Source organism: Leucopleurus acutus (genome assembly GCF_964270905.1).
Source record: "Leucopleurus acutus genome assembly, chromosome: 3".
In the NCBI taxonomy this organism is placed as follows: Eukaryota; Metazoa; Chordata; class Mammalia; order Artiodactyla; family Delphinidae; genus Leucopleurus; species Leucopleurus acutus.
Window position 1 is genome coordinate 354,478 of NC_139145.1, and position 134,586 is coordinate 489,063.

Below are 134,586 nucleotides of genomic sequence, written 5' to 3' on the forward strand. Positions count from 1 at the left end.
CAGTACTATACATAAAAGAGATGAACAACAAGGTCCCACTGTTTAGCACAGGGAACTGTATCCAATATCTTATAATAACCTAAAATCGGAAAAGAAACTGAAAAAGAATATATATCTATAACTGAATGACTTTGCTGTACACCTGAAACTAACACAACATTGTAACTCAACTATAGTTCAATTTTTTTAAAAAGTGAGACCCAAAAAAAGCATTTAAAAAAAAAAAGTGTGGGGCCTCCCTGGTGGCTCAGTGGTTGAGAGTCCGCCTGCCAATGCAGGGGACGCGGGTTCGTGCCCCGGGGTCCGGGAGGATCCCGCATGCCGCGGAGCGGCTGGGCCCGTGAGCCATGGCTGCTGAGCCTACGCGTCCGGAGCCTGTGCTCCGCAACGGGAGAGGCCGCGACAGTGAGAGGCCCGTGTACCGCAAAAAAAAAAAAAAAAAAATGTGTGAAGAGGGCTGCTAAGGGCACATGATCCCTTCCTGAGGAGATCACCTCACAGCTCAGTGCAGTGGAGGCTCGGAGAGTTTAGCAGGTGGATTGAGGGTCTGTGAGTTTTATCTACAGTAGCTGTTAGGACTTCGTCTAAGTGAAGCCTGAGGGCGAGGCGAGGCCTTGGGGCAGAGGAGAGGCCCCATCAGGACAGATATTTTACATTCTTTTCCTTTTGACTTAACTCTGCTTTTTCAGACAAGTCAAGGGAATCATGCAGATAACTTCCATCTTCTCTTCCCTAAATTCCTCAGTGGTAAACATTTGCTCCAGTTGCTTTATCGTCCCCTCTTCCACTCACATCCCGACCCTGGGTGTGTGTGTAAAATATAAATAGGTATGTTTATCATTCTTTTTCTGAGCCCTTTGAGAGTGGGCTGCAGACGTGCTGCCCCTCACCCCTAAGCGCTCCAGTGAGTCTTCTGAGAACAAAGACAGCCCCTTATGTGACTGGTAGATTCTCAGCATCCTTCCTATCCGCTCACCTACAAACCTTATTCCAACTGTCGCCACGGGGTCCTCTGTGGGTCACTGCGTCGTCCTGCTGACCTCGGTCCCTGCGCTCTGGAAGCGTCTCTATGTCCCCCGGGTCCTCTGGCCACTGTGGGCCTGTCAGCTGCGTTCCCAGACTGGGCTCCGGTGGTGCAGTTTCCACAGGACCCACGGAGGGGGGCTGTGTTCTCCCTGTCCTGGTGGATCCGTTCGACCGCTTGGAGAAGCTGAGGTTGGCCGGGCTTCTCCAAAGTGAAATCAAGCATTTCCCCTTGTAGTTGTCTTGAGGGGAGACTTTGGGACTCTGAGGGTAGAGCGTACTCCTCACACCTCACCCTCGAGCTGGATTCACAGGATGTGGGGCAGATGCAGGCTGTTTGCCCCCCAGCAGCACACAGGAGGCAGGGTGTGCTAGTATGTTTATACACAACTCCAGCTTGCGGGGGCAGGAGACCACAGCCCAGAGAGTGAGACAGCCTAGCTTGGGTTGCCCAGAAGGGAGTGACGGAGCTGGAATTGGAGCCCCGGCTGCCTGACTTCCCAAATCATGAATGCGCGGCTAGAACCGGCACCTGGAGGCGTGAAATGGAAGGACAGCCGTGGTGGGCATCCCACTCTTCTGGCCTGGCTGGATGGCAATAGTTCTGTGATCAGTTGGTGACCCAGCAGGGTAGGAACCCAACCATCCACCCCTATCCTTTCTCCCTCCCTTCTTTCCTTCCTTCGTTCTATCCATCCATCACCCATCACCCAGCATCCATCCATCATCCATCTATCCATCCACTCATGCTTCCTTCCTTATTTGCTGACCATATATTGTATTAGACCTGTTGTAAACAAGACTGGCACAGAGCCTGTCCTTGCATCACTCATAGGCTAGTGGGAATAGACAGGCAATGCGGAAGTGTGTGGGATACAACACCAGGGTGGGGTGAGTGCTTGGAAGAGAACAGAGGAAGAGGAAGAGGAAGAGGTCTCTGAGGAGAAGACTTTTGGGCCGAGACCAGTGAGACAGCCAGACTTCGGAATGTCTGGGGGAAATGCACTCCAGGCTTCCAGAACAGTACATGCAAAGGCCCTGAGGTGGGAACAAGGGCAGTGCCCTGGAGGAGCGGCAGGGAGACCCAAGTGCTGGAGTGGGTGAGGGTGAGTGTGAAGGGAGCAGGGTCAGCTGATGCGTGTCTCGTGGCTCATGAGGAGTTTAGATGTTTAAAGCACGATGGGGAATCCCAGGAAGATTTTGAGCTGATTCACATTAGAGCACTTTTTTATCCTTTTAATTCATGATTGGTTTTAGAACAGGTTTTATAGCAGCTTTATTGAGATGTCATTCACATACTGTACAATTTGCCCATTTAAAGGATACAATTCAGAGAATTTCAGCGCATTCAGAGCTGTGCAACCAACCCCATAGTCTAATTCCAGAACATTCCATCCAGGGCTGCAGAGCTGGAGTTGCAGGGTCATGGCAGGGGTGGGGCACCCAGCCCTAACCTGGCTTTTTCTCTCCCCATCCCCAGGAGGCAACACGTTTGAGACCCACATCATTGGGGGTCGAGAGGCTGCCCGCAACTCACACCCATACATGGTTTCGCTGCAGAAATCCGGCTCCCACCTGTGTGGGGGGGTCCTCGTGAACCGGCAGTGGGTGTTGACAGCTGCCCACTGCCTGATCCATCCGTGAGTGACCCTGCCCTGCCCCACCCCCATCCCCCCAGCTGTCCCCAAATCTATCCTGTCATCCCCACTCTCACCTGAGAGATTTAAGCCAATTGTAGCATTGTGTGGGGGGGTCCCCTTGCCTTCTGCAGTGATTGCTGAGGTGTGCATATGTGACACTGACCTTAGGCGTGTGTATGTGACATTAGGCCGTGAGGATTCCTGGGGATGGTTTATCTGCTACAACAAAGCACCTTCCAAGTGGACAGAGTCAGGCCCCTTGTGACACCCAGGAGTATATCTCCCACCTGTGGCCATGTGGACAGAGCTGGTCTATGAGGGTGGCAGGGCCAACACAGAGAGGAACCTGGGTCCCTGATGCCATTGTGAAGCCACCAAGTCAACCCATCCCAGAGCTGCCCTACCTCTGGTCTGGCCAGTAACAAAGACCACAGATCAAACTGGGTGAAATAACCAAAAGGGACCTGTTGGTTCGTGTAACTGAAAACGCCAAGAGGAGGCAGCCTTCAGGCGTGGCTTGATCCAGGTGCTCCCATGAGGCGCTCAAAAGCTTGCCTGTGTCTCAACTCTGCTGTCTTGCCCCCTGGCCACATTATCAGGCAGGCTCTCTCCCATGGTGGCAAGGATGGGCCCCCTTAAGTCCTGTAAAAAGAGCTTCTTCCTCTCTAGTTTGGGCAAGTTTATGAGGATAGGTCCCGATGGGCCCAGCTAGGTCACTGCCAGCCTCTGAACAAATCACTGATGTTGAGGCATAACGTACGCGCTGTCTGGAGCCCCAGGCTGGTGGTGGGGGCAGGGAGGGTCAGCATTTTTAAGACACACACAGCACAAGCCCCTGGCCGGGCCGAGTCTGGGGAGGGGTGGGAGCAGGGAAGGCTTACTGGAGGAGGTGGGGAGAAGAACGGGCTGAGCAGTAGCAGGGGAAGGACCCCAGAGAGAGGCTGGGTGAGGGGGTGCGGGACACCGAGTGCCCCTGAGGCTGCAGGGCTGCCGCCCACACCCTGATCTTGTGCCCCCAGGACACAGCTGCTGAGGCTGGTGCTGGGGCTCCACGTGCTCGGAGACCCTGCCCTTACCTGCCACATCAGGGAGGTGGTCCTGCACCCCGAATACAAGCCAGCCCCCCATCTGGAGAATGACCTCGCGCTGCTTAAGGTGCTGCCAGTGGGAGAAATGGTAGTTCCAGGTCCCCTCCCTCAGTGTGGTGTTCCCCTCCCCCAGGGTCCCCTCCCCACTGTCCCTCCCCCAGGAGCCCCTCCCTCATCGCCCCTCCCCCAGTGTTCCCCTCCCCCAAGGTCCCCTCCTGCATTCACCTGCCCCTTTCTGTTCCCTGTAGCTGGATGGGAAGGTGAAACGCAGCAAGACCATCCGGCCCCTGGCCTTGCCGCGAGGACGCCAGGCAGTGGCCGCAGGAGCGCGGTGCAGCGTGGCCGGCTGGGGTGTGACCCACCAGAGTGGGCAACTGGCCAGGGCACTGAAGGAGCTGGATATGCACGTGCTGGACGCCAGGATGTGCAACAACAGTCGGTTTTGGCAGGGTGGCATCAGCCCCCGCATGATCTGCCTGGCAGCCTACTCCAAGAACCAGGCCCCCTGCAAGGTGAGGGCGCTGGGGTGGGGGGCGCCTCATCGGCCAGCAGCTGGGCACCCAGGCAAGCCCCAACTCTCCCCAGGCCCTGCTCCCTCCATTCCCTGGGGGTCCTGAAGGTTGGCACGAGCGTGAGCCCATTTCTCAGGTGCAGAAACTGAGGCACAGAGAGGTTGCCCATGGTCACATAGCCAGCAGCAGAGCTGGGGCATGAACTCCAGCACCCAGGAAGATCAGGGCATAGATAGAGCATGTGCAAAGGCCCTGCGGTGGGAAGAAGGAGCAAAGAGAGTTAAAAGGAAAGGAAGGGAGGAGGGAATGAAGGAGGTCGGGGGACGGAGGGTGCAGGGAGAGGGGGGCAGGGGTCTCTGCCCTGGAATCAGCCTCCTGCCCCCCACCTCCCGCAGTGGGCAGCAAGGTGACCGGTGCTCTGTTGCCTCGGCAGGGGGACTCGGGAGGACCCGTGATATGCAGCAGAGGCCAAGTGGCTGGAATCCTGTCCTTCAGCTTTAAGAACTGCACCGACATCTTCAAACCCCCCGTGGCCACCGCCGTGGCCCCCTATAAGTCCTGGATCGAGAAGGTCATCGGCCACTAGCGGCCCGCTTCCCTAACCCGACCCTCCAGAGGTGGCCCGACTCCCCTTCTGTGCGCCAGCAGGATTGCAGGGAGGGGCGGCCGGGGGCCTGCATGTGTCAGGGGACCAATAAACTCTAATAAGGAAATGGCATGAGCCGGCCTGGATTCTGCCCCATGCGGGGGTGGGGGGGCAGGGGGAATGAGAGCTCCCCATTTACAAAACAGAGGTTGCAGGTTTGAGGCTTCCCAGGCGGCCCAGCAGCTGGCGAGGGCCCCGAGGGTGCCTGGCAGGGGGCAGCGCTGGCCACTGGGTTCCGAAGCCAGATTCCCTCTGGCAGGGGGTGGGCTGGGCACTGGGGAGCCAGAGGGAGACACGGAGAAAGCAGCCAGGGATCTTCTTCCCCCTCTCTTTTTTATTTTGGTGCCGCCTTTATTGAGATATAATTCACACGCCATACAATTCACCCTTTTGAAAAGTGTGTAATGCAGTGGTTTTCGGTACATTACCCGGGTTGTGCCACCAGCCCCTCTGTCCAGTTCCAGAACATTCCATCACCCCAAAAGCAACCCCAGCCCCTCCCCCAGCCCCTGACGACCAGGAATCCACCCTCTGTGTCTGTGGATTTGCCTGTTCCGGATGCTTCCCGTCAATGGAATCACACCCTGTGTGTCCACGTCTGGCTTCTCTCACGGAGCATCGTGTTCTCAAGGTCTGTCCACGTTGTAGCGAGTGTCGGGGCTACCGAGTGACGTTCCTGGGTGTGGAGGGACATGTGTGTGTATCTGCTCACCTGTCCGTGGACACTTGGGCTGTTTCCACCCTGGCTGCTGTGGCCATGGGCGCACAGGCGCGTGTGTGGACGTGTGTTTTCAGTTCTCCCGGGCCTGCGCCGACGAGGGAGGGCTTGCTGGGCCACGTGGTGACTTTCTGTTGAACAGTTTGTGGAACTGCTGTTTTCCAGCAGAGTCTTTTACTTTTCCTCTGAAAACCTCAAACACACAGCCACGTTGAAATAACCGCACACTGAACACCTAGGTGCCCACCATGCAGGTTCTGCCAGGAGCAGGTGATGTGCCTGCTTCTTGGTCCACTGTCCGTCTGTCCGTCCATCTGGCTTTGTTGCATCTCACAGCAGACAGACACTGCCCTGTGGGGACACGGCCGGGATTGCAGGACTTATTTAGCGCCCTGTCTCTCCCTCCTACGCGGCGGAACGCACAGGTGTCCCTCAAGGATCTGCTGCTCCGACAGCAAGGACAGATGTGAACAACACAAGCCCTGCAACATGCACATCCCTGACCCCAGAAGATCGCTCAGCCCCTCACAGGCTTGTCGTGAATGGAGCTTTTGCACAGTGACTACAGCACATGGGCGAGAAGTTAAAAGGACAAAACCCGCCAAGGGAAAAAAGTGCCCCACGTCATCCACCGCTAACCTTTTTCCCAGGAAGTAAGTGCCTCTGGTGCCTTCCGTCCTCATCTGAGGGTTTTCTAAGCAGGAAAGGCCACTGCTCAGGCAGCCAGCCTGGCACCGCCTCAGCCCAGGCCAGGGAGCAGCTCCCGGCCCCCACCTGCCGCCCGCATCCGCTTGTCTGGGCTATGGGCCCAGAAGTGGAGTTTGCCCATCAGAAGGCAAGGGCTTTTCCCCTTTGGTGATGGCAGCAGAATTTCTTGTCTGCTGAGCACAGACTGAGTTCCAGGCCTCCTGCAAAGTGTTAAGATGCTTTAGGAAACCCTTGCCATCTTTATTCCAGAGCCAGAGAGAAGGAAGGATGAAAAGGAGGCGGAGGACGGAGACCACCCACCTTCTCTCTCTCTCTCTTTTTTCTTTTCCAAACTGCTAAAGCTTCTTTATCTTTTTTTTTTTTTAATAGACTTTACTTTTTTAGAACAGTTTTTTTTTTTATTTTGGCAGTACGCGGGCCTCTCACTGTTGTGGCCTCTCCCGTTGCGGAGCACAGGCTCCGGACGCGCAGGCTCAGCGACCACGGCTCACGGGCCCAGCCGCTCCGCGGCATGTGGGATCCTCCCGGACCGGGGCACGAACCCGCGTCCCCTGCATCGGCAGGCGAACTCAACCACTGCGCCACCAGGGAAGCCCTATTTTTAGTTTTTTAAGGAACCTGCATACTGTTCTCCATAGTGGCTGCACCAATTTACATTCCCACCAGCAGTGCAAGAGGGTTCCTTTCTCTCCACACCCTCTCCAGCATTTACTATTTATAGACTTTTTGATGATGGCCATTCTGACCGGTGTGAGGTGATACCTCATTGTAGTTTTGATTTGCATCTCCCTAATAATTAGCGATGTTGAGCATCTTTTCAGGTGCTTCTTGGCCGTCTGTATGTCTTCTTTGGAGACGTGTCTATTTAGATCTTCTGCCCATTTTTCGATTGGGATGTTTGTTTGTTTTATTTTGAGCCACATGAGCTGCTTGTATATTTTGGAGATTAATCCCTTGTGGGTCGCTTCGTTTGCACATATTTTCTCCCATTCTGTGGGCTGTCTTTTCGTTTTTTTGATGGTTTCCTTTGCTGTGCAAAAGCTCTTAAGTTTAATCAGGTCCCATTTGTTTGCTCTAGCAAGTTAATCAAACCCGAGGAGATGGGTGGCAGGAACCCCGATAGCTGGTCAGTCAGAAGCTCAGGGGACATGGTGGACTTGGAATGGATGTGTGGGGTGGGGGCAGACATGTGGGGCTGGCCTGTAACCTGGGGGTCTGACCGACTCTGGGCAGAGAGGGTCAGAACTGAGTTAAATCTTCAGGATGGCATCCTCTGGGCATTGGAGGACTGCTGGGTGCTTGACAAACACCCCAGGCAAACACCCCTGTGTAACCAGCGCCTAGGTCGACAGACAGAGCAGGAGCTCCGCAAGCCTCCTCCCCAGCAAGGTTCCTGCCTCTGGGTTCCCATCCCCGAGATGGGTCCTGCCTGCCTGTGCGTCCCCGAGGATACTGCTCTGTGCCCGGGGCCTTCCCTCAAGTGCGACAGTCCTCCCGCCTGGCCACCCACACCATTCCCATGGGGTGTCCCATCGGGCACCCCGCTCATATTTCCACGCTCCTGTAGACCCGGGGGTCTCATCTGGGGGCAATTCTGTCCCAGGGACACGGGGCCACAACTGGGGATGTCTGTGGTCCCTAGGACTTGGGGGCTCCAGCGTTGAGCACATGGGGCCGGGGAGGCCGCTCCACACCCCACGGTGCCCAGGATGCCCCACAGACGGTGAGCCCCCCATGGCAGCAGGCGGGGTTGGGGAGCCCCGATGGAGGGACCTAGGCTTGTCTCTGAAGGCCTGGGGCCTCACGAAGCCAGCGCGGCACTCACCGCACTCCCAGCAGAGGGAGAGGGCTGAGCACCTGACCCCACCGGGCGCACCCCAGCCTGCAGAAAAGCTGTGCATCTTCCAGCCTGCAGAGGGCGGCGGTATGCCCCACCTCCAGAGCTGGCAGGTTGGCGCTTTGCACATTCCCTGCCTGTTCTGGACGTTTCCCATCCATGGAGTCACACCCTGTGTGTCCTTCTGTGTCTGGCTTCTCTCACTGAGCATCCTGTTCTCAAGGTCCGTCCACGTGGTGGCGAGTGTCAGGGCTTCTCTCCTTTTCAGGCTGAGTGACGTTCCCATGTGTGGAGAGACCACATGGCATTTGTCCATTTATCCGTCGAGGGACACATGGGCTGTCCCGGCGCCCTCGGCTGCTGAGGGTGCACAGCTGCCCTCTGGCCGCCGCCTTCCCGCAGTTCAGCTGCGGAAGGATTTCGGCATCACACCTCCAGCAGCGCTACCGGAGGCTGCAGTTTTATCTGTGCCATCCTCCAGTAAGTCCCTGATTGGGAGGGGGAGGGCCGGCGGCGGGGACCTGGGGTGGCTCCAGCTGGACTGGAGATCAGTGGAGGCCTGGCGGTGTTTGGAGGCCTGAGGCCCTGGAGGGGGAAGCTTATCTGCGTCCACAGCTGTCGCCTCCGCCCAGCTGAGCCCCACCCCAAGCCCAGGTGAGCAGGACCCTGAGAGCCTTAAAGGGACAGAGTGAGGCACTGACAGCAGGACATGCTGGGGGACTCGGGGCGCCAGGGCACCGCCACAGGGGGTCAAAGGGCACGACCGAGTGTCAGGGCTGGGCGGGGGCTCTGGTCTCTGCCGGTTTCAGCTGGCCAGCAGGGGGTCGGGGGATGGTGGGAGAGGGACCCTGCAGGGAATGCGTTTCCCAAAACCAACCCTACACCTGGCCGCTCAGAGCAACTGTGTTGTGTCCTGGAATAAGGGCCAGGAGAGCAACATGACAGCTCAATTCAGTGTCCCCAGGGCCTGGGAAAAACTTTCCATAAGGGCTGAGATTGGGGCCTTCAGGGAGACTGGACCGCAGGGATGATCCAACATTAATTTACAGGAAGACCTCAGACGCGTCTTGGGATCCCAGCCTTCGTGTGGCGTCTTAGCTTGAAGGCGGTGGTGCCCTCACACGCAAATGGTTCTGGAAAATGTGAGAGGGAAACGCAGAGACAGAGATGGAGAGACAGAGAGAGAGGGACAGAGACAGAGAGAGACAGAGACAGAGGAAGGGGTTGGGTCACAAACGTGGCCAAGGCCCCTGGCCGAGAATCCAGGTGCAGGGGGCTGCTGTCCCCAGGGTGCCTCTGTAGGTTTGAGGACTTCTCAAAATAAACTGTTGAGAAACAAAGAACCCTCCCCTTGTTCCACCAGGACAAAGACATCGGCAACAGGGTGAGGAAACCTTGAAACGCCAGGACACCTTAAAGCTCAGCCCCCACGAGGCCCAGGGAGGGTTTCCGTTGACAGCAGCGCCCCAGGTGTTCAGGACGCTGTGCATCACAACTGTGCAGGGGAAGAATCTCTTGAATTCTCTGCCATCTCAGCGGGGGAGGCTGAGGAGAGGCTGGATCATCTCTCACTTTCAGATGCTTTGTTTTGTTTTGTTTTGTCCTGTTTTTACCTATCGGGCTTGTTCGCTAGGAAAGATCACCAGCCCCCGGCCACGTTCATCTGGGGGAACCGCCTGTCACTTTTCCAGGGAGAGCAGTAGTTAAGAAGGAGAAGCCAAAGGAGGTCAGAGGGCAGCTGCTTCTGTAAATCCCTTCCGGGCACGTCTGCCCTTGAAGCAGGAGCTGGACTGGCGGGTGAGTCCCAGGGCCCCCCGCCTGCAGGGAGCCTCCCTGGCTCCCAGCTTGGCGTCTGCCCTGACCACCCTACCACCACCGGCCACGTCAGTCCACCCCAGCGCTAAAGGAACCAACCACCCGACCCTCTGTACAATCTCCTGGGGCCGCTGCAGCGGAGCGCCACAAGCTAGGCTGCTTACATAGCAGAAATTATGTTCTCACGGTTCTGAAGGCCACAAGTCTGAGACGGTGTGTCGGCAGGGCTGTGCTCACTCCGTGGGGGGGGGGGCCTTCCCACCCCTCCCAGCTCCTGGTGTGGCCCACGGTCCTTGGTGTCCTGGGCCTGTGGTCCCATCACCCCATCCTCTGTCTCCGATTTTTTATTTTATTTTTATTTTTTAAAGATTTTTTTTGATACCGACCATTTTTAAAGTCTTTATTGAATTTGTTACAATATGGCTTCTGTTTTACGTTTTGGTTTTTTGGCCCAGAGGCATGTGGGATCTTAGTGCCCTGACCAGGGATCAAACCCACACCCCCTGCATTGGAAGGTGGAGTCTCTACCACTGTACCACCAGGGAAGTCCCTGTGTCTGTCTCTTATAAGGTCATTGGATTCAAGGCCATCCTCATCCAGGATGAGCTCATGTCAAGACCCTTAATTTAGTTATATCTGCAAAGACGTTTTTTCCAAATAAGGAAGGCCCCATTCTCAGGTCTGGAAGCAACCGCTGCACCATCCTGTCCCCCCAGTCCCACGCCTTCCCTGCCCAGGACCCTCTCCCCACAGCCCCGGACCTGTCTACAACACACGGAAGATAGAAGACTAAGGCCCTCCCTCGCTCGGATCCCTCCCAGGGCTCCTCAGCATAAAATCCACACCCTCACCACCAGTCACCACCTGGGGAAGGGCTGGATTTCAAACTCCACCCCTTCAGAAAATTGCACTGAAAACCTTAAGCTGGGGGCTTCTCTGGCGGCGCAGTGGTTAAGAATCCGCCTGCCAATGCAGGGCACACCGGTTCGAGCCAGCGCCCTGGTCCGGGAAGATCCCACATGCCGCAGAGCAAGTAAGCCAGTGAGCCACAACTACTGAAGCCCGTGCTCTGCAACAAAGAGAAGCCACCACAGTGAGAAGCCCGCGCACCACAAGGAAGAGTAACCCTCGCTCGCCACAACTAGAGAAAGCCAGCAGGCAGCAACAAAGACCCAACACAGCCACAAATAAATAAATAAATAAATAAAGTTTTTTAAAGAACAGAAACCTTAAGTTGGAACATTTTAGCAATGCACAGATGGGTGTGACAGAGAATCAAACCCTCATGTTCTCTCTCCCCTTATCTTTGCGTTCAAAACGTTTCATAGGAAGAAGTAGAAAGCAAAGCACACAGCCAGAGACGGGACAGTGGCTGGTGTCCTGAGTATGAGGCCCGGAGAAAGGACGGCTCGGGGGCAGCCAGGGCCAGGTGGGAAGGGCCAGTGGGAGACCCGGGAAGGCGTGCCCGGTGACAGGCACAGCCAGGCAAAGGCTCGGGGCAGGGACAGTGCCAGCAAGCCTGGAGCCAAGCGCGGGGGAGGTGAGGGCTCTGAGGCCCCAGCGGGGAGTTCGGCTCTTCCTTCCTCCTGCCTGGCTAGAGCCAGCGGTGGCCTGTCTGTGCCAACAGCAGAGCTGGGAAGCGCTTTCCTTGCTCTTCTGTTTGTGGATCTCTGGACCACTCCCAGGGCGCCCGCAGGCCTCAGAGGGGGAGACCCAGGGAAGATCCTGGCTCTCCCACGGCCAATTAGGGGCGCCTGCAAGCCCAGGCCTTGCCGGCTGTGCGTGTCCCTGCCCGCACGCACAGCCGGCAAGGAGCACGGGGTACACGCAAGGACAGAGAGTTGGGGGGGCGAAGAGGAGAGTTAAGGGTGACCGGATCGGCTGCTTTCGACAGGCGGGGTCAGAGGTGCCCCGTGGAACACAGGGCTGCAGGACAACCAGTGACATCTGAATTTCAGACAGACAACAGATCGTTTTTAGTGTAAGTATATAGCAGATAGTGTGTGGGATATATTATACTAAATAATTAGTGCCTTTTGCAAATCTGAAATTCAAATGTAACCGGGCGTCATGTGTTTTTACATGCTGAATCTGGCCACCCTTGCCTGGGCTCATCCTGAAAGGCCTCTTCTTAGAAGCAGAAGGGGACGTGGGACCCTCCTGACCCGGCTGGGGCCAGGACCCAGCTGAGGAGGGAGGGGGCAGGGAGGCACCACTGTGTTCTGGCAGCCCCACGATTTCCCACGAGTCCCGCCCTCAGCCCGGCTCTGGGCCAACGGGGGCACGGAGATCCGCCCAAGCCCGGAGGTGCTTTGAGGCCAGCTGCCCGCTTGCCCCCCTCCTCCCGCGCGTCCCTCTCGACCCCGCTCCGTGCAGCCTTGCTGAGCCTGCCAGTGCGTCTGCAGGAGGAGAGGCCTCTGTCCTGGCCCCTCTGCCACACCCTTCTAGCCTTTTCCTCCAGGACCCCGCCCTCGCAGAGAGGGCTCTGCCGGCTCTGCCCAGGCTCCTCCTCCAGCTGCCTCCCCCTGCCCCTGACAAGCGGCTCCTGGACTCACAGCTCAGCCCTCCAGGGGCCGCTGCCCCTCCTCATACACGTGTCACCTCCAATGTCGTCACCTCCAAGAGGCCACCTGGCCCCTCATCTAAAGCGGTGCCTCCTGATCGACATCACCCCATTTTTTAATTGAGATGATTCACATACCACACAATTCAACCATGAAAGCGTAAACAGTTCTGGTACATTCACAGAGTTGAGCACTCAGCATGACAATCAGTTTTAGAACATTTCATCACCCTAGAAAGCAACCCCATCGCCATGAGCAGTCCCCCCCTCCCCCTCCCCAGCCCCGACAACCACGAGCCCACTGTCTGTCCCTGTGCATCTACCAGTTCTGGACGTTTCCCATCAATGGAATCACACACCGTGGGTCCTTCTGTGCCTGGCTTCTCTCACTGAGCATCGTGTTCTCAGGGTCCATCCACGTGGCAGCAAGGTCAGGGCTTCACCCCTTTTCCTGGCTGAGTGACGTTCCCGTGTGTGGAGGGACCACATGTTCCTTATTCATTCACCCATTGATGGGCATTTGGGCTGTTCCACTTTTTGGCTGTTGTGCTGCTGTGAACATTGCAGTGGAAGTTCCTGTATGGACGTGAGTTTTCAGTTCTCTGTGGCACACACCTAGGACTGGCATTGCTGGGTCAGGTGGTCACTCCGTTTAACCTTTTGAGGAGCGGCTGCACCGTTTCACCTCCTCACCAGCCCTGCCCAGGGTTCCACTTCCTCATCCTGTTATTTTCTGCCCTTCTGATGAGGACCATCGTGGTGGGTGCGAAGTGGTGTCTCACTGTGGTTTCTGCCTACCTTCCCCTGAGCAACTTCTCATGTGCTAATGTTATCTGCATGTCTTCTCTGGAGAAATGTGTTTTCAGATCCTTTGTCCATTTTTTAATTGGGTTATTTGTCCTTTTTAAGAGTTAAGGGACTTCCCTGGTATGCCAGTGGTTAAGACTCTACGCTCCCAATGCAGGGGGGGCCGGGTTCCATCCCTGGTCAGGGAACTAGATCCCTCATGCCACAACTAAGAGCACACATGCGACAATGAAGAGCCAGCAAGCCGCAATAAAAAAAAAAAGATCCTGCACGCCGCACCGAAGACCTCACGCGCAGCAACGAAGATCCCCATGCTGGAGCCAAATAAATATTTTTTTTTTTAACTTGAGTTATAAAAAAAGTTGAGTTGTAAGTGTTCTTTATACATTCTAGATACAAGTCCCTTATCAGATACATGATTTACCAGTATTTTCTCCCATTCCTTGGGTTGTCTTATCACTTTCTTCTCTGAAGCACAGAAGTTTTTAATTTTTGATGAATTCCAATGTATCTGATTTTTTGTTGCTGTTGCCTGTGCTTTTGGTGACATGTGTAAGATACCATTGCCTAATCCAAGGTCACAAAGACTGCATACCCTGGTTTTGTTTGAAAGTATTTTGTCATTTTTAGAAGTATTTGTTGTAAAACACGGGGACCTCAGCGTAGGTGTTCCAGCCAAATACAGGACGGCCAGTTACATTTGAATCAGGTAAATGGTGATACTTTCCTTGCAAAACTGTGTTCAAACACTGCACGGGACACTTACACTAAGAAATTATTCATTCTCTGCCTGAAACTCAAACTTAACTGCTGTCCAGCTATTTTTATTTGCTAAATCTGGCAGCCTCACCCCAGGGGACACATCCCACCTGTTCATGGGGATCCCCATCGCCTCCCTCGATTCTTTTTTTTTTCTCCCTCGATTCTTTTTAAATTTTTTGCACTATGGCAAACTACACATAAGTTGAGAAATTTACACTTTGAGCGTAAAGTTAAGGTCTTAAGTCAAACTAGGAAGGACAGCTGGCCCCCGCCCGGTCTCGCAGGCCCCGCCCCGTTTCCTAGCAACGTAGCCTCGCCCCTGGCCGCAGCGCGCGGCCCACCCGGGTTCTCACGTGGCGCCGCCCATTCAGCTTCCGTAGCGCGAGTCAGCCGGGTCCGCGCGTGCGTACATGCGTCCGCGCGCGTGCGCAGGTGGTGGCCGACTCACCGTGCGCCCCCCCCTCCCCGCGACGCCGCCTGCGTGCGCGCGCCCGGCGGCTGTCCGGTTCTTATAGCGCCGCGGGCGGCGGTTGCGTGGGGACGGCGGGACGGCGGGACGGCGGGACGGTGGGACATGGCGGCTGTGCGGCTCATGCTGGGGCTTGTGCTGCTGAGCGCTCAGGGCGGCTTCGGGGCAGGTGAGGACCTTGGGGTGGGGGCGCGAAGCCTGCTGGTGGTCTGGCCTGGCTGGGGGCGGCCCGCCCTCTGCTCCAGGGGAGACCCCAGCCCGGGCGAGAGGGAGGAGAGCCCGGCCGGTGGAGGGAGGCCCAGCCCGGGGGGGGGTGGGGAGGGAGACTCCGAGCTGAAGCCGACCTAAGCGAGGCAGCTTAGGAGGGACTTTCCTGCTCGGAATGCTTGGGCGGGGGCCGCAGGGGAGCCCCCGGGCGCCCAGGCCCTGGCTGTCATCCGGGAGGTGGGCTCTTGTCCTCACGGGGGCGCGGGCACCCAGGCACGTGACGGCCCCTGAGCCGGGTCGGCTTTCCGGCCGGAGGGATTGTCCTTCTTCCCGGGATTTAGGTCCCGTGTCTCGCTCTGGCTCTGCACTTGTCCCTGGAGTCGCCCGAACACTTAAACCCTTGTGGGGAGGCATACACTCTTCTTCCTTCGTTTTTGTCTGATTTCGGGGCCCAGAAGAAGGTGGAGGCTGGTCCGCCTTCCTGTTTTTACAGGGGTGGAAAGAGGCCCCGGCCGGGAGGGGAGGTGTTCTAAGGTCACCGTGAGCCCCCCCGGCTCAGAGCAGGAACTGTGGGGGGACTGTTTTTACAGACTCTCAAACGGAGCTCCTCACGGGAGGGGCAGCCTGTTGGGTGGGCAGACGTGGTTTAGAGAATGCTCACAGCAAAATGGGTTAAGGCGTGCTTTTCTGGGAGAAAGCAGGGCAGCCTCTCTTTTGCCTGAAAGAGAGATTTTTTTTTCCTGTATGGAGCACGACTTCCCGTTTGGTTCTCGGTTAACGATTTATAGTGACCAGCGTGTAGAGAACAAAGTGCAGACCTTGGGGGCAGGAGCAGGTGGGCTCTGAGAGGGGTGGCAGCTGCCCTAGGGCGTGGGAGGGGCTGCCCCTTAGAGAAGCTTCCCCGGCTTACTGCTGACCTACTTTTAGATCTCAGTTCGCCTCTTTCTTTTGCCTCATAATCAAAACGGCCATTTATTGACCGCCCTCTGGACAGGGCCCCTGGCAGGCGAGGTGAGTGCCCGGCAGCGTGAGCCCTTTAGACGCAGCCCTCGCCAGCCAGCGGGGAAGGATGGCCCCCGGTGTTCTGCTGGGGGCACAGCTCCGATCCATCACCCTTGTCTGTGGGGTTGCTCTTACACACTCACACCACGTGGGTGTGTGCCGTGGGCGGTCCTGGTTTATTTACGCTGAGTCTGAATCCCCCTGGGGCTATATCTGTGCCTTGTCCTCCCTTTTTCACTTTCCACCTTTCCCAGGGACTCTGGGAAAGACCTGAAAGTCTGGGTCTCGTGTCCTTTTTCTGCCTGGGGTGAGTGAGTTCACCTTTCCTGGCCAGGTCAGCTCTCCAGAAACCTGCCTCGGGCAACTCTGCTGGGGCAGGTGTCTTCGTGGGGGGGGCCCCATCGCCTGAGGCCCCAGGATGTCCCTCCTCCTGGGAGAACCCTGCTCTCCAGGCCATGCAGGGCCCTGTGGTCCTGGCGGGGCTGGCGGGCAGACATGGGCTTGCTAGCTGGTTCCCTCTCTGAGCCTTGGGTGAGGGGCCGGAGCCCCCCGCCCACAGGATTAGAGCGGTGAGCAGCCCAGGGCTGGCCTCCCAGAGGCGGTCTCTCCTGGCCACCGCCTCGTCCCGAGAGCTCCCCCCAGGATGTGTACCCGAGGCCTGCCTGGCCCTGCGCCCTGCCCAGCCCGGCTGCCGAGTGGGCACAGAGGAGGGGTGGCTGTTTTTAGATGAAGGTGACTTTACTTGAGAACATGGGTTGCAGTCACGTGGTCGGGAAGGAGGGTCAGGCACTCTCGGGTTCCCAGGGCTCTGGGAGGGCCTGCCTGTGCACGGCCGGGGCCCCTGTGAGTTCTTGGGGTGCTGCCCCGGGCCTCCTGGGCACTGGGCGTGGCTGGGGGTTCTGGAGGGTGGGCTTTTCACCCTCTTTCCATCACTGCCCCCTGAGGAGCATTTTGAGGCATTCTTTCTAATGGCCCTGTCCCAGTGACCTGTCAGTGTCACAGATGTTACGTCCTCTGTGGCAGCAGTCTCTGTGGTGGCCCTGGGGGCCACAACCCGGCACCCCACTTGGAGTGACCTGGCCTGTTGAGGATGGGTGACCGGCATGTGGCAGGTCACTGGGGCAGATGGGCTGGCTCCCTTGCTGCGTGTGTCCCTCTGGCCAGGACAGGGGTGTTGGCCTGTGGGGCCTCAGGCAGGGAGGGCTCTCCTGGGCGAGGCTGGCCAGCCCGTTGGCCTCTGCAGACACCTGGGATGGGTGGAGTTGGGGCCCACCTCTGCCCCTCTCTGAGAGCTGAGGCACCCCGCCCTGGTGCCACCTGGAGGAGTCCTGCGGGCACTCGTCTCTCCTCCAGGAGGCAGGGTGGGGCCTGGGTAAGACCTGCCTGAGCACCCCTGTCCGAGGCTCTAGGGTGCAGAGGCAGGCCCTGTCTGGGCAAAGCGCCGCCTCTGGCCTTACTTTCTGCCCTGACTCACCTCCCAGCTCTGTACGGAGCTGCTGGTTCTGCAGTCTTGGGAAATCTTGACGGAGAAATGCGGGTTTCTGGAGGCCTTTGGTGAAAGTGACGCAGAGGTCCATCCTCACGCCCCTGTCTGCCTGTAACCGCCTGGCCTGAGGCCTGAGTGGCCAGTGGGCGGACGTGAAGGTCCGTCTGTCCCCGGGGCCTCGTGGCCAGCCTTGTGTGCTCTCCTACACGGCCGGTACGTACACATGTGCCGCGTATGCCTCTACACCTATGTGTCCATGCACACGTGCGGGCACTGCCGCGGCTGTGCCCCCAGGAGCGGGGAGCACCTGGAGCTGCAGAGGGGCCTCCTTTGCTTCAGTCCCTGCTGGCCCGGACTTCTGAGACGTCCTGTCCCCTTTTAAAGGAAGAGCCAGCAGGTGGCCAGAGGCGGGGTGGTGAGGACTGGCGGCTCAGGAAGAGGCCCCGCCGGGCCCTGCACGTGTTCTGTGCACGGGCTGGCCTTGGATCCTGCCTCTTCCACCCGAAGGAGGCTGGCGTCCTCCGGACCCGAATGCCGCCGGGGCGCAGGGGCCTGCGTGTGGCCAGCCCACCCAGGACCTAACACACAGGCCCAGGCGGGATCTCAGACGCCCAAGGAGATGTGCGCTCTGCCCGCAGTCGTTCCAGAAAGCAGCCCAGCTGTGAAGTCTGTCCTGGGATTTGAGCTTTACTTTTCTTAGCGGCTGAGGAGTCCGTGAGGACGGGGGAGCCCGGTTTGGATCACTGGGCGTCAGCCGGAGGGCTCCTGCCGCCAGGTCCAGCCGGGGGTCGTGACCTGCGGTCGTTCTGCTCGGCTTCACGTGCTTAGTCTGTGCTCACGCAGTTGTGCCGTCGGAAGTCACCGTGTGACCCCAGTGAGGGAGCGGGGGTCCGGGGTGGCGGCCTGCCCGGTGGGCGCTGGGGCCCCGCGGCCTGGCTGCGTCCCTACTGGCTGAACCGTTCCAGCGCAGTCCTGATTCTGCTTTCGCCTGATTTTATGCCAGAGGCCTCTGGGCCTGCACCCTCTGTGCCCAAGTCCTGTGGGCGTGGCCTTCTCCAAGGGTTGCCTCGGGTGCGTGGGTGTGGGTGACGGTTCTGGAGAAACAGGCGCTTCCTGGTAGACACCACTGTGTCTTGGACGCGACTTTATAAAGTCCCCACTGTCCCCAAGGACAGCTGCCCCGGGATCCCGGGTGGTTTGACAGGAGTATCCCCAGGACACCTGCTCCCAGCCCTGGGATAGGGCTCTGGTGTGGACGTTCACTGAAGGTCAGCACCTGGAGGTGCGGCCTGACCCCCAGCAAAGGGGTCCTCATTCTGGTCTGCCGTCCCGGCCCCCTCCCTGAACGCCCAGAGGTCTGGGGTCTCCTGCCCCTGGTCCCTGGAGAGGAGCCCTCCCCAGCTCGAGCCCAGTCTCCCATCTCCAGAACTGTCAGCGTGCTTCTCACTGTCTGCTTCTAACCGGCTTCACGTTTCGGTTCCTCAAGAGAAGGTCGTAATGAATGGGGAGCCTTGCCTGGTTGGAAATTGAGAGGAAGGGCTGCTGGGAGTCGCCCCAGCGTCCCAGGCAGGAGGACAGCCTGTCATTTGTATGGAGGTTTGGGGCACATGCGGCCTTCTGAGAAGCAGGCACCTCCAGGACGGGGCCGCTGCAGCCCCCTGGCCCCCGTGGCCTGAGCACACCTGTCCCACCCACCCCGGTGGCCTTCCCTTGGTTGTGGGAGAGAGGGGGAACATGCAAGACTACCCAGAGCGGGGGTGGTGACCTGGGCGGTGATGGACTTCAACTTTCCGAAAAGGCCTTTCGGGGCTGCGGGGCTGGACCCAGCAGTCGCTGCCCTGGTCCTTGTTCTGGGGCCGGGGTGGGCGCTGCTGCTGTTCCCACGCCCAAGGCCCAGCCAGTTAGGACAATTCCTGGCAGAATCCTGCCCCAGACCCCGAGGGGAGGGCCTTCCAGGAGCCCCATGCGGTTCTGCACTCTGGGTACCAGCCCTGGCTTCTCTCCCTCTGGGGAGCTGGGGTTGGGAGAAGTGGCAGGCTCCTTGGGTTCTCCCCTGACACTGTTCTCTTCTCTCCTCTGGCTGCCCAGGGAGCACGATCTGGACTTCCGTCGATGATGATGGCTCCAGAACCCGCCTCACATGCGCCTTGAATCACAGCGCCACCGAGATCGTGGGCCACCGCTGGGTGAAGGGGGGCAAGGTGCTGAAGGAGGACGCGCTGCCCGGCCTGAGGACGGAGTACGAGTGAGTGAGGCTGCCCCAGCAGCAAAAGGCGGGGCCTGCCTGGTCTCCAAGGGCCTCTGGTCAGCGAGTACGGAGGTTGTAGTCGGTGGGCTGGTTCTGGACAGAAGTTGGGAACTGGCTCAGACGGGGGTTTGGAGACAGCTGAGGCCCGGGATGCAGGGAGGGTCCAGTGGCTGCCAGACATGACCACCTCCAAGACCCGTCCCTCCTTCCGGCGCGTTGGGGACCCCGGTCCCTGGCTCGCTGGGTTCTGAGCACCGCCGGGGCCACTGCGGAGCCTTGTCTGGGGGGAGGAGCGGCTCTGGAAGCCCAGGGCTCCTGGATGTGGCTGTGGGGTAAGCTGCCTGCCGCCCCTGCACCTCCTGGTCCCTCCTCCCCGGGGAGGCACCCCCCCCGTTCCCGCCCCCGCCCGGCAGGGTTTGGACAGAAGCTTCTCGGCTCACACCCCGCTCACGGCCTCTGCCTGCAGCGTGGACTCGGACGACCGCTCGGGCCAGTACTCCTGCATCTTCCTTCCAGAACATGCGGGCCGCACCGACCTGCAAGTGAAGGGTGGGCTCCTGGGGGCCCCGGGCCTGAGGGGCTGGGGTGGAGGCGGGCAGGGCAGCTCCATCTCCGGCCCCGCTGCCCCAGGGTCAGGCTCCAGCCCGCCCTCCTCCCGGCAGGGCCCCCCAGCGTCAAGGCGGTGAAGAAGTCGGAGCACGCCACCGAGGGGGAGACTGTGGTGCTGGCCTGCAAGTCAGACTCCTTCCCGCCCGTCGCAAACTGGCAGTGGTCCAAGATGACCGACTCTGGGGACCAGGCCATCACTAACAGTTCCCAGCACAAGTTCTTCGTGGTCTCCTCGGAGACCAGGACGGAGCTGCATATCCCAGACCTGGACCTGAGCTCAGACCCCGGCAAGTACGTGTGCAACGGCACCAGCTCAGAGGGCTCTGGCCAGGCGGTCATCACGCTGCGCGTGCGCAACCGCTTCGCCGCCCTCTGGCCCTTCCTGGGCATCGTGGCCGAGGTGCTCGTGCTGGTCACCATCATCTTCATCTACGAGAAGCGGCGGAAGCCGGACGAGGTCCTAGACGGTGAGCCGGCCCCACACGCCCTCTGCTCCCCTCCCGGCGGGGGGACCCCTGGGGCCGGGGCCGCTGTCCGGGAGTGTGGGCCTGAGGGTTAGCCCCCTTGGCCACCGTGTCCCGGGGCCTCCCTGGGGCACCCGCCCCTTTCCCTGGCTGGGGGTGTGTGTCAGCCCTTACGGCCTCACCTGCCCCTCTTTTCTCACTGGGCTGCCAGCAGGCGTCCTCTGCGGTCAGTGCTCCTCCATGGGCTTGGTCTCCGCCTGTGGAGACTGCTTTGGGCCCAGGGCTGTGGCACCAAGTAAACCCCTGGCCTTGTGTGATGGGGCCACTGGGGTGCGGGGCTGGGGGCCAGGCAGGGCCCCCAGGTGCCTCTCACACTGAGACCCTAGACAGCTCACGTGAGGGTGCGTGTCCTGGGGCGGGCTAGCCCCCACATTGCAGTCGGGGAGGCTGAGGGCGGCGCCCCGTGGGATGGGGCCACCCCATGCATGGCCTGGTGTGCAGACCGCCGCTGACAGCCCGTCCTCCTCTCTTGCATGTGGCTGTGCCCCTGCACAGATGAGGACGCCGGCTCTGCTCCACTGTAAGTCCCTGCCTTGCTGGGGGTGGGCGGGTCACTGGGCAGAGCTGGGAGGCGTGAGGGGCAGCTGTCTGGTCCTCCTGTCACCAGGAAGAGCAGCGGGCACCACGTGAACGACAAAGACAAGAACGTTCGCCAGAGGAACTCCAGCTGAGAGGTGAGGGGGGGAGGGCGGGCCGGCCGAGGGCGCGGGGCTCCTGCTCCTGAGGCTGGTCCAAGCGCCCCGCCCCTCTCCCCCCCACCCCCAGGACGAGTCTGTAGGCGCCCATCCCAGCGTTTGCACAACCCCATGGAAACCCACCTGACAAAAGCAAACCGTGTTGTGCATTCAAATCACACGTTTTCTCACCTTTTTAAAGAAAAACGAAACTAGGGTTTTCTGTGTGTAGAATTCTGTCCCTTAGGGCTTTGCTTTTCTTTTTTAACCATCTCGTGAGCCCCCCAGGGGAGTCGTGAGGTTTGTGTGAGGCCCCTGCCACCCCCACCATCCGTCCCCTCGCGTCCCCTGGGCTGTTGGTCTCCTGGTCTGGGTGTGGAGGCCAGACGGCCCTTGTTCTGAGGCTCCCGCCCCAGGTCCACCTCCTGAGACTGCTCGGCTGTGTGGGGCCGGAGCCAAGTCCCTGCCCTTTGCAGAAGGTCCAGGTGGAGCCGCGGTGCCAAGCATCCTGCCGTGAGAAGCCAGTGCTGTCGGGTCACTGCAGGTCTGAGCACGTGGCCGCCCTGGGAAGAGGGTGTCAGCTGCTCTTCTCAGAGCAGGAGCCGCTGTGATGGGCCTCTCTCCCCACCCCACCTTCCTACTCCCCAATAAAGTCTGACCCCTCATACTCTCCCGGCTCCTGTCTGCGCCGAGCCTGGGTCTCACCAAGAAAGCTCGTGGGGGGTTCAGCCGGTGAGGCGTAACGAGGTTAGGGTGCACGGGGGCTGGGTGACGGGTAAAGCCGGTAGTGGTGTACGGACCACTGCAACAGAAGTGGTCCGGCTCTCCAGTTCTTCTAAGCCTGCTTCTGCCCTTCAAAGGGTATCTGGACAAAACCAGGGCATCCTTTCCGCGGACCCCCAGGTCGGGATGGGCGGCCATCAGCCACCGCCGCCAGGCACTCGGCTGTCCTGGTCAGAACGCTCCCAGGGCCTTTGGGGGCCTGAGGGGCAGGTGAGCAGCTGGGGCCTCGCTCTGGAGCTGGGAGTCTGTCCCGAGGCACATCTGGGCTGGGGGCGCGGCTGCCCCTCTTGGGACCCTAGCTGGGGGTGGGAGGCAGCCCAGAGAACCCCAGGAGCAGCTGTGCACCAGCCCCCGCGGGGAGAAGGGGGTTGCCTGCTTACCCAGCCTGCATCCCAGTAGCTGGGCCGAATGGGGGAGCGTAGGTGGGGTTGAAGCGGGGTGGGGGTGGGGGTGGGGGTGGAACAGGAAGTCCTAGGAGGTGAGGCGGAGCCCTGGGACTCGGTAAGTACCACCTAGGCCTCCCACTGGGCACACCTGGGGAAACAGTGCCAGATGGGAAAGGGCTTGTCCAGGGTGACCCTTTTCCCACACCCAGGGGCTGTGGTCACCCCATGTCCCCCCCTGGAGCCCTGCAAGACCTGCAGGTCTGGGTGAGGGTCTCAAGCCACCTGCTGTTCGGGGGAGGCAGGGGTCTCAGAGTGTTGGGCCAGCTCTTCCTAACTCTCCAGAGAAGCCAGAAATCTGGGCTCGCGTGTGAAGTCTGCGTTTTTCAACGTTGGCAAAAACAAATCCCAACGTACCAAAGCCTCAAGAATTGACAGATTTCAGACTTGGCCCACTGGCCACCGGCTCGAGGCCCAGTGGGTTCTGAGGGGGGACGGAGAGGGCCTCTTCCCTGCAAGTCCCACAGCCCCGGGACAGGGGCTGGGGGCTGGGGAGGGGCGGGGGTGGGGTGGACCAGGCTGCCCCCTGTCCACTGACCAGGTGTGTCCCAGGAGTCACCCGCAGGTCTGGTTTCCCTGAGCGTCCACGGGGAGAGTAGGGGTTCCTTTAGGGGGACCTTGCACCGCACAACCTGGAGGAGGTGCCTCCCAGTTCACAGGAACTGAGGCCGCTGGGCCCCGAAGCCCTGGGGCTGGGGCTAGGGGCTGCGGCTGGCCAGCCATTCCCTCCAGCCACCACCAGAGGGCACCACGTGCACACCCCTGAGGGCACTGGGGCCCAGGAAGTCAGGGGAGCCCCTGTCTACAGAGGTCTTGGGATACGCTGCCTGTCCTTCGTGCCCCCCAGCTGGACACGCTGGGCCCTCGGTCCTGGGCACCCATCTAAACTTCTCTGGTCCAAAGGATGTACATCCCTGCTTGTTTACTGGGCCATGTGGTTGTCACTGACAGTGTACATGGGTCCGGGGGTTCTGCCAGCACAGAAGAAGGTGACAACGAGGCTGGTTCCTCTCCGGGGACGCTGCTGAGGCTGGGGCCTGATGTTGGAGGGCACGTGAGGGTGTCCCCTGCTCGGGGTCTGTGTGTGTCCCCACCCGCACCCCAGCTGGGGCTCCGCCCACCTTCCTGCTGCACCCCTGGCGCCCACACACTTGGGGCTCGGGAACGACTGCTGGTTTCTTTGTCTAGACAGAAAGTGCGGGATTGTCCGCAGGCAGCGCCTTGGGGGACAGGAGGGGGTGGCATGTGGTGTGGAGAGGGGACCAGGCCCCCAGCGAGGGACGCTGCCCACATGTGCTTTTAGGAGAAGCCCGACCAGCAAACAGGGCCGCTGGGCAGACGGCTCTGCATGTCTCCCTCCCCGAGCATTTGATGAGCACTGGCAAGTCTTCGGCCCCCTGTGCCCCTGGGGGCTGTTCTTGGATGCAGCCGCTGGAGCTGCCTCAGTTTCCCCAGGGGCGGGACAGGAAGTCACCGGATCCAGTGATATCATCTTTGGCAAACGCCTGGAGGCTCAGGACCCGGGGTCTGTCTCGGGGTCCCAGTCGCTGAGGCAGAGGGGCAGGGCTGGGCGTGCCTGCCTTCTGGGGCACAGGCTGCCCACCCCTTCCCTGGGCCCACCGCCCTCCAGACTGGGAGCCCTTCGAGGACGGGGATGGGGCCTGTGCTGGAGGCATCGGGGGGGGGGGGCGCCTCCCAAGCCCCAGCCTCGTTCCTCCCCCACTCTGGGGCCCTGACGAAGAGCATCTCTGTTGTACACCGGGGGCACCCCAAGGTCCCATGGTGGCTGGCAGCGAGAGACGAATTTAGGGGTCTCGCCTGGCAGCAGGGGGCAGAGGTGAGGAGGAATGGGCCAGAGGTGTGGGGGTCCCAGAGGGAGTGAGGTCCACAGGGAAAGGAAGTCCCAGGTCCGCCGAGGACCCCACCCTCATCGCACAGATGCCAGGGAACTCAGGCCTGGGTGAGGGGCTCCCTACGTAAGGTCACTCTCCAGTCGGGGCTGGACACCGGGGCGCTGCCTGGTACAACGGCGCTCATGCGGGCAGCCCAGACTGGGAGATGTCATCCCCCTTCAGAAGTCAGCGGCGCATGTGGGCACTCGGGCCGCCACACAAGGCTGAGGGGACAGTCAGCATTGCTCGAGTCTGGCGGTGGTGCTTAAGCTCTGAGAACCCTCCCTGGCCCGGGGCCTGCCAAGACTCTGGCCTGGCTTTGTCTCCCTGGTCTCTTAACTATTTTGCCGTCAGAGGGCCTCCAAACTGTGGGCTCCAGGGCTTTGGACCTGGACCCGCCCCAGCTGAGCAGGAAACACGGGCCATGTGTTGAGGTGCTGAGAGGCTGGGGAGGGGAGCTGCGGGCGGGACAGCAGGGCAAAGGCCTCGGGCCCAGGCCAGCTGGGCCTGCTGGAAGCCCCTGTGCCCAGAGCCCAACGCTGGGGGGGAAGAGGTGGGGCAAACTGGGTGGGGAGGGACTGGGGCTTCCTTCCACGGGAGGTGGGAGTCCAGCAGCTTTGGGTAACAGACCACTCACTGTGAACTGACTTGGGGTTTTATTCCTGTTTGCCCAGGCTTGTCCCCAGCCCACCCCACCCCCACCACCTCTGGGTCTTCATCTCCTACACCCCCCACCCGCCAGGTCCTCAGTATCCCTTCTCCTCACACCAACCAGGCACCGTTCTGCCTGAGGACCTTTGCACAGGCCACGACACCTGCCGGCCGCTCTGGGCTCCATCCTCCCCTCAGGTCCTGGCTCTGACACCACCCACTCTGCGAGGCTCAGACATCCCCCCAACACCTCATCCCCTGTCCTGGCTCAGGTTGAGCTCACCCCCTTCTAACGGACACTACAACGTCTGCTAAACATCACACGTGCTGTGTTGACTGTCACCCCACCAGGGTGGGGGCGGCCTGAGAGGTTCACTTCTGAATCCCAGCCCCCATCAGGTGCCTCATAAGTATTTAGTGAATGAATGAATGAATGCTAAGAATGCTCTGGCCCAGGGCAAGTGGTGAGACGGGGTGGGAGGGACAGAGGCTGGTGGCCGCCTGGCCCAGGGTGGAGCCCGTGTGTTGGGGAGGAGTCTTCAGGAGAGGGGCTGGGACCCTCTCCTCCTCTGTGACTTGAAGGTCCAGGCCAGGTCCCTGGGGGAGGGATGCCATTCTGCCTCTCCAGGCCTGGTGGGTCCTTGGGCTGGGCTGCGGGTGCACCTCCCTGCTCTCAGCCGAGAGCCCTGGGGCTCTGGCGGCCTGCCTGGACTGACATCTTCCCAGGGCAAGCATGAAAGATCCCCCTTCAGCTGGAACACACAGCTGCCTGGGCGGGCCACAGCCTGGCACTGCCGACTCTGCTGCTTGCCCAGCCTCTCTCTCTCTCTCTCTCTCTCTCTCTCTCTCTCTCTCTCGCAGACTCAGGGCAGACGGCGGCCCAGCCTGTCCACCCATCTGGCTGTGGGTCTGGCAGGGTCTGACTGAAGACACAGCAGAGGTGGCCGCTGGAAGGACCCCCAGGGCTCAGGACAGCCTGCAGGGGGACAGGAGATGGCCCGGCTCAGCCCACCCATTGTTCAGATGGGCCCATCCCTCAATGCCCTTGAGTCCCACCTACTGTGCACAGGGACATGTCACATCTCCACCCTCATGGTCCTGACCTCCAGGTGGGTGAAGTCACCCAATATGATGTCAGGCCTGAAAGTGCTAAGAAGGCCAGAGGGTCCCTGGAGGCCAGCGGTGGTCTTCCATCCCTCTCCCTGTATCTCCAGGCCTTTCCTTATCTCTGCTCCCCATCTCTCCTTTGTGCAGGATGCGCTGGTTGAGCTGGGGTGGGGAGTGGAGGCTGGGAAGAATCCTGGGCCTGTGGCCTATGTCACCTGACGCCAGGAATCACTCCCCAGCCTGGCTCTAGCCCCAGAAGCAGAGCCTCGAGTGTTTTTCCAGATCTGGGGGCCTATGGGGCGGGGGCTGGCTGGAGCCTGAGCCCAAGGGGCAGAGAAATGGGGTAGCCCAACGGGGCTCACATGTGGGCATCCGGTGGGAAGGGGTGGCAGACCCTGGGTCCCCCTGTGACCCTGGGCACTTCCCCACTTTAAAGCCCACCAGCCTTTTGGGAGAGCCCCCCCCCGCCCCCCCACTGTACTTTAGGGCCTTGTTTGAAGGTGGGGATCCTCAGAACCCTTGGGTGGCTCTTCCTATTGGCCCAATTCGGCCTCAGTTTCCTCATATGCAGGAGGTGGGGGAGAGGGGGCCACAGTGGGACCTGGAGACTCCTGGCCTGACCCCACTTTGCCGCTCCCCACACAACACGTCTTTGTCCGGGGACTCAAGTGACAAAGCAAGGGCTCGTGTGGCCTTTTATTATGGAAATTCTCAAACCTATAGAAAGGATGGAGGCTAGTATGGGGGCGGCTCCACTTCTCCGAGCCCCAGCGTCAGTGGTTACCGCCCCGCTGTGTCCTCTGGACAGAGGCGAACTGAAGCGCCAGGAGAAGGCCCCTCGTCAAGGTCGCGCGCGGCGGCGATGACCTTGGGCGCGTGCCTCTTTTTCGCGGGCCTCAGTTTCCCCTTCTGGGACTAGGCTTGATCGGATTTCCGAGGCCTCGAGCCGCGTGACCTTGGGCCGTCCCAGAGCCAGCGGCCTCAGTTTCCCGGGCGCGGGACCCGTGCGGGGCGCGCCGGGAGTGTGCGCGGGCAGAGGTGGGGCTCCCGCCCCCTCCCCTCCCCCGCGGCCCCGGCTCCGCCCCTCGCGGCTCCGCCCCGCCCTACCCCCGCCTCCCCCCTCCCTCGGGCTCGGGCCGGCGGCGGCGGCGGCGGCTCCGCTCCGCACTGCCCGGCGCCGCCTCGCCATGGACGCGCGCGGGGGCGGCGGGCGGCCAGGGGAAAGCCCGGGCGCGACCCCCGCGCCGGGGCCGCCGCCGCCGCCGCCGCCGCCGCCGCCCGCGCCCCCGCAGCAGCAGCCGCCGCCGCCCGCGCCCCCGCAGCAGCAGCCGCCGCCGCCCGCGCCCCCTCCGGGCCCCGGGCCGGCGCCCCCTCAGCAGGCGCCCCGGACCGAGGCGGCGCCCCCGGAGGCGGCGGACGAGGGCGGCCAGCGGGCCCGACTCCGCAGCCGAGACAGCTCGTGCGGCCGCCCGGGCACCCCGGGCGCGGCGAGCACGGCCAAGGGCAGCCCGAACGGCGAGTGCGGGCGCGGAGAGCCGCAGTGCAGCCCCGCGGGGCCCGAGGGCCCGGCGCGGGGGCCTAAGGTGTCGTTCTCGTGTCGCGGGGCGGCCGCGGGGCCCGCGCCGGAGCCGGGCGCGGGGTCGGGGCCGGCGGACGAGGCGGGCAGCGAGGAGGCGGGCCCGGCGGGGGAGTCGCGCGGCAGCCAGGCCAGCTTCATGCAGCGCCAGTTCGGCGCGCTCCTGCAGCCGGGTGTCAACAAGTTCTCGCTGCGGATGTTCGGCAGCCAGAAGGCCGTGGAGCGGGAGCAGGAGCGCGTCAAGTCGGCGGGGGCCTGGATCATCCACCCGTATAGCGACTTCAGGTACAGCCGCCCGGAGGGCCGGCCGGCCAGCGCGGAGGGGCACGGCGAGCGGACGCGCACAAGGGTCGTCCTGGGAGCGCTGTGGAGAGGGCGGGGCGGTGTGCCCCGCGGGTGACCTCGGGGCCCCTCGGTGACCTCGGGCGCGTCCGGGACCCGCCCCGGAATGACCTGGGCGCTCGAGGCGCCGCCCTTGGAGGAACACTGGGAGGCGCGCGCCCCCTCCCACGCAGCCTGACATTCCCCGCCCTTCGGGTGGGCGCACGTCACGGGCCGCAGGACCAAGGTCTGAGCGCGGAGGGGCGGAGAGGACGAATAGAGGGGAACGTGGGCGCCGGCGAGGCAGCGGAGCGGAAGGAAGGAGGAAGGAAGGGCGCCCGGGAAGGACGCACCCCGTAGAGGCTGGCGGAGAAAGGGTTAAGCGGACACGCCGGGTCCCAGGGTCTCCACCTGCGTCCCACGCCGCAGGGAGGCGCGTTCCGGGTCCCTGGGCCTCGGTATTGCGCAAGGAGGGGACACTGTTCGTGCTGGTGTCCCCCGGCTGTGTCTACTCTGAGCCGCATCAGCTCCAGCGGCTGGGTGGTGTGCCCAGGTGTCAGTGGTGGTGATGTTGATGTGAATTCAGCTGGCTGATCCGTGGAAAGGCTCAGAGCAAGGCCCGGAGCAGGCTCAGCCGCGTGTGTTTGTGGTGTGCCCAGGTGTCAGTAGTTGTGTAGATGCTGATGTGAATCAAGCCAGTTGGTGCGTGGAAAGCCTCGGAGCAAGGCTGGAGCAGTGTCACGCCGCCGCGTATGTTTGCAGTTCCGTTCCCGGGTGAGCGCTGTGTGGCCTGGGAGTGTGAACGATGCACATCATTGCAGGCCGTGTGTGTGATCACGAACATGTGACTGCGGCGGGCAGGGGCCGAGTGCTCTGGGGGGTGTGTCTGCATGGCGGATCACTGGTGTGTGTTGGGGAGAGAGGGAGTGTGTGCGCATCAGCGGGCAGTGGGTGTGAGGTGTGTGCATGGTGTGTGTGTGAGGTGATGTGTCCGTGACTGGGGTGTGTGAGTTGGGGTGCAGAGGGTCTCCCCAGGCCTCCGGGCCACGATCTCAGGGTAGGCACGGTTTCAGCACCACGGACAGCAGTCCAGCGGCCTTCGAATCCTATGACGCCGCGGGTCTCGCCTCCCTCAGGCCTGAGGTCAGATTCCTGGATCCCCAGAGCTGGGAAAGCGGAGCTGTGGGACTCTGCCTTTCCCTGGCCCTCCATATCCCCTGTGCCTGACAACTGGGGAAACGGAGGCCCAGGGGCACACAGCTCAGGAACGGAGGGTGGAAGAATGTCCAGGAGTCCAGCTCCTCACCCCCAGACCGTCCTGGGAGGTGAATGCAGCCTTGACCGGCGGCTTTGGGAGAGGCCGGGGGTCCAGATGGGGTGCCTCTGGATGGGCCCGACCGGCATGGGGGCTCAGCACCCCTGCAGATGGTTCCAGTCTGTGAAATGGGGATGAACTTGACTTCCAGGGCTCCCTGGCCCACCTGGCCCCTCTGTGAATGGGGGCTAAAGTCAGCTGGCTGGAAAGGGACGTGGGGGCCATGTGGGCAGGGGGAGGTGGCTGCAGAAAGTAGCCATTCCTCTGTCCCCTCCAGCACATCCGCCTGTAGCATCCAGGGCTGTGGGTGGCCCTGGGCTTCCTCTCAGCTACAGAAGGGGTGGGGGCTGCTGGGAGAAGGAGCTGGGCGTCCCCAGCCTTGTGCGCGTCCAGCACAGTTGCCCGTGGGTCCCTGGGCAGATACACTGTAAACTGGGGGTGAGCAACGGGATGGGGGTGAGGGAGGGAAGAGTGGGGCCTGTAGCTGGGACTAGGTGAGCCAGTCAAAGTAAAAACCTTAAGACCCTGCCAAGCTGGGGTGCTGCGGGGCCTCCACAACCCCCCACGTTTTGGGAGCCCTTCTAGACCCCTCGGATTCAATATGGAGACAGACCCCCCAAGCACATGATCGGAGAAGCGCTTCCTGAGCCCCTCTTGGGCCACAGCACCTTAAGAATATAGATCCAATCCTCATGTCAGATGTGAGGTGGCTGCCGCAGCTACCCCAAATTTACATGCGAGGAGAGGGGGTCACGGAGAGGTAAAGTCACTCGCCCAAAGCCACACAGCTAGTCCCCGGCAGAGCAGGGATTCATTCCTGGGCAGGCTGGCCCCTGAGTCTCCACTTTTGGGCTGTCAGGCAAGCTGGCCCCTGGCCATGTCCTGTCCAGGCCAAGAAGAAGTGGGAGGAGAAAGGCATCCTGGGGATTGTTCAAGATAAGGGGGCTGCCCAGGGGGAGCCGTGGGTCATCTCTGTGTTCGTGTGGGTGTTAGTTTTAAGACCCATTTGTGGAGCAGTAGGGAGAGGCCTTTCTGGGTCTGCTTGTCCACACTTGGCTCCGTTTGTCCTCATGACCTGACGGTGCAGACACCATCCCCGCTGGTGCCCGGGTAAGCCCTGGACATGACTTAAAAGGGAAACTGGGCCGTGAGACCAAGGCTTCTCCCCCAGCCCCAGGTCCTGCCCAGGGCCATGGCATCTCCACTTTCTTGAGCTGCAGCTTTGCTCAGATTGGCACGGCACCCATCTGGCATGGGCACAGAGCAATTCATGTTTGGTCAACTGGGACAGCCTTGGTCACGCCTAGCTCCTCGGGCCACATGGGCTTCCAGGGAGGGCAGGCGTCTGCACAGTCCTCGGGGAGGGGGGCTCTTGAGGAAGGTGACTGGACCGAGGCCGGAGGAGCGGGCTGCAGAGGGGCTGCGGCGAGGCCTGCGCCCGCTGTGCATGGCCTGGAGTCCTCTCCGGGCTTCCCTGCCTCGGTTTCCCCAAATGTGTGGTGCACCCCATTTCTCTCGTTCCGGTCGATGTCTGCACGGTCCGTGCGTTCAGAAGCGGCCTTTTTTCCTTGATACGCTTACCTGCCTCTCCCCCCCACCTCCATGGCGTCCTGGGGCCTGGCACGTTGCGGGGGCGGGGCCCAGGATGGTTTTGGGAACCGGCCGAGGGGCACACATGGGTACCAGGCAAGGCCAGTCAGGTCGTGAGCCCCGTTTCCTGGCAGCTTTGGAACAGCCCCAGCCCTTTCTGAGGCATGTCTTCACTTCTTCATGGGGCCATGAGTAGCACTGCAGCTGGCGCCCGGATACAGATGTTCTAGGAGCTTCCGTGGGGGCGGGGGAGGGGAGAAGCGTGTTCGAGGGACAGCAGGAAGGATTCAGGTTCAGGAGGGTTGCTTTTCCTTCTTTGCACCCTGAGGTCCATTTCTGAGTCAGAACAAGCATGAAGACCACCCCAGAGCAAAGCAGGGAGAGCGGCCAAGGGGCCAGCATGGAGGGTCACAGCCTGGGCCACTGCCTCCCGGAGGTCCTGGGGCCCTGGCAGGATCTTCTGCCCCTGCCCCCAAAAATGTATGACGAAGAAATACAGTTAACTCCTTCACCTGGCCACCCCGGGCTCTAGAGGCCAGAGAGAGGGCTTCGCGGGAAGGAGGAGAGCTCAGAGGGGAGGGTGTGGGTGGTGGTGCCCCAGGCAGCTAGGGCCCGGCTGCAACTCCCCACCGCCCGTTCTGGACAGTCCGCTTCTTCTGCCACTTCCAACACCTCCTTAGTTGGTGGTCACTTGGTGGTCAAGGCAGCCGTGGCCGTGTGGGCGCGTGGGCAGGTCGGGGGGGTAGAGGCTTCATCTCCCTAGAGACAGTGTGGGCAAGTGGCTTCCCACGGCCTTTCTTCCCGTTCCCGAGTCTGTAAGTGCTTCTGAGGTCTGACCTGAGTCTTTCCTGCTGCTGCTGCCGAATCTCAGTTCAATGTTCCCGAATTGTGTACCACCGGGAGGCCTGGTTTGTGGGGAAAAGATAAGTGGGTCCTTTTCCTGGCCCTCAGCGGAGGTTAGACAAAGCCAGGACAGGTGGATGCTGACCTGTATCTGTGTGACATCCTGTGGGGTCCCTGAGGGCCTGGGGTGGTGGAGGGGCTGGCCTGAAGAGCCAACGGGGCTGGAGGACTTCTCCTGCCCCAGATGGCCCTACGGATTAGCGGGAGATCAGGATGCATCAGCTCATGAGAATAAACCCTGAATGATCCCAAGTTGGGGCGGTGGTGAGGGGCGGGGGCCAGGGTTTCCCCGGTTCTGAATCCAGCATGAAGGCACTCAGAGTGGGGGGTTGGTGGACATGCCCATTTCCCAGGTGGGAGGATTGAGGCCCAGGGCCCACCCGGCTGGGAGGAAGGACGCTCCATGGTCCCTGTGAGGGGTCAGGGGCCTGAGGTGGCCGAGGCCCCTCTCCTCTCTCCATTGGTTTCCTGCCAGAATTTGGAGTTTCTGGCCCCTGAATTAACTGCTTTAAAAACGTCACACACCCCCACACCCCCTGTTTCAACATCCATGACCTGGGGGTTCAGGGGGACACTGGGGGGCCTTCCTTAGCCACCCACTTGCTCAGGACAGACCCTGCCTCCTTCCCCCATCAGCAAGCCCAACCCACATGCAAAGAGCACAGGCTACCCCACTTCCTCCCTGGGCGCCGCCCTCTGCCCATTCCTTGCCTTCCGGCTGCCGGCAGGGGCATCTCAAGATTCATGTTCGTCCTTCTCACTTAAAACCTTCCATGGCCGTGGCCTCCACGGCCCTGCAGAGCCCGGCTCCCACCCCTTCTTACCCCTTCTCACCTCCCTTCACACCCCTGCTCCAGCCCCAGGCCTCCCGGCCGCCCGGGAAGGCAAACTCCACGCAGCCACGGGACCTTTGCACTTGCCGTTTCATCCGCCCAGGGTGCAGTGCCCGCACTCTGCCTAGCGGCCCTTCTCCATTATCCACCCACACGTCACTTCCTCTGAGAAGCCGTCCCAGCCCACCCTGGCTAAAGTGGCCCCTCTGAAGCCTCCCACTCATTTATCTGTCTGTGTGGAACGCCTGTCTCCCCCCTGGGCTGGGGGCCCTGAGGGAGGGCCGGGTCTGTCTGGTCGCCACATGTCCCCCAGGCCTGCACACAGTCAGCCCCACAGCCTGCCCTGTCTTGGGATTGCTCAGGAATCTTCCCCTGCAGGAGTCTCAGTTTCCCAATCCCTGACACCTGCCTGGGATCCGTAACTCACATCCGAGGGCTCAGGTCCTAATAATCCATCCCTAGCTCATCCTTAATCCCTGACCCCCCCTCCCTTCCCGGCCCCTAATCCCCTAGGATTTGCCCGATCCGATAGGTAATTCCTGGACTGCTTCCAGCCTGGTTCTTGGTTCTCTGACCCTGAAGGGAGGGAGCCGCTACCCTTGTTAACAGCGTCCCTGAGCAGCCACTTCAAGCTCCCGGGACGCCCCTGCCCCTCGTCTGGCCCTGCCCTGCCCGGTCCTGGAAGAATAGGGCTGCTTGTCAGCTTCTGGAATTGGAGGGGCCCCAAGTGCTGGAGACGGGAGGGTGACAGCATGGTCCTGAGCTGTGGCCTGGAGGTCTGGCCGCCTGGGTTCCGTCATTTCACCACTTCCCACCTGGGTTTCTCCGTCTGCACAGAGAGAAGGGTCGGGGCAGCTGCTGGAGCGGGAGCTGGGCCCACAGTGGGGGCCCCGCTGACATCAGAGCCATGTGGGTGTGGCGCCCGGGAGAGGGTTCCAGGCTCTCCTGTCCACAGGGCGCTGGGGGTCGTTGTCGCTGAGCCCCCGCACCCCACCAGGAGCCCCGGCCTTGCTGGTCTCTCAGGGCCCAGCTCCTGTCCTGGCACAGGCAGGAAGCGGGATCTGAGTGTTTCCCGACGGGGCCCGTTGTTTGTTAGGAAGGACTTTTCAATACGAGGTTTAATTACTGTCCCTGAAGGTCCTGGGTGGCTGAGGGCTGACTCAGGCCCCTGCAGGCCCCGACCCCGTCCCAGGGGTCTCTGGGTCCCAGGGGTCTCTGGGGCAGCCTGATGCGGGAGGGGCTGCCAAAGTTGGGCAGAGGAGGCATTGTGGCTCAGAGAAGGACAGTGATTAGCCCTGGGATGCACAGCCCAAGGGGGCGGGCAGGGCGAGGAAAGGGGGTGCTGGGGAGAGGGACCTGGATCCTCTGCCCCAGCCCTCAGTTTCCCCTCCTCCTACCCAATTCCAGGAGGACCAAGGGCCACAGGCCTGGGGGCGGCAGGCTGGCTTTCAGGTCTTTGCACCCCTCCCTGGCCGGGCCACCTCTCTGGTCTGTCAGTGGGGAAGTGTGGTGCCTGCACCCCCACCCCCACCCCCAGAACAAAAGGAGGGAACGTCTAGGACGAGTCGCCTGTGAAGGAGGAGGCCGTCTTCATCCTGGCCGTCTACGCTGTGGCTACCCGACCCCGGTAGTTTCTAGGCCCCCCGGTTTAGATGGTTTCTAACCACCCCCTCCGTGGCTTCTAGGCTCGTGCCCCTGGCCTTCCTGCTTGCTTTGTCCCTGGGCGTGAGCGCCCGCTGCCGTGGAAGCTCTGGTGGTGGAAATGGGGACTAGGCGGGTGTGGCCCCTCAGTCAGGTTGGGGCTGGGCCCCTGGGGGTCTTGAGGATGAGCAGATGCCCAACACCTTGTCTGGATCCAGGCAAAGGAAGGTCTTGACTTTGGGGCAGTCATTTGGGCTTTGCCCTTAACACTCACCCCAGATCATGTCAACCCTTTCAGCTCTCGAGGTCTCCATCCGCACACCGAGGTGGGTTTCCCGGGCTCTCCCCATCACGGTTGGAGTCCCCATGGCCACTGGGAGAAGGCTCCAGTACGTGTGGGCGGACAGAGCCGGGGGTGGGGGAGAACCTCAAAGCCTGCCACTCCCTGGGCTCCTCCCGGACAGACAGGAGACTGAGGTTCCCAGGGGCTGCAGGGACTTGCCCAAGGTCACACCTGCCAGTGGGCGGGAGCCCAGGTCTGGCTGCTGTCACCACGGTCTTAGACATTGGGTCCCTTCCAACCTTGGCTCTGGAAGACCAAGCTGCTGTGAACATCTTGTTACAAATCACTGTTTAATTGTTTTCTCTTCCTCTTGGATGATTTCCTTGGGATCAGTTCCCCGAAGTGGAAGGCCTGGGTCACCCGGCAGGCGCGGTGCTGTAGCTCTTCCCTCGGGGGGCTGCTCAGAACAGAGCCAATTCACAGTGAGTCCCAAAACAGGGAGCCCAGTGCGGCCAGGCTTTCTGCTAATTTGGGAGAGTCCCTCCAGCCCTTGGGAACCTCAGTCTCTTCTTCTGTCCATCCAGGAGGAGCCCAGAGAGTGGAAGGCTTTGAGGGTCCCCCAGGCCTGTCCTGCCTACACATGCTAGAGCCTTCTCCAAGAGGACATGGGGACTCCGGCCATGATGGGGAGGGCGCCGGGCCTACGGGAGAGCCCTGGAAACCCACCGCGGGGTGGGCGTTTCTCCCTGCACCGTGAGGGGCAAAATCAGATGCATGACTCTGTTCAGAATTTGAGACCCTCCTTTGTGCGAATCTAGACAGGGGCTGTGGGCTTAGACCCCCATCTGGGGCATCTACTCATCACTGAGACCCCGGGCCTCGGAGGTTTTCTCTTTATGTATACGTGTTAACAGAAATATAACATAACAGTTAGCCTTTAACCATTTAAAAGTGTACCGCCAAGTGACATTAAGTACATTCACAGCGTGGTGCAGCCATCCATCCCCCTTATCACTCGCCAGAGCTGCTTCATCTTCCCAAACAGAAACTCCCCGGCCCCTACAGCCACAAACCCACTCTGTGTCTGTGGATCGGCCTGTCCTGGACGTTTCCCATCAGTGGAGTCACACACCGTGGGTCCTTCTGTGTGCGGCTTCTCTCACTGAGCATCGTGGTCTCAGGGTCCACCGACGTGGTAGCGGGTGTCGGGGCTTCTCTCCTTTCCGTGGCTGCGTGACGCCCTGTGTGTGGAGGGACACATGTGTTTGTGTGTCCATCCACTGGTGGACACTCAGGTTGCTCCCACACTCTGGCCATTGTGAATCGTGCTGCCGTGGACACTGGTGCACAAGTGTCTCTTTGAGTCCCTGCTTTTGAGTCCTTGGGTGAAGGCCCAGGAGTGGAATTGTGGGGCCTCATGGTGACTCTAACTTTCTCAGGAACTGACAGGTTTCCCTTGGAGTGGTTTTCTTTCCTATTTTATCGATTGCAGCAGGGCTGGGCATCTCTCCATGTGGCCTTTGCTGCATCTGTCTGTCCTCGTGGGTAAATGCTGGACTCAGGACACTGTGCCCGGCCGTTAATATTCCTCAGATGGACGGGCCTTTTTCTGGGAGCACAGAATTCCCGGGTGGAGTTTTGGAATGGACCTCCAGGACTTGTATCGGTCCTGGGCATGTTTGGCCAGTCATCCCTTTTTCAGGTGTACTTATCACATGAAACATCCAAGCCATGGCCAAGTCCCGTCCCTCAGGCTCTTCTGCCACCTGGCCCTGCGCTCTGCCGGGCAGGCCTTGGCTTCTCCCTTTTTCCCAGATGGCCTGGCACCCTGGCCTCTGTCCGGTCCCCAGCCCCCCCGGCTGCTACCTGAAATGGATGGACAGCCAGTGCCCCCTGTTCAGCCTTCCGGTGCCCCACTGGGAAGTCCGGCCAGGGTGGGGGTCCTGCACCTGGATGTCAAACTGGGGGTGTCCGGTGCCCACCCGGCACCTGCAGCCCCCGGCCGCCCAGCCACTCAACCCTCCTGGCTGCAGTTCCCACCCCCCCAACCCCCCCCCCCCGCCCCTCCAGCTCCTCCGCTTGTCTGTCTTCTCCTCCTGGCTCGGCCCTAGTGCTTTTTGGACGGCAGCCTTGTGCCAGGTACGTTGGGCCTTCTTGGTCCTAGGAAACATTTAGTCAATTTTTGAGCGGCCTCTTGGACTCTTCCAGGTCTCCGGCTTCTTCAAGGAGAGAAGGTCAGGCTGGGCCAGAGAGAGGGACCTGGGCTGGGGGAGCCCAGCCGGCAGTGGAGTGCTGTCTGGGGCTTGGGAGGGCTTCCTGGAGGCGGGGTCCACAGTAGCCGGGGCCAAAGTCTCAGCTTTGCCGGAGGAGGCGAGCGCTGGGCTGGTCTTCAAAGGCGCATGCGCGTGTGGTAGGGCAGGCAGGCTCCGCGGAGGGCCCCACGCAAAGGTGGAGGTGTGACCGCGTGACCGGCTGCACCTCGCCCCCAGGTTCTACTGGGACTTCACCATGCTGCTCTTCATGGTGGGAAACCTCATCATCATCCCCGTGGGCATCACCTTCTTCAAGGACGAGACCACGGCCCCGTGGATTGTGTTCAACGTGGTCTCGGACACATTCTTCCTCATGGACCTGGTGCTGAACTTCCGCACGGGCATCGTGATCGAGGACAACACGGAGATCATCCTGGACCCCGAGAAGATCAAGAAGAAGTACCTGCGCACGTGGTTCGTGGTAGACTTCGTGTCCTCCATCCCCGTGGACTACATCTTCCTCATCGTAGAGAAGGGCATCGACTCCGAGGTCTACAAGACGGCGCGCGCCCTGCGCATCGTGCGCTTCACCAAGATCCTCAGCCTGCTGCGCCTGCTCCGCCTGTCGCGCCTCATCCGCTACATCCACCAATGGGAGGAGGTGAGCACGGCTGCACGTTGGCGCAGGGGCGGGGCCATGGGCGTGGGCAGGGTCGTGATGAGCGAGGAGGAGTGGTGACGCGGATGCAGGCGTGGGGTCTGTGGGGTCGTGATGGGCTGGAGCGGGGCTAGGATGTAGGGGCGCGGGGTTGTGATGAGCGAGGGGGTGGTGATGGGTGAGGATGCCGTGATGGGACCCGGCCATTGGCTGCAGGAGGTGGGCAAGGAGGCACCAGGAACAAAAAGGCGGGGCCATGATGGGAGACTCTGGGCGGGGCTACCGGGGTCCAGGGACATGGTCACAGTGAGAGGACACGTGGGGATACAGGCAAACGAGCGGGGGTCATTGGGTGGGGCACTGGGCGGAGTTACAGGGACTGCAGTGAGGGGCCTAGGAACCTTAGGGGTGGAACCTGGGCCTCGGGGCGGGGGCGGGGGGGCACGGGGCGTGGTCACAGGAGCTTGTACCCGGTGGAGGGTCGGGGGGGGGGGGGGTCACAGGGAGCGCAGCATGGACGCTTAACGCATCCGCACCGCTCTCCTTCCTTCTACCCTGTAAGAGGCATACTCCACAGCCCCGGTGGCAACGGGGAAACTGAGGCTCCGAGAAGCGAAATCACGCCCCTCTCCCCCAAGTTCAGACCCGCCTCTGGACTGTGACCTGATGCCTGAAGCCCGCAGCCACCACGCGGGCTCAGAGTCGCCGCCACTGTCCAGGACAGCAACTAGGCTCCGAGGCGGGGAGTGGGTGGGGACAAGGCTGCGGAAAGAGGCCGTGGTCCTGGGAGAGGGCAGTGGGCAGACAGCCAGGCAGAGAGATTTGGGCGCCCGGGGCGGCAGGCCGAGCAGGGGGCCATGTGCTCTAGTCCAGGGTGCTGCATTACCTTGAAAGGCAACGGGTCTCACAGGAGCGGGGGCCCCACCGGCCGCGTGGGGGGCGTGGTGAGGTGGGGCGGCTCCCAAGGGGAGTGGGCCCTGCGGAGGGCTTCGTCCTCCCACTGCCCGGGTCGCAAGAGGCCGTGGGCGGAGGCCCCTCCCTCGCACACCGTCTGCGGGACTCTCACGGACGCCGCCCCACCCCCCAGATCTTCCACATGACCTATGACCTGGCCAGCGCGGTCATGCGCATCTGCAACCTCATCAGCATGATGCTGCTCCTGTGCCACTGGGACGGCTGCCTGCAGTTCCTAGTGCCGATGCTGCAGGACTTCCCGCGCAACTGCTGGGTCTCCATCAACGGCATGGTGGTGAGCCCCGAGCCCCCCGCCCCACAACCGCTCCCGGAGCGCACGGCGCCTGAAACACTCCTGTGGGGGTGAGCGCCCCTCTGGGCTGCTATCCGACTTCGAGCCTTGCCTTGCAGACCCCGGGACCATGGAGATCTTTGACCGTTTGAGGGCTATAGGACAGTTTCTGCCCCCCAGGGATCGCATCATCTGCTTACTGTGCTTTGCGATGCATTCCACTTTTTAATTTGCGTACATGTATTTAAAAGACAGTTTTATATCATAGCCCTCAAATGGAAAAGTGGTATCATGGGCCGTGAGAGATAAAAATTGGAGACTCACAAGCACCTATTACTTTCTGGCTGAGATGCTGAGTGTTAAAAGCTTTCCTCCTGCGCGTGGGGCACAGGGCAGGTGGGCATTGACGGGCGGGAGCAGCGGAGGGAAAGCCCGTGGGTGCCCAGCCGGCGCCTGGCACAGCTGCCTGGCTGAGGCAGCTCACGGTCTGGCCGGACACCCAGGCATGTGGTCCTGTTTCCTGAACGGGGCCCGCCGCCCCCTCCCCTAGCCGGGTCAGCTGAGGACTGGGAAGGGCTCCTGGTCCTGCCTGATGCCTCCCCCCTCTCCGCCCCTCTGACCAGATGCCAGTGTCCCCAACTCACTGTCTCCGGGGTCCCCGGAACTTTCCCATTCTCTTGGCCTCACAGACACTCTCATCAGAGGCTGAAAAGTGGTGGGGGCTCCTGAGCCCCCAAGGCTAGACTCTGGCCCCTCCGAGCCTCAGTTTCCCAGGACTGAAGTGGGGAGGCGGCTTCAGACCCGCACCTGCTGCTGAGTGGCTGTGACGTGTGCGCACAGCCACGTCAGCTGCCTGAGTCTCAGTTTCCCTTGGTTACCTCGGGAAGACACGGAGCTCACCACCTGGATGCCTGGGGGAGGACGGGCAGGCGGGGCCCTGGGGGGGTGGTGTGTGTCAAGGGGCTCCCTGGGGGCCGCGAGCGCCCACCCACCCGCCCACCCGCCCGTGGCCTTGCAGAACCACTCGTGGAGTGAGCTCTACTCCTTCGCGCTCTTCAAGGCCATGAGCCACATGCTGTGCATCGGGTACGGGCGGCAGGCACCCGAGAGCATGACGGACATCTGGCTGACGATGCTGAGCATGATCGTGGGCGCCACCTGTTACGCCATGTTCATCGGCCACGCCACTGCCCTCATCCAGTCGCTGGACTCCTCGCGGCGCCAGTACCAGGAGAAGGTGAGAGGGGGCGGCACCCCACATCCCCCCAGCTCTGTGGAGGAAGGAAGTCTGGAGCCTGGAGGGGGACAGGGCAGGAGGGGTTGAGGGAGACACAGGCCAAGGAAGGGGACGGAAGCCAGAGGGGTCCGAACAGGACAGGGCCAGTCCAAGGGGCATCAGGGGGCTCCAGGCGGGGGGGAAGGTCTCTGGGCCATCTCGGGAGGGGCTGGGGTCCTAGGGTCGCTCAAGGACACGGGGGAAGCCTCTGGGGGAGCAAGGATATCCTGGCACTTGGCCTTGGTGGGGGAACCTCCGTGGAGCCAATCCAAGGGCTGTGGGCCGGGAAGGGCCGAGAGAGGGCGGGTGCGACCCCACAGGCCAGCCCTTTCTGGAGGTCAGCCTCAGTCTCCCCTCCCTGAGGCCAAGGGGGGCCTGGTCCCTGGGACATCGCCCCATTGGCCCTGCACTGCTATCCGGTGGCTGGCCTTGGCCAGGCAGCTGCAAGCCCCCAAGCAGTGCCCAGCAGTCGGGTCAGCTGGGTCAGCTGGGCCTGGTGCCAGGCACCCCGGCTGTCCGGAAGCCACCAGCCTGCTACCCAAACATGAGCTGGTGCCGCCACCCGCCTGCCGTCACGGGTTCCGCTGAGCTCAGGGCAGCTGTGGCCAGGCGGGGCTGGGCTGATTTCTAGAAAGATCATTGGGGAAGGGAGCCAGGGCCACCAAAGGGTCTGGGACCTCTGGGGCGGGGGCCAGTACAGCCCCCTCTAAGGGCTAGGGGTGGGGTGCTGGTGGCGGGAAAGGGTTGCCAGATGAAATTCAGGACGGGACTTCCCAGTGGTCCAGGGGTTAAGACTCCACACTGCCACTGTAGAGGACACGGGTTCCACCCCTGGTAGGGGGAGTTCTGCATGCCGTGTGGTATGGCCAAAAAAAAGGAAATTCAGGACATAGCAATAACTTTTTTTTTTAAATTCATTCATTCATTTCTGGCTGCGTTGGGTCTTCGCTGCTACGCGTGGGCTTTCTCTAGTTGCGGTGCGTGGGCTTCTCATTGCAGTGGCTTCTCTTGCTGTGCAGCGCGGGCTCAGTAGTTGTGGCGCACGGGCTCTAGAGCGCAGGCTCAGTAGTTGTGGCGCACAGGCTTAGCTGCTCCACGGCACGTGGGATCTTCCAGGACCAGGGCTCGAACCCGTGTCCCCTGCACTGGCAGGCAGATTCTTGACCACTGCACCACCAGGGAAGTCCCCTGCCCAGGATATCCTTATCTGGGGCATTTTGGTCGTTTATCTGAAGTTCAGATCGCCCTGGGCATCTCATACTGTGTTACTGTTAAGTCGAGGCCCACTCGGGGCGGGGGCTCGGGAGCGGCGGCCGCTGACCCGGGCCCCCCCCTGCCCTGTTACAGTACAAGCAGGTGGAGCAGTACATGTCCTTCCACAAGCTGCCTGCTGACTTCCGCCAGAAGATCCATGACTACTACGAGCACCGCTACCAGGGCAAGATGTTCGACGAGGACAGCATCCTGGGCGAGCTCAATGGGCCCCTGCGGGAGGTGAGGTGGGGGTCCGCGTGCGGAGGAGGGTCCTGGGGGAGCCCCACGGGCCCCTGCAGGAGGTGAGGGGCGGGGTGCTCACTCCAGAGGCTCCAGGGAGGGTCCTTCCTGCCCCTCCCAGCTCCTGTTGTGGCCCATGGTTCTCGGTGTCCTTGGCTTGTGGACACATCACCCTGGCCTCTTCCTTCATCTTCACGTGGCCTGTTCCTGTGTCTCTGTGTCCCCTCCTCTGTAAGGACACCAGCCACTGGGTTCAGCACGACCTCATCTTAACCAATCACACCTGCAAAGACCCTGTTTCCACATCTGGCCCCGTTCACACGTACCAGGGCTCAGGACTTCAGCGTATGACGGTGGTGGGCGGACAGTTCAACCCGTGACCCTCAGCAAGCAGTTACTGGGCGCCAGCCGTGTGCCCTGCCCTGTTTCCAGGGAGGTGGTGCCAGAGGGGAAGCTCTGGGAGGGACGGAGTGGGGAGGGGCTTGGGGCGACTCACAGAGGCAAGTGTGAGCCTGCGTGGCCCTGAGGAGGGACAGGAACGGGCGCTAGGATTTCTCCTGAGGGTGGAGGTGCCTCCCAGCAGGCAAGCACTGTGGCTACCTGCAGTGAAAATATTCGCTGGGTAATTATTTTCATTCATTCACTCATTTACAGACAAACACGTCACAGACCACAAAACGCATGAAATGCCGTGCAGAGTGTATTCAGAGTGGTGCCACCACTGCCGCCTAATCCCGTGGCCTGGCCTCCCCGGCTGCTCAGGACACCCGGCCCTCACTCCCCATTCCCCTCCCGCCGGCACCTGGCGACCTGTGTTTGATCATTACTTAGGTGTTTACATAAAGTCAAATTTACAAAACCAGATATATTCAGAAAATGCCCGTCTTCTGTCCTGTCCCTCTGCCCGGTTTCCTCCTGCTCTCTCCGTCCATTTTCTGCCTTTTTAACAAAACAAAGGCGGGCAGGCCTCCGGGGTGTCCGTGCCTGGCGCTCCCTCTCTGGGTCCTGTTATGCTTTGTGGGAGGAGCTCGCGGCACAGGGCAGAGGCGAGGGTGGGGTCGGGGCCCTGCCGGTCTGTCCAGATTCCCCTCCGAGGGCGCCACGAGGGAGACGGTCCCAAAACGCCCAGGTGAGAGGTGCACCCCTCAGGTGCGATTCTCTTATTTTCCTGCCATCAGGGGCTTATTTGCATTTCTTTCTGTAAACTGTTCATAACTTTTGCTTGTTTTCCTACAGAACTTTTGGTCTTTTTGTTGTTTTTATTATTTTTTGAAGATTGGGAGCGATTTATTTATTTATTTATTCATTTATTTATTTATGGCTGCGTTGGGTCTTCGATGCTGCATGCGGACTTTCTCTAGTTGCGGCGAGCGGGCTTCTCCTTGCGGTGGCTTCTCTTGTTGCAGAGCATGGGCTCTAGGCACGCGGGCTTCAGCAGTTGCGGCTCTCGGGTTTAGCTGCTCCGTGGCCTGTGGGATCTTGCCGGACCAGGGCTCGAACCCGTGTCCCCTGCATTGGCAGGCGGATTCTTAACGACTGCACCAGCAGGGAGGTCCCTGGCCATTTTATCTTTAAAACTTGCTTACTGTGGTTTTATTCCCCCACGTGTGGAATTTTTATGCCCTGTACGTCAGGTGCTGCATGTATGCTTGCTGTACACAGTAAGTGTTCAATGTGTGCTTGTGTAACAGAGCGAGTGTTACAGTGTTCAGTGTTTGCCTTCTGTACGCAGCAGGTGCTCAACACCTGACTGCTGTACACAGTAGGTTCTCAATATCTACTCTCTGCGGACATCAGGCACACGATACATGCTCGCTGTATACAGCAGGTGCACAATACCTGCTTGCTGTACACACCCAGGCTTTAGAGGAATTTGCCCACGTTTTCTTCTCATACTTGTAGAGTTTCATTATTGGCATGTAGGCCCCCTATGCCTTTGGAATTTATCGTGGAATCTGGCGTGAGGAAGGGATCCAGTCTTATCTGCTGTGTGGGGCTGAACCATCTGGCTCTGCCCCGAGACTTGGTGGGGGAGGGGCACCTTAAGCTGAAGTTCCCTCCTGCTTGGGTCTATTTCTGGACTTTTCATCTGTCCCATCGGCCTGTCTGCTCTGTGTGCGCCAAACCCACTCTGCATCGCAGAGGTTTGCGATGTGCTTCGGTGTCTTAGAGGGTGAGTTCCCCCTCCCTGCTTGTCTTTGTCACGGGCTTCCTGCTACTTCTGCTCATTTGTTCTAAATGCACTTGACTAGCCCCGGTTATCGAGAAGCGAGCCGGGCGGCATTTCCACAGGGCTCTGTGTCCTGTATTCCTGCCCGGGGAGAATGGGTGTCTTCCGTCTCGAAGATGGTGAGCAGCGCTCTCTAAGGACACAATGTGTTCAAGGCTCTTCTGTGCCTCTGGGAGGGTTTTCAACGTTTCCTCATATAGATTTGGCCATGTCTTGGTAAACTCGTGCCATGGCATCTTACTTAGCTCTTTATGTGGGTGGAAATGGGGTCTTCTCATCCATTACGTCTTCTTCGAAGTGCCTTTCGTTTGCCTGTACAAAAGCTGTGGGTTTTTTTTTAATTAATTATTTTTGGCTGTGTTGGGTCTTTGTTGCTGCATGCGGACTTTCTCTAGTTGAGGCAAGCGGGGTCTACTCTGTGCAGTGCACAGGCTTCTCATTGCAGTGGCTTCTCTTGTTGCGGAGCATGGGCTCTAGGGCGCGCAGGCTTCAGTAGTTGTGGCATGCGGGCTCAGTAGTTGTGGCTCGCGGGCTCTAGCGCACAGGCTCAGTAGTTGTGGCGCACGGGCTTAGCTGCTCCGCGGCATGTGGGATCCTCCCGGACCGGGGCACGAACCCGTGTCCCCTGCATCGGCAGGCGGACTCTTAACCACTGCGCCATCAGGGAAGCCCGATTTTCTTTGTAAGGTAAGCAAAGTGCCCCGTCATTAGGGCACACCCGATGGATGTTCCGTCAGGTGAAATCCCCACATGACCCCCACCCAGCTCAAACGCGGAGCACCTCCATCCCGCAGAAGCTTCTTTGCCAAGGATAGCCGTCATCCTGACTTCTGCCCCCGTGGACTCGTTTTAAGGCTCTTGGTTTTCATGTTGGTTTTTTTAACCACTTGCTATTCTGACAAATTTCCCTTGTTACAGTTTTCCATTGACTCTTTTGGGTTTTTCAGGCAATCCCATTAATACAGATAGTAAAGAGATAGTTTTACTTTTTGCTTTCCAATTCTTACATCTCTGAATGCTCTTCCGTGTCTAACTGCATCGGCCAGTATTGCCAACACAGAGTTCAACAGTAGAGGATCTTGGGAATCTTTTCTTGATCCTGTCTTTGGTGGCAAAACCTCCAGTGTTTGCCTATTAAGATGCTGGCTTTCAGGCTAACGTGTTAAATCCCTTTCACAAACTGAAGGTCTGAGAGGTGCAACAGTCCCAAAGGTAGGGTGCGATGGAGGAGCGGGTGTGCGCCCTGCCGTCACCCCCACCTCCCACCCCTACAGGAGATCGTCAACTTCAACTGCCGGAAGCTGGTGGCCTCGATGCCACTGTTTGCCAACGCCGACCCCAACTTCGTCACGGCCATGCTGACCAAGCTCAAGTTCGAGGTCTTCCAGCCGGGTGACTACATCATCCGTGAGGGCACCGTTGGCAAGAAGATGTACTTCATCCAGCATGGGGTGGTCAGTGTGCTCACCAAGGGCAACAAGGAGATGAAGCTGTCCGACGGCTCCTACTTTGGGGGTGTGTCTGTGGGCAGGGGTGCTGGCGGCAGACGGAGGTCGGGGTGGGGAACCCGAGCAGCAGGAAGGCCCTGGGGCGGTGGGGGTGCGGGGCTGGACTGCTCTGCTGGCTGGGAGGGCCCTGGGGACAGCTGGCTTGGGCCGCTGGGTGTGGCCCAGCAGTGAGGACGCTGCTTCTGGCTGCACGCAGAGATCTGCCTGCTGACGCGGGGCCGGCGCACAGCGAGCGTGCGGGCTGACACCTACTGCCGCCTCTACTCGCTGAGCGTGGACAACTTCAACGAGGTGCTGGAGGAGTACCCCATGATGCGGCGGGCCTTCGAGACGGTCGCCATCGACCGCCTGGACCGCATCGGTGAGTGGGCCCAGCGGTCAGCCTCAGTGGCTGTCGGGGGGCCGCCTGAGGAGCGGGGTGGCATGGCCCAGCTGACCCTCAGGGCCCCTTCTGACCCCCGGACCAGATTCCTTTACCCACTTTCTCCCTTGGCCAGACACGGCCCCGGTTTCCCAAGGATGGGGAAATGGGTGTTTCTGCTCCCTAGGCAAATGTTTGAGCACCTACTGTGTGCCGGGAGGTGTAGATGTGGCCCACGAGGCTGACGTGGTGGCTACCCTCAGGCCTGTCACAGAGGAGGGGGTGTCCTTGTGACTCCAAGTGGAGACCCAGATGGGTAGGCGTTGCCGGTAGAAAGACAGAGGCATGTTCTGGGAGTGGAGACAGCATGTGCCAAGGCCCTGAGGTGGGACAGAGGCCTGGAGTCCAGGGACTCAGGGAAGCTGGGAGGGAGGCGGGCACCAGGCACATGAGGCCACAGGGCTGTAGAGGAAGGCGCTTGGGCTGTAGGTCAGAGCACTGGGGAGCCATGGATGATCCCAGGCAGGGGAGGACCTGATCAGATGTGCACTTTATAAGGGTGGGCATATGGAGGAATCTGGTGGCCTGGCCTGTGTGTGTGTGTGGGGGGGTGGCTTTGGGTAAAGGGAGAGGTGGCCGGGCAGGCGGAACCTTAGAAATGGCTAAGAACTTGCTGAAAACTAGAGCAGGATTCAGAGAGGTAGAGGCCCTTGGTGCTATGTGTGGAATAAAGACAGCGAATGGCTGGAGAAGCAAAATGGGGTGCGGTAGGGAAGAGTTGTTAAGACTTCCCAGTACGCAGAAAGCACTCAACATGTTTATATTATAAGAGACGCTTAAATTTTTGCTCTGTACAGTATTTGCTTCGATGTGTTTGCTATATACAGTAAGCACTCAACCCATGCTTGCTACGTACACGGCAGGCATTCAGCATGCCGGCCGTGTACAGGCAGGAGTCTGCGTGGGCTGCTGTGCACAGTAAGTGTCTGATACCTGCATGGTGTACACAGCAGGTGCACAATGCATGCTTGCTGTATACAGGAAGTGCTCCGTGCATGCCAGCAGCATTCGGGTGTCTCATACTTGCTTTGTGTGTGAAGCAGGTGCTTGACGTGTTTGTTTGCTACACACAAAGGTGCTTGATTCATGCTTGCTGTATACGGTAGGTGTACTAGTTTAGCTTCCTATACACAGCAGACACTTCGCATGTTTGCTGTGTGCAGGAGGGGCTCCATTCGTGCTGACTGTACAGAGCAGGCACTCAGATGCAGGCCTACCGCACGCAGAAGGCGCTCCACACGTGTGTGCAGCGCACGGCAGCAGGCAACTCTGACGCGCCCCCCTCCCCTAAACCAGGCAAGAAGAACTCGATCCTGCTGCACAAGGTGCAGCACGACCTCAACTCGGGCGTGTTCAACAACCAGGAGAACGCCATCATCCAGGAGATCGTCAAGTACGACCGCGAGATGGTGCAGCAGGCCGAGCTGGGCCAGCGCGTCGGCCTCTTCCCGCCACCGCCGCCGCCGCCGCCGCCGCCGCCGCCGCAGGGCACCTCGGCCATTGCCACGCTGCAGCAGGCCGTGGCCATGAGCTTCTGCCCGCAGGTGGCGCACCCGCTCGTCGGGCCCCTGGCGCTCGGTTCGCCGCGCCTCGTGCACCGCTTGCCCCCCGGGCCCGCGCCCACGGCCGCCTCGCCCGGGCCCGGGCCTGCTGCCAGCCCCCCGGGCGCGCCCTCCAGCCCCCGGGCACCGCGGACCTCGCCCTATGGCGGCGTGCCTGGCTCACCTGCTGCGCCCTGCGCCGGGCCCGCGCTGCCCGCGCGCCGCCTGAGCCGCGCCTCGCGCCCGCTGTCCGCCTCGCAGCCCTCGCTGCCCCACGGCGCACCCGGCCCCGGCCCCGGCCCCGGAGCCTCGGTGCGCCCGGCCAGCAGCTCCACGCCGCGCCTGGGGCCTGCGCCCGCCGCCCGGGCCGCAGCGCCCAGCCCGGACCGCAGGGACTCGGCCTCGCCCTCACCCTCACCTGGCGCCACCGGCGGACCCGACCCGCTGGACTCCGCGCGCTCACGTCTCTCGTCCAACTTGTGACCCTTGCGCGCCGCCCTATGGCCCAGCCAGGCCGGGGCGGGGCTGTCACTCAGACCAAAGCCATGCCATTGCGCAGCCCGGGCCGCCCGCCCCAGAAGCCATAGAGGAGACGTAGGTAGTCGTAGTCGGACGGGCGACCCGGGCCGGCGGGACACCCCCGCCAAGCCACCCATCGCCCTGAGCCCACCCACATTGCCCCTGCCCCCGGCGGCCCCGCGCGGGCGAGGGGGCTCCCTTCACCTCGGTGCCTCAGTTCCCCCAACTGTGAAGCGGGGACAGGCCGGCCGGGGCCAAGGGGAAGAGGGCCGTGGAGCCCCGCCCGCGCCCGCCCTCGCCCTCCAATGAGGATCTGTTTTTAAGTGCAATACTTAGCCCGCCGGCTTCCCGCTGCCCCCATCGCGCTCACGCAATAACCAGCCTGGTCCCTGTCCACGTGCGTCCGCGGTGACCGCCCCGGAGTGGGCACATATCACTCCCTCCAGCACCCCAGCGTGGGGGCGAGGCTGGGGGGGTCCCTGCCGTCATGGTGAATGTACTGACGAGCCGAGGCAGCAGCGCCCACCGCGCCCCCCACGCCCCACTAAGCCCCACGCCCCCATTCCGCGCAATAAACGACAGCATTGGCGCCCAGCCTGCCGCGTATGATCGCTCTGCCTGGACCCAGCGCGCAGCCCGCCCCTCCCCGAGGCAAGCAGCCCCCACGTGGTGACAGACCTTTATTCACACTAAAGTACAGGGAGGCAGCACGGGCCGTCAGCTGAAGAAGTACGTGGAGTGCTTCACCTGCTCCAGGTTGAATGTCCCTGCGGAGCAGAGCAGAAGGCTGGGGGCGGGCCCTGGGGAAGGCCCCGCCCCCAGCCCGGTGAGGGGCCGTCCATCCCTGGGCCTCACCTGTCTTGGGCACAGACAGCAGCGTGTCCATCAGCCTGGAGACCCAGATGCTCTTGGAGGTCCTGAGGGCAAAGGCCGGGTGGGGGTAAGGCTGGGGCGGCCTGGGGAGGGAGCGGCCTCTGCGGTGCTGGGCTGGGGGGGCCTCACCTGGGGTCGGAGCAGAACCGCTCGATCAGGAACCTGGACAGGTTGTGGAGAATGGGCTGGCTGTGCAGACGGACGAACTGCTCGCGACAGACCTGCGACGGGGTGGGGTGGGGGCATCAGCAGCCAGGAACCAGGCCCAAGGGGCAGGGGGACCGGGCTTCCCAGGTCAAGAGGGGATGAGGTCGGGGGCGCGAGAGCCGGGGGTGTCCGCCCTAGTGGGGGTGGGCCTGCACCTGGTTCATGACCGCAACGTCAGCGGCGTGGGTCCAGAAGCAGTCGTGCACCGAGACGAAGGTCAGGCCCTTCCTGCGGCAGCAGTGAGGGGCCCCCGTGGAGAGGCCACGCCTTGAGGTCCCCTCCCTCACAATCCACACCCCACCGCCGCCCAGCACTGGCCCAGCTCTCACCTCAAGCCCCTCCCCACCGCTCAGCCGGGGGGGCCCACTGTCCAGTGACGCCCACTCTCCTATCGCCCCTCATCCCCGCACACTCCAGCAGCTGTCTGTGCACCACACGTGCCCCTCAGCAGGCAAGTGACAAGTTCTCCTCTTAGGAAAAAGCCTCTTTGCCACCCTACCCCCAGCTGCCACCCAACTGATTCTCAGCTTCCCGTAGGGGATGGCTGAGGCTGGGCCCCATTTCCACCACAGGGCTCCATCCCAGGGGTCCCCGAGCCACCCTAGGGGGGCACAGGAAGAACACAGAACTCCCACAGCAGTCTGGCTCAGTGCGGCCACACCCCCCCCACAGGAGCAGCCGTTTCTAACAGAACCGTGAGAAACTAGACACCCTCTGCCTGCCCCGGCAGGTGCACACACGTCAAGAGCAGGCCACACAGCAGGCTGGGCCCGCGGACCCTCCGACGGCCAGCTGCACACTTGGAGTCCCTCCCCTGCCCAGTCAGCCACATCCCAACCCCTCCCTGCCTCGAGGCCTGTCGCCTCTGGGGCACCAGGTCCCCCAGACCCCCACAGCTTCGGTCCTCGCCTGACCCCATCCCCAGCGGGCGGCACCCACCGCGGGGTCCCCATCCCTGGTGCACCTGTAGCAGTGCAGGGCCGTGAGCATCATGTGCGAGGAGTCCAGTGAGTGGATGAAGTTGGGCGGGAAGCCGTTCTTCTGCTTCAGCGTGTTGGGCTTCCTGGGGGCGGGGTGCAAGGTGGGGGACTCTGGAGCCTCAGCCCGGCCCAACCCCAGTGGCCTCCCGGCCCAGGCGCCCCAGCCCTGCCCCCCCACCCTGTGCACTCACTGGCTGGTGTCCACGCTGCTGCTGAAGGTGAGGCTCTGGAGCCCGCCTTTGATCTGCAGGGTAGGGGCGGTAGGGGCAGGGGCGTTGAGTCCTGCCTGGCACGGCGGGGGGGGGGGGGGCGGGGCGGGGGGGGGGCTGCACATACCATGACCTTGGAGTCACGGTGGTAGGGCTGGATGATGGGGATGCCCAGGGGCGTGACCCACTCCACGGCCGAGCCCGTGTGGGAGATGAGCCGGGCGCTCTCGGTCAGCCAGCGCTGCAGGGACGGACACCGGGCTCAGGGGGGCCGGGTCTGGGGAGCCACGGCCAACGGGGGGCAGGGGGAGGATGAGGCCTCACCTGGATGGACCGGGTGCCCGAGAACATCTCCTGCAGGCTGTTGAACACCTGGCGCACGAGGTAGTGAGAAGCCTCCCACACGAAGTCCTGGGGAGAGGGTGAGGGGAGGGCGTGGGCGGGGCCCAGGTTCCCTCTACAACGCCTGATGGCCCTGGGCCAGTGACCTCGCGCACTCTGAGGGGGTGGGCTCGCTCCCATGGGTCCCGCTGGAGGACCCCACGGTGGGCAGAGACAAGACCCTGTGTCAGGACCGCCTGCTGCCCAGCGGCCACCTGCTACAGGACAATGGCCGGCAGGATCTGGAGTCTCGGCCCTGCGCACCTGGGGGAAGTCGTGGATCTCCCGGAGGCGCTTCTCGATCTGCAGGCGGCCCCCGTAGCGGGTGACCCCGTACACTACAGTCATCACCGTCTGCTTGACCACCTTGCGGCTGATGAAACCCTCCAGCACCTGGGCCACCTGCACACCCTGTTCGGCATCCTGCCTGCGGAACACCTCCACCTGTTGGAGCAGGGGTCAGTGGGCGGGGCATAAGTGGGCGGGGCATCAGTGGGCGGGGCCCTGCCCACCCAGAAGCCTCTCACCCCGAGGCTCCTTCTCTTCCCGTGGACCTCACCATTGCCCCCTCTGACACGTCCCCCAGGAACCCTGCCTGACTGCCAGGTCACCTGACAGTTGGCGGCCGTGGCAGTGGGGTCCACAGCACCCAGATGTTCGACAGACAGACCCTGGTGGGGCTGGGGGATAAGAGCAAGCGGGGGCGGGGTGGGTGCACACCTGTGCCGCCACCTCACTGTACACGTCCTGCGGCAGGTCCGAGGGCAACAGGTTGACGGAGGCGGCCCCCACGCTGTCCCGGCCCAGGGCGGCGTAGTGCTGCAGGCCGTTACAGGAGCCGTCCTGGGCGAGGGGTGGAAGAGTGAGGCGCAGGGAGCGAGGGGCGGGGCACGGCGAGCTCCAGGCTTCCCCAGCTCCGCTCACAGCGAGCTCCCTGGACCTCCCACAAAGCGGAACCGAGGCACAGAAGGGGGGGCGGCGTGCCTGCACAAGCTGCTCGCCGTGGGAGCACCAGCCTGTGCAGAGTGGGATGGCCAGGTGCCAGACACCCGGGCCATCCCGCGGCGCCTCAGCCCGAGTGAGACACCTCTGGCAGGGGCCCGCAAGGGCAGGATGCTCCACACCAGAGTCCCCTGGCTCACCTGGTGAACTGGGAAGTGGGAGACGTAGGCGGCGGGGTCGGGGGCGCGCACCGCCCGGGCGACCTCCATGCAGCAGGCCAGGGCTTGCCAGGGCTCATCCGCCTCCATCCACCACTTGCGGCCCTGCAGGAAGCAGCGGGCTGGGTGAGGCCAGCCCCGGCGGGGTCAGAGCCAGCCTGGGGGCACCTCCCGGGCGGCTCCAGGTGTCGTGGGGACAGGTGTGGACAGAGAACAGGAGTGACAGACCAGGGAGGGGCCAGCCTGGAGGGAGGCCTATTGCGGCATGGGAGGCTGCTGATGGCCCAGGACAGAGGGAAAGACAAGCAGAAGGGTGCCTGCGAAGAAGCACGGGGTGGGGGGTGCCTGCATGGGTCTGAGGTGGGTGCCGCGGCAGCCAGGAGAGCCAGACGGTCAGGGGTCAGGGCCCAGCTGCTGTCCTCCCCACGCCACCCACCGTCATGGGCCGGTCCGCCGAGTCCAGGATGTCCTCCATCAGCTCGTCCGCATAGTCCCGGCGTGCCTGCAGCGACTCGCGCTTCTTGAGCCCCGTGAGGTTGACCAGATGGATCTTGAGCCAGTTGAGGCCGTGCGGGCCGAGCGGGCGGCCCTGGGCGAACTCCAGCAGTGCGCGGGCCAGGTCGCTGCCCAGGTGGTTGAAATGCGGTGAGCAGGGATAGGTCCGGCCACGGAAGTCCATGTTGTGCGGCAGCCAGAAGACACGGTGCCGCAGGTGCCGGGCCAGTGACAGGCGGTACAGTGCATCGGCGCGCAGGCTCTGCATCTCCCGTGCCACCTTGAGGCGCCGGGCCAGCTCCCGCCGCATCTCAGCCTTTTCGGCAGGCGAGACCTCGGGTAGCAAGCAGCGCTTGGGAGCCCGACGGCCCTCCGGTGGCCGGGGGGCCTCGGAGGGCGGGGCGGGCACACCCAGGCGAGGGCAGCCCTTGTCAGCGAAGAGCTGCAGCACCAGGTCCAGCACGCGCCCGTTGACCCGCCAGGCACAGTTGCCCAGCTGGGTGAGGGCATCCAGGGCGCCGTGCAGCTCGGCAGGCGGGCAGCGCTCCAGCAGGAGCTGGTGCTGCTGGCTGCCCTCCACTGAGCGCATCATCTTGGTGGGGCTCAGCAGAAAGGCGCCCGAGTGGGGCGACGTCCAGGGCAGTGGTGGGCACAGCATGGGCACGTCCGTCGACTCAAAGGTCAGTGTGCGCTCTGCCGCCGTCTCCAGCAGCTGCGTGAAGGCCGGGTGAGGCTTCAGGATGCCGATCTGGGGGCGGGGCGGGCAGAGAAGGTCAGGGGGCTGCCCCAAAGGCCGTGGAGGAGGGCCCCGGGGTCCCCTCAGATGCCCTGACCCTGAGACCAGGTCTGGGGCCACAGCACAATTCTGGCAGGATCCCACCATGGCCCAGAGGCCCTGCACCACCCAGAGCCCACGGCCTCCTCGCACGCCCGTCCCCACAGTGGCCCACCTGGCGGAAGCTGCGGAAGGAGTACACGTGGTAGAGCACAGGGATGAGCGTGCCGGGGCTCCGGGGCGCTGCCAGGCTGCTGGGCATCTGCGCGGCCCGCACCAGCACCTCCGCCAGCTGCTTGCCCAGCTGCACCACCACTGACATGGGCCAGGGCTGCTCGTGGGGGGCCTCAGGCACCCCCAGTGCCTCCCAATGCTGCCGTGGCAGGCACGGTTCCGCCACCTGCGAGCAGGAGGGTGGCTCAGGGGGAGGAGAGTCTGGGTGCAGAGCTGGAGACCCCCACCCACCCCCAGGGAGGGGTGAGCTGACTGCTATCCCAGGATTAGGTGAGGAAAATGAGGTGGAGTCTGGGGGCAAATCCAGCCGCCTCAGGAAAGGGGAGAGGAGAGAGGGGAGGGGACCTCCGCTCAACGCCTGGATTTCCCCACCCAGGCTCCCTGGGCCTCACCTGGGTGTCGGAGGCCAGCAGGTGCAGGTACTTGGAGTAGCGCTGCTCCAGTTCCTGCACCTCGTTTCTGAGCTGCTTCCTCTTGAAGACGCGCAGACCCAGCTCGCGTGCCAAGAAGAGAAGTGACTCTCCCTGCGCGGGCAGCGCCTGCAGGGTCTGGAGGGCAGCGAGCGCCATGAGCCCCGCGCTCCGTGTGGAAGCCGCAGGCACACCCGCAGCAGCCCCTCCCCCCGGCCCCGTGCGCACCTGCAGCAGCATCCTCACAACCTCCTTCTCGCTGAGCAGGCACAGGTATGGGAAGAGTGAGAGGCGGCCTTCTCGAGCAGCGTGGGCCTCGCTCTCCTTGGTCTCTTGCAGCTCCCGGTACAGCGCCGTCCTCCATCGGGTGCGCAGGCCTGCCAAGGTCTTCCGCTGGGGGGAGGGGGTACACAAGGAGTCATCACCGTGCCCACCCAACCCTGCAGCCTGCGAGGCCCCAGCCCTATGCCTGGCAGTGCCTGGCTCAGTGGGGGGGGGGGCGGGGGGGGTGGTTGCCGTGCAGCCGGCCTCCCCCACGCGACCCTGCCCAGGCAGGGGACGCCCAGCTCAGCCGGAGCGGACCACCCCCCAGCCCCTTACCGCATGCAGGACCTCCTTGGTCAGCAGTGGAACCTTCTCCACGGACTCCACGGTGATGGTGGTGGCCATCTCCACGCGAAGCTGCTGTTGGAAGAGGCCCTGCAGCTCCTTCAGGGACAAGTGCAGCCTCGGGTAGGACACAGTGGGATCCTGCTGGTGGCAACAGGCTGGTGGTGAGGTGCCAGTGCCTGACCTCTCGACCTGAGTCCCCCAGGGTTCCATCCACACCCGAGGTCAAGAAGAGCAGCTGTCCACCGTACACATGCCAGGACCCCGCCTGCCCCCCCGGCAGAATCACAGTCATTTTCCCAAGTCTCCTGAAAACCATCCATCCTTAACGCTGCGGGGAGAGCAGGGCCCAGGACAGTAAGGCAACGATGCTGGTGTAGCAGCATCTGCTGGCCTTGCCAGGCGGGCAGGGTGCCCAGGAAGCCAGTGCGAGTCCCCGGGTGCTGCCGTTTTCTCTTTAAACTCGCCACTGTGTGAGCGTGTGACCCTTCCCAAAATAGACAAATTAAAAATAGCGAAACCCAACACACACACTGAGAGTCCAAAACATACATCTGCACAAAGACCTGTCCACAGCCACAGCAGCGCGGTTCACGATGCTTAAAAGCTAGAAACGACCAAAGTGTCCGTCAACAGATGATAGATAAACACAATGTGGTCCCTCCACACACGGGAACATCACTCAACCCTGAGAAGGGGTGAAGCCCTGACACTCGCTACAGCGTGGACGGACCCTGAGAACACGATGCTCAGTGAGAGAAGCCAGACACAGAAGGACACACAGGGTGTGATTCCACTGATGGGAAACGTCCAGAACAGGCCGATCCACAGACAGAGAGTTAGTGGCTAGTGGTTGTCAGGGGCTGGGGGTGGGGGGGGGGGAGGGGGGGTTGGGCGGGGAATGGGGACTGACTGCTGATGGGGACGGGCTTCCTTTTGGGATAATGGAACGTTCTGGAATTACACAGAGATCAATATACTAAAAAAAAAAAAAATACTGAATTACACTTTAAAAGGTGAACTGTAGAATAGGAGAACTATGTCCCAGGAAAAAGAAAAAACCCAGTGCCTCAAGATGTCATGCTCTACTCCACCCTGGGAGGTGGGTGTGGCCTCGCCCGCTGCCTGCCGCCTGCGGAGCTAGCTGTCCAGTCTTAGGGAGGGCACACAGGCCCTGCGACACCCCGACGCTCGGCCCACAGCTGCATCGCCACGTGGAAACCGAGGACGGTGCGGCATGGGCCCCCCACAGCAGCCTCCCTTCCGCCAGCATGGGGGTGGGTGGGGCCGACCCCGCCAGGAGAGACGGGAAGGGGCCAAGGCACCCGGAGACGGCAACCCCCCGCCCCGCCCCCCGCCCCCCGCAGATGCCAGGCCACAGGCCCCAGCTCACCTTGGCGTAGATCTCCCGGAGCAGCGGCGAGGTGTTGACCTGGGGCGGGGGCACGGGCGGCCGCGGGGGGGTGAAGGCGGGCTTGGCCTTGCGCACGGCCCGCAGGAGCTCAGCCCGCTCCTCGGCGCTCAGCGGCACAGCCGTGAAGAGCCCCTGCAGCTGTAGCCCGTCCTGCGCCATCTGCTTCAGGCACCTGCAGGGCACACACACCCGGCTCACAGCGCCAGTGCCCGGGGAGCCCCAGGGATCCCAGCCCCCAGCTCAGCCAGGCCACCCTACACCGACCCACCCACCTTCGGATGGTACCAGCATCCTGGTCCAGGCGCCCCATGCACTGCAGGGCAGCCGCGTAGGACTGCAGGTCCGGGGCGAGGCCGGCGTCTTTCAGCATGAAGAACACGTACATCAGCTCTTTGAAGGAGCCCTGGGGGAACCAAGCGGGGTGAGGGCCTGCGGGGGGGGGCTGGGTGTGGGCAGAAGGGAGGCCCCAGCTCGGCCCACAGTGCTCCCTGCTGCCCGCCCACTCCTCTACCCAGTTTCCCGGCGACCGGGCCTCCTTCCTCCACACAGGCCTCCCCGCTAACTTCCCCCGTGGTTTCTCCTCCAGCCCACTGGTGGCTCAGGGGAGATGCCACAGACCCTTCCAGAGAGAGGCATTCCCAGCACCCCGCCATGTGTCCTGCACCCTGTCTGACAGGTGCTGCCACCCCAGACCACGTGCCAGCAACTGGGTCCTAGGTGCTTGCCTGCACAGCCCGGGGTGGGGGGCAGGAAGGGGGGGCTGCTCAGTCCGGTAGTCACCAACCACAGCGGCCACTTAGCTTAGTTTAAATTAAATACTCGCTTCAGCAGCGACAGGACGCTGGAGCAGGTGAGGAACACTGGCAAAGTCACAGAAAGGCCTACTGGATGCTGCTGGTCCAGATTCAGCCCATCTATCCTACCTCTAAACACTCACAGTAGAAGGACTTCCCTGGTGGCGCAGTGGTTAAGGATCCTCCTGCCAACGCAGGGGACATGGGTTCGAGCCCTGGTCCGGGAGGATCCCACGTGCCGCGGAGCAACTAAGCCTGTGCGCCACAACTACTGAGCCTGCGCTCTAGATCCCACGAGCCACAACTAAGACCTGATGCAGCCAAATAAATAAATAAAAAGTGGAAACAACTTTTATTAAAAAAAAGAAAAAAAAAACTCACAGTAACGTCACCACCACCATGAAAACATGCATTCGAACCTTCACAGTGTTAAGCACACACATACATGGGGCTGGAGCCCTGGATTACAGCCCTCACTCCTCCCAAGATGGGAAACCCAAGGCTCAGAGGGAAGGGAGGGGTGTGGCCACAGGGAGCACGTGGCAGAACGGGACTAAACTCAGGTCTGGGTGGCAGCCAGGCCTGCCCAACACAGGCTGGCTGCCTAGGGCCCCCAAAACTCACATCCACCTGGAACCTCAGAAAAGGGCCTTATTTGGAAACCGGGTCCCTGCAGGTGCAGGGTGCAGTTAGGATGAGGTCAGTTAGATGAGGTCAGGTGCAGTTAGGATGAGGTCACACTGGAGGAGGCCGTGTGACCACTGAGGCAGAGATCAGAGGGACGCGGTCACAGCCCAAGGGACATCGCAGACCCAGGAGCTGGCAGAGGCACGAAGCACCCTCCCCTGGAGCCTCCAGAGGGAGGGGGGCCCTGCCACGCCCTGACCTCGGACGTCTGGCCGCTGGGACTAAAAGAAAACAAACTTTTGCTACTTTAAGCCTCCCAGTTTGTGTTCATTTGTTCGGCAGCCCCAGGAAGCTCATCTAATCAGAAATATGCTGCCGTAACAGGACGCTTTGTGGGGGGGACGGCAGAGGCCAGAGACCTGGGAAGGCAGACTAACTCCTGGAACTGAGTGCCCTCCTGCAAAGACAGTGCAGGCAAGAAGCCCCCCGTGACTGTCGCTGTGGAGGCCTTGGGAGCCTCCCAGCGCTATCAGGCAGCTCTGGGCCGCATTCTGTGCGTGAGTCAGCACAGCGAAGTCCCTGCCGCCAACCTGCCTTAGTGAGTTGCACCTGTGTCTCCACACAACTGTTTCCCTTGATTGCCCGGCACTAACGCTTTCCCTGCTGCTCCTCAAATGAGGTCGCAGACCCACGGGAGGGAGGGTGTCGGGGAAGTTTTCACAGCAAGGGCGCTTAAGCAACACTCTTAAGCAGCCACAGGTCAGAGGAGAAGTCGCAGGTGAAAACAGAAGACGTGGGAGAGGGAAGCAGCTAAAGTTGTTCCCAGAGGGAAATTCACAGCTGTGAATGTCTGCATGAAAAAGAAGGAGCCCACCTAGGAAACTCAAGACAAGAACAAGCTAGATGGAAAGCACTGAGGTCGCAGCCCCAGGGAGGCTCTGCAGCGCCCCTCGCGCTAGAGCCGTGGTCAAGTAACCAGAAGGAAATGCTCTGAACCAGAGCACAGCTTCTTCCTGCCCTTTTGGTCATTTTCACACTTTGCTTTGAAGGCCACGTGTGACTCATAATCGACAAGCCTAAAGAATTATTAAAACAATAAAAGACAAAGGCCTGAGCCCTGGAGCTAAAAGACAAGGGTTCGAATCTAAGTGCCCTCAAGTTGGCTTCTGCCTCCGACCCTGGGGCACTCGCTCCCTGGGCCCAGGCACTCACCTGGCGAGCCCAGCCGAGCATGACCATGTTGTACATGGAGAGCGTGAGCAGCCGCTGCTGCTGGGACTTGCTGTGGTGGGTGACCAGCACGTGGTGGGCCAGGGGCAGGTGGCCCGTGAGCAGGCAGCACTCAAAGAAGGACAGGAGCCTCTGCTGCTGGCCCTCCAGCCGCGACTCGGGGCCTCTGTCCGCCGGAGCCGCCGCCGCCTCGCTGCTCAGCCTGTGTGGGGCCTCCTGCAGCAGCTGTGCCAGCTGCTCCTCCCACGGGCTCCGGGGCGCCCCCTGCTCCCAGTGCTGCAGCTGGCTCGCCAGCTTCCTGCTCAGCAGCCGGGGCTCCAGGCGCAGCTGCTTTTGCCAGGCCCCCTTCTCCACACGCTTCTGCAGCTTCCCCTCCAGCCGCTGCTTGCGCTTCTCCATCAGCTGCTGATCGCTGTCCAGTTTCTGCGCCCAGCGGCTGCTGAGTGTGGCGGCGGCGCCCTTGGACCCGGCCCCCTTGGCCCCGGCCGGGGCCTGCCTGGGTGGCTGGGCGCCGCCAGCCTCCGGGGCTCGAGCCACGGCCACCCTCTTGGCCACCCTCTTCACCGTCACCTCTGCCATGCCCTCGGCCTGCAGCTGCCGCACCCGCGCCTTGAGCACTGTGGGGCAGAGGGCGAGACGTCAGGGGACCCCGCTGCCCAGGAGGCGACAGACCTCAGCCCCGTGTGTCTGCTGACCACCGACAACGTCCCTAGACTTACCTCGTTGGCCACGCACGCCCCGCCCACCCAACCAGCACCCATCCGCCCGAGCCACTCAAACCCAACGTCCCGAACAGGCTCCCGGTGTTGCCCACAACCTGCCTCTCTGCGTCTTCCCCCACCCCCGCCAAGCTCTATCCTTCCCAGCCTGACCAAAAGTCACAGGTCGTCTGCGACTCTCCCCCTCTACATGCAGCCCGTGAGCGCCTCCTCAGGGCTCTGCCTTCAAAATCCACCCGGGTGCCGGCGCCTCCCTGCCCCTCCCACCCCCACTCCATCCATAATGGCCTCAGGCCTTTGCACGTGCCATTACCCCCACACCCCACCACCCCACACACAGACAATTCACAGCCCGCCGCCGCCCTGCGCCACTTCAAGGACAGTCAGCTCTCAGGACCTGGGGCAGTTCTGTTCTACAGAGTTTCAGGCCACTGAGCTGGTGAACAGGGAACCACCACTCCCAGGCAAACACGGGGCTCCTGAGAGCCCGTGGTCATATTTCCACCAACAGGTCCACACATAACACTGTTTTGTGAGTTCTCACCTGAGATATCTTATTTCCTATGTATTGCTAATTCACTAACATTGAACTCACAGCCAACACTCCTACAACTCACCCCTCAACAAAGCTTGTCGAACACGCAGATTTTCTACAAAAGGCACGTCACAGCCCCGTTGAGCTGAGGAAACTAGACAGCACCCCAGCACCAGGTCTGGGGCCATTTTAAACTGCAGAAACACCAACGAACAGCACAAAATGCAAAAACGTGGCACCAGATACACCCTGAAAAGGATGCCTGTTGATAGGGCTTCGCCCGGCTCCACCTCAGCTGGGAAGGTGTGCATCGGCTTTGGGGTTACAAGTTCAGCTGGCAGGAGACTTTGCAAACACAGAATCCGCCAACGTGAGGACCAAGGGTATCCATCTCCTGCCTGCGCCTGTCTCACTACAACATCGGCCCCAGAGAGAGCTGGCCCAGAGCAGAAACACAGGCGTGGCCCTAGCCTCAGTGTCCGGAGACTCAGCAGACCCTTTCTGCACGTGTGGGAGAGTGGCCGGCGGCAAAGCGTCGGGCAGGACACGAGGCAGAAGCAGGATGTGGGCACAGGTTTCCCTTGGAGGCGGCCGCATCCAAGCCACCTGGGGGGTGACCCAGGACAGGCAGGTGCAAAGCTCCTGATGCCAGAAGCCGAGGAGGTAGGCAAAGGCCTGGAGGTCTACGGCCCTCAGTGGGGGTCTGGAGATTATTCTGTGAGAGAGGAAACAGTTGGACGGCTCAAGGCTGGGGAGTGAGATGAAGTGATTCAGATGTCCAGACCCTGGGCTTAGCTTTAAAATAATAAGATGGGTGAAAAACGAAAGAAGGTTGCTCTTGAAGCCCATGGGACCTGTGGCTTCAGATCTGCGTGTTTGGGGTTTTCTGAAATTAGGTGTTGTTTTTCAAAGCCTCCCCCACCCCACTCCTGGCTGCTGGACACACACTGGACGAGGGACAGGAGGGGAAGCGGGAGGCACTGGACGTCTGGGAGGGAGAGGACAGTGAGGCGGCGAGAAGGACAGATGCCCCCCTCACTTGCTACAGAGGCCGCCAGGACCTGGCTGTCCGTCCCAGGTGACAAGGACCACGAGTAGACCCCATCATGCGCCCAAGCCCAGGAAGCTGAGCCAGGACCACTGAGCTTGGTCATGTCACAGCTCAAAGCCCAGCTCTGCACGTGCAGCAGTGGGTGGCCTTGAGCCAGTCTCTCCAGCCACAGATCTGGGCCTCGACTGTCTCATCTGGAAAGGGGGAGCCCCTGCTGGGACGAGGGAACTACAAGAGCTCGCTGTGTACAGCACTCGCTTCACCGTGGGAGCCCTCGGACCACCAGAGAGCGGGACCCCATGAGTCACCCCACCTTACAGACTGACATCCCTTCTCACCGGGGTCCCTGTGGGGAACCAGGGAGGCGGCTCCCAGCAGCGCTGCCGACGGGGGGACAGCGAGGAAGGGGCTTCAAACCCCAAACCTCGGGGGTCAGGCTCACCCTCCAGCAGCTCGGCATGGCCCCAGTCCTTCCGGCGGTCCTGCTCACAAGGGCTGGCAGTCGAGCTCCTCTTACGGCCCCAGACGCCACCAAGGGCCCCTGCAGGAGAGACCAGGGAGGCTGAAGGAGGCGGGCATCAGGGGTGGGGGAGGGAGGGCCCTGACGGGGACAAAGGAACCCTAAAGGCAGTGGGAACTGTCAGTGGTCACCGGTCTCACACTGGAAAGAAACTAACAGGACAAAAGTGAAGGGGACACCACGGGCAAAGGAAAAAAGAAAACTGGGGCGTGGGGTGGAGGATAAAAGGTTCGTCGAACTAAGGCACAGACAATTCAAAGGTTAAAAACCCTAAACCGTAAACAGTGGGTCATGGGGCTCCAAAAGAAATCAAGGGTCGAAGATCAAAGTGCCCCGCCGACCCCTGTCCGGAGAGTGGGCCAAGGGCGAGTGAAATTGGGGTCGAGTCACTGGGTTCCCCAGAACTCCCAAGAGCAAAGGGCAAGGGTCGGAGGGAGCTGGATCCCGAGGGTCGAGAAACCAAAGGTCACAGCCGCGGGTGGGGGGGGGGGTAGGGCAGCGGTTCCGGGACTCCCCTTCATTACCTTCCTCGGCCAGGAGGCCGGGGGGTCCCGCCGGCCACAGGGCCCTCCCGAACCCCGCCGCGCCGCGGCCCCAGCGTACAGCTGACATGCCGCCAGCACGCGGAACCACCGCGCCGCCGCAACGCACATGCGCTGCCCGCGCCCGCCGGGAGTTGTAGTCCTATGGCCTACGGCGGCCGCGAAGGGACCATGCGCCTGGAGAGCGCGGGAGGAACCACAATTCCCAGGGGGCATCGGGGCGCCGGAGGCGGGAGGCATGCGCCGGTGGTGCCCGTTGATTGGCTGTTCCCTGTCGAGGTGGGGCGGGACAGAGCCGTTGCTTGGGCAACACTGCGAGAATCTAAGCCATCTTTGGGAGGACCCGGAACCTGGGTTTTGTTGTTGTTGTTTAAGGAATAGTCGCCAAATAATTAGGACAGCGTTCTGCAATTTAGAGATTCCTATCCGCGATCTTCATTGATCCAAAGATAGCTCTGGGGAGGGAACTATTACTATCTCCCGTTTATTGTGGAGGAAGCTGAGGTTCAGAGAGGTCAATCAGGTTCCCCAAAGACACACAGCACGAATGTCAGAGAGACTGGAATGAAGGCCCACATCCGTCTGACTCAAAGCCGCAGAGCCAACGGTCAGCTGGATCATTGTGTTTCCTGGACATTTCCCTCATTCACTCTTTCTGGCCTCAGTTTACCCACTAGTTCCCAAGGCCAGGGACGGAGTGGGGCAGAGAGCGCAGACTCACCTCTAACTAAGTTGACTTGATGACAAGTGGAATGAAATAATGCCTGGAGCATCTCAGCCCTGGTCTCCAGGGAGATCCCACTCAGGAGTAAGCAGGGCCAGAACTTTAGAATCAGACCTGGAAGGCATGCCTCACCTTATCGTTCAGTTGGGGAAACTGAGGTCAGGGGAGGGAGCGTCTTCTCTGGGATCGGCTGGTATGTGAAGGGTGAGAATAGGCACACATGGTGTAACTGCGCTGCAGGCAGCAATCAAAGTGAGTACAAAGGCCTGAGAGACAGGAAAGTTGGAATTGGAGCAGTGTTTGGGAGAGAGGAAGCAGAGACAAAGGTGGAAGGGTGCTCAGGGGCCAGACCACGGCGGGCCTTAGGGGCCTCAGCTCAAGCTGCCACCTGTCCCCAGTTGCTCAGACTTCAGTCTCCCCACTACCCAGAGTGGAGGCCGGACCTGTACTCTGGAAGGGCCAGACTCCTAGGTCTGGACGCCTCTCGCCAGCACATTCCAGATGCAGCTGCCCACGCGGGCCTGTGCACTGTGATGCCACCAGCTGGGAATGTTTTCAACAGACAGCAGCATCCTCCCGAAACCGCCCCAATCCACCCCAAGATGCCCCGGGGGGCCGTGACCTCAGACCTGGCTCATATCTAGGGTTTCCTTCCTGGCCTGGTGGGGGAGGGGGTCACTGAATCAGCTGGCCCTGGCTCCCCCAAGACCTAGAGACATCCCCTCGTATCCCTGCAGTCTGGCGGAGCCAGGAGCCTGGACTGGAAGCCAAGACTTCTGAATTCTTTTGCCTCAGTTTCCTCTTTTACTCTCTGGGACGTCAGATTCCCTAAACCAGTATCTCCCCAAGAGCTGGATCCTGGATCTTGGCGGTGAGGAAGCCATTCTCCTTTCAGTCCCTGCTCAAACACAGGCGGTCTCAATTGGTGCCACCTGCGTGTTACCCCTGCGTCTCAGCTCCCGGGCTGGGGTCCTGCCAATCGGAGACTTTTGTCACATGGTCTCTTCTCTTTGTATTTCTTCTTACAGCTTATTGTCAATGTGTCAATGTATGGCACTGGTTTTCCACTCCTGATGAGGATATCAAATTTCCTTGTAAAACTTAAGCATGAAAATACGAATAACACACGAGACAAGTGGAGACAGATGTCCTTAAGAGGGGGTCATGGCATCGAGACGTTGGGGTTTGGGCAAGACTGTGTTTCAGAAGCTGTTCGCGTGTGCTGGGTTCTTCCCCAAAACTTTTCACCCAAATTGAACGAGGAGACGATCAGGTGAACTTAGGCTGTGAGACATTCTGTGAGACTTCAGAAGTGTTGGGGGGAGGGGAGGGATAAACTGGGAGACTGGGATGGACATACACACACTACCATACATAAAACAGAAAACTAGTAAGGACCTACCATGTAGCACAGGGAACTCTACTCAGTACTCTGTAATGACCTATACGGGAAAAGAATCTAGAAAAGAGTGGATATATGTATATGCATAGCTGATTCAGTTTGCTCTACACCTGAAACTAACACAGCATTGTAAATCAATTATACTCCAAGAAAAAATTAATAATAATAAAAAAAAGGAGACGTGTTGAGGAAGGCAAGGAATGCTCTCTAAATGGAAAGACACGGCATCAGATTCTGGGGCCACTGTAACAAACGACCACAAACTTGGTGCCTAACAACAGAAATTAATCCTCTCATATTTCTGGAGACAAGACATCCAAAATTAGTATCACTAGGATGAAATCAGGGTGTGGACAGAGCCGTGACCCATCTGGAGGCTCCCGGGGAGGGTCCTTACTGCCTCTTCCAGCTTCTGGGGCTCCAGGCGTCCTGGGCTTGTGGCCATGTCCCTCCCGTCTCTGCCTTCGCCTTCACGTGGCCTCTCCTCCGTGTCTGTGTCTCTCATAAGGGTACTTGTGACTGCATTTAGGGCCCCTAGGATGATCTCATTTGAAAATATTAATGTAATGGCTGCTGCCAAGACTCTTTATCCAAATAAGGTCAGATTCACAGGTTCTGGGGATTAGAATGTGGACACATGTTTGTGGGTCTTTATTCAGCCAATCGCAGAGACAAAGGGAGAACAGAAGGCACTGCATGTGCCCTACCCAGGTTTGGCATGAGAAAAAAATGTATTCAAGGACATAACGGTGACAAGAGGGGGCATTTGAGCGTGGATGAGGAATGAGGTTGCCGCTTGGCTATGACGGAGGACCTTGACATTAGAAGACTCGTCCGGGAATTCCCTGGCGGTCCAGTGGTTAAGACCCCTCGATTTCACTGACAAGGGTCCAGGTTCGATCCCCGGTCGGTGAAATGTGATCCCCAGCTGCATGGCACAGCCAAAGAAAAAAAAAAAAAAAACTAGTCCGACCATTTCTGAGGCTGCCTCTCAAATACTCACGTACATAAAAAGACCACACGTGTGTATTTTTCAGGTAGAACATGAACAGTGCACACATCAAGAATACAGTCACGGGACTTCCCTGGCGGTCCAGTGGTTAAGACTCTGCATATCCAATGCAGGGGGCGCGGTTCCATCCCTGGTCAGGGAACTAAGATCCCACAGGCCGCATGGGGCGGCCAAAAAGAAAAGAAAGAAAGAATACAGTTCAATTAATTTTCCAGGACACAGGGGTGTTCCAAAGAATACCCAGCCCCTGAAACCCCCTCATGTCCCATATCATTGCCCCTGAGGGCGACACCCATCGGACAGTTCACACCATGGGTTGGTTTTCCAGAATGTCCCATAGCTGGACATCTATTGTGTCTGACTGCTTCTCCTCATTCTGTCTCAGTCATCCACATTGTTGTGTATTCAGTGGGTTACTCTTTTTCTTGGCTGCATAGTACTCCCCCGTGAGTTTGCTGCAGTGTATTTACCCATCCTCCAGCTGACGGAAATCAAAAATAATATGTAGAACTGGGGACTCCCGCAACAGGGCGTTAATTGTGCTGTTCTTACAACTTGTCTGTAGGCTTGACGTCTTCCAGAAAACCACAGGGAGATACCTCTGTACCCAACTAGGATGGCTGCAGTCAAAACGATGGCCAATCACAGCTGCTGGTGAAGAGGTGGGAACACTGGAGCACTCGTACACAGCTGGTGAGAATGTGAGATGGGGCAGCTGTTGTGGAAGACGTTCTGGCAGCTCCTCAAAAAGCCAACCGGGCTTCCCTGGGGCACAGTGGTTGGGAGTCTGCCTGCCGATGCAGGGGACACGGGTTAGTGCCCCGGTCCGGGAGGATCCCACATGCCGCGGAGCGGCTGGGCCCGTGAGCCATGGCCACTGAGCCTGCGTATCCGGAGCCTGTGCTCCACAACGGGAGAGACCACAACAGTGAGAGGCCCGCGTACCGCAAAAAAAAAAAAAAAAAAAAAAAAAGCCAACCATAGAATCACTATGTGACCCAGCAGTTCCACTCTTGGGTATATACATGAGAGAAATGGCGACTTATGTTCACACTTAAACTCGTACACGTCCGCAGTAGCATGATTCACGACAGCCAAAAGGCAGCAACAACCACGTGTCCAGCAATGGATGATGGGTAAACAGAATATGGTCCCTCCACACATGGGAGCATCACTCAGCCATGCGAAGGGGTGAAGCCCTGACACTTGATACATGTGGATGGAAGTTGAACACGACGCTCAGTGAGAGAAGCCAGACACAGAAGGACACACAGGATGTCTGTCAGTCCATTGATGGGAAACGTCCAGAACAGGCAAATCCACGGAGACAGAGAGTAGATTCGTGGTTGTCAGGGGCTGGGGAGGGGATGAGGGTAACTGCTGATGGGGACGGGGCTTCTCTTTGGGGTGATGGAATGTTCTGGAACTAGACAGAGGTAAGCATTGACAACTCTGTACTGAAAGCATTAATTGCACAATTTCCTGGGTGAACTGGGTGGCATGTGAATTGTATTTCAGTGGAGCTGTTGCAAAAAGCACCTGGGGCGCAACTCTCTCCTCAGGCGTGGGTCCCCTCCGGTCATACAGGGCCCTGGATCTTGTCCTCCTGGCAGGTGGGGTGGGGACAGTCTATGAAGGGAAGACCAAGCTTCTAGCTGGTGGGAGTGGAGGTGTTATTCCGAGTACCCAGTGAGGTTGTGGATTATCTCATTCCATCCTTCCAGCCTTCCCTCTCCTGGCCTATTTTCCACAGGAGGAGGCAAGGCTTGGGGAGGTGATGCCTGCAGGCCAGTCCCCTGGGTGCTGGCCTCAGGGCTCTGAGTGTGGGGAGACAGTCCGGGCTGGACCCCTATCTCAGTCCTGGGGTCCTGGGCTTGGATGTCTGCCACACCCCCTGCGTGGCCCTCCTGGGGCCAGGAAGGGGGATCGGGGAATCCCTGGAGCCACCAGGAAGGCATCCCGGCGACACCGTCTGGCTGGACCGGTTGGCCCCCCAGCGGTCCATCAGGGCAGGGTTGTCACCTTGTCCTCACCCCGGTGCTATTTAAAGGTGCCACCTGCATCCATGGCTGTAGAATTGAGCCACCAGGAGCCAAAAGGCAGGGAGCCCTGGGATGTGTCCTGTGTGGGGCCTTGGGGAAATCCCTGCCCCTCCTGGGCCTTGGCTCCCCCACCTGTCAATGATGTCGCTTAGCTCTGAGTCTGTGGAGGTTTACTGCACTCACCTCGCAGGGCCCAGGGCACTGGGTGGGTGTGTCTGTAACAGGGTGGCCCCATTCCTACCACCTTGGACATGCAGAGACGGATGCTGGGGACAGGGTGCTGGCCTTGGTCATCAACCCGGTCCCCATCAGCTGGCCTCGGACATGCCCAACTGTCCATCCTCCCATCGGCCACCTTGCCGCCCAACACCCGTGTGCACAGCATATGCTCCAACAGTTCCCCTGCCCCTCCACCCACACTTTCCCCCAGGCCCACCGCTCAGCGAAGCCGCATGCCCCCTGGGCCTGATTCTCAGGAAGCTCTAGTTTGAAGGGTAGACAAGCCCCCCGGGGCATTCCCTGTTCAGGGGCCTGGCTGGCAAGGACAGGCACTCGGGCCAGAACTTCCACCCCAACCTCTGACCCCTAGGCAGCTCCGTCTCTCCCTGTCTCTCTGTCTCTCACACATCTGTCTGTCTCTGTCTCTGTCTCAGCCATCTCCGCCTGTGCAGTCTCATAGACTCTGTCCCTCCAACTTAGTCTCTGTCTATCTCTGCCTCTCAGTCTCTTGTCTCTTTCTCTGTTTCTGGCTCTTTTTTTTTTTTACCCTTTTAAAAAATTGATGTGTAGTTAATTTACAATGTTGTGTTAGTTTCAGGCGTACCGCAAAGTGATTCAGTTATACATATATACTATTCTGTTTTGGATTCTTTTCCATTATAGGTTATTACAAGACCTGTGCCGTACACCTGGCTCTGTCTTTATATCTCTCTGTCTCTGGCTCTGTCTCTCCCTCTCTTTGGCTCTGACTCCCGCCGTGTCCCTGTGGCCCGCCTCTCTCACACTCCTGCAGCCCCTGCAGGCCAATCTGGCTACTCACGGACAAGCACCGCCCTCCCCGCCCCGCAAGGCAAACAAACACGCGTGGAGGCCGGAGTGTTTTCCCGAATGGGCCCCGCCCTTGTACTGGCCCCACCCCCGTGGGGAGTCATCCCGCCCCCTGCGGCTCTGGCCCCGCCCCCCAGGAGCCGCATTGGCCTGTCCCAGACTCTGCAGGGCGGCCAGGCCGCCCTGACCACGGCCCCGCCCCGCATCCTGGCCCACCCACTGTGGCTCTGGCCCCGCCCCCGAGGCGCCCTATTGGCCCCGTCGGGCACTCTGCCCCCCATCTCGCAATGGCAGAGCCGCGGACGCGCGCGGGGAGTCAAGACCAGGCGGCGGCGAGCGGGGCGCGGGGCCATACGCGGCCGCCTGTGGCTGGGCCTGGCGTGGCTACTGCTGGCACGGGCGCCCGGCGCCGCGGGGACCCCAAACAGTCCGCGGAGACCACGCAGCTACATGCATCTGGAGGGCGACGTGCGCTGACGGCGCCTCTTCTCCTCCACCCACTTCTTCCTGTGTGTGGACCCCAGCGGCCACGTGCAGGGCACCCGCTGGCGCGACAGCCCTGACAGTGAGTAGCCGGGGGCGCTGCGCGGGGGCAGGGGTACAGGGCAGATAGGCGGACAATAACAGCAAAGGCAGCAGTAGCAGTAGTAGCAGCAGTGAACTGGGCCCTCTGTCACTTGAGGGAGGGTCCGGAGGCTTCTCTGGCCGCGTGGCGTCAGCCAAGTCATTTCCTGACTGGGGCCTCAGTTTCCTCAACTGTAAAATGGGGTCCAACTCACTTGGAAGGAGGGTTGGACAGTTGGGGTGAAGGTCACAGGGGAAGCTCCCAGCTCTGGTCCTGGCTCAGCAGAAGGGTCTTTGTGAGATAATTGACGTTGGGGTCACGGGACCCATTTACAGAGGGGAAGCTGAGGCTCCCGGAAGGGCCCCCGTGGGCCCAGTACATAATGAGATGGGGGCAGAGCTGGGTCTGAACTCTGAACTCCCCACCCTGCAAAACAAAACTCAGGACCTGCCGGAGTTGGGGACCCCTCTGTGTCTTCCTAGACACCCATTTGGCAGATGAGGAAACTGAGGCACAGAGAGGGCAAATGACCTGCCTGAGGTGGGAGGTGGGGACATGGAGCTAGGGCTCCAAAGTGCCCAGAACCTCATCGAGTTGGAGTCATATCCCTGCTGCCCTGCCCAGCAAACAGTAGGTGCTCAATAAGTGTTTGTGGAATGTATGAGGCAAGAGGAGATGAAGGGACAAAGAAGGAGAAGGAGGAGGTTGGTGATAAGTGGGAGGCCAGGGCGGTCGGTGACCCCAGGCTTGTCTCAGTCTCCCCCCACATTTTTGAGGCTGGGCAGGGGAGCGGGGGAGCCGAGCCATTGCCGGCCACTGCCTGAATCACCACCATTAGGGCAGATAATCACCCCTGCCCTTCCCACCTGCTTTCATCTGGGGCTCTCAAGGCCCTCATTAGGCTAACTGGACGAGGGCAAGGACAGGGGGAGTGGCTGGGCCGGTTGCTCAGTGCTGGGCCTGGCCAGGAAGGGTGGCCTCGGGCTCGGGGTGAGGTCTGGCTCTGCTGGGTGACCTGGGACAGTCAGTGCTTCTCTCTGAGCCTCGGTTTCCCCATCTGGGCAGCGATAAGGGTGACAATGAGGAGGTGGGCTTGAGTTGAGCCTCATAAAGAAGGAGCTGGCCATGCACAAGAGGAGCTGAGTGCCTGACCCAGGAAATAGCAGGTGCAAATGTCCTGTGGGACATGAGGTGAGCTGCCCGTCACCTGAGGCATCCAAGTCCAGAGTGAACACCAGAGGGCAAGGCCTTGACTCCAGATTAGGCCCCAGTGCCTGGGTGTGGCTCAGAGAGTGTGGGCTGGGGCTTGTCCCCCAGCTCTGCTTCACTGGATAGGAAACATCAGCTCAGATGGGGCAGGGCTCGCCCAGGGTCATCCATCCACAGACAGGGCCCGAGAAACTGGCTCTGCCACTTCTCAGGCCTCAGTTTTCCCCTGTGGGAAGTGGGCACGGTCCACACCTCCCTCCAGGGGCTGCTGTGTGGGCTTGGTGGGATACAATGCCTGGCATACAGTTGGCACTCAAGCAGTGTTAGCGGGTATCACGGATGCGAACACACTGTGCTTTAAACACCCTGTGTCCCACCCCCAGGCCGTTGCCTGGGCCGTACCTCCTGTCTGGAATTGTCTCCCCCATAACGGGACACGGCCGTGGCTAGCCGAGCTGTCAGGGTCGTTGCCGGGGGTCTACATCTGATAGCAGCAGCTCACCTGGCAGGCACGCACCTCCTCTGGCTTGGTTTTCTCATCCCTGACTAACGGGGCCCTCCCCTGGGCTCCCCGTTGCCCTCCAGAGAAAACCCTGAGCTCTCCCCAATGACTTCCCCCGACCCATCAGGGCCAGTCCTGCCTCAGGCCTTCCCCCTGGCCTGGTGTCCTTCCTCCCCCACCCCGTCACTCCCACGGCCACGGCCACTCCCACGGACCTGCGTGGTCCCTGGTGCATCCCCACGCCCAGCACAGGGCCAGGAGCACGGTAGGTGCTTGGGGAATGTTCCCCACACGAATGAATGAATGAAGAGCGGGGTGGGTGGGCAAGTGGGTGGTGGGCGGGCCCTGACCCAGCCCCTCCCCGCAGGCGTCTTCTTCGAGATGCGCTCCATCCGCGTGGGCGTCGTGGCGCTCAAGGCCGTGAACACCGGCTTTTATGTGGCCATGAACCGCCGCCGCCGCCACTCCGGGTCGGTGAGTGCAAGTGCGCGGGGCGGGCTGGGGTGCGTGGGGCGCGCCCGAGTGGGGGCGTGGCCAGGGGCGTGGCCAGGGCCGCTGTGAGCGGGTCTGCGCTAAGTTCCGGGAGCGCATCGAGGAGAAGGGCTACACCTACGAGTCCGTGCCCTGGCGCCACCGCGGCCGGCCCATGTTCCTGGCGTTGGACGGGCGGGGGGCCCCGAGGCGCGGGGTCCGCACGCAGCGACACCACCCGTCCACGCACTTCCTGCCCGTCCTGGTCTCCTGAGGCCCAGGATCCATGAGTGACGGCTGGACCGAGATTCCAGGAGGCGCGCGAGCCGGGCGGGCAGCTGAAGACCGAGGCCGGGGAAGGCCCGATCCGGGCGAGCCCGTGTCTGGTTACTCAGTGGTTTCACATGCGTTGAGCGCCTGCTGTGCTGGGCACTGGGGACACCGCCGGACCCCACAGACGCGGCCGGCCCTCAGGGAGCCCCTGAGTCTGAGGGGACACTGAGGTGAGCAGGGGCCATAGGAGTCCAGTCACAAGCTGGGGTCAGGGAGGCTTCGACAAAAGCACCTGCCAGGCGGGAGACGGGGACTCGGCCACGCGGGGGCCGGGTCTGGGAGGGCACTCCAGGCTGGGCACAGCCAAGCAAAGGCTCGGACCTGGGAACTCACTGGGGTGCCTGGGGCAGCGAGGAGGTGAGGGAGCCTGGGGAACACCGACCCGCCACAGACTGGCAGGGCCTGGTCCTGGGCCACCGAGCACGTGTCACCTCATGAGGCAGAGGGGACTTCGCAGGTGGGATTAAGTTAAGGCCCCTGAACGGGGACGACCCTGGATTCCCTGAGGGGCCCAGCATCATCGCAGGGTCCTTATTAGAGGGAGGCTGGCTGGAGGGTCAGAGGCAGAGAGAGACGGCAGATGCTGCGCTGCTGGCTGTGAGGATGCAGGAGGGGCCGTGAGCCAGGGGTGCGGTGCCTCTAGAAGCTGGAAAAGACGGAACCGATGCTGCCCTGGAGCCTCTGGAGGAACCAGCCCTGCCCGCGCCTGCATTTAGCCCCTAAGATGCAAATTGTGACCCCAGGACTGATATGATAAGCGTGTTGTTTTAAGTCACCAAGTTTTGATGAGTTGTCACAGCTGCCCTTGGAGACGCGAACACGGTGTCCTCAGAGTCCCTCAGATCCAGCAGGGTGTACAGGCTGGGGTGGGGGTGGGGCGTGATCAGCCTCCTGGGGGTTGATCTTCCTCTGAGTTGCAGGGGTGGAGCCAAGAGGGTGCAGGGGAGGCTCCCACCCCTCCCAGCAGCCAGCTTCCACTTCAGAGACAGAAGACCAATATGGGGGGCACTTCCCAGGGCGCAGGCTGGACACTCACCGGCCAAGGCAGCCGTGTGACCCTGATGGGGGACAGCCTGTGGATGACACACCAGCTGCGGGGGCTCGGCCGGCTCACCTCCCCGGCCCGGGGCTGCGCCCCCCGACGCACACAAGTAACACGCCAACCACCTGCTTTTCTTTCTAAGTAGATGTATTTTTAAATAGCTTTCAAGATACACATATTTTCTCCTTTAAAAAACGTCTGTCAGAGCAGTTTCGTCCTTGTTTTGCTGGTCATCCTGGTGGTCCCGGGCCCCCGAGCTTGGAGTGGGGCGCAACGGCCTGTCCACGCGGTTGGGACCCCAGCCGAGCGACTCCACCCTGTCTCTCCACAGATCATGCAGGGCCGCGAGTGAGCTCAAACGTCCATTTATTTCAAAGCAGTAATAATTTAAAATTATAAAAACCTTTCTGCCGTCGAACACGTAGAGGGTGAGGTCAGAGACAAACAGGAAGGGAGTCAGACGCCCCAGGCGGCATGTGCCTAGCCTGGCCCGGCCCGGCCCTGGGGAGGCCGGGCTCCCTCAGCAGCCAGGAGGGGCGGGTCCTCCAAGCCTGTGCCGCGGGGGGGCCCCCGGCGGCACCGCAGTCCGTGGGCGCGAGGGGTGCGGGAGTCCGCGGCATCCGCAGTCCCGACCCGCAGCCCGGTGCTCGCCCTGGGGGTCGGCTGGGACGCTCAGGAGCTGCTGGCTGGGTTCTCGTTACCGGGCGAGCTGGAGGAGGACGACGAGGAGGAGGAGAAGCTCACGCCCGCCAGGCCCGGGGGGTCGGTGGCCGTGTTCTGTCCTGTGAGGCTCTTTCGGCAGACGGGGCAGCTGTCGTGCTTTGTGGGAACAGAGGGGAGAGGGGAGCTGTTCAGAGGTGGGCGGGGCGGGGAGGGTCCCGGGCCGGCCCGCCGCTCACCTGCTCCAGCCAGGGCACGATGCAGCCGTCGTGGAAGAGGTGGTTGCAGGGCAGCTGCCGCACGCGCTCGCCCAACCCGTAGTCGTCCTTGCACACGGGGCACTCCAGCCCGGAGCCTGTGGGAGCGGGCAGGCCATGGGGCTCTCAGGGGGGCTTCTCTGCAGCCCCCGTCAGAGGTGTCCCAGGGGATGGAGGGCACACTGGCCTCCGGACCACTGAGAAGGCTGGGCACAGGCGCGTACCTACGTGCTCCTCGGTCACGGGGATGGTGGGGAGGGCCTGGATTTTCTCTTTGTCTGCGGGTGGGGGACCCGTGTTTTCAAACTGATTGAGGAGCTGAAACACAAGAGGCCAGAGTGCCGGGAGCTTGTTGGCGGGCGGGCAGGGCCCTCGCCCCACGGGGCTCTGAAATGCAAGGCTGGGTTACCTGCAAAAGCACCGAGGCCCCGTTTGTCCTGGCCCGACCCCCTCGGGGGTCAGAGGTCAGCTGCCCCCAGGAGGCCCAGCCCCGGGCTTCTGCCCACTCTTCTCATCTAGTGAGCGTCACTTCACAGCCGGGGCCGGCAGGCACCTCCCACGGCCGAGGCACCTCCCCAAATCCTTGCGCGGCTACGACCAGGCGCCAGTGACAAAAATGCTCAGTGGAAGGCCCCAAGGTGGTCACGTCCCCACCTCACAAGTGCCACCAGGGACGCGGACGTGGGAGACGACACCCCGTCCTCCAGGGAGCACGGGCCTATAAAGTCGTCGTGCCCAGTGCCAGCCCCAGGAAGGCCCCTGTACCTGCGTGATGATCGCATCCAGGCCGTTGGCCCCCCAGGCGTAGTCCATTGGGTTTGAATGCAGGACGCCCCTGGGCAAAGAAGTCTGGGGTTCAAGTGGCAGAGGGGCCGGACAGGGCACAGGGGGACCCCCCCACCTACTCACCAGGGGCCCAGGCCCAGGTTGGGGATGGTGGCCGGGGTGATGATGCCGTTGACCAGCTGCTGGATGATCCTGGAACAGAGCAGCCAGGCCCAAGGTTAGCGCCCTCCCAGGGAGGGGCCGGCGTCAAGGGGCTGGCTTTTCAACTGGTAATAATAAGAACCAAACACGAAAGGCGCCCAAAGGCAGTGTCTCCTTGAGGGCTGCATGGCACCTGTCAATGCACGACTGCATCCAACTCTCATTTTGCAACCTGGGCAAAGCACCGTGGGGGATCCCAGGGGCTTGAGGAACCGTGGCATCAGCCCGGCTGTTCGCGGCGGCCCTGAAACGTGCCGGCTGAGGTCACAGTGAGCCAAGGCTGTGTCCTGAGCTGGACAGGCCTCGGCCGACCTGCAGTCAAGTTCCATCTACAAAGACCCACGAAAGCTCAGCCCCGACTCCTGCAGGGCTGGGACGGGCCTACTAGGTCCTCCTGTCCTCATGACCCCGCACGCGGGAGGGGCAGGGACACCGGACACCGCATACCACTGCTCGCCTGCACCCGGGACGGCTCGTCTGGGCGTGGACCAGCGCATCTCAGCAGATGAAGATGCCCATGGGGCGGAGGCCCCTCTGAGAAGGACGATTGGGGGCGGGGGCGGGGGGGGAGGGCAGGCAGGCAGTGGGCACACAGCTCCTCGGGCCAGCCGGACCCACCGGGGAACTGCCCTGCCCAGGGGACAGCCCCTGAGCCAGCACCCACACCTCCGTGCCCACAGAACCTCCTGGAAGGATAGCTGGCTGCTCTGCCTGAGCGGGGTGGGGCAGGCTCGAAGCCCCGAGCGTCCCGCCCGCGGCCGCCCCCGGGCCCCCTCACCCTTCCAGCGTGGGGACGCCTTCGTGCCGGCCGGTGGTCCGCCTCGCGGTGAGGCGGGCGCGGGGCTGCCGGGCGCCGTACCGGTGCCGGGAGTGCTGCTCTCTCTCCCGCCGGCTCTCGGGGTCCCTGCCGTCGTCGGCCTGTGCCCCGGGGGGGAAGGTGGGAATCTCGAAGCTGTCATCAAAGATGCCGAAAGCAAAGTGCCCGTAGCCCTGCGGCAGCGTGAACAGGGGCTGGTCCACGTTCTGCGGAGAGGAGGGCCGTGACCGCGTGGATGGGGGCGCGGAGGGGGCGGGGGCAGGGAGAGAGGCCACTGCTCACCGCTCACCTCGAACGGCTGCCGGCTCTGGTCCGCGGGGGCTGTGGAGGGGGCCGAGCCATTCTCTGCACTCCTGGGAGGACAGGCGCCGTCAGCAGCGGGACAAAAGCGGGACCCCCCCTACCCATGGGCCTCAGGCCGCCTTCCACAGCCCCTGCCCAGGGCCCGAGGCAGGAGGCTGAGGAACCTAAGGGCGGAGGTCCAGCCCAACCCCCACCCAGGTCCAGCCGCTGGCCCTCGTCACGGCCCCCCCCCCGTCCCCCCTACCAGGTTCGGCCAGCGCACCCTCGGGCCAGGGGTCTGTGCCGGGGGCAGCCTTACCTGGTCTCTTCTGGAAGCTCCTCGATAAAGCCAGACTCGCATCTTGGGCAGATGTAATCCTGCAGGAGGAGAGGGCAGCGAGCGTGATCTCTGGGCTGTGGTAGGGCCAGCATGGGCGTCATCTCAAGGCCCTGGGTGTGAACCCGCCAGGTCTGGCCGGGCCGCCCCGGGCAGGGCTGGTGCACAGACGCCCTTGCCCTTGGCTACGGCCTCCGATGCTCCCCTCGCAGGTGGCCTCCTCGACCTCCCATGTCCCCGAGTCCATCAGCCGGTGCTCCCCACAGTGACAGAAGTCACAGTTTCGGGGCCTCCAGTCAGCCGCATGCATCAACAAGCTAGTTGACGTGGGTTCAGCAAACTCTCCCAACTTGGGGGACACGAGAGTGTTCTGTGACACCCTCACCCACACTCGCACAAAACGGAGGGCTGGGAGAGTGACTAGCGGGGCTCCAGGACTATCTGGGCCTCGGAGCAGATGTGCTCCCAGGAAGGTGGCCACCAAGGGCGGGAGGCACCACCCAGGCAGAGGGACCGGCCTGCGGCACATTCTGGCAGCCCCAGCATGCAGCCCATGACACCAGGCTGGAGCTCGACTCCATCCACACCGGCCACCTGCCCTCCCAGCCCTTGCTTTCCCCAGGCCGGACAGCCAGCGGGCAGAGACCATGATGTTCCAAGGCAGCGGAGAGGGGGACCTGCCCCAGGGACGGCAAGACGTCTGAGCACCAAAGCCGCCACTCAGGCCCAGAACCGGGCCCAGGCCACACGTGTCCCAAAGCCACGCAAACAGGGCGCTGAGCCGCGAGCGTGAGGTCCTTCCACCCGAGGCCAGCCGCGTACCCACGGGGAGAGGTGCGGTTCCTGGGGGCAGAGGGCACCGCTGGCCTTGCCACCCTCTGCGGGGAGCGACGCCGGGGTGCAGCGGGCATGGCCCACCCTGCGGACGGCGGGACCACCACGGTGCATACCGTGTCCCCCCACGTGCCCCGCTCCAGAAAGCAAAGGAAGGTCGAGGATCAGAGGACGCTGTCTGAGCCACGGGGAGGGCGGCTGGAGCTGCACAGGTGATGGGGACTTGTATCCAGAATACCTACAGAACTCTCGCAATTCAACAACGAAAAGACAAACACCCTGGTTAAAAAACGGCCAGACAGAATGGCAGTGTGATGAATTGGAAGATCGGGATTGACATATGTACACTAACATGTATAAAATGGATAACTGATAGGAACCTGCTGTATAAAAAAATAAAAATAAAATGCAAAACTTCAAAACAAACACAAAAACCGGACAGAGGATCAGAACAGACGTTTCTCCCAAGATAGACAAGTGGCAACAAGCCAAGAACAGATACACAACACAGGCAACAGGGAAACGCAACCCGAAACCAGCAGGACACACTTCACACCCGCCCCGGACGGCTGGACCCACAAAGCCAGCAGGGACCAGTGCGGGGAGGAGCTGGAGGAATCGGAGCCCCTACATGGCCGGTGGGGGCGTGAAACGGGGCAGCGTCCTCGGAAAACAGCCACAGTCACCCCACAACCCTGATTCCACAGCCAGGTGCCCACCAGAGACAACGGAGACGCACGTCCACAGCAGCCAAAGGTGGACACAACCTAAGTGTCCACCAGCGGATGACGGATAAACACCACATGGTCCCTCCACACACGGGAGCATCACTCGGCCACGTAAAGGGGTGAAGCCTCGACACTCACTACACCGTGGACGGACCCTGACAACAGGATGCTCAGTGAGAGAAGCCAGACACAGAAGGACCCACGGTGTGTGATCCATTGATGGGAAACGTCCAGCACAGGCAGATCCACAGACACAGAGAGTCGACTAGTGGTTGTCAGGGGCCGTGGTGACAGCTGATGGGCACAGGGCTTCTGTTTGGGGTGATGGAATGTTCTGGACTTGGACAGAGGTGACTGCTGGCTTCAGGACTCTGAGTGGACTGAACACACCAACGTGTATGCTTTAAGTGGGTGGTGTATCGCAATAATGCTGAGCCAGAAACAACAGGGATGGCAGTGCTCTGCCCTCCTGAGCAGGGGCGAGGGACCCAGGGGAGGCTCCCCTACACAGTGAGTGGCCATGACAGTAGTCACTGGCGTGGGATTTCCAGGGCCGGCGGGGACATCACTCAGGGGCTCCTCCTAAGGCCCCCCAGCCAGCCCTCAACCTGTTGTTTATTTCAACGTTTCACAGGGTGCAAAACGTGGCCACAGGAGGCTTTGTGATGGGTGACCAGGGTTCTCACCCCCTCTGCCCAGCCCCCGGGGGGAGGGCAATGGACACAGGCAAACGTGGCGGCAGGTGAGTCTGTGGTGACCGAGGTTAGGAGGCTGGGAACCAGACGGCCCCTGAACACAAGCTCACAGGCAAGCTAGGACTCTGGCCTGCCCACACCACCAGGGTCTGATCTAGGTCAGCAGGCAGGTCCAGAACCTCACTGGAGCCTGGCAGAACCCCCGTGAGAAGCATCTCTCTCTCTCTCCTGGGGACCCTGCCTGAGCCTGGAAGAGCCAGGGCGGGGCCGGCGCCACACCCTGCTGGAGATTGGGCACCCCCTCTTCCACTCTTGAGGCTCGCCACTGCTCCTGGGTGCCTGAGAGCCTGTCACCTCGCCATTCTCTGGAGTCCCTGTGTCTCCCTGAGCCCAAGTGCTCCCCACCTCACCTTGCAGCCCCAGAACAACCCAGCCCGGCCACGCCCACTCCCAGCTCCGCCCATCTCTGGGCCTCTGCCATCCCCTGTCCCCTGTGTCCCCTCGATCCGAGCAGATATCTACCTGGCTTGCTCCCTCTTGGAAGCTGGGTCTGCTCAAACATCACCTCCCGGCTGCAAGCCTCGGTCTCCCCATCTGCAAATGGAGGGTGGCCTCAACCCCAGGCTCTGGAATCCGGCAGCCGCGGCTGTCCTGCGGCTCAGTGCTGGCTGTGGTCAGGCCCTGCTCTGCGCCCTCCATCCTCGGAGAGCCCCACGCCCTGAGACTGAGTGGCCTGGCTGAGCAGTGCTCGCCCCGCACCCAGGGATTCAGGCAGGGCCCCGGGCTCTGCTCGCAGGCGGTGGGGAAGGCCCAGACCCTGATCTTCCAATGCTCTCCTCCAAGGGCGTGTCCCTGAGATTTTTATTACATCACTGTGTAATAAAAGTGGTGGAAACCCTGGGATGGAGTGCTCGCCCCCCACAGGGCAGGGCCTGTCTCCCTCGCAGAACCCTAGCTCGTGAGCACCTGTTCCTAGCCGAAGACTCCTCATCTTGAGGAGATGGCCGGCAAGAGGGCCATCCAGTCATCATCACCACGGCAACAGCCTCCGACCGGCAGACGAGTGCTACAGTGCCACATTTACTGAGCGTTTGCTCCCTGTGCCCGGCCAGCTGGGGCCCTCAGAGACAGGCCTCACCCTTCACGCGCCCTTTCACACCACGTGCAGACCCAGGGTCCCCGGCCAGGCGCGTGTGGTAAAGCCGGGGACGCTGAGGTGGGAGCTGGAGAGATGCTGGCCTCGGCGGGCCCAGGGCCCCCAGAAAGGGTTGGGGCGCAGAGCTGCGGGGGGTATGTGAGCTCAGGTCCAGATACAGACCTGACGAGACTTCCCACGCCCCTGCAGCCCCTCGTGCTCCCAGCCTGACCTCACCAGCCCACAGACCCCAAGGGCAACCCTCCTCAGATGTCACTGGGCCCACCCAGACCCTGTGGGCAAGTGCCCCCGCCCCGCAGCACTCTCTTCTGCATCTTAGCAGCTGCCCCACAAAGCGCATTCACACCCCTCTGTCCCCCCCAGCGTCTGTGAGCCCCACGCATGCTGCTGAATGCCGGGGTACAGCACCGTCCCGGGGCCTCGCATCACCTGGGGCCCGCTAAGTGCCGGCAAGCGCCCATCGACGTGACACATGGGCCCACCCTGCCGGGGGTGCGCCTCACTTCAGCCTCCAACGGCGCCGAGAGGCTTGGAGGTGCAGCCGGGGAGCCCCACAGTGTGGCTCTGTCTGGCACCCCTCGTCCAGCCGCCCCTCCGGGGCTCAGCCCCCTGCTGCACCCCCAGACTCCCGCCCTGTGCCGCACCGGCTGTCTCTGGGGCAGCCCTCATCTCTGGGCCCCTGGGTCTCAACTCCAGGCGCAGGGCTGAGCCTCCCTGGGCCTCGGCAGCAGCGGGGGAAATGGGCGCCCTCGGCAGCAGCACAGCACGCCGCCGGGCGGGTGGGGGCCCAGCCTGCTCCCCAGCGGCTCTGTGTGGAGAACAAGGTGCGGGTGCGCAAGACTGGGGACACACACGGGCCTTCTCTCCTCACCCTGATGGCCCTCCGAGGCAGCTGCCAGGTCCTGTCCCCGTCCTCCGACCCTGCTCAGGGACACTTCTGAGAGGAAGACAGGGGTCATCCACAGGACAGCAGGCCTCAACAAGGCCACCCGTGGTGGTGGGCCAAACCCCAAACGCCACCTGGTCCGCCCACCCGCGGGGCCCACCCGCGGGGCCCGCTCGCGGACGCCCCATGTCCACCTCGTCCCTGGTGCTCCCGTTTCCTGGGGGAATCGAGTCTGGGCCTGTGCACCTGCGCAGACGCCTCCGGATCGGCCAGCCGGTCCAGTTCCTGCTCCCACACGCCCGCTCCAGGCAGGCACCAGCCCCTCCCCGGCTTCCCGGGCCCCCCCTGCCCACGCGTGCCCGTCAAGCACAGGGGTGCCCTCGCCAACCCGTCTGACAGGCGAGGAGACCGAGGCCCAGGGTGTCTGGGCTGCTGGGAGGAAGCCTGCGGGCAGAGGGCAGGCAGAGGGCCGCGACAGCAGGTCAGGAAGAGCAGCTCAACACCAGCCAGCGTCTCACTGCACACCAACCTCGGGCCGGTTTCCCGTGAACAGAGGTCCGTGCTGGCGGGCGGCAGGGGCTGGGGGGCAGGGGTGGTGGTGGTGGCGGGGAGCGCAATTGCTGGTGGGGCACTTCCAACGTCACCACGTTAAGAGCCCACCTTCCTGTCCCCGAGAACACCAAGTGCGCCCCTTACTCATAAACAGACACCCACTCTACTGGGCCTTTTCCAATCCCGTCCCAAACTCCACGCCGATCCCCTCCCTGCCATTATTTGCGCTTAACAGAATTTACCAAGTTCCCGATCAAATATTTGCCAATCGCTTGTTCAGCGTTGGCTCCCTATAAACTGGGAGGGCAAAGGTCATGGCTACCTTGTCACCACTGGATCCTGTGACTAGGAAAAACCTCGCTAGCCCAGTGACAGTCGGAAAAGATCAGGGTCCTTCGGGGCCAGGACCTGGGCCCCAGGCTGGCCCCAGGAGGGGAGGCCAAAACAGCTAGCAACACAGACTGCTCGGCCCCAGGCTTCCGATGGCTCTGGACAGGCCACTCTGGGGTAAGCCTGACACCCAGGGCCTGTCCAGGGCTCACAACAGCTGCGAGGGGCTGCGTGCAGCTCCTCCAGGCTGGGGACTGTCCTGCGACCAGCCCCTTCCTGCCAGTCGAGGAAACCAGACCCATTGCTGGGGCGTGCAGGGAGCCGGAAGACGCAGAAGGAGGACTTCTTCCGGGACGCTGGAGTGGGGGAGTGGGGCCAGTCTCAGCTCCTCAAGTCTGCTCATGCACCCAGGGTTTCGATTTATGCACCCCCGCCAAGCCCCTTGCCTCTGGAAGCCACACCACCTCTAGTCTTTCTCTCCTCCTGGGCCCAGGCACTCCTCTCCCCTCCAAACCCTGACTCTAGCTCAGTCTCCTCTGAAGCTGGGATTATGTCCACCAACTCCTCCTGCCTCCCCCAGGGAAGCCCACAGCTGCAAAGGCAGGACTAAGAGCCTGGCTCTAAAAGCAACCAGGTGACCAAGGAGAGCTGGTACTCTATCAATCGTTGCCACCTGCAGCTCCTTCCCCTGGTCAACCGCACCGCCCGCTTCTTGCTCCCCGGGAGCTAGCCGAGCGGCAAATGCCGGGAGCGGGGCCGCCGTGCCTTCAGTCTTCCACCCGTGCAGCGGGGGAGGGTCGGCCGGGAGCTGGGGCACTGATCCCATCCTGGACCTACCGACTCGGAACTTCCGGGCTGAGAGGTCTGGAAACCGAGCCTTTCACGAGCAGCCCTCCCGCGGCCTCCACCCGGGCGAGGGGGCAGGGCCCACCTGGGTGCAGGCCCCCACCCCCGGGAGACAGAAGAACGCAGGATTGGGCCGCCGTCGGGCCCGGGAGAGCGGCGACTCCCTCCCACGAGGCGGCCGCGGCGCCGACCGCGCTCGGGGCCGGCCCCGTTCCCTCCCGGCCGCCGGCCCAGCTGCGCCACCAGGGCCGCCCGCTTCCGGGCCCTCCGCGGGGACCTCAGTTTCCCCGTCCGAGCCAGCTCGCCTCAGGCTGAGGCAAAGGCCCCCGCCCGCCTGGCCTGGGCCTCACCGGCAGGCGCGGCACGATCTCGACCGAGCAGCAGTGACAGAAGTACCGTCCGGGCTGCGGTGACGCCTCGGCCATGGCCACCGCCGCCTCCTCCGCGCCGCCCGCCCCCCGCGCGGCACTCGCCGCCCGCCGCCGGCCGTTTGCTGCTCCCTCGCCGGCCGACGCTCCCGCGCACGCTCACGCAAGGCACGCAGGGCACGCACGGCGTGAGACAGGGAAGGGCGGCGGAAGCGGAGCAGGCGACGCACGCGGCGGGCGGTGGCCCGGGCGACGGTGGCTGCCGAGGGGCAAACTAGGAGCGGGCGCAGGTCCGGGGCGGGGCCAGGCTGTGGGGATGGCAGGGGGGCGGGTCCTGAGGGGGCGAGGCCGAGTACCCTTGGCAAACCTGGATCAGGGCCCGGGGTGGGGTTGGGGCGGGGCCGAAGGCTGCGGGAAAGGCAGAAGGCGGGTCTTGGGCGGGTTCGAGCCCCTCCTCTTCTACAAATCTACAAAGGTCCCCGCTTCCCTCATTATTGCTCTTATTGCCAAGTCCCACCTTTCTCTTACCTTTCTGTCCTCACAGTTCCTGGGACGCTCTTGAGCGCTCTCACCTCCGGGCCTTTGCACTGGCTGTGCCCCTACCCGGTGCACCGTTCCCGAGACACCTGCGTGGCTTCCTAACCCACACGTTTCAAGTCTTTGCTCAAATGTCCATCTATTGAGGCACCCTCCGCAATAGCACTCATTTCCGCCTGATAAACTGTAGGGTCAGCTCCACAACAGAAGGGATTTTTGTATCTTGTTCCCAGCTGGACTCAGAACAGTGCCTGGCACACAGGCAATCCATAAACATTCGTTGAATGCATACAGACAGGAGACCCATTCCTGAATCAAGGAGGGCTGCCCTCCCATGTCTCAGTGTGGCACATGGGATAAGAGAGTCTGAGGCCTGCCAGGTATGGCCTTGCTTCCATGATGCCTTCGGGTGAGAAGAGGGCAGAAAACCTAACCCCCCAAAAAAATTAATCAGCAGGCCAGGGTCATTTCTGAGGTTAGTTCAGGCCAATCATGCACTTATTTCTCTATCCACTTGACAAACTTTCATTGAGCTCCTGTAGTATGCCAGACCCTTTGCTGGGTGCAAGGACACAGCAGGGGCAATCACAGACTCAACAGGCAATAAAAGTGGTTTTCTGAAGTACTCCATGTCTGGAGGAGACAGAGCTGGTTGCAGATACCCTCCAGCCCCGTGAGGTTGAGCCGGAGGATGATTCCCTAGGGTAGACTTGGTTCAGCCTGGGGAGACAAGACAGGACTTCCCAGGGGAGAGGACATTGGAGCCAGGGCTTTGAAGAACGAATAGGAGTTGGTTGGAGTTGCGCTTCCTGCTGAAGGGAGCATTGGAGCACGAGTGTCAAGGAATTACAAATTGGAGCCTGTGTATAAACGATTTTGAATGTCAAAAGACTAGGAACAGGGACTTGTCTGCCAGCCACCATTTTGTACCCCTCAAGGCTCAGTGATTCCAAGCCATTCCTGCTCTGACCACCAGAGAGCGCCCCAACCCTGTTGCTGGGAGACCAGGCAACACCCACCCACCCCTGCCCCGCCCCCCAGGATGGGCCTTTTGCCTCAGGCCGTTAATGCCTAGCCCTGGGCTTTTTTCCGCACCGAAGACATATATTCATTCATTCATCCGGCAGAAGTTTGTTTTTGTTTTTTTAGTGTGGGTTTTCTTGTTTGTTTGTTTGTTTGTTTTGCCGCGCAGCTTGTGGAGTCTTAACTCTCCAACCAGGGATTGAACCCTGGGCCCTCGGCAGTGAGAGCACGTAGTCCTAACCACTAGACTGCCAGGGCATTCCCCATCCTGCAGAAGTTTATGAGGTACTGCCCAAGAGGCCTTGGAGTTAGCGGGCATGCGTTCAAATCCCACCAAGTCACACTGGCTCTGTGGTCCTGGGCAACTCACTTAACCTCTCTGGGCAGGCGGCAGAAACTGCCTCTCAGGGTTGTGAGATTGGATTAGGCTTGGGGCACCTGTGGGTACCCAAAACACCTCCTCACTGGGCCCTGCTGCCTGCCCTGAGTTTATCTGCCCCTCTCCCACCCCTCCCCAGCCCAGTCTCATTGGCCCCCCATGGGTAAGCCAATCTGTATCCCACCTCAGGGCATTTGCCTGGTCATGCCCTCTGCTGGGAGTGCCATTCCTACCTTCCCTTCTCTTTACCTGCTTCTCATGAGGCTGCCCCTACCCTATCCTGGGGGAGCCCACATCTCCTGCTGCAGCCGGCTGCCCAGTGCCTTCTTCCCTCTCCCCCTGCCACGGCCACTCCTGGATCCAGGAGTTATCAGTGGTGTCTCCCAATATGTGAAGCCAATACCCTGCATATGGTAGGTGCTCAAAAGCACCTCAGCGCCAGGCCTGCACAGGGTGCTGGGGATACAGTGGGAACAAGAATATGGGGTTTTGTATATTATAAAACTAAGAGCTCAGGATGTGCCAGGCCTGAAGTTTCATCCTCACACAAGCACCATGATGTGGGAAAAATGAAGACTCCCATTTTACAGATGAGGAGACTGAGGCTCAAACATGGTCATATAGCAGACTCCACCATTGGACCTCTGGGTCTGGGCTACTTGCCCTGCTGGTCACCCTGGGACTGGGGCATTTGAATTCAAGAAATCGGGCCACTGTCTGCATGTGATCCAGTGTTCCTGAGGTTCTTGGGCCTCAGGCATCCATTTGTGACTGGTGGCCACCTTGCTGCTGCCACTGATGGGACAGACTTGTGAGGGGTGCCCTGGCCACCCCAGGGCTCTCTGATTGCGGGGTGCAGCGAGACACAGGTGCCTCCTGATGGGTTCTCAGCATTTTCTTGAAAAGTCTTTGAAAGTGGATTATGAGGTAACCCCTCAGGACAGAACCATGTCACACACCCACACACCCCCGCCCAAGTCACTGACTTGGGTTCAAATCAAGCCTCTGGGAGGGACCTTTGGAGGCTTTGGAGCTGAAGAAAGCAGTGCTGTTACCCACCTTGCAGGCAGGTCACCGCTCCACCGAGCATTATTTCAACAGGTATGAGTACACTGCTATCTGCTCATGCATTTGGGGGTTTGCTTTCTATTCTTTTATTTAAATATTTTCTTATGTCCTTTTTTTCTTTTTATTTATATTTGTTGGTTTGTGTTTTTTATTTCTATTTTTCATTTGCTTTTTAAAAATTAATTAATTTATTTTTGGCTGCATTCGGTCTTCGTTGCTGCACGTGGGCTTTCTCTAGTTGCGGCGAGCGGAGGCTACTCTGTTGTGGTGCGCAGGCCTCTCATTGCGGTGGCTTCTCTTGTTGCGGAGCACAGGCTCTAGGTGCGCGGGCTTCAGTAGTTGTGGCTCGCAGGCTCTAGAGTGCAAGCGCACGGGCTTAGTTGGTCCGCGGCATGTGGGATCTTCCCGGACCAGGGCGCGAACCTGTGTTCCCTGCATTGGCAGGCAGATTCTTAACCACTGCGCCACCAGGGAAGCCCCATTTGCTTTTTTGTTTGTTTGTTTTTGATTTCTGTTGATACTTTCTGAGTTGTGCTTTTTCCTTTTTTTCACTTTTTTGGGTTTTTTTTTGCGGTACGCGGGCCTCTCACTGCTGTGGCCTCTCCCGTTGTGGAGCACAGGCTCCGGACGCGCAGGCTCAGCGGCCATGGCTCACGGGCCCAGCCGCTCCGCGGCACGTGGGATCCTCCCGGACCAGGGCATGAACCCGTGTCCCCTGCATCGGCAGGCGGACTCTCAACCACTGCGCCGCCAGGGAAGCTCCACTTTTTAATTCATATGTTTTAGTTTGTGGAATGGGTTTGTTTTTTAACTTTGTTTTTTATTTGTTGGTTTGGAGATATAAATACACACAGTAATTCCTCAGAGTTCTGTTCAAATGGCCTGACGTGGACCCCTGAGTCACCCATACCCAGACCAGGACCCAGGACCCTGCAGCCCCAGAACCTCCGATATTCCCCAAGCTATTCCCCAGGAGGGTAGTCACCATCATGTTAGATCAAACTTCCTTCATTTCTACCTGCTCAAAGAATCTTTCAGGAATAAGCCGTCAGAACAGGGACGGGGAAGCCAGTGGGGAAGATGGATGCCTCCATTCTCTCTCTCCTGATGAATGTCCCTTGAGCGCTGCTCAAAAGTTGTTACTTTAAACAATTTCTAACTTGCAGAAAAGTTTCAAGAATAATACAAAGGGTATTATTGACCCGGGCGTCCTTGACCCAGACGCCCCAGTGGTTGACATTTTTTGCTCTCTCTCTGTGTCTGTGTGGAATTTCAGGCAACGTTACTGCCCCCACGCCCCTTTATCCCAAACACGACCAGGCGTACTTCCAAAAGCAGGCCTCTCTCTTACCTGAAACAGTAGCACGTTTACCAAATTGGGTAATCAGCTTTCAGGGCTTTACCAAGGCTGCCCCACCCCCACCCCCACCCCCGAAAAAGGGGGTGGGGCCCCTCCACCTCTCAGCCTGGCAGGGACAGAGACCACCATGCAATCCCTCAATCAAGATGCTGGTGGAGGATCGACTGTGTGCCAGGAGCAAGAACACAGCCGGGATGCAGCAACAAATGTCTGCGAAACTAGCCACGCACTCAACAATACTGAGCGCCGTGATGCGCAGAATAAAGACCCCCAAATACGTCTGATTTCAGCTCCTGTCGGACTCCTGATCTCCAGAAGTAATAAATGTGTGCTATTTTCAGCAGCTAAATTTACGGCACTTTGTTAAAGCAGCAAACAGGAAACTCATACGTCAAGCTATACTGGGTCACCTCCAGACACAGTCCGCCTGAGCATTTGTGAGTTTCCTTGAAACCCCACCCCCAACAGGCCATTGGCCAGTGCTGTATCATATGGTTGTGCCTGACAGCCCGTCAACTCTGTTCAACCAATCAGAATTCACCTCTGGGCTGAGGGCGGGCCCTACCTTCTGCCGCAAACGTGGCCGCCAGATTCCTGCGTAAAATCCCGTTATCTGCTGTAGGGAAGGGGATGGGGTGGGGACATTCGGGGGTAACGTGGTAAAGTAGCTGCGGGAAGGGGCATGAAGTGAGCAGGCTCAGAAGCAAGGGCTTCAAACCCAGGCCGGCAAGCCTGGACTCCATCCAGGGGCTATGGGGAGCCATGGGTGGCGTTTGGAGCAGGGACCGTACGTACGATGGGGGCGTTATAATGCCCAGCTCTGTTCAGAGATCTCCCATGCTATCTACCGTGGCCGAGTCCTCAGTGCTGCCTTGGTTATCATCATATGCCCCATTAGGGAACAAGCAAGGCCTTGCTTCCCACAGCCTGGAGCGTTTCACGTCTAGTCCAAGGGCTGCAGATGCTAAGTTCATGTGGAGTCTATCACAAGCATTCTTCTGGCTTGAGTAATATGGGATCGGGTGACCCTGAGCGTTCCGGACCAGGCCACGCATGACCTGCATCCTGGACGCAGTGGCACATCAGGGTGTGTGTGATTCCTACAGCCCCTGCAGAACCCGCTGCTCTGGATTCTAAAGGCTCCGCTTGAATAAAATGTAAACGGGCTTATTGTAAGCTGGTTTTGTCCACAGCAAGTGATAGAAACGCCTCTTAAACCAGCTTTATCTAATTGGGGAGGCGGAGTTCAGGCACAGCTGGATCCAGGACCTCCAAGAACAGCACAGGGCATTGCTGCTGCCTCTCTTGGCTCAGTGTCCCACTGCACCGGCCTCTCCCTGGCCATTGGCAGGAGCCACCTGCAGCTCCAGGCTCACACCCCTCTAGCTCAGGCAAGAAGTGGGTGTCCCTTTCCCAGCAAAAGTCTCAGAGCTGACTCTTCCTGGTTTGCTGAATGTCCGATGATTCTAAGTGGTTGGGCCTTGGTTGGTGCCCACTCTTGGGGACATTTGAGCTGGGATTGCAGGAGATGATCTCCCAAAGGAAAATCTGGTGCTGGAACCGGAGCAGGGATGCCAGCCACAACCTGGGGGCTCACCCTGATTGCTCGGGGCTCAGCACATGGGTCCTGGAACCTTGCTTACTTGGTATTGGCTCCATTCCCGACCTTGTGGGGCTTTGTAACGCATCCACCCGAAAGTCACTTTCCTTCCTCCAGCCTCAGTTTCCCCCTTCTGTAAAATGGATGCCTGCCTTACAGCATTGTGGGGAACGGCAAAATACTTACCCATTCTTAATTAATAAGAATCTCTGCACCATGTCATGCCCCTACCATGCACCAGGCATTGTCCCTGGTGTGCTGGCTGAAATCTGCAGTACTAGGATCTGTGCCCATTTTACAGATGAGAGAATGGAGGCATGGAGATGTCACATGTGGCTTGGCCAGGGTGGCACAAACTGGACTGGGCTTCCACCAGATGCCTCCTTCTCCCTCCAGGCCTCAGTCACCTCCTTGGAAACCTTCCTGCTCCTAGGGTCTCTGTCCTGCGACCGTTTTCCACCAGGGCTCACTCCCTCGTTTGTCTCCAGCCAGGCAGGGACCATATCACTGCGACACTGAACCCCTTTGTATTAGCTGCTGTCACAAATCGACACAAACTTGGGGCCTTAAAACAACACAGATTTTTCTCTTCTAGTTCTGGAGGTCAGAAGTCCAACGTGGGTTTCTCTGGGCTAAAATCAAGGTACTGACAGAGCTGCATTCCTTTCTGGAGACTCCAGGGGAGAATCTGTTCCTTGCCTTTTCCAGCTTCTAGAGGCTGCCCACATTCCTTGGCCGGAGGCCCCCTCCTCCCTCTTTAAAGCCAAAAACAGCAGATCAAGTCCTTCTCATGTTGCATCTCTCCAACCACAGTGGGGAAGCTCTCCACTTTCAAGGATCCTGTGATGACACTGGGCCCACCTGGATAGCCCAGGATCATCTCCCATCCCAAGGGCCTCAACTTAATCCTATCTGCAAAGTCCTTTTGCCGTGGGAGGTGACATATTCACAGGGTCCAGGGACCCACATGTCTCAGGGGGCTGTATTCGGGCTTTCTCTTACTTGTAGCACACACATCCCATGACTTCTTTTCCCATCCCTCCTTCCCTCCCCCACTGTTCAATCTAACAATGTAAATGTCCTCCTCCTCTGAGAAGTCTGCCTTGATCTCCCCAGGCTGGGTCAGGTCCAGCGTCCTCCATCACAGCTCTGTTTATGTTGTACTGTCACTGTCGGTTTCCCTGGGGTGGTGAGCAGGGACCTTGGGGAGTCATGATGGGTATGGGCTAGGGAGGAACGTTATGGCAGGCGCCTGGGGTAGGAAGCAGGCTGCAGGCTGGGTCGGGGTGGTGAGGAGGGCACAAATGGGAGATACTCAGAAGAGGGCTCCCCAAAGAGGGCCATGACTTTTTTGAGGTCACCCAGTGCAGAGCCTCTGGGCTGGGGAGACACGCCAGGCTGGGGAGCAGAAGGCCACTGGCCACTGGCCTCAGTTTCGAACCCACGCCAGGCCGACAATGGCCCTTTTATTTGCACAGCTCAGGACGGGGTGGCTGAGCCATGGTAGGGTCAGGTCTCAGCCAAGGTCACCCCGTCCAGCCCCCGCACACCCTTGCTGAGAACACAGGGTCTCATTCCTGCCCCATTTCCCAACAGGGGAGAATCTCCTTGGACTGTCAGAGGCCAAGGCCAGGTAGAGACAGCTGGGTGCCCTCCCTCAGTGCTGCTAGGAAGTAATGCGGCCCTTGGCACTGCCCTGGGGACACGGGTCAGGCTGGGCAGCTAAGGTGGAGTAAGTGGTCTGGGCATGGTGTCGGCCAGCAGCAGATCTCGTGCATGCAGAGGAAGGGCTGTGCCTTCAGGGATCCTGTTTCTACACCCGGGGTGGGGGCAGATGCAGGGATGGGGGGCGATGAGGCATAGGTGGCCCTGGGAGATGACCAATTGCCCTCAATCATTTTTGTTTTTTCCTAAAAGCATTTTGCACTCTTAAAAGTTATACATTAGTTTGTTTTTCTATGTATTTTCTTGTCTATGACTCTGACAAACCATGAGCTCAGCGAGGACGGGTCTGCCTTGGTCAACCTGAGGCTCCAGCACCCACCAAAGGTCCCTGCTACCAGCAGATTGTCACTAATTATTTCCCAGAAGCACAAACACAGAGGGGCTGCACAGGACCCATGAGCCTGTTGGGGTGCCCTAACAATTTGGGAGGCCCCCAAGATTGAAGAGATCAGCTCCAACATAGGAAAAGCAGGGGCTTCCCTGGTGGCGCAGTGGTTGAGAGTCCGCCTGCCGATGCAGGGGACACGGGTTCGTGCCCCGGTCCGGGAAGATCCCACATGCCGCAGAGCGGCTGGGCCCGTGAGCCATGGCCGCTGAGCCTGCGCGTCCGGAGCCTGTGCTCCGCAACGGGAGAGGCCACAGCAGTGAGAGGCCCGCGTACCGCAAAAAAAAAAAAAAAAAAAAAAAAAAGGAAAAGCATCCTGCTGCACTGAGGCCCCAGCGGACTCAGTGCTTCCCAGGCCCACGCTGATGTGGCCATCATAAATTGTGGAAAACCCAGGATTCCAGGGTGTCCCAGGACAGGGAGCACTGACCCTTGGAGGAGAGAAGTCAGCAGGTTGTTGATGTGGCCTGGGGGCACGGTTTGCAAAGGCCTGGGGTGTTTGGTGCAACCTCAGCTGTGAGGGGCAAAGGCCAGGCACAGTGGGCACTTTACCACAGTGTAACTCTTGTGGTATGATTATTGCTGTCTCTGGGGGTCTGTCTCTGCCACACCTCTCTGCCTCTGTTTCCCACCCCACCAGCCTCCCCATCCCTCCACGCGCTCACACCCAGCCGTGCCCACTGGCTCCAGGGGCCAAGTGGCCAGGCGGATGGCCGGGGGTGTGTGATTAGGGAACTGGCTGGGGCTGAGGTCCCTGGGGCGTGTAGGGACGGGGAGGACAGGCCAGGAGTCCAGAGCACACTGGGGCCACCCCAGCGACCACATGCAGAACACGACGCGCACGGATCCGCAGACGCGCTCCCCTTGGTTCACCGGCCAGTCCCCCAAACGCACGGCGACACCTCGAACTCACAGCCACGAGCCCGGCTCCCGGGTCGTGACCCCGCCCCCGACCAGCTGCCGCCCACATCGCGCGCGACACTGCCCCGCGCCCCGCCGTCCCCGCGCCCCGCCCCGGCCGGCCCGCCCCGCCCCGCCCCGCCCGCAGCCCGCGGGACCTTTATAGGGCGCGCCGGCCGCGCGCTGGAAGTGGTGCCGCCGCCGCCCTCCCTGCAGCCCGCCCGCGCGTCCGACGCGGGGGCCGCCGCCGTGTCTGCGTCCGCCATGCGTCCCGGGGCGCCGGGGCCACTGTGGCCGCTGCCCTGGGGGGCCCTGGCGTGGGCCGTGGGCTTCGTTGGCTCCGTGGGCTCTGGGGACCCCGCGCCCGGTGAGTGGGGCGGCCGGAAGGGGCAGGCAGGGCGGGCCACCCACGTGGGCCTGCCCGGAATGCGGGCCTGGGGGCGAGGTCGGGGGGCGCGGCGGCGGTGGCAGAGAGCGGTGACCCGTGGTGACCCGTGGCCGCTGCAGGTTGAATCTGGGAGGGCTTGAGGCTCCCCTCCCCCAGCCCCAAAAGGCCCAAAGGAGGGTCACCAGGAGGTCAGGAGAGCAGATGTGACTCCTTCACAATTTATTTATCAAGAATCTAGTCACAAGAGCTGCTGACAATTATTGGGCGCCTAGTGTCTGCCTCTTCCGTCCTGGAATCCACGCAACAGCCCAGTAGTGTGGGCACTCTTCTGCCCGGTTTCCAGGTGGGGAAACTGAGGCACAGGGTCACACAGCTTGTAAGTGGCAAAGCGGGGATTTGAACCTCGACCATCCGGGTCCCAATGCTCCAGAAAGGCAGGGCTGGGTGGCTGGACTCAGGACCTCCAGCTGGGGTCTCAGATTTTCCCTGGGTCTGGTTCAGGCAGACAGGTCATTGGAATCTCACACCTGCCACTTGCGGAGGTGCCGGGGAAGTCACATCCCCACTCCTGGCCTCAGTTTCCCCTTTTATACGGGGTGCCAATGTGCTGGGCTGCCCAGAGCTGGTCCCTGGGAGGCGCTCAGCACAGAGCCTGGGAGCTCCATGGAATGGGGGCCGTGGCCACCCCCGCCCCCACTTAACGGTGCAGAAACCGAGGGCCATCTGCCCCCCACCCCACCCTGCAGCCCCACCCCAGCCCCGCAGTGAGGGGAGAGCCAAGCCCCCTCCCCGAAGGCCGCATCCCCGGGGAGACGGTGAGCTCATGCGAGGGGAATGTTCCCGAGTTGGAGTGAGTAAGAGGCGGGCCAGGCGAGGGGGGGCTGCTGGGCGAGGGGGCTCCGCGTGCCCTCGGGCGCTGTCTAGACAGAGGGCAGAGGCGGGAGAGGCGGCTCCAGGGCCCGCTGACCCTGACACGTCCAGCTCCGGGCGTTTGCCTGCTCGGGCAGGATGCCAGGCCCGGGCTGGGGGCCTGGACCCGGGCGGGGGAGAGGTTCCCAGGAGGGGGTGGGGTGGGTGCTGGAGCAGTGTTGGGGCTGGAGCCCAGAGAGGAAGGGTCCCCAAAGAATCTGCAGCCAGGGTGGGGACACCTGTGCGGTTCTCTGCCCCTCCTTCCCAGGTCAGGGGCAGATTATCCCCTCCATAATTACTGAGCACCAACTGTATGCATCGCCATGGGCCGGCAGCTGGCTGGAAGGCCAAGGCCTGGGTGTGGGGAGGGGCACCGGAGGGCGCCTCTGGCCACGTGGGGACTGGTCCGCTCGTCCGCAGGTGGTGTCTGCTGGCTCCAGCAGGGCCGAGAGGCCACCTGCAGCCTGGTGCTGAGGACGGACGTGAGCCAGGCTGAGTGCTGTGCGTCTGGTAACATCGACACCGCCTGGTCCAACTTCACGCACCCGGGGAACAAGATCAGCCTCCTGGGCTTCCTGGGCCTCGTCCACTGCCTCCCCTGCAAAGGTGAGACCCTGGGTGTCGGCCGCAGGCCAGGGTCACAGGGTCAGAGGCGGGACAGCCGAGAGTGAGCCCCCCGTCTTGGGGGCAGGCAGAAGCTTGAGGCTGCCGGCACGGGGATCCCAGGCTCAGAGAGGGGTTGCGGGCCTTCAGGCTCCCAGCTTAGCCACCTGCAGGTGAGGGCTCAGGAAGCTCCAAGGAGTCCCCAGTTTGGATTCCAGCCTCTAGGCCCTTGCTCACGAGCAGCCCTCTGCCAGGTGGCCTTTCCCACTTGCCCTGCACCTGGTGGATGTGCTCACACCTAGCTCCTAGGAAGGTGGATTTTCCCCGACTGGCCATTAGGGTTCATGACCCCACACTCAGTGTTCCCAGACACTTATCTGCCCTTGACCCCGCAGAGTCCAGGGTCTGGGGTTGGGCTTAGCTGTGGTTAAACAGCTGCATGTTAAACAAGCGTGTGCCTCTGCACCATGCTCTGCGAAATGCTGCCTCCCCCATCAGACTAGGGGCTCTCTGAAGGCAGGATGAGTAAATGACTAAGTCAAGACATCGTCTCTGCCCTGGAGAAGGGGTTGGGGACTTTCCCAGCCCCCTGTGCAAGGCTGAACCTGCAAGGACCCAGAGGGCGCAGGGGGGCATGACTTGAAGGAGGTGGGCTCTAGAGCCAGGGTGCTGGCGGATGATTAGGAGTTCGCCAGCTGGAGAAAGCATGGGGGAAGAGCATCAGCAGAGACCATGGCCTGGGATCAGACCCTGGTGGGTGGAGTCAGGACAGGGGCACAGGGAGGAGGCTGGAGCTGAGGGCTGCAGACCTGCAGGCCAAACTGAGGAGCCTGACTGGCCGCTGGGGTGTGATTAATCCCAGATCAGCCTGGCTGGGTGGTCCCAGACTCAACTGCCATGTGCCCTGGCTCCCTCCAGAAGCCCCTCTGGCTTCTGGGAGGAGGACAGACTTCAAAAAGTGCCTGGCCTGGGCATGAGACGGTCCAGGACCCCCTCCCCCCCACCCCCCAACCTTGTCTGGCCTTGGGGACAGGAACTCAGCCCTGCCACTTCTGTTCTTGCTTGCGTGAAGCCACCCGGGAGAGCGTTTCCAGATGTGCGTGTGGGCGGGCAGCATGGGAGGCGCCCAGGTGCAGCCCACATGCCCTGGCACAGGGACGTGGGGCACGCCAGCTAGTCTCTTAGGAGCATCCATCATTTTCTGCTCACCCTGTAAGGTGGGTTTCCCCATCAGCCCCACTTTACACACAGGGAAACTGAAGCTGAAACATCAACTCGAGCTCAGAGACGGCCCTCCAGACCCACAAGCCACAGAGCTGGGGGGTCCATCGGGTCCGGCCTGGAGTTCTCACGGCGAAGTGCCCTGGCTGTCTCCAACTCACAGCTGTGACCGTTTCCCCCTTTTGTAAAATGACGACAAAACGGCACCACCTTGTGGGGGTAGATGGGAGGCTGCACTGGGCCTGGGAGGCCAGAAGCAGCCGTTAGCCGGGCCCGAGTGGGGGCGGGGATCTCAGAGAGAGACTTGTCTCCCTACCTGAGAAATGGGGCTGCGGGGGGCGGTAACCCCTGGTTCGGAGGGCTCGGGCTGTGGGAGGCCCCCTCCTCAGGAAATGAGGCTCAGACCAGGCCGACGCCCCGCCCTCCCTGACACCTCCTCCGGGGAGGTCCTGGCAGGCACGGGGAACAGACGCTGCCCGTCCTCCCCATACCCGCGCCTGGACGGGGTGGAGCCCCCCGCTCCCCCCGCGGGCTGACGCAGCCGATCCCCCGCCGGCCTTCCCAGAAACGCGCGTAAATCAGGGAACAGACGTCAGCCCGAGCGGGTGGCCCAGCTGCGGAGCGAGAGCTGGACCGGGGGCGGAAGCCCGTTCCTCCCGGACCCCCAGATTCCGGGCAGAGACCCCCCCCTCCCGCCCACACTGAGCCCCGCCCCCCGACAGAAGCCCGCCCCAGGAGCAGCGTCGAGTCCGTGTCCACCCGGGCCGTGGCTGAATCTCGTCCCTAACGGTCCCGCCCCCACACCCCCAAATCAGTCTCCTCCCCTGTGGGCCCCGACTCCGGCCCGGCCTCTATCCCTCGGAACAGGGAGGGGGCGAGGGCGCGGGGGGCTCTGAGGACCTCCGGCCTCGGCCACGCGCCCCAGCCCACACGTGTGTGTCCTCTGTCCACAGATTCGTGCGAGGGCGTGGCGTGCGGCCCAGGCAAGGCCTGCCGCATGCTGGGGGGCCGTCCGCGCTGCGAGTGCGCGCCCGACTGCTCGGGGCTCCCAGCGCGCCTTCAGGTCTGCGGCTCGGACGGCGCCACCTACCGCGACGAGTGCGAATTGCGCGCCGCGCGCTGCCGCGGCCACCCAGACCTGCGCGTCATGTACCGGGGCCGCTGCCGCAGTACGTAGGGGCGGGGCCTGGGGGAGGGGCGGGGCCACCGGGCCTGAGCATCCTGTAAGGCCGCTGCCGCAACGCGTGGGGGCGGGGTCTGAAATCCAGGGTGTCCTATTATGTCTTACGGATTTGGGCGGGCTAGGCGGGGTGGCACCCCACCCACCAGCCCTGCTCCCAGGCCTTGTGCTAGGCGGGGCTTAGATGGGAGCTCGTGGGCGGGGCCTAGCGGAGGGAGTCTATTGTCCCGCGAGAGTGTCACTGGATTAGGTCTTTTGTGGGGTCATGAATGAGAAAGAGTTGGGTGCAGGTTTGGAAAGGGGGTTCTGGGGCTCATATGGGGTGAGAGATACGAGTGTGTGTCAGAGAAGCTTACTGGTGCAATCAAAGGGGGGAGGGATTGAGGGTGGATCTGGAGTGTGGGCGCGGTTCGTGGAAGGGGTGTGGCTTCTGGTGCAACAAGGGGGCCGCGTCTGAGGGTGGGACCCTGAGGGCGGGTTCGCGGCGGGGGCGGGGCCTGTGGCCCAGGTTAGGAGGAGCGCCCCTGACCCTCCCCGACGCCCCACCGGCAGAATCGTGCGCGCACGTTGTGTGCCTGCGGCCGCAGTCATGCGTGGTGGACCAGACCGGCAGCGCGCACTGCGTGGTGTGCCGCGCGGCGCCCTGCCCCGCGCCCTCCAGCCCCGGCCAGGAGCTCTGTGGCAACAACAACGTCACCTACATGTCCTCGTGCCACCTCCGCCAGGCCACCTGCTTCCTGGGCCGCTCCATCGGCGTGCGCCACCCGGGCAGTTGTGCAGGTGCGGCGAGGGGCGGGGAGCAGCGGCGGGGTCTAGCCCCCAGCCCCTCTCCGCGCCCGCATTTCTCTTTTGGTCCCTCCCACTCTGCAGGCACCCCCGAGCCGCTAGATGCTGAGTCGGAGGAGGACGAGGAGAACTTTGTGTGAGCCTGAGGGACCGGCCTGGGCCTGGCGTTCAAGGCAGCCCCGTTTTATTTATTGCCACAGCAGAGTCTAATTTATGTCCCACGGACACTCCTCAGAGCCTGGACCGGGACCATTTTGGGAGCCCTGTTGCCCCCCGACGATACCTTGGAAGGACTGGGGGAAGGAGGCCTGGGAGCAGGGCTGGTGGGTGGGGTGCCACCCCAGACCTAGGTACCCTACTGCCCAGGAGGACCCCACGCTTCTCCTTCCTCGGGGATAACTCTATTCATTGTCGCTGCCACCGAGAGGGCTGGGGACTTCCTGCCAGCAACTAATGAAGAGGCACCCTGGCCTCTATTGATAGAACAGGGACCATGGGGTGAGAGGGGGTCCACGGCCTGGGTGTGTAGAGATGAGCCTCAGAACATGCCCAGACCCCAGACAGGCCAAGGAAGCAACCACTGTCCCCCACCAGCCCCAGGGTAACCAAGGGGCTTACCTTCCCTCTCCCTCCAGCTCCCAGTGTGTTCTGTGAAGGCCCCTGAGAAAAGCCCAGCTTGTCCCCAGGGACAGGGTGCCATCTGGGCCTCTGGACACAGGACTTGGGCATGGAGAGGCTGTATCTGCCCAGAACAGGGCACCATGTCTGGTGGTACCCGGCCCACTTAGGGTGGGACCCGGTGGGGTCCCTGCTCACCCACTGGCCCAGGACGGAGAATAGACACCAAGACCCACTGCACACCTGGCATCCTGGAGCCGTGTGTCTGAGGGGCACCCCAGTGCCTGCTGCCCCGTGCACAAGTGAGGTCCAGACCCGGGACCCTCTGTCCCCCGCATCCTGCCCTGGCCACGCCTCTAAGCCCTGTTCCCAGCTGAGCCCCCCCTGCCTGCCAGCCGGGTTCCCTCCATCTTCCTGGGCTGTTGCTCTTTGTCACCTCCCTGTGCCTGTGTGTAGACTGGAGGTTCAGACCAGGGTGGGGGCCCAGTGGGGCAGGAGCCCAGCTCCCCGAGTTTGGAGCGAGGAGCACAGGGCAGTGGGGCTCGTCCGTGTCCTTCCCAGCCTCCAGGAAGTGCCTTACCTGTGACACCTGGAAAAGTGCCCTTGAGCAGTGGGTTCACCCGAGCCCCCGACAAGGCAACCTCCCCCGCCCTGGGGTCCTGCCTCGCCTGCCAAAGAAATAAACACTGAAAAAGCCACTTTGGATGTCCAGGCCTCGGTTTGCCCGCCACCTCTCTGAGCCTCTGCGCCGCCCACTTTGGTAGGGGGTTACCAGCCTGGGTCCTGGGGTGCTGTGATGCTGGTGCATAGTGTGTTCTGGAAGCATCCAGTGCAGAAACACAGGTGTACGTCCTTGGGGCGGCCACTGCCCGACTCGGGGCCTCAGTGCCCACCTTCAGGCGGTGGGCGGCAGCCGAGGTAGAACTGGGGCAGGTGGGGTGAGGGTGGGTGGGAGAGTCTTGGCCTTTATGGGGCAGGGGAGGGGAAGAGGAGGGCCAACATGGCTTAGGGCAGCCCCAAGAGGCCACCTGGTTTAGGGTCCAGAAACGGAGGCCTGGCCTGGAAGGGTTGGAGGTACCATAGTGACACTAACACGATTAGTAAAAGTACCAGCTGGGACTCGCCCAGCCTTGCCGCCAGCCGGGCACCATTCACTCAAAGCGCTTTTCAGAGGGTGAGCCAGGCCAACCTGAGACCCCACCCTGAGGACCAGAGACCCTACCCTCTCCCGGCCTCGGTTTCCCCGTGTGGGGTTGGCTGGAGGGCAGAGGAGTGGCGGTCCAGGTAGGGACCAAGGCGGGGAGGCCGTCCCAAGCTCGGGCTGTGAGGCAGGGTGGGAAACTCCAGAGGGGTCAGCGCGGGGAGGGTGTGGGAGGGTGGAGAGGGGCCCAGGTCCTATGGCTCAAGGTCCTTCCGGGAGGGAGTGGTGGAACCGGACCCTCGGCCACGCTGAGGCCAAGGAGAAGCTCAAAGACGTGCGTGGACCCTGGAGGCAGACCATCGTGTCTGGTGAGCCAGTTAACACTTTATTGTGTTATTTTGCCCTTTTTGTTTGGAACTGATTCCCCCCTATCCCACCTGCCATCCCACACACACCAGGCTTCCTGGGGTTTGGGGGCCCATGGACCCTCTGCCCCAGCCACGGAATTTTCCAGGCCGGAGCTAACCTCGTCTTGTGCGCTGCTGTGGTTCAGGCAACTCCTGCTGGGCCCCCAGTGGTCCTGGGTGGGGGGCTGGGCTGGGGGCCGTGCGGGCCCCGCTGAACCACGTCCCAGATCCAGGTCACGAAGGCGGACACCAGTGTGTACACGTCGGGGGTCTTGGGGTCGCCGCACCAGAGGCCGGAGAAGGAGACGACGCCATGGGCCTGATTTCTGCAAACCAGGGGCCCCCCAGAGTCTGCCTGGAGGTGGAGGCAAAGGTGAGGCCACGGGTCCCTCTCTGGGCCTCACTTTCCTTAAAGGAGCTCATACGGGTGAATCTGAGAAGGACCCTCCCTGCCTCAAAATCCTTCCATGGCTCCCTAGAGCTTTTACAGCAAAGCCTAAGCTCCTCACCTCAGCCTTTAAGGGCTAGAGGATCCAGCCCCCACCCACCTGTCTGCCCTCCTCTCCCCCGACTTGCTTGGTTCCAGCCATGCCAGCCTACCTTGCTCTTCCTGCAGCAAAGCAAGCTCCAACCTCTAGGCTTTTGCATATTCTTGAGACCCGTTACTGCCCCCTGCTGGACACTGCTTGTATAAATACACAAGTCGGCAGCACCTTGTGCAGTGCACAACTTGCGCAGCTGTACACAGCAGCTCTGTGACTGGTCTCTCTGCCTGGCATGCCTCCCCTCAGATCTTCTCAAGGCCCCTCCAACTCTCAAAAGTACTTTCCTCAGAGAGACCTCCCGGAACACTCACCGTAAAACTCCTGCTTCCTCCTCTCCCCTCACCTCCCCACACCTATCACCCTAATTGTCACCTGGAATCAGCTCTGACTCTAAGAAGTAGGTCCTATTTGTGTGACAGTTTTACAGATGGAGAAAGTGAGGTCCCGAGAAGTGAGGTGACTTTTCTAAGACCACACATCTGGGGAGTGGCTCAGTCTGGACCTGGACCCAGGCAGTTGGGCTCCAGAATCTGAACCACTGCACTCTCGTGGCTGGAACAAAAGACACCGCCCCCCACCCCCACCCCACACCTGGACTGAGTTTCTTCCTTGGCACTGGGGCCAAATTTGCCATTAATCCATACAAGGGCTTAGGAGCAGGAGTTTCTTCCTTGAGATCTGGACCTTGCTTTTTTTTTTTTTTTTTCTTGACACTGCTTTTAAAGACACAAATCTGTAGCTGTTTGTGCAGTGCGCAACCCGCACAGCCATACATGGCATCCCTGTGACCCTGGGCAACTCCGTGCCCTTCCAGGGCCTTAGGTGAGGCCCATCTGGTCAAAGGTGAGCTGGGACTTAGTTCCCAAGGCTCTGCCCAGCTCTGACCCTCTCTGTGAGCCTCAGTTTCCCCACGCAGTAAGCAGGCAGGACAGAGACTGAGTGTCTCACCGAGCAGAAGCCACGTCGCCGGCGGTCCCCACTGCGGGTGCAGAGCATGGCAGGGCTCAGCCGCCCCTTCCAGGAGCTGTTGCAGATGTCCAGGCCCAGCACGCGGACCTCGGCCTCCATCAACACAGGTGGCAGCTCCTCGAAGTCGGACACGGAGCCCCAGCCGGCCACCTGGCACCGTGCCCCGGCCCTGGGTGGCCTCCGTGGCAGCCCCAGCAGCCCCACTGCAGGACCCAGGATGGCAGAGCTGTTCAGCTGCAGGGGGAGCACTGAGGTTAGCCCCCCCCCCCCCCCCACCGCAGCCACCCACCACTGCTCCTGCCTGTTCACCTTTCTGGGTTTCTTCTTGGCCTCATGGAGAGAAGTCAGTGGCAGCCGTCATTAGGCTGTCGGAAGGCCACCACGCGCCACCGCCCGTCAGGCCTCAACTGCCTCAGACCAGGACTCTGGCCTTCCCCAGCCTCCAGGCCTCGAGTCGCAACCCCTCAGCTGCCCAAAGGGTCTTTCTAACGAGCCTCTCCTTCCCTGCTCTGAGCACGGGTGCTCACAGGATCCCAACAGCTGATTTTAAACAAATCAGGCCATCGTTGGTGTGGGGGGGCCTGGGACCCGCGTCTGGCCCTCGTCCCCCACGCAGCGACTCACCCGCAGCAGACAGATGTCACTGGTGTGGGTGGCCAGATGGTAGTCGGGGTGCGTGAAGACAGCCGAGATACTGAACACCTGCTGCGTGGCCTCTGCGGTGCGCAGGTCGTGGGCCCCTAGCACCACCAGGCCCGTTTGGGGGTCTCTGCGGGGTGGGGAGGGTGGTTGTGAGCGAGGCTGGGGTGAGGGCCACCCGGCACGGGCCAAGCAAATCCATGTCACCCTCATGCCAGCCCGTGATAATAAGCGTCACGTTTATTACTGTTCCACCTCAATTATGGTATTAACTCCGATCGCAGCAATATGAATTGAATTGAATTTTTTTTTGGCCACGCCGCGTGACCTGCGGAATCCTAGTTCCCCGACCAGGGATTGAACTCGCTCCCCCTGCAGAGAGACCATGAAGTCCTAACGACTGGACCACCAGGGAATTCCCACTGCAGTACTTTTTAAAAAAAAAATTAATTAATTAATTAATTAATTTTCGGCTGCATTGGGTCTTCGTTGCTGCGCTCAGGCTTTCTCTAGTTTCAGCGAGCGGGGGCTACACTTCGTTGGGGTGCCCGCGGGCTTCTCATTGCGGTGGCTTCTCTTGTTGCGGAGCACGGGCTCTAGGCACGCGGGCTCAGTAGTTGTGGCTCGTGGGTTCTAGAGCGCAGGCTCCGTAGTTGTGGCGCCCGGGCTTAGTTGCTCCGCGGCCTGTGGGATCTTCCCGGACCAGGGCTTGAACCCGTGTCCCCTGCATTGGCAGGCGGATTCTTAACCACTGCGCCACCAGGGAAGCCCCTGCAATATTAATTTTAATACTTATAAAAATATACTTAGAATGAATATAATACTCATTATATTTATTCTAATTCCCACCTCGATTATAGTATCGCCTCCAATAATTTCAATATGAAGGTTAGTAATCGTTATAACAATATGCTCAGGACAAGCGTAACGGTTATAACATCGGCTTATGGTCACGGCGGCTGCTCGTTCCCTACTTCTCCTGCCGCCCCTCCATCCCTGATAAACCCCCCAGCTGAGAGGCCTGTCTGCACGAGCCCTCACCCCACCCACACCAGGGCACCCCCTCATCCTGGCTCACCTGTCTCTGAAGCAGTGGGCGGCCGACACAACCCATCGGGTCCGCAGCAGGAAGCCCCCGCAGTGGTGCTGGCCCTGGAAACTCACGGACGCCATGTAGGGCCGGGAGTGGGGGGTCACCTTGTGGCCCCCGATGATTCGGGACGCCCAGGAGCCTGCAGGCAGGGTGGGCAGCGAGTCAGGGACGGGGCAGTGTGGGGTAGGGGTCAGGCTGGGCAGGATAGACAGACACAGAGATGCCCAGAGAAGGCCGTGGAGTTTGCCGGGAGAGGGGCCGGGTGCACTAAAAGCTGGGTCCGGGCCTGGCCGAGACCCCAGCTGGGCCTCATGCCCGCCTCCCAGCTGAGACCCGAGAGGAACAGCCATGCAGGGGGCTGAGTAACTGACCACGTGGTGCTACCTGGAGCTTCCTGGGTGGGGCCCCTGTACGGGGCTCTGATGGGCTTGGTTGGGCTACTCGGGGGTCCTCACCTGGGGGCCTCATGGGCAGCATCTGGAAGGCGGTCAGAGTCAGCAGCAGGCAGGCCCAGCTCCCCTCCCCGGGCCTCATGGCTGCTGCAGGTCAGCCTCTCCCTGGAGAGCTCTGCGGGCCATGGTCCACCCATCGCCCAACGGCCCGGAAATGGGGAACTGGGCTGTGGCCTGTGGTCAGAGGCCCCACCAGCCCAGTTCTGAGCCCGTGCTCGGAAAGCCTGATGATTCTCCTGCATCGGGGTCGTCGATGATAATCGTAATGGCACGGGAAGCCAGGAGCCAGGGCAGTGGAGTGGGCACGGGGGCTCTGGGGGCTCCCGGCTCTGCCAAGACATGTGACCCCAGAGGTCCCTAATGCGTGCCATGCCCCGGCTTACCCAGCATCTCCCAGGTACGCAGCTGGCAGCACAACAGCCCTCGCTGCCCCTCAGGGCTGGGGACCAGCTCTCCAGCTGAAGGGGGTCCGGGTCCAGCCCTGCCCGTCACTGCCTCAAACCTCAGTTTCCCCATCTGCAACCCCAGCCTCCAGAAAGCCTTGTGACTGCTGCTGCCTTGGTTGCATGTATTGAGGTATTGAGTGCCTACGGCATTACCAGCCTCCGGTAAGTGCTGGAGATGGAGCCCAATGTGACAAAGGCACCCACCCTCGCGGTGCTGGCGTTTCTCGGGGTTGTGGGTACAGATGAGGTGATCTGGCTTCACGACTGAAGCACAGGCTCTGGTGGCCAGAGAACAGCGAGCTTGTCAGGTCAGTTCAGGGCCTGGAAGGCGGGGGCTTCTCCTGTGGGTACCGGGGAGCCATGCAGGCTTCAGAGCAGGGAAGGGGCAGCAGGGCCTTGGTGAGGGGCCACACACAGGGGCCACACAGGTCAGAGGCCCTGTGCTGCCTTGCGGAGGCTTTGCTGAGAACCCCGTGCCCGTCCGCCATCAGTCACTAAAGTGGAGACGCAGAGGGACATCTGGGAGGCAGGGGACCCCGCACAGCATGGAGGAGAGCGACTGGGGCTAGGGGTAGCCCTGTGCAGAGAGGGGGCCAGTGTCACAGGAAGGGGAACGGAGGCTCAGTGGCCGCTGCTCACAGTAGGCTCACCCCACACACGCCTCGGAGGCACAGAGGGTACCTCGCCAGAATGCAGTGCCCAGCCTGGAGGACCAGGGTGGGCTCCATCAGTGCCGGGGCGGGGGAGGGTGGTCCTCCCAGCCCATCACTCAGCATTGCGACAAAGGTGCGAGGGCGTGGGATGGACGGAGAAGGTGAGGTGGAGCTGGAGGTGGGAGAGACCCAGTGGCAGAGACATGGAAGAGAGGCAGAGACAGAGAGATAGACACAGAGATAGACACAGAGACAGAGGGAGACAGAGAGATAGAGGCAGGACAGGACTCCAACATGCGTCTCATGGGGCTAAATCCAGGCGTGGGCAGGGCTGGTCCTTCCGGAGGCTCCAGGGCAGCATCGGTTCCGCCTTTTCCAGCTTCCAGAGGCGCCGCATCCCTGGCTCGCGGCCCCTCCTGCATCCTCACAGCCGGCGGTGCAGCATCTCCCGTCTCTCTCTGCGTCTGACCCTCCCGCCTCCCTCTTATAAGGACGCTGTGATGACGCTGGGCCCCCGGGAATCCAGAGTCGTCCCCATCTCTCTTAACTCAATCCCACCTGCAAGGTCCCTTCTGCCCCATCAGGTGACATACCCACAGGTCCCAGGACCAGGATGCGGAGGCTGTGGGGCCGTATTTAGCCAACCTCAGCCCCCTGTGTTAATTAGTTTGCTATGTTGTTATCACACCCATTTCACAGACAAGGAAACTGAGGCACAGCCTTGAAAGCTGCAGGGTGGGGGTAGAACCAGCTGGTTTGGAAGGAACCGGCCGTGCTGGCATGCAGACTCCTAGATCTCAGCCCGGATAGGCCCACTGATCAGGTAAGAGAAGGTCATTCTAAGCCACTAAGTTTGCAGTGATGTATTACTGCAGCTGCAGGAAACCATCAGGCCCTGAACATGGAGGAAAGCGGGAAACGTCCATGCGAAAGTCGTTTCCGGGGTCTCGGCCAGAGCTGGACCCCGCATTTCCCTCGGAAGTCAATGCAGGCGGTAGCAGATGATTCTTCGGGAGACTTTGGTGGCTCCTGTCCACTCTGGCTCCCTGGGGCTGTCCTGTCTCGTCTGTGCCCCAAGGCCTCAGTCACTTCCCCCAGCCACATGCCCCTGGGGGTTGGTATTACCCGAAGCTGCAGATGTGTGGAACTCATGCAGTCCTAGAGCAAACCAAGGCTGTCGGTACTGTTTCTGTCCCCATGGGGAAACAGAGGCACAGAAGGTTTAAGTACCTTGACTAAGGCTGCACAGCGAGGGGGAAATGGGGCCAGGGTTGCAGCCTCAGGCCAGCTCCTGCTGCCTCTGCCGAGGGCCGATTCTTCCCACAGCCCGTTGTATTTTCCTTCTTGTCTGGCAAGCAGTTGTGAAACCAGCAACTGTCCTTCAAGGATCCAAGTAACCAAGTTCCGAGGAACAGACTGTGTGGAGCTCAGTGTTTCCACTTCCCAAACTGAAGCCCAGAGAGTGGAGCTTGGCTGGTCTGGGGCTGCACAGCAGACGGTCTTGAACCCAGAACTCTGGGACTGTCATCCTTGAAGGATCTTTCCATAGAGGATTTGGGTGGCTTTCCAAGTCAGAGCAACTCAACAATAATAATGTTGCTTCTGATGATGATGATAATAATAGCTCCCTTTACTGAACTCTTACTTTTGTTATTGATTTGTTAGAGCTCTTTACATATTAAGGAGATTAGCTCACAGTCAGTTCCTGAGCATCTGAGTGGGGTATGCATGCAGTCGGTGCTCATCACCCAGCCCTGAGTGGGGCATGCAGTCGGCGCTCAGAAAGTGCACAGCCTCTTCCCTAGCCCAAAGCAGCAGCAGAGGTTCAAGAAGTCAGGAGAGGTTATGGGGCTTGGTCAGGAGCCCCTGAGAATTTGAGAAAAGCTCAAAATCTTCCCAGGAAACCCCCCGGGCTCAGTGTTGGAGCCCAGGGACCCCACCCCACTTGGCCCCTGTGTGTCTCAGTGTCCTCATCTGTGAATAGGGTTGGTCCTTGGAATGGGGCATAGGCCCGGCAGGTGTCAGCTGGTGACGCTTTCCCTTACACCCCACACTTTACTTTTTAACCTTGTTAACTCACATTCCAAGGAAATCACTTCTTCTTTCTTTCTTTCTTCCTTTTTATTTTTTATTATTTTTTGGCTGCGCTGCACAGCATGTGTGATCTTAGTTCCTCCACCAGGTATCAAACCCGTGCCCCCTGCAATGGAAGCACAGAGTCTCAACCACTGGACCGCCAGGGAAGTCCCACCTTCTTATTTCTTGAGTGGACGGCACTGCCTTAAAAGTAAACAGTCCAGGACTTCCCTGGTGGCATAGTCGTTAAGAATCCGCCTGCCATACGTATAGCTGATTCACTTTGTTATACAGCAGGAACTAACACAACATTGTAAAGCAATTATACTCCAATAAAGATGTTAAAAAAAAAAAAAAAGAATCCGCCTGCCAATGCAGGGAACACGGGTTTGATCTCTGGTGCAGGAAGATCCCATATGTCGCGGAGCAACTAAGCCCGTGCGCCACAACTACTGAGCCTGTGCTCTAGGGCCCGCGAGCCACAACTACTGAGCCTGTGTGCCTAGAGCCCGTGCTCTGCCACAAGAGAAGCCACTGCAATGGGAAACCCACGCACCGCAACAAAGAGTACCCCCACTCGCCACAACTGGAGAAAGCTCAGGTGCAGCAACGAAGACCCAACGCAGCCAAAAATTAAAAAAAACAAACCAAAAAAAAAAAAAAAAAAAACAAAGGAAGCAAATAAATCTCTAAAAAAACAGAATAAACAGCCCAATCCTGCATCCTGCATCCCAGCCAGGTTTCCTCTGGATGCCAGCCCTGGCCAGTGTGGGGCGGTGACAGACACCACTGCCCTTCACAGACTTTCTCCTGGACCCGCATCCAAAGGCCTGGCAGAGAACAGAGGAAGCGACAAGTAGGTGTGAGTGGCTGGCATGTGGGGGCCCTGAGCAAGCCCATTCCACGGACGGGTGAACTGAGGTGGTGGGCAGAGTGTCACCACTGCTGTCCACCTCGTCTGCCCTTGCAGCCTCCAGGATTTCCACAGGGGGAGGATGGGTGTGGGGATGCGGCTTGGCCACTGTCGTCTGGGCCTCGGTCTCCTCCTCTGGGAAACAGGTGACCCCAGAACATCTCTGAAGGTGTGGCAAGATCTCAGCGGGGGGCTGGGTGCCCTGGGCGCCCCTCGTCTGCAAACTGGACGCCAGCGCCACTCTTCCTGCGGGGAACGTCAAAGGAGATGGAGAGAGGTATGCAGCCCTTCATTCCATGAGTGTTTATTGAGTGCCTGCTGTGTGCGGGCACTGCATGAGTGCAAGGGGGGGCAGGGGACACAGCAGCAGGAGGACACAGACCCCTGCCCTGGTGGAGAGACGGTGAATTGACATCGTCTGCAGCAGAATTAAGTGGGGAAAGAGTGACCGGAGTCAGCAAGAAGCATAGGGAGGGGGTAGGATTTTAGGGCATGAAGGAAACCCAGGAACCCTGGTAGAGTGAGGAGGGGAATCCAGGAGGAGCCCAGGGTGGGTGCGGAGAAAGTGTCTGGACAGCCCAGCGGGGTGTGCGGCAGGGGCAGGGGAAGGAAGGGTGCTTTCAGTGTTCACCTGGGCCTCGAGAGCCAGACTGCAGGGCACTGGGGAGCCATAGAAGGTGCTTGAGCAGGGCAGGTGGGGGCAGATCCTCTGGTGAGAGTGGAGAGGAGAGAGGAGGTGGGGAGATGGGGAGGCTGCGGTTGAGCTGGAGTGGGGGACACAAGGCCTGAGCTAGAGTCAGGGCTGGGAGAGGTGAGGGGGTTTGCGACTCAGGGACAGGGGAGGAGTGGGCTCTTGGGGCCCACACAGAGCCCAGTGTCAGACCCCCCTGGAGTCCAAGCGCCCAGAGGATGTCCGGGAGCAGCCGGAGCTGCTGTAAATAAAGTTTTTTTTGTTTTTTTTTAAATAAATTTTATTTATTTCTTTTATATTTACTTTTCACTGCGTTGGGTCTTGGTTGCTGCGTGCGGGCTTTTCTCTAGTTGCAGCGAGCAGGGGCTACTCTTCGTTGCGGTGCGCGGGCTTCTCATTGCGGTGGCTTCTCTTGTTGCGGAGCACGGGCTCTAGGCACGCGGGCTTCAGTGGTTGCAGCACGCGGGCTCAGTAGTTGCGGCTCGCGGGTTCTAGAGCGCAGGCTCAGTAGTTCTGGCGCACGGGCTTAGTTGGTCCGCGGCATGTGGGATCTTCCTACACCAGGGATTGAACCGGTGTCTCCTACATTGGCAGGCGGATTCTTAACCACTGCGCCAACCAGGGAAGTCCCTATAACTAAAGTTTTATTGGCACATGGCCACACGATGTGGCCATTTACTGCCTCCGGCCACTTTTGCACCGCAATGGCAGAGCTGAGTCCTTGCCACAGAGAGCGGCCGGCCCGCGATGTTGAAAATGTTTACCATCTGGCCCTTTACAGAAAAAGTTTGCCAACCCCTGAGCGAGTGTATGCTGGGCCCTGTTTCAAGTCCTTCGTGTATGTTTGCTCCGTCAACCCTTCCAGCAGCCCTAGGAGGTAGGGAAGTGAGGCTCAGAGAGGTTAAGAAACAGACCCAGCGTCACACAGCACCTACAGAGCTGAGCTGGAACTGGAACCCAGGCCCCCTGATGTTTCTGAGTCTTTTTCTTTGTTCTGTTTGCTAATTTATCTCATCATTTTCCTGCTAAATGGGTACATGTTCATTGTAAAAGGAGGGTGCAAAGGCCTGTGAGAGGAAAGGCAGCCACGCCCTCCCCCGTCTGGGGTGCATCGTGCCCCATTTTTCTCCAGAGCTCATCCAAGCCTCTTTCCCTTTACACACCCATTTACTGAGCACCAGCTGAGCAGAACAGTTTTACAGAAACCCTAAGGGCTTTGGAAGAACCTCCCTCTCTGCACCCCCCTCCCCCACCCCATGGAATAAGTGTGTTCGGGGCCCGGTGGCTAGTGTCCTTCTAAGAACACATTGGTGGGGACAGCTCCTGCCTCCCTCCTGCTCTGTGGGGTCTGCACAGATGAAGGATCCAAGATGGACTACAGGGAATCGAGGGGACGGCAGGGGAGCGAGTCGGCTCTTTCTGCTGCCTGAACCTGCTCCCCACCCTGGGGAGCCCCCCGTCTAGCCCAGGCTGGGCCTGACCCCAAACTCCAACCTGGGCATCCAGCTGCCCGACCAAGGCCCCTTTGTCATCTCCCAGGCCCCGTTCATGTCCGCATGTCCTTCTAGGAGCTCAGGCTGGAGAGGGGAACCCTGATGCCTGTCATCCCTCATCCCATCCCGTAGCAATCCTGCAGCCTCCCCCTTCAAGATCCATGCAGAATCCACCTGGTTCTCACGCTGGTCCAGCCTCTGCCATGTCCCTGGGGGCCCCAGTTCTGCCTTTTCTGGCCCCCAAGCCCCCCCCGCCCCCTTAGCCCCTTTTCATCCACTCCCCACCTGGCAGCTCGAGCGGCCTTCACAAACATAAACCGGGGTGACCCCTCTCCTGCTCTAAACTCTGCTGTGGCTCCCCAGTGCCCTCAAGACAAAGTCTAAGTTCTCCCTGCCCCCTCTACGGACCCCTCTCACTCTGAGCACGCAGGCCTGTTTGCCCCGTGGGAGCAGATTCAATTCCTTAACCCTCATCCAACTGTAAGGCCGTCCCCAGAGCCCAGCCACTGCTCAGAAGACCAGCAATTGCTCTATTATGATTATTTCTCCTCAAACGGGCCTGGCTCGGTCCCACCGCCGGCCTTTTGCGCTTGCAGTGCCCGCTACCCTGATGCTCTTCCCCAGTTACTCCCGCAGGCAGTCTGCGGGTCCTTCCGCCCGCAGTAGGGCCGTGGTCCTCGGAGCGGCCTCCTGGACTTCCCCCGGGCTATTTGTCCCCATTCGCTCACCCTCCGGACCAGGAGCCGGGCAGGGGTGGGATGGATGGCGGCCAGGCTGCGTCCCAGGCCGACTCCGGACTGGCTCGGCCGGAGAATCAGCCCCGCGCCGACATGGAATGAATGGGTCGGAGCGGCCGGAGGTTCCGGCGGGCCGGGCGGGCAGACGCCTGGCGACCGGGGCGCGGCGGCGGCGGCGGCGGCGGCCGGCAGGAGGCGCAGGCGGGCGGCGGCGGGAGGCGGGAGCCGGCGGGAGGGGGCGCGAGCGAAACGCGGCGGCGGCGGCGCGCGCGCCCAGCCCACCCCCCGCGCCCGCCGCCGCGCGGACAATAAACAGCCGCGCGCGGGGCGATGCCCGCGCCGGTGCAGCCGCCCCCGCGCCGTTCTGCCCAGGCCGCCAGGCCTTAGCCCGCCGGCCCGCCGGTACGCCCCGCGCGCCCCCGCCGCCCGGCCTCGCGGACCCACGGACCTCGGCGGGGAGATGGAGTGAGTAACGCGCTCGGGCCGGGGGCGCCGGGGAGGCTGAGGCCCCCACTCCCGCCGCCACCGCGCGGGCAGGGAGGTGACACGGGGCTTCCGGGATCCCCGCTCAGCCCGGGAGGGACTCGGGCTGGGTCGTGCCCGACCCAGGCCTCCCCACGATTCGGCCCCGGCGGCCCACGGGTTCCTGAGGACTCGGGCGGCAGCGGCTGGGGGCGGCCCGGGACGCGCGCGCGCGGGTGGGGAGGGGATGCGCTGTGTCTCCGCCCGCGCTCGGCCCGCGCCCCCGGGGCAGGCCCTCGTCCACTTGGGGCGATGGGGCGACCCTCCCCACTGCCCCGGCCGGCCGTGAGCTCACTCCCCCACCCCCAGCCTGAGCTCGCCGTGCCCTGCACCCTGGATGCGCACCGGCCGGTCCTCCCTCGCCTGGCTGCCCTCCCCAAGGGCCTCAAGTGCTGTCCGGAGCCCCTGCTAAGGCGGGGATCCACCCGCCCGAAGTCCCGGCTTGTAGGGGGCTTTTCTCCAGGCTTCCGGGTCTGGGATGTGTGTGAGACCAGAGGACCAGGTGCTTTCCAGCAGGGGAGCTTGGGTCTCATGTCTTCCTGGGGAAAGTGTCCCCCGAGGTGGGGCCCCAAATGATGTAGCCAAGAGCCCGCTGGCCCCCGTGCGAATGCGGTGGGCAGCCTGGGTCTGGGGGCTTGGGTGAGGAGCTGCCGGGCAGCCGGTCCTGCACCAGGAGGTGCCCAGTGAGTGTGCCTGGTCGCTTCCCACGCAGGTCCTCTCTTCCTGGCGTCAGGGCATCCCCCCACACCCCCACTCCCACAGGTGGATGCAGGGAGGTTGTGGGGTGCGTTTACGTGGGCAGGGGGCTGGGAAGGGGGTGTCTGGTGTCCCGCAGCCCACCTACCCTGTCCCAGGGCCAGCAGCTGCCCCACTGTGGGCCGGGTCCCCACCCTGCCTGGGGCCGGACATGGAGGTCCAGCCAGCCCACCCGGCCCCGGCTCCTCTGCCCTTCCCACTGGGTGTGTTTTCTGAGCCTGCAACTTTCCTCCAGGGATTCACCCGTGACCCGCCACACCCTCAGCTCGGTGGGAGCCGCTGCCTCCTGCCTGCCCCCCTCCCAGGAAGGCGACACCCTATGTCCTCTGCTTTTGAAAACCCAGACAAAGGCCCAGCCCGGCCCCGGGAGCCCAGCCAGGGGCTCAGGGGAGCCGGGGCCCAGACCAGTCTGCTGCGTTCCCCTCACTTGTTTATCTGCTCTTGGGGCCCAAGGGGAGCCTGTGGGCCCTAGGCAGGGTGTGGCCCCGGGGAGGGGGCTGCCTGGGGGAGGAGGGGTGAAGAGGGAGGAAACGCCCACTCAGAGCAGAGGAGTGAGATATTGCGGATGGACCCCATTGTTTCCTTTCGAGCCCCCCTTTCATTCTCGATGAGGTTATGGAGGCCCAGAGAGGGGCAGCCGCTGGCCCATGGTCACACAGAACACGGAGGGCCCCCGGGTGCTTGCTGCCCTGCCCCCAGGCCTTCTTGGTCATGGGTCAGATGCGGTGCTGTGGGTCCACCGTTAGGCAGGTCGCTGGCTTTTCTGGGTGCAGGCGTGGGACAGGGCTTGGCGTTAACCGCCTAAATAGCCGTGCGAGATCTCCAGTCCCCAGCACTCTGGGGTGACGATGGGTGGGGAGAGGCTCCATCTGGTGCCGCCCTACGTGAACACCTGCCCAGGCTCTCCGTCCTTCTTCACGAGGGCAGAGCAGGCTCCAGGCGCGGAGGCAGCAGCCTCCTAGGACGCAATCGTCCACCTCCTTCCGTTTCCATGGATTTTGCCATCACAGGAGATGGTGGCGGCTTATGGTGGTGCTGGAAAGTTTCTTTTAAAGAGACGTTTACGACTTTGACAATTTTTCGTTAATTTAAGGATTAAACGAATTTTCATTAACTTAAGAATGAAAAGATTCTTACGAGGCAGGCCGTGTGGGCGCTGGGTGGTGCTCTGAAGGTGGGACAAGGGTGGGGCCTGGGTGGGGGATCCGGAGCTGGGTGCATGTGCTATGGGGAGGATTTAATGTGTGGCCCACGTGAGGGTGAGGTGCTTCTCCTCTGGGACCCTCAGGCCCCGGCTGGTAAAATAAAGATATTTTAGCTGGGAGCAACCACCTCAGATGTCCAAACCCCTCTCCTGGGTGAGGGGAAGGCTCAGACCCCGGGATGGAGCAGGAGAGCAGAGCAGGAGAGCAGAGTTGGGTCGGGACCTTCCCAGAGCCCTGACCGCCCTGAGGCCTGGACAGTTTCAAGGAGAACGTCTCCATTGGGTGCTAAGTGGGTTCTTAACGCTGCTTTCACACTTGAGAATCTCCCTTTAATGAGAAGCAGAACCAGTTGAAAGGCAGCAGTACCCAGTGATAATTGAACTTAATAACAAGTTTTTCTTTTCATCGTGTATCTATTTTTTTTTTTTTTTTTTTTATGTTTTTACTCTGATGTGTGTGGTAGTGGCTTCTGGTTTTCTCAGTCTGGGTAACGATGTGACTTTGTTGCCTTTGAAAACAAAGGGGTTGGATTTAAACAGTGAGTGGATTTGAAGGGAAGGGACAGGCAGCTGATACTAGAGGTGGTGGCAGGAATGCGGGAAGGTGGTCTGAGACGTGCAGGTGTGATTTATTTACTTAACAGTCATTGAGCGCTTGCTGTATACCAGGCCCTGTTCTGAGTGCTTTGTCCACGTGGACGTACTGGTCCTTATAGCAGCCCTGTGAGGTGGGGAAACTGAGGCACAGAGAGGTGACACGACATGCCTGAGGCCACACAGCCAGAAAGGGGTGACGTTGGCATTTGCTACTGGCCATCCTCTTAGGCGCCAGGGAAGGCTGGGGAGGGGGTCTTTGCACATTCCTGTATCCGGGGGCTGTGGGCTGTGGGGCTCCCAGGTATCCTGACATCGGCTTTTCAGCCTGGTTGGCTGGCTGGGCTACACAGAAGGTGGCCTTTGTTGTGGTCTGGGCTCCTGGGGCCATCTGCCCTTGCATCCACCCCAGGAACCCCTTCTGTGACTGCTGACTTTGGAGTGGGGCATGGAGAGGGGGTTTCTCACCCCCCATGGGCCTCGGTCATACCACCCGCCTTCTCTGGGCCTCACTTTTCTCATCTGGTGAATGGAGACACGAGCCCACCCAGGCCCCTCCTGGGTGGGGTGCAGCTAGGGGAGGGTGGGTGCTGTAGGGATCGGGCCCTGTAAGGACCACTCACAGCTCTGTCCCAGCCCCATGGGGAGGGCCCATCTTCAAGGGCTTCGGGTTTTGATGCAGGAAAATGGGTTGATTTTCTTAAAGAGTATCACGTCACCTTTTTCCAAGTCTGGGACCCTATTCCCTCCATCCTGTCTCTACCCAGGAAGCCTGTCATCTGTTTTGGGTTTTTGTTTGGTTGGTTGGTTGGTTTTGGCCACAACGTACAGCTTGCAGGATCTTAGTTCCTCGACCAGGGATCAAACCTGGGGCCCAGCAGTGAAAGGGCCGAGTCCTAACCACTGTCCCACAAGGGAATTTCCTCCTCTGTTCATTTAAGAAACACTCCCTGGGCTTCCCTGGTGGCGCAGTGGTTGAGAGTCCGCCTGCCGATGCAGGGGACGCGGGTTCGTGCCCCGGTCCGGGAAGATCCCACATGCCCCGGAGCGGCTGGGCCCGTGAGCCGTGGCCGCTGAGCCTGCGCGTCCGGAGCCTGTGCTCCGCAACGGGAGAGGCCGCAGCGGTGAGAGGCCCGCGTACTGCAAAAAAAAAAAAAAAAAAAAAGAAAAGAAACTGACCCTGCTGATCGCCCTAGTCCTGTGCAGGATCAGAGGGGTCTGGGTCTGGAGGAGCCCATGGAGGGTCTTCTCTGAGGTGTGGGGAAGGTTTCCTGTCCATTCGGTCATGGACCTTTTCTGAGAAATATACTTAAGGGCTTACCCAGGCAGGCAGAAGGGTGTTCCTGGTGGAGAGACTGGTCTGTGCAAAGGACCAGAGGTGGGAAATGTGTTGGGAGAAGGCAGTGTTCTTTGGTTTGTGCTCTTGGGGCCGGGTCCTTCTGGGCCTACAGTGCCCAGCTGGGGAGCCCCAGGGAGCCATGGATGGTATCTGAGCAGGGGAGGAGTGAGGTTCTTACCCAGGCACCAGAAAGAGGTTATGGCAGCAGAGGGTCCAGAGCAGGGAGAAGCAAGTCAGACCTCAGCCTGGACAGGGACCGTGTGAGCAGCTTGGGAAGAAAAGCCAGAGCCGGGGGAGGGGCGGCAGGACCTGATGTCTGGGTCGGCGTCGGCTGACTTCAGAACTTCGTGGTGGTCAGAGCTGCCCACAGGGACGGTGTCCTGGTCAGGGCAAGATGGCCCAGCCCCTGTATGTGCTGGGAGGCTAGAGTGCACCCTGGCCATGCTTCAGAGGGGTCTCCATGCGGCACGAGATGGCTGGGTGGAGGTCATGGTGCCTGAGGAGTGGAGAACTGGGCTGTGGCGTCTGTCTCCTGCCAGACAGGTTTCAAGCAGAAACTCAGGGCAAGTCAGAGCCCATCACTGGACCAGTGTGGACTGGGACAGGTACTGGGAGGCGAAGCCCAAGCCAAGCCCCATGGCGGGCAAGACACACGAGGACCAGAGTGAGGGCAGGCCTGGGAGCCCAGCCTGGGCGGTGGGGGGAGGGCAGCTGGCTTGGCGGGAGGCTTCTGGTAACACTTGTCAGGGAGCGGGCAGGTGATGACCAGGTCAGTTTGTGTTCAGATCCTTCTGACTCTGGAGAGCCTCGGGGCATGGCTGGCAGGGCCTTACAATGCCCCGTGGGGTGGGCAGGACCCCAGCTCTGGCCCCAGCAAGGCCCTTGGTGAGAGGGCCAGCATTTCTGCTGTATCTATGTATATCTTTATTCTTACCAGCTTTTTTGAGATATCATTCACACACCACACAATTCACCTATTTAAAGTGTACAATTCAGTGTTTTTCAGGACATTCAGAGTTGTACAGCCATCACTGCTAATTCCAGAACGTTCCATCAGCCCCAGAAAACCCCGTCCCCGTCAGCAGTCACTCCCCACCCCCTCCCCAGCCCCTGACAACCACGAATCCACTCTGTCCCTGGGGATTTGCCTGTTCTGGACGTTTCCCATCAGTGGAATCACACCCTGTGTGTCCTTCTGTGTCTGGCTTCTCTCACTGGGCGTCGTGTTCTCAGGGTCCATCCACGTTGTAGCGAGGGTCAGGGCTTCGCCCGTTTTCAGGGCTGAGTGGTGCTCCCACGTGTGGAGGGACCACATTGTGTCTATCCATCATTCGTTGATAGGCATTTGGGTCGCTTTATATATTAATTTGTAAGTCACGTCCGAGGTGGTTGGGGCTTGTCCTCTGTCCTTTCTTGGATGTGAGGCGCCCAGGTCCTGTTTTAGATAAATGTAAGATGTGACAGTGAGTTTCTTTAAAAAAAGGAAGTGATCACAGTACAGATGGTCCCTGGGGGTGGCAGGAATGTGACAAGGGTGGGGAACCCTTAGGTGGGTTCCTCCACTGGAAATGGAAGGACCCTAATTGATGTGCTGGCCCAGTGGACATTTATTGAGTGCTTGCTGTGTACCAACTGCTGGGGACACGGCAGGGACAAAAAGAGACAGTCACTGTCATTGTGGAGAAATCAGTAAAGTAAGTTAAATGATTAGGCGTTTCCTGATGGTGAGGGCTAGGGGGCGGTGTTGGGAGGTGCTGGGGTCAATTAGGGTCAGAGGAGGCCTGAGTGAGGAGGTGACATCTGAAGACAGGCCCGAGGGAGTCAGTGAGCCCCTTGGAGACCCGGCAGAGAAGTGCCCCAGGCCCGGGGACACGGTCAGTGCAAAGGCCCTGAGGTGGGATCGTGCCTGGAATGTTTGAGGTGGTGGGAGCAGCCGAGTGAGGGGTGGGAGGGACCGTGGGACTTTGGGGCTGGTCTCTGCTGCTGGATTCGCCTGAAGCCGGAGAAGGGCCCGCATTCATTCCCCGCTGCCCCATCCTGTTGTGAGGGCCCAGGGCAGGGTCCAGCTCACCCCTCCCCATCCCAGGTTAATAGGCAACAGATTTGCTCCCCTGGGTCTGGGACCTGCTCCAACCTTGGTCCCCACCATGGGGGTGGAGATGTCTCTCTGCCTTGAAGCTTCTAGAAAGCCCACGCCTCATGGGCTGTTCACCTCACCAATGACAGCCGTGTTCCCGGGGGCCCACTCGTGCTGAGTGCTGAGGGGCTTCGAGAAGGGGAATTCCTTCCTGATGAGGGGAGAGACCTAGGAAGGCTTCCTGAAAGAGGCAGCTGTGTTTGAGCTGAGATTGGAGGTGGAGGAGAGAAAGGGGAAGGCAGGGAACTGGGGAAGGGTGAGGGACAAACACAGGGGCTTGAACTGCGTGCTGAGAGGCTGAGGTTCACTCAGGGTGACAGGACTGCGGGAGGGTCTGGAGCGAGGAAGGTGCTGGCGCTTAGGAGGAACCCAGTCTGGGGCTGGGAACCAGCCTCCCCCCACTCCATCCCCCACCCAATGGGGGAAGGGGCCGCTGGGCTCCCTCTCACGCCCCACACCCGGCACCGCGTGACTCTGCCTCTCCCCCACCCCCCCCACCTGTGGCCAAGGTCGTTGTCAGCTGTTTTCTTTCAATCAGCACAGGAATGTTCCAGCGCTGGGCTCCTCGCCTGTCTGGGCTGGGACCCCCTCATTCCTGCTGGAGCTGCCCAGGAGTGGGCTCTGGAAAGACAAGTGTCACCCACACACACACCGGCCTCCCACCTCCCGCACCACCCCCCCCCCGCCCCCCCCCCGTCCCTCCTGCCCGCTGGGTGACCTTGAGCCGGTTGTGTAACCTCTCTGGGCCTTTAAAAAATAAACGCCCGAAACGCTGAGGCCTCTGCCTGGCTCGCTGGGTTTGGGTCTCATTAGCTCATCTCCTGGAGCAGGATTATCTCACGCGCTCCCAGCCGACGCCCTCGCCGAGTCCTGAGCCGCCCACAAGGCTGCTCGAGCCCAGAATTTTCTCCATGCGCCATAAAAATAATCGCGCAAGGACCAGACACCTGCGCGTGCTGATGGTGGGCGTCCTGACGGAGGGCATGTCCCTCCACCAGCAGCTGCGAGCTGCGGCCCATTGCCCAGAGGAGCCGGTGCAGGCTCAGAGACGCTCGTGGCTTGCCCCGGGTCACACAGCCAGCGGAGGCAGCCGCCATGCTGCGCTAAACCCTCCCCATGCGTTTTAGCCAAAATTCAGCTTCTGCGCCCAGCTTGTAAAATCTTTTGTAATCTGGCCTCTGCTTCCCTCACTGAGCCCAAGTGAGCATCTCAGCCATCCCACTGACCACCCCTACCCGCGCCAGACCTCAGGGAGACCCTGCGCTCCGTGTGCCCGACCCTGCCTGGGTCCAGGTCCCCACTTCACCATTTAGATGCTTTAGTCCATTCATTGATAAAACAGCCATAATTATCCCACGTGCCTCACAGGATCTTCAGGAGACTGGACGCTTAGCAAATGTGTACAGACCCCGCTCCTCCCCAGACTCAGTTTTCCCTTCTGTAAAGTGGGGCTGAGACCCGCCCGCGGAAGATGGTTAGCGCTGGGGAAGGTGTTCCTATTGTATTGCTGTTTTATTAGGGTTCCATCGTCCTATTTTGTTTTACTTTTCGGATTTATGATGCTGAACATTATCTTCGCTTGACCTCGGCTGCCTCACACCGAGGGCGGGTTCAGACCCTTCCCGGGTAGAAGCCCCTCCCTGGGCAGACGCACCTAAAACCAGAACGGGGAGCCCTCCCCGCTGCAGCAGGGGTTGGGGAGACCCTGTTATTCATCCAAGTCCCACCCTGTTTAGGCAGCCCCTGACGCCCGAGGCCGGAAGCCCCTCAGGCCCCCAGCGCAGGGCTGGGGACTGGAGATGCTTGGCGCCGGCCCCACCCCCGCGCGCCTGCAGGCCTCGGCGTTGCCATGGGGATGGCGCGGTTGCCAGGGCGACCGCCTCCCGTGGGCCCAGCCATCCATCACCAGAGGCGGCGGCCGCGCCCGGGGCGGCTCTGGCGCCCCCAGGGCCAGGGAAGGGCACCTGAGTGGGGCTCACAGCCCGCGCCCCTCGGGCTGTCTGGGCCGAGACAGCCAGGCGGATGGGGAGGGATAGAAATTCTCTGCCTGGTCCGGCGCCTCTCCTTCGTGTGTCCGCCTGACCTTCCCCTGCCCTCGCTTGGCCCGGCAGGGACTGGCCGCCCTAGCGAGGACACTGCCCGCCTTGTCTCCAACCTGGAAAGCTGACCTCACAGCCATCCCTGTGTCCCTGTGTCTGACCCGAATGGCCACCTGCCTGTCAGGGTGGGGACCCGGCATTAGGCGGCTTGGTAACTCTGCCCGCCATGGCCCTATTTGCACTAGGGTCTCAGCTGCTATGCCCCCTCCCCCAACTATGCCTCCTGCTTGAGTGGGTCCCTGGAGGCCGCGCTGGGGCTAGGAAAGGGGAAGCCCTGTGGTGTGGCCTGGAGCTGGACAGTTGTAGTTTGAATCCCAGCTCTCACTTCCTAGCTCTGTGACTTTGGGCAAGTGACTCGCCCTCTGTGGGCCTCAGTTTCCAGCTATGGGAAGCGTATAGCGGGCAGAGGGAACATCAAGTGCAAAGGCCCTGAGGTAGGGATGAACTTGGTGCAGGGCAGGCACAGCCAGCAGGTCCTGGTGGCTGGAACAGAGTGAGCGGGAGGGAGAGTGGAGGGCGCCAGGGCAGGGAAGTGGGTGCGGGCTGGGCCTTGTGGTGTTTTGCAAAGGGTGGTGGGAGCCTGGGGGACTTGAGAGCAGGAGAGCGACCGGTTTGGATACTGGTTTGGAGAAGCTGCCTCTGGCTGTGGGCTGTCAGGGGGGCAGGGAGGTGGCAGGTGATGGTGGAGGCCTGGGCTGGGGTGGGAAGTGTGGCGTCTGCAAGAATTGAGGAAACAGGCCTGTGTGGGGAGCTCAGGGGGTGGCACCCTGCCGGCGTCACACAGGGTGAAGGAGCAGACCCAGAAATCCAGCTGGCCTGGCCCTTCAGGAAGGGCAACTGAGTCAGATAGCTGGATCAAGCCTGTCTTGAACTCCACCCAGCTGAACCCAGCCTCCCTGAGGAAGGACGGGGGAAACTGCAGAGGGTGCAGCTGGTGCTGCTGGGCCCCTGGGAGGGGAGGAGGTGCCTCCTCGGGAGGGAGGAGCTGGGTGGGGTCACCTGGCTGGGGCGTGGGAGCCTGATGACTTCACCGGTCTCAGCAAGGCCAGGAAACCACCGAACCCTAGTGGGGCGGGCGGCTGGGGCACTGCAGCCCGGGATGGATGTCCACCTGGCAGCCGCCCGGTGGGGGGTGGGGGGGGAGGGCGGGGGCGGGGGCTTGGGTCGGGGTAGACCCCGAGCGCTCTGCGGCTTGGGGCCTGTTTCCCTTCCGAGCCACAGCGGGCGGGAGACATACAGGAGCGTCCGGAGCTGGGGTGTGCTGATGGAGAAACCGAGGCCAGACCCACAGGGTCTGTGGAGACCTCGGGGTGGCCCTGATACCAGGCCAAGGAGTGGGTGGGGCCCAAACACGGTCTGTAATTTCAGTGCCTGCCGTGCCCGTGAAGATAAGGGGCTCGGGGCAAATGGGGGGACAGGTGGGGGGTTGCGGCTCCCACTGCTCAGAACCCCTTCGTGCCCGCCAGGCCCTCGCCCATGAGACGGGGCCTCCAAGAGTGGCCCTGTGGTCACTGGGGATTTGAGGCAGCCGGTCCCAAAGCCCCCCGCTTGGGCTCGAGACCCTCCGCCCCCACCCCCCTTTTGCATTGTCACAGCGGCCCTGGAAGCGTGAGGTTATTCTGAGGCCCGTTGGAGAGGATGTTCTGGGCTTCAGGGGTCCAGTCATTTCACTGCACCTACTGTGTGCAGCTTCCAGACCGGAGGCTGGGAAGGGAAGTGTCAGGCTCTGAAAGCTCCTCTTCCCCCACCAGGTGGGGAGGGGGGATGCTGGAGAGCAGGGATGACTCATCCTCCAGGTCCTGGGCCTCCTGCTGGCCCCGTGCCCCCACAGAAGGCCCCAGAGCCTCAGCAGCATGAGGTCCTGTCCCTTTAAGGGCACCTGACATTTATCCAGCTCCTACTGCATACCCGTTTAAGGCTAAAACTGCACCGGATGGGCTCTCAGAAAACATGGATGGGGCAATTCCCCGGTGGTCCGGCGGTTAGGACTCAGCACTTTCACTGCCAGGGTCCAGGTTCAATTCATGGGCAGGGAGCTAAGGTCCCGCGAGCTGTGCGGCGCAGCAAAAAAATCAAACAAACAAAACGTGGATGGGATGAGAAGGGAGCCTGGGGCTGAATTCCAGCTTTGCTTCTTTTTTGCTGTGTGTTTTTGGGAGGCTCACAGCTGTCTCTGGGCCTTTTGGAGTCCTGGGAGACTCCAGGTGAGGCGAGTGTGAGAAGCGCCAGAAATCCCAGGACAGCATCGAGGACTTTGCCGGCCAAAGGTTGTGCGGTGGGGCTTCAGGGTCCTTCCTCCCCCAAGTGTCCCTCCCAGGGCTGGAGAATGCTGAGGCTGAGGAGGGGGCGGTCTCGGTCAGGCTCTCCGTCTGAGCAGAAGGGTGATACTGCTCTTCCTGAGACACTCTTCTCCAGGCTTTGATTCCCAGGGAACTCCTATGAATCCTCAGAAGCCCAGCTTCAATGCCCTTCCTAGGTCTCTAGACTGGGCCTCACTCCTCATGTCCCTTGGCCCTGCCCCGAGGGGTGGCAGGAGGGTTTGTTGGGAGGAATTAATGCGGGAATAAGGCTGCTTGGAGGGGACTTCCCTGGTGGTCCGGTGGTTGGGACTCCCTCTTCCAATTGATAAGTGGAATATTTATAAATGGAATGGAATATGTATAAATGGAATATTTCCTGCCATATCAATAAACAAAGGATGTCACAGTCATCAACGATTGCAGCCCTCCAGCGTGAGCCGGTGAGCCCTCAGGAAACTCAGGGCTAAAAAGAATACCTGCCATCTAGCAGCCGTCAGACTGCAGCCGCTCCCTGCGGTGAGCCCTGAGGAAACTCAGGATGTGGCAGGATACTGGCCCCAGAGAGCTGAGGTGCACATCAAAGGAATGGTTTCAGTGAGCCCAGACTCTTGCATCTTCCCATACATGGAAAAGCGCTAAACTCCTTAACTTGAGATATCTGATTTTCTTTATCTTTTATTTTTTTTAAACGTTATTTTATGACACGTAGGTTTTTTTTTTTTTAATTTATCTTTGGCTGCGTTGGGTCTTCGTTGCTGTGCGCGGGCTTTCTCTAGCTGCGGGAGCAGCTACTCTTCATCGCGGTGCGCGGGCTTCTCATTGCGGTGGCTTCTCTTGTTGCGGAGCACGGGCTCTAGGTGCGCGGGCTCAGTAGTTGTGGTGCACAGGCTGAGTTGCTCCGCAGCATGTGGGATCTACCTGGACCAGGGCTTGAACCCGTGACCCTTGCATTGGCAGGTGGGTTCTTAACCACTGTGTCACCAGGGAAGTCCTGGTTTTCTGTAATTAACTATAATCTTTTGACGTTCCCGACTACCTGCCCTTGTTGCAAAACTCCTAGATGTCCTGGCTTCCCCCCTCGCCTCCTCGGAGCCGTTTCTCAGAGTTATCTGAAGCTCTGTCTCCCGGGCTGCAGTCCTCATTTTGTCCCCAATAAAACTTAATTCACGGGCTTCCCTGGTGGCGCAGTGGTTGAGAGTCCGCCTGCCGATGCAGGGAACACGGGTTCGTGCCCCGGTCCGGGAAGAAAAAAAAAAACCAAAACTCGCAACTCTCACATTGTGCATATATATTTTTTTAAGTCAACACGGTGCAGGGGGTGAGGGTCCCATCCCTGGTTGGGGAACTAAGATCCCACTCCTTACCTCCGGGCCAAAAAACCAAAACGTAAAACAGAAGCAATATTGTAACAAATTCAATAAAGACTTAAAAAAAAAAAAAAAAAGACTGCAGGGAGAGGAGGCTGGTGCCTCCGAGGGGGGTGGGTAATGGCCCTATTCCGCGGATGGGAAACTCCGGCTCACCCAGCAGGAAGACACAGGGTGGGGATTGGAACTGGATCTGCCAAAAGCAGGGTTGGGGTGGACCCCCTACCTCACTTGACCTTTTGTGTCCCCCCAGGGTCCTGGTGGCAGAGACCACGTCCCAGCAGGAGCGGCTCCAGGCCATTGCAGTGAGTTTTTCCTGGTCCCGAGGATGGTGTGGCCAGTGGGGGCAGGCTGGGGGGACCTGGGGTCTCAGGGGCTCCCCACACCCAGCCTGGGGCTCCAGGACGCAGAACCCCAGTGTGGAGTGGGAAACTTGAGTGCCTGCTGGTACTTCCCCACAAAATGAAAATGTCGAGATCCCTTTAGTCCTCAGAATGTGGACTCTTAGGCCGAGAGCCCTCTCAGAGCCCCTGGGCAGCCCACCTGCAGGGGAGAGACTGCTGGCATTTGGGGGGGGAAGGTGGGGGGACAAGCTGTGGGGAGGTGGAGGGGGACAGGAGGGGGGCAGGTAGATGGCACAGTCTGGGGCATAGGTGGGGGGGGCCAGTGGGATGCCATTTACAGAAAAAGCGGGATCCGTGTGGGCAAAGACTGGGCGTTTGTGGGGTCTCCGCGCCCCACGCCCGCCCTGACCGCGTGGTCCGTCTGGCAGGAGAAGCGGCGGAGGCAGGCGGAGATCGAGAACAGGCGCCGGCAGCTGGAGGACGACCGGCGGCAGCTGCAGCACCTGAAGGTCCGGGCGGAGCCTCGGCCAGGGAGGGGGCGGCAGCGTCCAGGGACCCCGGCCTTGGCCGGAGCAGGGGGGCAGGAAGGCTGAGGTGACCCCTATTCTGATCCCAGTCCTGACTCAGACCCTAACCTGACCCTGACCGCCACCTCAACCTGACCCCAGCCCCGACCCTGGCTTTGACCTTGGTCCCCACTGTCCCAGTCCAAGGCGCTGCGGGAACGCTGGCTGCTGGCGGGGACGCCGTCCTCAGCCTCGGAGGGGGACGAGGACATGAGGAGACAGATGCAGGAGGACGAGCAGAAGGCGCGACTGCTGGAAGAATCCATCTCCAGGTGGGTGGGGCCGCGGCAGCCGCGGAGGGCTCGGTGGGATCCACCCGCGGGCCCCTGTGCCTGGGTGGAGGGGGCGCTGTGGGGAGGAGCCTCCCACCCAGGCTCGGGGAAGCGGGGTGTGCTGCCTGTGTGACCCCTTCCTCCTCTCCACCCCGCAGCGGGGCGTGAGGAGGCAGGGCGACGGTGCATCTCTGAGCGTGGGAGATGCGGCCTCCCCCTGGGCTTCCTGGCGCCAGCCCAGCTGGCTCTTCCCGGCGCTGATGGAGCCGCGGAGGCACTGCAGCTGGGCCTGCAGGAAGCCGGGGGAGGGGGCAGGCCGGGGAAAGTGACCATCGCCCTGGGCTGGGACAAAAGGCCCGGAGGAGTTTCCGGGCAGGCAGGCCGGCGGCCCAGGCTCAGCTCCCGGGGCAGCGGGGTCATGCGGAGGGAAGTGACAGCCAAAATTCCAGTGTCCGCTGGGCCAGGGAAGGCCCTAGAGGCATGGGCCAGCCCGCCAGCCAGCGGACGCTGAGGCGGGCCCCGCAGTGGGGACCTTGGGATCCTGTCTGGATGCGTTTCATCTGGAAGAAAGTGGGAGAGTGCTGGCTGGGATTCCCTTCCCCAGGCCTCAGTTTTCCCACCTGTGACCTGTGTGCCCAGATGGAGGCGGGGCTGAAATGGGCCCGGGAGAGATGGTAGGGACTGAGCAGGCCGAAGGCTCTTGCGGGTGGGCTGGAAGGTGGATGGGAACCACCGGGAATCTCCTGCCCCTCCCACCCTGCTGGCTGCAGCCCTGTGCCAGGGGAGGGCCTGCCCTTGAGCCCTACTGTGTGGCTGGCTTTCGGGGGCCTTGGCTTTCTTCCGGACAGGGCAACCCCCTCCTCGGGTGGTTCCATCACCTGCAGTTTGCCCGCTCAGTGTCCCCACTGGACACCTCCTCCTGGAAGCCCTCCAGGCTGACCCCAGCTGTGTCCAGCCTGCCAACCTGGGCTCACTTTGCTAGGGGGCTGCAGACTCACCCGCGGTCTGTCCTGAGTCTTCAAGGAGAACGTGACCCCGGGTGCTGAGTGCCTTTAACGTCTGCAGCCCAAAGGCTCAGGCAGGTGACACTTCAGGCGGGATTGAATATGCCTGTCTTGTTTTCACTGGGTTTATGTGCACCATTATCTTCTAATACTTGGAAAGTAACATGGTTTTTCCAGTTTCCCTGGAGAGATGAAGATTCCTGTAAAAATAAATGTATTTGAGTGGGAAAAAGGAGAGTCTGTTGGAAGCAAGAACAGGAGTAAGCAGTGGCACGGGCGGTGCAGGGATCCAGGGACCAGCCGGCCCCTGGGTTCGGGTCCCCGCTCTGCGGCCTGCTGGCACTGCTCCAGGACTCCATTTCCCCTGCCATGCGCGGGAAGGAGAACACTTCGCAAGGTCGTTATAAAACATCCAAATTAAGGAAGCCCTTCTGGGATGTGCCGGGTGGTGCTAGGCACCGTAAGTGCCCGGCAGGGTGGTCACCTCGTGCGCCCTCCCCAGGCTGGAGCAGGAGATCGAGGAGCTGGAGAACGCGGATGCGCTGCCGGCCGCCGCCAAGGAGAGCCCGGCAGCCCCGAGCCCTGCCCGCACCCCCGCCCCCGCCCCGGCCCCACGCCCCGCCCAGGAGGACCAGAGGGCCGAGGCTGTGCTGAATTCTCAGCAGGTAAGAGGTTCCCGGGGCGCCGCCCTGCTGGCCCAGATCCAGACGCCCTCACCGCCTCTGGGGCTGTGGCCAGTGGCGCATCCAGATCCCAGCCTGGCCACTTCCCAGCTGCGTGACCAACATGCTTTGCTTTGCCTCCCTGGGCCTCGGTTTCCCTGCCGTGCGGGGGCGTCCTGGGGGGGTCAGTGAGTCAGTGGAAAACCAGCGTTTCACGGGTAAAGGGTCTTTTCCCTGCTTGGCATCTTTCTCACGTTCGTGAACACAGCAGGCATCACCTGTCTAATCCCCACAACAGCCCTTTCAGGTGCGAGCAGCGTCCCCATTAGATGGAAGGCAAAGACTGAGGCCCGGGGAATTCCCTGGCGGTCCAGTGCGGCGCTTCCACTGCAGGGGGCACGGGTTCGATCCCTGGTCAGGGAACTAAGATCCCGCGTGCCACGTGGTGCAGCCAAAAAAAATAAAATAAAAGACTGAGGCCCAGAGGGGTTGAGAGACTGGCTCAAGGCCGCACAGCTGAGGAGTGGTCTTTCCTGGGCTCAGCCATTGATTCCCGGGTGTGACATCCAACCAGGTTCAGGTGAAACCAGACCCTGGAACTCTGGACCCCGAGCTCGTGGTTGCCACAGTGTGTTAAGGCAAATGTAGAAGTCTCCCAACCACCTTTGTTGTCTTCAGGACTCAGGGGGCTGTGGGACATGCCTCCTCTGCCCCCATCCACCCTTGTTACCCCCACCCCAGATGAGCTGCAGCTGGGGAGACATCCCTGCTGTGTGCCCCAGTCCTTCTCCAGCTGCTGCTCTGATAGCTTCAGTCTGGAGCCTACAGACCTACCCTCACTGTTTCCCAAGGCTTGGTTGGGGCAGACCAAGAGGACGTAGACCCAGGCCCTGGCCTTCCTGAGCTGTTGCTGAGTGGGCAGACGGGCACGATCAGGCAACTGCAAACACAGGAAGGTGGTCGGACCCATTGTGGGGGAGCATGGGGTGCTGTGGAGTCCCCAGTGAGGTGTCTGATTCATGGGAGGGCTGGGCAGGCTTCCCAGAGATGGGTTTTGAAGGTTGAGTAGGAGTTCTCCAGGCTCGGACTCAAGTTGAGAGGGGATTTTCCGTGAGGTTGATTGAGCACAGACTGCGTGCTGGAGTGGTCTCTGCCCTCACGATGCCCACCTCCTGGCTAGGTAAATAACATGGTAACCTGAGGGGCAGTCCAGGATGGGGTCGGGGAGCCACCTTTAGGTTGGGTGGTCAGGGGGCTGAGCGAGCAGCCAGCCAAGTGGAAATCCAGGAAGGGCCTTCGAAGCGGAGGGACACTGCTCATGTAACAGCGAGGAGACCAGGGACGCTGGCCGGGGATGGGAGGAGGCAGGAGAGGCCGGTGGGTAGGTCTCCGCTGGCACAAGCCCTGGGGCTCACCAGGAAGGGTTGGACTTTGTTCTGGGAGCTCTGGGAGCCCCGGGAGGCTTCTGAGCAGGCTGGGACCTTTCTGGCTGTCTGGGGGATCGGTCCAGGAGGAGACAGCCCCTCTGATGGGGTCACCTCTCAGCCAGGCCCTCCCCAGGCTCCGGCCTCGGCAGGTGGGACACTGGTCATGGGGGAGGGGCGCCGGCACCCCTGACCTCTCCGTTCTTTTTTGCAGGCCCCGGTGGGCACGCCCAAAGGTACGTCTTCGGGAAGGGGCGGGCCGAGCCCCGGCGCCCTCTGCTGGCCAGATGGGGGATGGCAGGCAGGGGAGGGTGACTTTAAGGTGCTATTGTTGCTAAAAAGTAAAAATAATAGCACAATGACTCGCATTGTCATTGTTCTCAGCGAGCCCCGACTTTGAGCCGGCCCAGTGCCCCTTAATATCATTTCATCGAATTTTCACAACATCCCTGGGTGGGGCTGCTGCAGCACCTGTGTTACAGGTGAGGAAACTGGCTTTGCCGGGGCGTGTCTGGCTGAGGTCTTAGCCCTGGGGTGGGTCCATCCTGTCCACGCGGCGTGCCTGGCCTTGGCCGGCCCTGCCCCTGTTCCATACCCACTTGCTCTGGGCTCCAGGGCAGGTGGGTGGGCTTCAGTTTTCGCGTCTGTAAAACTGGATTGGTGGGGCTGAGACACCAGGGTCCTGGCTGTCCTGGAGATAGTGCACTATTTAAAAGGACAAGGGTCCTGGGACTGCCCTGGCGGTCCAGTGTTTAGGACTCAGCACTTTCACTGATGGAGCCCGGGTTCAGTCCCTGGTCAGGGAACTAAGACCCTGCAAGCTGCGTGGCACAGCCTTAAAAAATAAATAAAACAAAATGTCAAATAAAATAAAAAGACAATGGTCCCACACACACAGATGCAGAAGACTGCCGTCCAGGAAACAAAGAAAAAAGCCCCCCCCCCCAGATTTATTACAGGTATATAGTGTACGCATCTACAGACACTTCACATGTTCACATGACATTTAAATACATACAGTTAGCTGTAACCGTTTATTAACTATATTACTAAGTATATTAAATTTCTTTAACATGTTATATTTTAAAATATATATTGAGCGTCTCTATTTCTGTGTGTAAAGGCATGGAAAGAGCGCCACCAGCCAGGATTGGAGGTGGTAGCCAGAAGTGTCTTTGGCCTGATTTGTCATGAGTTAATTATTCATGAGGAGAGAATGTCTCCTTGTCTTACTGTGGAATTAAAAATTAATAATTAAAAAAAAAAAATCCATGCAGGCTTCTCAGGGATTTTGTGAAAATCATTTGGGTCAAAGAGATGGGCAACGGACTGTGGGGCTGAAGTGTGTTTTCTTTGGGGGGAGCGATTCCATGTGTGTTCGGGGGTTCTGGGCATGCACACATGTGCGGAGGGGTCCAGCTGCATGCACGTGTTAGGGGGAGGATCCAGGTATCTGGGTGAGTGTGTGGGAGGGTGGTCTCAGTGTCTGGGGGTGTCTCCACATGCCTGAGCGTGTCCACGTGTCTGGGGTGTGTCCATGTGCCTGGGGGGATTACCACGCGCCTGGGGGGAGTCCCTGTATCCGGGGGGTGTCCACATGTCTTGCAGGGGGGGGAATCTGTGTGTTTTCTCATCTGAATCTGTCTCTCTCTCTCCCTTTTGCCCCCCGAGCAGAGAAGCGAATCTCCAACACCCCCCTGAGGACGGTTGAAGGCTCCACCATGATGAAGGCCGGTGGGTTGGCCCCAGGCTCAGACCCATGTCCAGCCACTGTCCTGGGCTGAGTGTCAGCCCTGGGGGGCCTGGGGGTCCAGGTCAGGGGGCCAGGTCGGATGCAGACGCGCCCTCAGCAGTACCTGGTGGGGGCTGTGGTTATGGGTGGGTGGCTGGACCAAGGCCGCAGCTCTGAGCCTGGGTGGGGCCGGGCGCCCCCTCTGCTTTGGCACATCCGTCACAAGCCAGCTCAGCTTCCCCGAGAAGATGGGCCCCCTCGCATGGCGTTTCTAACCTGATGCCCCTCCTGGCTTCCATCCCCCAACCTCGCCGCTCGCTCCTGGGGCCCGGGAGGAGGGAGGCGGGCACAGGCTCGCACGCTCACTGCAAACCTTCCCTCCTTCATCATCGTCGGCCCACCTTGGGAGAGGGAGTGAGCACCCTGTCCCTGGAAGTAACCAAGCAGGGCAGTCCGAATTAGTGCTCAGCGCTCTACAAGGTCAGGTTCACATCCCTGCTTGATCACATGACGGCTGGCACCGGGATGGGGGGGCATTGTAGTGACCTCGTGCCCAGGGCCCAGCACAAACCCAGTAACAAGAGTGAGCAGAAGTCAGGACGAACGGCAGAACCTTGTTGCTGCTGTCCCCGAAGTTAGTTTGGAGGCACAGAACCAAGGGGGGCAGTGAAGACCAGGGCGTGACGACACCGGGGGTGGCCGACAGAAGGGGGTGTGCCAGTTAGAGCAGCCCTGCCCAAGAGCAAAGCCAGAGGCCCCCAGCCGGTGACCTTGAGCAGTGCACAACCTGCCCAACTGTATGTCTGATGGTGGGGTGTCAGGCTTCAGAGGGATGTGGGATTACAGAGCATCCTTCACCCACTTATTCATTCTATGATGCTTGCTGAGCTCCTGCTGTGAGCCAGGCAGGAGAGACGCAGCCAGGAGAGCAGGGGTTCTCACGGGAGTGAGAGCCTGCCTGTATGGTTAACTTACAGAGAGGATACAGCAGAGCACGGGCAGCTGGAGAGGGGACCATTTGAATTAAAGGGCTCAGGGGAGGCCTAACTTACGAGGTGACATTTGAACAAGGACTCGAAGTGAGGGCGCGAGGCATGCAGGTGGGGCGGAGGTCACACCAGGAGGGGGCACCGCCAGTGCAAAGGCTCTGGGACAGCACTGCGCCTGGCGGGTGGGAAGGACCGCGCGGAGGCCAGTGCTGGTTGGAGCAGCCTGAGTGAGGCGGGGAGGGGGAGGAGATGAGGACGAGGAGGGGACGGGGCGGGTCAGGCCATGCAGGGCCAGGGGTGGGGGTGGGGGGTGGCGTGTGAGCCCTCAGGGCGGCTGGCAGAGCAGGGACGCGCCCCGCTGCGTTCTCACAGGCGGCCCCTGGCGGCTTCGGGGAGAACAGGCCGTGGGCGGCGGCGGGAGACAGGGCGGAGGGGACGGCGGGGGTCCGGGAGGGGTGGGGGGGCGTGAAGGTGGGGCGTAAATGGTGGAGGATGGCGGGTTATTGTGTGGGGGATGGGGGGATGATGGCGAGGGATGGTGGGGGGAAGTGGTAGGGATGGCGGGGAGGGGGAAGGATGGTGGGGGGATGAAGGGAAGGGATGAAGGAGGAAATGGTGGGGCAGATGGTCCAGGAGGACTGTGGCGGACAGTGGGGAGATGGGGGAGGGCTGGGCAATGGTGGGGGCGGATGCAGCTCTTCTCCCCCCCCCCCCCCCGCGCAGGGGCTGCGGAGGCACGAAAAGTGGGCGGGTTCTGGGAGTCCTCAAGGCAGCACCCAGGAATTTGCAGATGGACCGAGGAGGGGGTGTGGGAGTGGTGAGAGAGGGAGGAGGGAGAACGGAGGTGTCCTTGTGAGAAATGGGAGGACCTGGGAGGGGCAGGTTGGGAGGGGTCTTGGCCGTGGTGATGTGGGCCCCTTCATGGAGGAGGGCTGGGGACCCCAGGCGGACGATGTCTGCACAGCGGGGTCAGATGCTGGCTGTTGAGCGATGGCCTTAACGGGTTGTGACTGCATTCGTGTGCAGAGGGAATCATCCCCTCTGCACAGTGGAGCAGGTGAGAATATCGATGTATCAGCGGTCGACTGAGGCGTGCAGCACAGAGAACGCGGCAGTCCAGAACATTGTGGGGCGCGGCTTGCTCACCCGCGCTCCAGTCCTGGCTGGAGTGGGCCAGGGACGCCCCTGAGTCACTGGGACAGTTCAGGACTTTGCAGACGGGGCGGGCTGGCCGGGGTGTCCTCGGATCCCCAGCACAGGAATTCAGACCCCTCGCCCACGGGACTGGGGAGCTAGGGAAGGACGCTGAGCTGGGCGGGGGGGCGCGTCGAGGGCACCTGCTGCTTGGCTGTGCGCTGCCGGCTCCCCTTCCTGGCTTCGCTGCAGCCCGGCGGGGGGCACATGGGCAGGTGGGCCGCGGCGTGACCCGTGCCTCTCGTGCCAGCCATGTACTCGGTGGAGATCACGGTGGAGAAGGACAAGGTGACAGGGGAGACCCGGGTGCTGTCCAGCACCACCGTGCTCCCCCGGGAGCGCCTCCCTCAGGGCATCAAGGTCTACGAGGACGAGACCAAAGGTACGCGCCCCTCCCCCGCCCCGCCAGAGCCTGAGGCCCAGTCCTCCCTCCATCCGAGAACCCACCTGGAGGCGTGGCCAGCGCCAGGCTGGGCTGGGGAGGCCCATCCTGAGTGGCGCCTGCTGCCCTGGGTGCTTCCCGGCCAGAGGGCCCAGCCCTTCAACCCCGATTTCACAGATAACTCATTTAAATAGTTACTGTTGTAGTAAAAGCTACAAAAAAAAAAAAAAAAAAAAAAAACCCCAGAGGTGCGGAGGGGGCCGAGTGAGGGTCCAGCAGTGCGGGGAGGGGGCAGAGGAGGTGAGAAGGGGCACAGTGGGCGTGGGGGAGCAGTGCGCCTGGTGAGGACACAGCATGTGCAAAGGCCCTGAGGTGGGATGGAGTTTGCTGGGCTGGGGAATCGAGAGGAGCCCATGCGGCTGATGCGGAGTGTGGAGGGGGATGGTGAGCCTTGGCGGGGGTGGCAGGGGCCACGGTGCTGAGATCTGGTTTGGTTTTTAGGGCTCCCTCTAGCGGCTGGGAGGGGAGCAGGCTGTGGGAAATACCCACCAGGAAGCTGGGAACGGCAGGAGAGGGCAGCCTTCCGCAGAAGCTCCTGAGTGCCTGCCTCTCTCTATATATAATTCACAGAACGTAAAATTCACTTTTTTTTTTTAACTAAGGAAAACTTTCCTTTAAACTGTGAAATCTGTCAGAATTTAGACAGCCGTCTCATAAACATCTTGGCACTTAAACTTTTGTTTACTTTCGGCATGACCTGACTGGGGAGGGGAAATTTGGGGCAACATTTGCTGTGATGCCAGGGATAGAGGCAAAGCTACCTTAGTAAAGATAACATTTTAAGAAGATGTTAAAAGTACCTTTGAAGTCAAGGCAAACATTTGCTTTCTTCAGGACATGGGGTCCCCAGAGCTGGTCCCTTGAGTCAAGTATAAAATTAGCACAGCTCAGCCTCAGGGTCCATTAGTGAGTCTGTACATGCTGCCGTCATGAGGATATGGAATTCGGAGAGAGAGGATGCAGGACACCCGTACCATTCAGCATACAGCTCGGTGGGTTTTGGAATATTCGCCATGTTGTACACCCTCGCGAGCTGATCCCAGAACATTTCTGTTCCAGATAGAAGCCCCACCCCTGCCCCATCCCCACCATGGCAACCACGAATCCACTCTCCATCCGTGGATTTGCCTGTTCCGGACCTTTGCCGTCTATGGAATCACACACCGTGTGGCCTTTTATGTCTGGCCACTCTTATCGAGCATTACGTTTTCAGGGTTCATCCATGTTTATATTTTATGGCCGAGTAATATTCCAGCGTATGGATGGACCCCATTTTGTTTATCGAGTCATCAGCTGATGGATGTTTGGAATGTTTCCACCTTTCGGTTTTAATGCTAGACGAGTTTTCGTGGGGGCGTTTGTCTTCGCTTCTCTTGGGTGATACCTAGGCACGGAACTGCTGGGTCACGTGGGGACTCTAGGTTTAACCATTTGAGGAACTGCTGGGGTGTTTTCCACAGTGGCTGCACCATTTTACTTTCCCACCAGCCGTGCGTTAGGGTTCCAGTTTCTCCACATCCTCAACAACCCTCATTATTGACCATTTTTAAATTGTGATTATTATTATTGCCATCCTAGTGGGTGTGAAGTGGTATCTCACTGTGGTTTTGATTCCCAAGGCCCCGTGTTCTTAGAGATTCAGGCCTCTGGGGTATCCAGGATGCTATCAAAGGGGTCTTGTCACAGCCCAGCTCTGCTGTAATTTGGGGGCATCGACCCAAGTAGAATCCCAGCTCCAGTTCTCACGGGCTGTGTGGTTCCCGGGCACGTCCCAGCTGCCCCATTTCCTGGACAAGGGTGAGACCGCACAGGGCCAAGGAGCAGAGATGTCTGTGCTCACAGAAGGTCCTCACCTTGGCCGCTGAGCCCTGCCTGGCCCAACCCCTGGGGATTCAGGACCCGCCAGACTGGACTCTGGTTGCTTAGCAATGGGAAGGTGATCCGTTTCCATGGCAACCAAGGGCTCGGATTCCTACCCTGGGGCAGTGGCCAGCGGGAAATACCTAGCTTGGGTCTGTGTGACCTGGGCACACCCCACCCTCTGGGCCTCGAGCCCAAAGTCACTGCAAGGCCTTGATGCATGGACGCCCCTCCCCAGGGATTTGGAAACTGAGAGTGGAAAGCACTTTCCTTCTGGCCAGAAGCCAGAGACTGGCCAAGCCTGAACCTTGGGCTGGGAGGAGGCGAGTCCCCGGGGTGTCCAGTGTGTCCCTCCCTCCATGCTAAGCAGCTGGGCAGCTGTGTTTCTAGAAGGGCTGTGATCTGAGGCTGGCATCAGACCACAGCTGGGACTCCTCCCGGGTGCCGAAGTCCGGCCCTCAGAGACTGTAACACAGGTTAGAACATGACACATCAGCGGGACACGGGTGACAAAAGCCGGAGAGATTGGAAAATACACTTAGCAAGCTTGACTGCACACATAAAACTCTGCCCAGTGGAGAATACACATTCTTTTCAAACAAGGGTGGGGCATTTTCGGAAAGTGAGCATGTCCTGTTACAAGGTTGTATCTTACACTCTGTTTTCCTGGACCACAGTCCCCCGCTCCCCCAAATTGAAAAACACTCTTCTAAATAAATCTTGGCTTAAAGAGGCAATCAGTCAAAATGGAAATTATGAGATATTTACGCTTGAAACAGAATGACATGAAGTAATCCATGAACTGCAGCCGAAACAGAGCTCAGAGGAAAATGTATAGCCTTTGGGGCATTGACTAGAAAACAAGAAAGATGGGTGAATGAACTAAACTTTAATTCAAGATCGTCCACATGAGCTCAAGGAAGGAGGAAATCAGAATCCCCGCAAGTCCTCATGAAAGGAATGCCTAGACCGGTAGAAAGAGCAGGGTCCGGCCGCAGCCGGCCGTGTGACGTGGGGCTCCTTAACTACCCTTCTCTGAACTCCATTTTCTCCGTCTTTGCGATGGAAAAAAACAGACCTACTTTGCAAGGGAATCGCCTGGGAGCAAGTTGACTGGGGCATAGGGAAATGCTTCAAACCGCGAGACAATAAAATCCCAATTCATGTGTTCTTTCTTGGTTTCTCACACATGCTTTTGTGCCTATACATTTTCCTCTGTGCACCAATTTGCCTGTGCCCACAGATTCCTGTGGGAGCTTTAATTGTCAGTTGGTTCCAAAGGTGTAATTTAGTTTATGATCCCCCTTTAGCCTAGAGGTGGCTCTTAGCCTTGCCAGGCCTCCCCTCCTGTCTGGGAACCAGCTCACTCTCTCCTTCTCTCCCCCCACATGCCAGTGGTCCACGCCGTGGACGGCACGGCGGAGAATGGGATTCACCCGCTGAGCTCCTCTGAGGTGGACGAACTCATCCACAAGGCGGACGAGGTCACGCTGAGCGAGGCAGGGTCTGCGGCCGGGTCAGCAGAGCCCCGGGGGCCGTCGGAGGAGGCAGTCCGGACCACGCCGTCCAGGCGGGAGATCACTGGAGTTCAGGCCCAGCCCGGCGAGGCCACGTCAGGCCCTCCTGGCATCCAGCCGGGCCAGGAGCCCCCGGTCACCATGATCTTCATGGGCTACCAGAACGTGGAGGATGAGGCTGAGACCCAGAAGGTGCTGGGCTTGCAGGACACCATCACCGCAGAGCTGGTGGTCATTGAGGACGCGGCCGAGCCCAAGGAGCCCGCCCCGCCCAACGGCAGTGCGGCCGAGCCCCCTGCCACCGAGGGCTCCAGGGAAGAGAACCAGGTGGGGCTCGAGGCCCCTGCCAGCGACCCCCAGGACCTCGACATGAAGAAGCAGCGCTGCAAATGCTGCTCCATTATGTGACCCACCCGGACCCCCAGACCCCGGCCCCGCCCTCCACACCAGACACCCACACAGCCCGGCCCTCCTGGCGCCCGTCCACCCTCCACCCACAAGCACGGGCCCAGGACATGCTGTGTCTTCACACGTTCCTTCTGAGTTTTCTTTCACCGGAAAGAGAGGGACAGGGGTTCCCCCCTCCCGTCACCCCCCCACACACCCTAAACCACTGAGCCGTGTACCCACGCCTGGTAGGAGAGACACGGACACGCCCGCTTCTCCCCAAACGAGGGCCCCCCATGTCACGGCAGCTCCACAGATGCGGCTCTTGCCCACAGCGGTCCTGGCTGGTGTGACCTGGAGCCTCCAAGCAGCCCCAGGCCAGCCCACCTCCCTCTGGGCCTCCTGCCTGTGCCTTCCTGCCACCTCCAATGAGGTCCCTGAGGGGACACCCTGCCGGAGAGGGGTCCCGGGAGCCAGGGGCTCTGGGGGCCTGCTCTGTCTCCACTCAGCCTCTGGAAGTGGGGGGGGGGCGTTCCCTGGCCAAGGCGCTGGGTCCAGATCTCGGGCAGTTGGGCTGAGGCTGTGCCTCTTTGGGGAGCCCGAGCTCGAGGTCTTGGAATGGAGTACGGGCCCCGCTGGACACCCCAGCCTGATGTGCCCCTCCCCCCAGTGCTCTATGTGGGCGCAGCCAGTGGACGATGCAACCTGGGAAGAGGGAGCCCTGAGGATATGCCACCCACTCGGGAGGGGCGTGACCGCTGTGCTCTCTTCTGGCCGGGCTGGGCCGGGGGTCTTCGAGCTGCCTCCTGAACAAGGCAGGGCCACGTGAGCCCCTTTATGTCCTGAGCTCCCACCCCCTCTGGGCCCTCCTTCCTCCTGGTGCTAATTCAGGGACCCTGGGGGACTGCCCCTGGCCTGGCCCCTTCTCCAGCCTGCTTGGACCAGGGTCCTGGGTCTCCCCACCCGTACCCCAGAGATCAGGCCCACCGCCAGCTCTGCTGGGCTTGGCTCGTTCTGGGCAGTGGAGGGGGGCACACCACCTGGGACAGGGAGCTTCCCCTGGGTTGCAGCTGGAGACCCCCATTTGCTTCCCAGCCTGATGTGCGCCTGCCCCCCTCTCACTGGAAGCGGTGAGGGGCGAGGGGCTCCCCTCCTGGGGGCAGCTGACACCTAGATGTACAGACACATCTCCCTGGTTGCAGCCACACTCGTCCCCAGAGGCACATTAGTGCACACGCTCACAGGCCCTCTCGTGTGGGCTGTGGATG

The 134,586-nt window shown here is 60.9% G+C and overlaps 9 protein-coding genes across 14 annotated transcripts in view; 6 read left to right on the forward strand and 3 right to left on the reverse strand.

Annotated features, from left to right (window-relative positions):
- GZMM (granzyme M) overlaps positions 1-4,849 on the forward strand; it is a gene marked incomplete at both ends in the record, with an annotated part of 5,491 nt that extends 642 nt beyond the window's left edge. The window contains 4 exons of the mRNA XM_082835929.1: positions 2,504-2,663; positions 3,683-3,818; positions 4,000-4,263; positions 4,697-4,849. Of these exons, the coding sequence (XP_082692055.1) occupies positions 2,504-2,663; positions 3,683-3,818; positions 4,000-4,263; positions 4,697-4,849 (713 nt within the window). The remainder of the gene's footprint in view (positions 1-2,503; positions 2,664-3,682; positions 3,819-3,999; positions 4,264-4,696) is intronic.
- A 9,780-nt stretch (positions 4,850-14,629) lies between these two features.
- BSG (basigin (Ok blood group)) lies at positions 14,630-22,005 on the forward strand. The gene is made up of 7 exons (XM_082836922.1): positions 14,630-14,757; positions 19,372-19,528; positions 19,998-20,080; positions 20,194-20,607; positions 21,160-21,184; positions 21,272-21,338; positions 21,815-22,005. The coding sequence occupies exons 1-6, from the start codon at positions 14,694-14,696 to the stop codon at positions 21,333-21,335; spliced, it is 807 nt and encodes a 268-aa protein (XP_082693048.1). The 5' UTR covers positions 14,630-14,693; the 3' UTR covers positions 21,336-21,338; positions 21,815-22,005.
- Positions 22,006-27,401: 5,396 nt separating this feature from the next.
- Positions 27,402-47,920, forward strand: HCN2 (hyperpolarization activated cyclic nucleotide gated potassium and sodium channel 2; the record flags this gene model as incomplete). Its single annotated transcript, XM_082835073.1, has 8 exons — positions 27,402-28,075; positions 37,166-37,589; positions 38,674-38,835; positions 39,851-40,069; positions 41,456-41,602; positions 45,107-45,347; positions 45,537-45,701; positions 47,058-47,920. The coding sequence occupies 8 exons, from the start codon at positions 27,402-27,404 to the stop codon at positions 47,783-47,785; spliced, it is 2,760 nt and encodes a 919-aa protein (XP_082691199.1). The 3' UTR covers positions 47,786-47,920.
- A 570-nt stretch (positions 47,921-48,490) lies between these two features.
- POLRMT (RNA polymerase mitochondrial) lies at positions 48,491-61,656 on the reverse strand (the record flags this gene model as incomplete). The annotated part of the gene is made up of 21 exons (XM_082835150.1): positions 48,491-48,588; positions 48,677-48,738; positions 48,824-48,915; positions 49,057-49,129; positions 49,866-49,964; positions 50,073-50,125; positions 50,218-50,331; positions 50,415-50,501; positions 50,736-50,915; positions 51,192-51,314; positions 51,614-51,736; positions 52,068-52,874; positions 53,077-53,301; positions 53,528-53,683; positions 53,774-53,938; positions 54,146-54,298; positions 55,548-55,740; positions 55,841-55,971; positions 58,202-58,836; positions 60,967-61,065; positions 61,569-61,656. 21 exons carry the CDS (start codon positions 61,654-61,656, stop codon positions 48,539-48,541), a joined length of 3,708 nt encoding a protein of 1,235 aa, XP_082691276.1. The 3' UTR covers positions 48,491-48,538.
- Positions 61,657-67,873: 6,217 nt separating this feature from the next.
- Positions 67,874-70,834, forward strand: FGF22 (fibroblast growth factor 22; the record flags this gene model as incomplete). Its single annotated transcript, XM_082836485.1, is given in 4 exon segments — positions 67,874-68,287; positions 68,291-68,378; positions 70,457-70,563; positions 70,643-70,834. Coding segments are annotated over 4 exon segments (801 nt in total).
- Positions 70,835-72,101: 1,267 nt separating this feature from the next.
- RNF126 (ring finger protein 126) lies at positions 72,102-81,785 on the reverse strand. Of its 4 annotated transcripts, none has more exons than XM_082835851.1 (9): positions 81,653-81,785; positions 75,258-75,316; positions 74,946-75,009; positions 74,618-74,757; positions 73,762-73,830; positions 73,618-73,687; positions 73,077-73,170; positions 72,835-72,950; positions 72,102-72,754 (listed from the first exon to the last, which is right to left on the reverse strand). In XM_082835851.1, exons 1-9 carry the CDS (start codon positions 81,725-81,727, stop codon positions 72,608-72,610), a joined length of 834 nt encoding a protein of 277 aa, XP_082691977.1. In that variant the 5' UTR covers positions 81,728-81,785; the 3' UTR covers positions 72,102-72,607. The 4 variants fall into 4 exon arrangements, with proteins under 4 accessions (XP_082691977.1, XP_082691975.1, XP_082691976.1 ...); XM_082835849.1 differs by having other exon boundaries at positions 74,618-74,829; XM_082835850.1 differs by having other exon boundaries at positions 74,699-74,862.
- Positions 81,786-90,850: 9,065 nt separating this feature from the next.
- On the forward strand, positions 90,851-97,050 carry FSTL3 (follistatin like 3). 2 transcript variants are annotated; one of them, XM_082835450.1, is made up of 5 exons: positions 90,851-91,014; positions 92,365-92,550; positions 94,722-94,937; positions 95,501-95,728; positions 95,819-97,050. In XM_082835450.1, the coding sequence occupies exons 1-5, from the start codon at positions 90,912-90,914 to the stop codon at positions 95,872-95,874; spliced, it is 789 nt and encodes a 262-aa protein (XP_082691576.1). In that variant the 5' UTR covers positions 90,851-90,911; the 3' UTR covers positions 95,875-97,050. The 2 variants fall into 2 exon arrangements, with proteins under 2 accessions (XP_082691576.1, XP_082691575.1); XM_082835449.1 differs by having other exon boundaries at positions 95,501-97,050.
- Positions 97,051-98,042: 992 nt separating this feature from the next.
- PRSS57 (serine protease 57) lies at positions 98,043-101,680 on the reverse strand (the record flags this gene model as incomplete). The annotated part of the gene is made up of 5 exons (XM_082836227.1): positions 98,043-98,255; positions 99,394-99,648; positions 100,039-100,183; positions 101,132-101,285; positions 101,602-101,680. 5 exons carry the CDS (start codon positions 101,678-101,680, stop codon positions 98,043-98,045), a joined length of 846 nt encoding a protein of 281 aa, XP_082692353.1.
- Positions 101,681-120,516: 18,836 nt separating this feature from the next.
- PALM (paralemmin) overlaps positions 120,517-134,586 on the forward strand; it is a 14,344-nt gene continuing 274 nt past the window's right edge. The window contains exons 1-8 of one of the 2 annotated variants that reach the window (XM_082835363.1): positions 120,517-121,230; positions 121,698-121,778; positions 121,977-122,107; positions 123,614-123,776; positions 125,412-125,433; positions 126,872-126,931; positions 129,363-129,494; positions 132,810-134,586. The exon at positions 132,810-134,586 is cut by the window's right edge and continues 274 nt beyond it. In XM_082835363.1, coding sequence (XP_082691489.1) covers positions 121,063-121,230; positions 121,698-121,778; positions 121,977-122,107; positions 123,614-123,776; positions 125,412-125,433; positions 126,872-126,931; positions 129,363-129,494; positions 132,810-133,339 — 1,287 coding nt within the window. In that variant the 5' untranslated portion in view covers positions 120,517-121,062 and the 3' untranslated portion in view covers positions 133,340-134,586. The remainder of the gene's footprint in view (positions 121,231-121,697; positions 121,779-121,976; positions 122,108-123,613; positions 123,777-125,411; positions 125,434-126,871; positions 126,932-129,362; positions 129,495-132,809) is intronic. The other variant, XM_082835364.1, reaches the window with a different exon arrangement.

What these genes read in the sequence shown, in the direction of transcription:
- BSG (XM_082836922.1), top strand. Translation starts at nt 14,694, where the DNA reads ATGGCGGCTGTGCGGCTCATGCTGGGGCTTGTGCTGCTGAGCGCTCAG. An exon ending in GGCCTGAGGACGGAGTACGA is followed by an intron (nt 19,529 to 19,997) that starts GTGAGTGAGGCT and finishes CTCTGCCTGCAG; the next exon opens with CGTGGACTCGGACGACCGCT. An exon ending in GACGCCGGCTCTGCTCCACT is followed by an intron (nt 21,185 to 21,271) that starts GTAAGTCCCTGC and finishes TCCTGTCACCAG; the next exon opens with GAAGAGCAGCGGGCACCACG.
- RNF126 (XM_082835848.1), bottom strand. Translation starts at nt 81,727, where the DNA reads ATGGCCGAGGCGTCACCGCAGCCCGGACGGTACTTCTGTCACTGCTGC. An exon ending in GAGCTTCCAGAAGAGACCAG is followed by an intron (nt 75,010 to 75,257) that starts GTAAGGCTGCCC and finishes CTGTCCTCCCAG; the next exon opens with GAGTGCAGAGAATGGCTCGG. An exon ending in GGCGTCCCCACGCTGGAAGG is followed by an intron (nt 73,831 to 74,617) that starts GTGAGGGGGCCC and finishes GCTCTGTTCCAG; the next exon opens with GATCATCCAGCAGCTGGTCA.
- FSTL3 (XM_082835449.1), top strand. Translation starts at nt 90,912, where the DNA reads ATGCGTCCCGGGGCGCCGGGGCCACTGTGGCCGCTGCCCTGGGGGGCC. An exon ending in CTCTGGGGACCCCGCGCCCG is followed by an intron (nt 91,015 to 92,364) that starts GTGAGTGGGGCG and finishes GCTCGTCCGCAG; the next exon opens with GTGGTGTCTGCTGGCTCCAG. An exon ending in CCACTGCCTCCCCTGCAAAG is followed by an intron (nt 92,551 to 94,721) that starts GTGAGACCCTGG and finishes CTCTGTCCACAG; the next exon opens with ATTCGTGCGAGGGCGTGGCG.